The sequence below is a fragment of the Gopherus flavomarginatus genome, chromosome 6 (assembly GCF_025201925.1).
Source record: "Gopherus flavomarginatus isolate rGopFla2 chromosome 6, rGopFla2.mat.asm, whole genome shotgun sequence".
NCBI lineage: Eukaryota > Metazoa > Chordata > Testudines > Testudinidae > Gopherus > Gopherus flavomarginatus.
This window is the reverse complement of record NC_066622.1, coordinates 106632422-106776600: the sequence shown is the minus strand read 5'-3', so window position 1 is coordinate 106776600 and position 144179 is coordinate 106632422. Positions and strand designations below refer to the sequence as shown.

Genomic DNA, 144179 nt, shown 5'->3' with positions numbered 1-144179 from the left:
CCACACCGTGAGGTAAACCAGCTGCAGGACCGAGCGACAAAGCCCGTTGTCGCCCTGAGTGATGAGGTCTGGGTGGGGTGGAAGGGTAATTAGGTCTGTTACTGACAGGCCGAGCAACATGGTAAATCAGTGCTGCCTGGACCACTCTGGAGTGATCATGACGATGCACGCTCTGCCCCTGCGGAGTTTGAGCAGGACCTAGCGGACCAGTGGGAACAGTGGGAAGGCATAATGCAATTGGCCTCTCCACGGCATCAGGAATGCGTCCAAGATCGATCCTGCGGAGAGACCTCGGAAGGAGCAGAACATCTGACATTTCCTGCTCTCGCAGTGAGCGAACAGGTCTGTGTGAGGAAACATCTCAACTTCCGGAAAGCCGAACGCCTCACATGGGGCAGAGTGATCGCTCGTAAGACCAGAAAGACTTGCTGAGGCAAAGCGTTAAGACGTTCCGAACGCCTGGGAGAAAGGACGTCGCCAGCTCCATCGAATGGGCCATGCAAAAGACCCGGAAATGGATGGCCTCCTGACAAAAAAGGGGGGGGGGCAATGTCCCTCCCCGGATACTCATGAAGCACATGGCCGTTGTGTTGGCCGTAAACACCGAGATACAACGGCCTCGCAGCTGCCGCCGGAACCCCTGGCACGCCAGGCGGACTACTCTCATTTTTGGGGCATTGATGTGGAATGCCAGCTCCCAAGAAGACCAAAGGCCTTAAGCCCGGGGGTGACCATGAGCACTCGAGCAGAGAGATGACGCGTCCGTCGTCCGGGCAGTGAGGGCTGGGGCGGATGAAACCGCATCCCTGCCCACATCAGGGAGGGAGGTAGCCACCACTCTAGGGAGTCTATGGTGTCCGAGGGAACGGTGACCACCATGACCATTGGCTCCCTGTCCGGGCGGTACGCCGAGGTGGGCCGGACTTGGCGAGGACGGAGGCGGAACGTGGCGTGTTTGGATACAAACTTGCGGGCAACCATGGACCCAGGAGACTGAGACAAGAACAAGTCGAGGTCGTTGGGAAAGCCCTTCGACCTCCTATGATTGTTGCCATCGCCGAAAACCGCAGGTGTGATAAGCAGGCTCCAGCTGGGTAGGAGACCAGGATAGCCCCTTGGAAGCCCAACCTCTGCGTGGGAACCAGAGTGGATTGCTCTATAGGAACCATCAGGCCTTGGCCTGTGAATAAGACCGTGACGATGTCCACGCACTGAGCGGTTTGTGTCTCAGAGTCTCCTCGGATAAGCGAATCGATGGTAGGCGGCGACTATGGCCGTAAGCCAGGAGAGTGACCGTTGGCTATAAAGCGGAGGTACCTCCTGTGCGGAGGGAAGATGGCGTCACGAAAGTACGCGTCCCTCATATCCAGGGCGGCATAGTAGCCCCCAGGAGGTAAGGATGGAATAATGGTTCCCAGGGATACCATGCAGAACTTCAACCTCATTCTAAACCGGTTGAGTCCGTGCAGGACCAGGAAGGTCTGACCTGTGCCCGCGTGGGGGACTAGGGCATAACGGGAGTAAAACCCCTCGCCCCTTTCGCCCGCCGAAGGGGGACAGGGCTGGAGCAAATTAAAGGTGATACACTGTCCCCAGGTACACCTTGGAAGGTTCGTCTCCGGTCCCAGTGGTAATTACGAGGGACCTTGACCTTGGCTCTTTAGGGGGCCTGACGTTCGTCCGCGACCACCTTGGCCTTGCCGTTAGCCAAAGTTCTGCCTCTGGCTAGGCACAGAGTATGGCGGCTGGGGCCAGAAAGGCCTGCGTTTAATCGCCGGCGTATGCATGCTTAGAGAGCGCATTAGGAGCCCATTGACCACCAGGCTTCGCAGCCTGGGGCTGTCCCTGCCACGACGAGGCCTTTACCAACAAAGGGTAAATCCTGAATGGCAAACTGCAGCTCCCGTCGGAGGTTTGAAACCTGAAGCCATGCACCTCATGGCGACGCCCAAGGCCAGAGTCCTGGCCGCAGTGTCTGCTGCGTCCAACGAGGCCTGGAGGGACGCTCCGGGAACCTCCTTTCCTCTGTCCTCCGAGACGGCAGCGGACTCCTGGCGGGAGGTCTGAAGGAAAACTCCTTCACCCCGGTGCTATAAGTATTGCAGCTAAGCAAGGCTTGCTGCTTTGCTACCTAGAACTGTAGGGCCTCTGCAGAGTACCCTGGCGGCCAAGCAAGCCCATGCGCCAAGCCTCTTTCGGCATTGGGGCGGGCGCCCGCTGGCCATCATGTCAGGATCATGGTCCTGAGCATAGAATCTGCGCATATGGAATGACACAGATGCATGTGCGGACTGCCACGGAGGTACTAAAGAAGGCACAGGCAGAGTCTCTGACTCACTCGGACCTTGCCCAACTCGGCACCGGGGACCGGCACCGGGAGGCGTACCGGTACCTGGAACGAGATCCAGACCCGCAACCAGAACGGTGCCGGGAGGTCAACCGAGATCTCCAGGCTCGGGGAGAGACTACAGGAGTCAAGGTATCCGCCGCGGCGCCGGGAGTCGGAACGGTGCCGACAGCGGGTCGGCGAACGGAATACCGGGCGGTGCAGCGAGTGTGACCAGTACCGATGAGGAAACAGCATCGGGACTGCCGATGGTGCCGGGCGTGTCGACAGAACCTGGAGTGCCTGCGGGACCGTAATCATGAACGGTGCCGCTCTGCTGTGCTGACAGAGGACGGTCACCTGAAGAGACTGTATCAGGCAGCATCGACTCTGTCATGGCAATGAAATTCCTCGCCGTCGGTAACGTCTCCGGCGTGGAGGGAACAGCAGGCTCAACCACAGCGCATAGTGGGGAGCTGTCAGGCATCGGATTCGACGGCCCTTGTGGGACCGGGGTTGACGGTACCGAGGTTCGGTGCCGGGCGATCCGAGTTAGATAAGCTGGCTGGCTGCGGTGCCGTCGGCACGGAAGCAGCAGGAGCAATAAGCTCAACCACGGCGCGTGCCGGGGAGCCGTCAGGCACCGGATTCGATAGCCCTTGTGGGACCGGAATCGACGGTGCCGACATTGTCGGTGCCTCAGAGGCGTCGGTGCTGGGCAATCCGACCGAGACTAGCCCTCTGGCTGCGATGCAGGTTGCACGGAAGCAGGAGCAGGGCTCTCAACCATGGCGCGTGCAGGGGAGCCCTCAGGCCCTGGATCCTAACGGCCCTCGTGGGACCGGGACCGACGGTGCCGACGTCATCGGTGCCGCAGCAGACGTCGGTGCCGGGCGATCCGACTCAGAGGAGCCCTCTGGCTGCGGTGCCGTTGGCACGGAAGCAGCATGAGCAGTAACTCAACCACGGCGCGTGCCGGGGAGCCGTCAGGCACCGGATCCTAAGGGCCCTCGTAGGACCGGGATCGGCGGTGCCGACGTCATCGGTGCCGCAGCAGGCGTCGGTGCCGGGCGATCTGACTCAGACGAGCTCTCTGGCTGCGGTGCCGCTGGCACGGAAGCAGCAGGAGCAGTAGCTCAACCACGGCGCGTGCCGGGGAGCCGTCAGGCACCGGATTCTACGGCCCTTACGGGACCGGGATCGACGGTGCCGACGTCGTCGATGCCTCAGCAGGTGTTGGTGCCGGGCGATCCGACCTAGACGGGCTCACTGGCTGCAGTGCCGCTGGCACGGAAGCAGCAGGAGCAGGAGCTCAACCACGGCGCGTGCCGGGGAGCCGTCAGGCACCGGATTCCACGGCCCTCGTGGAACCGGGATCGACGGTGCCGACGTCATCGGTGCCGGGTGATCCGTCTTAGATGAGCTCTCTGGCTGCGGTGCCGTTGGCACGGAAGCAGCAGGAGCAGTAAGCTCTACCACGGCGCGTGCCGGGGAGCTGCCAGGCACCGGATTCCGTGGCCCTGGGGGACTGGAAACGACGGTGTCGACGTCATCGGTGCCTCTGCATGTGTCGGTGCCAGGTAATCCAACTTAGACGAGCTCCCTGGCTGCGATGCAGATGGCACGGAAGCAGCAGGAGCAGGGGGTCTCAACCACGGCGCGTGCCGGGGAGCCATCAGGCACCAGCAGGAATCGTAGGCTCTCTCGACCTCGGAAGAAGGGAGCGGTGCCGAGCCGAAATCGGTGCCGGCGACGGCCGGTGCCGAAAGGCCTTGGTAGTATCGGCGGGATCCGGTGCCAAGGAGGCGCTACTGCCCGCCGCTTGATCATCGCTCGGCGCCCCAGGTGGAGGGGTAAGTGAAAATCCCACACCGTTTTGTTCTCGGCTTAAAAGCCTTGCAAATGGGGCACTTAGCTGTCAAGTGTGATTCCCTGAGGCACTTGAAACAGGAGTCGTGTGGATCTCCCTTCGGCCGCGGCTTCTGGCACGCCGGCCCATTCGAAAAACCGGTGAGCCCCGCATGGGCTCCGGGACCGGGTTCATGGAAGGGGCTACTTCCCGAACCCCGCTAACTAAACTAACCATGTTAGCAAAGAAAACGTATAACTATACAAATATATAAATAAAAGGGTTATAACTGCGTAACTATATACGAGAAATACGAGTAGCTAGGGAAGTGGAGGTCAGCTAAGCCGCGCTCCACTGTTCCAACGACCGACACGGGCGGTAAGAAGGAACTGAGGAGCGGGTGGGCCGGCAGAGGTATATATCGAGCGCCATGGTGGCGCCACTCTAGGGGGCGACCTGCCGGCCCACTGAGTTGCTAGGGTAAAAGTTTTCCGACGAATGTGCACGCGCGGCGCGTACACCTAACTGGAATGGATATGAGCAATCACTCGAAGAAGAACCATGCTTCCTTCTCACCACTGTTCAGATCATCAGCAATCTCCAAAAACACAAAATGCAGAAGAATGACAAAAGAAAAATTAAAATTATAAAAAGTTTGTTATGCAAAAGTCTTACAGAAAACAATAAAGAAAGAAGCCAATAAGATTTCATAGAAATTAAATAGAGTCCTGTAAAACTTACTATAACCCCCCACTGAATTTAATCAAGAATGATATCTGCTCAATAGAATTGCTAAGACAGAATTATATGCTTGACATAGAATTCTATAGCTGGGTTGAAAAATTCCACAGAAAGATTATTTTGCATTACATTATATTAGGGCTTTTTCATAGAATTAGGAGGGAAGGAATCCCCCCTCCCCAACCAGTGCCATCAAACAAACATAGTAAATGCACTGAAAAAGAGATTGCAAAGTGGTACTAAAAAGGTCATTGCTATGTGGTCCTATATTTTTAGATGTTCGCCTGTTAAATACACTCAAAATAACTTTGTAACAATTTGATAATAAATATGACGTATAACATGAATGCATTATAAAGAGCTATTATACTCCTTATAACCATGGTTTTGTTATGAAAATCTGTGTCCTATACAGTGCTGGGATTCAGATTCAAAGATCAAGGTGTAGCTTTGGTTCCTCATATAAACACAGAATACAGTGGAAGTTTTAGATGTGTAAGGAAGCTAGGGTCAGGCTCAAAATATCACTTGACCTTATATCCTACCATGTGAGAGACACATGAGTTCTAAATGAAGGCCAAACAGGTGTCTTGTAATGCCAAATACCTTTAGGAAATTTGTATCGTACCTAATGTACAAACATTAAGATATTCAATATCTCTAATATCTCAGATAACAAAATATCTGCTTTGGAGCGAACCACACTAGTTTAAAAAAGTTTTGATATATTAATGGAATCAGGTGGCTGAATCATGCAGGCATGCCCATGAAATTCCCAGTGGAGTCCTGTCGATGTCACCCTAAAAGCCCTTTACTCTTATACTAAAAGCAATTGAGAAACTATAATTCTTCTTTTAAAAGGCACTCTGTAGAAAAGGTACCACACAGTCCCATGTTGATGTTTTCTTAGTGACCTCCTTACAAATGGGATCAGTTTACAATTAAAGTTGGTCCACCCCTGCTCTAAGGGCTAGGCCATTTTACAGAGAAGGAAACAGAAGGTAAGTGAGTTACGCAGGGCCACACACAAATCTTTAGGAAAATTAGGAATAGAACTCAGGAGCTCCTTACTCACAGTTCCATACTCCCTCAATGGGCAAGATTGTTATCCCTTACGCCCATCGATGAGTGATTACTTGCAGGAGTCATCTCATATAGTTCAGTGGGACTATTGTTAGCAACTGTTAGTGGTATAAAGGGTTCTCATTGTGAGACATCTTGAAATAAAAAGAATTCTTAGGGTGACAGAGTATTGACATCTGGCTCTCAGACACATACTCTGCTGCTTTATGATACTGATTAGATACATCCTGCTGAGTTCAGGCCACAGTGCCCACTGTGGAGGGATGTGGGGGGGAGGGGGGAGTTTCCAGGTCCAGGGAGGGGAATGGTGGAGTGAAAATCTGTTATACCAGATTGTCCACTGGCATAAGGTCACCTGTGTCAGGGACCTGACTGCAGTGTCCCTCAGAGCCATGCAGCATAGCGTCAGGAAGCTGTGACCAGCTCCCTAAAGCTCCATTATCTGCACCTTGGGTGAGATGGAGAATTTAGCCTTCAGTGGCATGACACGTAGCATGAGCATTGCTCTAAGACTGTGTCATGTATTCCATGGTTAGCATAGTAATAATCTTGTTCCTCAGACATTTGTTTGGCTGCTTAACACTATCAACTTTCTGTGGCAGACAGAAACTTTAACTGTTGGACTCTAAGTAATTTTATTTAAAAAATGGCAAAGTATTTAGTTTAGCAGGGCCACCCAGAGGATTCAGAGGGCTTGGGGTCTTCGGTGGCGGGGGGCCTCTGCTTCGGCGGTAATTCGGCGGGGGGGCGGTGTCTTCTGCTCCAGGACCTGCTGCCGAAATGCCCTGAAGACCTGCGGCAGGGGCTCCCCGCCACCGAATTACTGCCGAAGACCCAGGGCAGAAGGACCCCCCACGGCCAAAGACCTGGAGCGGAAGAAGCTCCAGAGGCCCAGGCACCGCGAGAGTTTTCCAGGGCCCTTGGAGCAAGTGAAGGACCCTGCTCCAGGGGCCCCCAAAAACTCTCGTGGGGGCCCCTGAGGGATCCGGGGCCTGGGGCAAATTGCCCCATTTGCCCCCCCAGGCGGCAAATTTTAGTAAAATAATTGTTTCTCTTACTTCCCTGTTTTAGTCACAGGGGTTCCTTTACATACCTTAGAGGCACCCAGCAAAATAATCACGATTATTAACCCTGGTGATTTTATTTTTAAAGAAAGGAAAAGAAAACAATTAACAAAACACCAATGACAGAATATAAGTGATAAGCTGGTCACTTCTGTTATAATCTCTTCTGTATGTCTCTCTGTGGAGAGGTTTTAGCAGAGATAACACCTTTGAGAGTGGACCGTCTTTAGAGTGTCCTTTGCTTGGTAAGTTAAGACCCAAAGTATATTGTTTCCCAAAATTATTGTGAATCCATTCTTAGAATCTTATTAGATACTTAAACTGTCATGATAGGGCAAAAGAATTTTTTGAAGGGCTGTGGGATCTTGTCTAATTATTAATAACTACCGTATATACTCGTTCATTAGTCCGTTCATTTATAAGCTGACCCTCCAAGATGGATAAGTAAAAATAGCAAAAACTGTATGACCCTTTTATAAGCTGACCCTGTATTTCAGGGGTTGGCAGACTTTGGCTCACGGCTGTCAAGGTAAGCCGCCATTGGCTGGGAACGGCGAACCGTGGCCACCAGGAGTGGAGGGGCTCCATGCCTGCATACGCTCCAGGTAAACAAAATGACAATGTATTAGATATTCAATGATTCCATACAGTTTAAAATCATCAAATTTTGGTGTAGACCCATTTATAAGCCGACCCCCGCTCTTTGATGCATCACTTTTTTACCAAAAATATTCGGCTTATGAGTATATATGGTAGTCAGTTTGTAGATGAGCAAAGTAACCAAACTTAACTAAATCACATGAAATTGAAGAAAATATTTAAATCAGTTACTTAGTCTTGAGACATGCTCACTACAAATATTAATTTTAAATCCAATTAAATCACACTGTTTCTCCAGTTACCAATGTTTAACCCCTGTTTCCTTTCCAGGAATATATGTTCTAACTATCTGGTGAGTAATAGGAGAACTTAATATCTTAAGTTACAACAGCATTTCAATATCAGAATAAAATCATTACGCAAGTTTAAATTTAATTGCTGGGCAGCGTCTTAGTTAACTTTCTCTCACCAATCCATGCTGAAGTATGGGGGAGGTTTTCCTTGGTTTCGTTTCTTCTTGAATCTTCTGTTTTTCTTTTCTGTCAGTGGCAGCTTGTTCGTAAAGAAGGACATAAAGAGTTGTGGAGTGATTGCTGTCTAGCAGTGTAGCAGAGGGGATGTGTGTATGTGAGGGGCACTCACTTCAGAGTTTTATACTCTTCTCATCCTTCCTATTTCCAAGAAACACTTCTTTCAGGCACGTTTAGATTCAAAGTTGGATGCTGTCACTCTTTCATTGGCTTCATGGTTGGCTTATTTCCTGAATATGCAACATTTCTGATTGCTTTTGTTCCTCTTGTGGCAGGAAAACATCAGGTAATGTTTAAAGTTAGTTTTAACTTCCTTTTTGTTCAGTACATTTTGTGAGATATTTTAAAATTTTATTAAGGTTTGACATGAAATGAAATTCTGTTTTCCAAGGTCCAATCATTCCTGTTCTATATATATATATAGGTTTTACTTCTCAAATCAGTCAAATCAAATAACTCATACAAATCCTTAAGCTTTAAATAATTAAAAAGTTGATTCTTATAATAATTTTTGGAGAGAGGATTCTTGTCTTCTGGAGTTGGCTGAGGGTTTTTTTGTGCACTGCCAGTAATTAATTAATTTTCTATTAAAATAAATATTCTATACCTAATAGGCTTTTTACATTAGTAACTAGGTTAGCATTAAATGACATTGCTATATTTGTACATAAAACATCCTACTACTCATATAACAATATCAGGCAGTTATTATATGAAGGGTTGCATTTAGATTCAGAATATTTGCAAATATGCATTTGAAGAGAAGCTTATGACATCTTAAGCATTTGAGAAACAATAAAAGATTTCACTCAAGTGGAAATATGAATTGGAAATAATCAGTATCTTCTGTAAACTAAGATTTCTCTTTGCAAAGATGAGGGCTACAAGACTCACTTTTATGACTTGCTTTATAGCTCTGGTAACACATCCTAAGCATTACTTCTTTTGGAGATTTTTGAATAAAAATATTCTTACATTCTTTTACAAAGCAAGGGCTTTTTCCTCAAACAAATACACTACAAAATCTGTTTTATTGAGATAAAGATCATATCTACATTAAACTGATATCTTATGCAAGAGAGATGTGTCCTAGTCTTTGATAACACACTCTGATTGGCTTGTTTGCTTTTTGATCAAATGGTTTCTAGATTTACAACCTACCATTTGCAGTATACTTACAATTTGTAATTACAGACTTACCAGATATTCTATACAAAGCCTGAATCACAGTAACTACCTTATATACATATACCTTTACCCCAATAGAACATGACCCAATATAACATGAACTCGGATATAATGTGGTAAAACGGTGCTCTGGGGGGGTCAGGGCTATGCACTCCGGTGGATCAAAGCAAGTTAAACATAACGCGGTAAGCTTTTTTGGCTCCCAAGGACAGCTTCATATCGAGGTAGAGGTGTATTTCAAAACATGGTATACAGTATTAAAGTTAAATAGAAGTTATAAAACTGCATCCCAGAGTCTGTGTAAACACACTTGGAATAGTAAACATTTTATGACTACGGAAGGGTTGTCTTGCGAACATTTGCTTGTCCTTGGGAGACAAAAACCGTAACCTTTTTGAATTTCAATGATTAGTCTGAGCACTTTGTACATAACTAGCTAAACATAATATGTATTCTTATATTTTCAAGTATCCTGGCTATATCACACTTATAACTATAGCTTAATATTCAGTAAAGGCGGAAACAAGCTTGTAGAAACCTAGAAGAAAAATAAGTTATATTAATTTTAATATAATTTTTGCAACAAAATTGAGGGTTCTCTCTCACAACTTGTAACCCTATAGTGAAAATAATAAATTATATGTAACATATACTGTACCTGAGTTTAAATTATAGCCAAAGAATGCAGAGGACCATCTTGGATTACACAGTAGCAGAGTACAGTAGCCACTGATGGATAGTCCCACGCTTGTCACAGCATTAAGTGTATGATTTAAGGCTAACAACCCTGTGTTGTATATTAACAGCCTTTTCATCTTCTTTATTTGATAATATAACATGCTTATAGACAAAGACATTAATTAAATCTTTGCTGTGTATATCACATGTTGACCTTGGAATCTAATTCATTTTGATGCAATGGTAACTCATAACCTAGGGTGTAGAAAGATAATCATACACTATGCCCACTGTTCTCTAGATGCCTTTGGCTTTAGATCATTTGCCAGATATCGAAGTTGGGATGGGCAAACTTGTGGATGGTAAGATGGACATGGAAGTATGAGATGGTTAATATGTTACTTTTGTGTAACAAATATTTTATTTGCTTGAAGAACAATACTTTGTTAATGTCAGTATGTCATAAACAGATAAGAAAAGTTAATAGCACAGAAGTACTTTATATCTCTTTGACTGTAAAGGGTTAACAAGTTCAGTAAGCCTGGCTGTCACCTGACCAGAGGACCAATCAGAGGACAGGATACTTTCAAATATTGAGGGAGGGAAGTTTTTGTGCTGTGCTGTTAGTTTGGTTGTTGTTCAATCTCCCTGATACAGTTTCTTATAGTTCCAGAATAGTGAGTACTAGGTAGATAAAGCGAGTTAGGCTTATGGTTGTTTTCTTTATTTGCAAATGTGCATTTGGTTGGAAGAAGTTCAAATGTGTATTTGGCTGAAAGGAGTTCAAATCGGTATTTTGCTGAAAGGATTTTAATTTGTACTTGAATACTTAGGCTGGGAGGGAGTTCCCAGTGTCTATAGCTGAAAGACCCTGTACCTATTCCATTTTTAAAAAATTTACAAAGATAATTTTTACTATTTTTTCTTTCTTTAATTAAAAGTTTTTCTTGTTTAAGAACCTGATTGTTTTTTTATTCTGGTGAGACCCCAGGGGACAGGGTCTGGATCCACCAGGGAATTGGTGGGGAGAAAGGAGGGAAAGGGGAGAGAGAGGCTAAATTCTCTCTGTGTTAGGATTACTCTCTCTCTCAGGGAGAATCTGGGAGGGGAAGAGAGAAGGAGGGGGGAAGGTGCATTTTCCTCTCTGTTTCAGGATTCAAGGAGTTTGAATCACAGTGATCTTCCAGGATAACCCAGGGAGGGGAAGGCTGGGAGAGGCAACGGTGAGGGAAAGGGTTTACTTTCCTTGTGTTAAGATCCAGAGGGTCTGGGTCTTGGGGGTCCCCGGGCAAGGTTTTGTGGGGACCAGAGTGTACCAGGCACTGGAATTCCTGGTTGGTGGCAGCGCTACAGGTTCTAAACTGGTAATTGAGCTTAGAGGAATTCATGCTGGTACCCCATCTTTTGGACGCTAAGGTTCAGAGTGGGGAATTGTACCATGACACAGTAATTAAAAAAAAAAAAGTTTCAAATAGAGACACAGTCCTGCACAAATTTAAGTAATCTGAAAAAGTGGTTGCAGGCCTAAAGTTTGGTATAAATGGAGTTGGTTGGATGGACATTCTGCAATATGAAGGCTAGGTTGTCCTTGTCTAAAATATAAAGGAAATTCCTACTAATGGTGTGTTTAGGGAGGCATGACTGTTGCATGTGTAGACATAGCCGAGTTAGCTATGATCAAGCTACTTCATGAAAAATAGCAAAGAGTCCTGTGGCACCTTGTAGACTAACAGATGTATTGGAGAATGAGCTTTCGTGGGTGAATATCCACTTCATCGGATGCATGAAAACAACAGTGTAGCTGCAGCGGCATGAGCAGGAGGAGTGGCTAGCCACCTGAATACAATCCTGAATACCATCTAGGACCTTAGATATTTACTCTCATGGCTATCCCATGCCATCACAGCTCCACTGCCATTTTTAGCCAGCTACCTTGATCACAGTTAGCTCAGATATGACTACATGTGTTATCCCAATGGCAGCATAGACATATCCTAAGTTACTGCCATCCACTGTAATAACACAAACAATGCTTTGAGAGAAAACTTGATTATTGCTGCACACTGTATTCCTCCAGGAATGCTGGAACTTATGTCCATCTGCAACACATTCAAACAGAACTTATGACATTTCCAAAACTTTGTAAGGCATAATTAGACAACAGCTAAGTTGTTTTAGGAGGGTTTACCAACAGAAGCTTCTTCCAGAACTAAAGAAATACCAACTCTAAATATATATCGTGCATCCGTCACTAGACCTTAACAATTCTTAAATCTGTACTTCTCACAGTAAGGTGCTGTTCTTAATCATCCAAAGATGGAAAACAGAACCATCCACCCTGGATGAGTGGTGGAAATAAGGTGACCAGATGTCCCGATATTATCGGGACAGTCCCGATTTTTGGGTCTTTTTCTTATATAAGCTCCTATTACGCCCCACCCCCTTTCCCAATTTTTCACATTTGCTGTGTGGTCACCCTAGGTGGAAACAAATATGGCATGTAGCAAAAATGGACAAAATGACATTTACAGTAAAGACAAGCAAATACATGGTTCAAATACTTTCTAAACTCACCAAGACAGTAACATCTGTTTGAGATAAGCTTCATATTGTACTTCAGTATAAAAATATTTAGTACAACATTGTTTGCTCTTTGGAGGACTTTTGATTCTTTTTTCATTAATAGCTGTAAAAAGTCATTGATTCATCACTGCATTTAAGCATTAATGCTGGATAACAAGAGCTGAAAAAGAGTTGAGTCAAAAAAACCATGTGCCAAGATATTATTTTTGTTCAAAAGGCTCTTTTTCTTAATTTAGAACTAAACTATATTATACACATTTTTAAAGACTATTTAGGATTTACACTAACCATTCTTTTAGACAATTTTGCCTTTCTTGAATAGTATTTTATAGAGTACAGGGTATAAGGAAAGCTTTGAAAATGTGTTGTATAATCAGGGCCGGTGCAACCATTTAGGCAGACTAGGCAGTTGCCTAGGGCGCCGAGATTTGAGGGCGCCAAAAAGCGCCCTCAAATTTTTTTTTAAATGGTTGAGCAGCCGTTGCTGCTGGGACAGAGAGGGAGTCTGAGCTGCCGCAGTCATGCCTGCATGACCGCCCGCAGGCATCACGTATCACTGTTTGGAATGTTCAGTGACCCCCTTAGAAATGCTAACAAGCTTATTCAGCGAAGTTTTGATGTACTTGATGCATGCTATTAGATCGTCAATTAGGCATCAACGAGATAATTTAAGAGTAAATGGTAAATGTCTTTTTGTTTGAAGTACCACTGAACACTAATCTGTCCATTGCCCCCTCCCTCCTGTGTTACTGCTTGAAGCAGAATCCTGGGTAACAGTAATGGGGATGCTGGATAAACCTTTTAAAATATTTCCCCTTTATAATGCCACATTTTTAATACAATTTTAAAATTAGATCCCATAATTTCAAGGCATCGATTTCCCCGTTTAGACAATTAAATTGCAATTGTCGGCATGAACATCATTTTAAAGCTGGGTTTTGAAAATCTAATTTAACTTCAAAAATTAATGACCAAAAGATGGGCACGTGAAGTAAGGTAAAAATAATTAAGCGAGGGTCTAGCATTCACTCCCAACACCGCAAAAGAGCTGAGGGATTTCCAAAGAACTCCGACACCACTACAGTGTATCATTCAAACGTGAGAACATAGTTACTACAGATAATAAATAATAAGTTACCTGGGTTGGAAATAGATCTTTGTGGAAGGGAAAGCAGGAAACTTGTCTTTTTGATTACAGAATTATTTTGCTTCTGGATCCATTAAAATCATAACCGATTTTTTGGGGGACGGGATGTGGGGAAGAAATTCTTTTCTCTACTAGGTTTGTTTATAGGCAGCTGAAAAGAAAAGTTAACTGGCTTTGCACAGAACTGAAACCTAAAGGTCTCTCCTCCCTCCTTCTCTACTCTGACCCCTCTGGGCTATTCCAAGTTAATTGTCATCTAATTGCCCAGCAAAGAAAGAGATAGTGGCAGCAATTAGGCATAGCCCCCACCAGTTCAGGAGTCATTAACACAGTACAAAGATATGCTGCATGCTTTCCGTGCACCCAGGCCTAATGAGGGACTGGGGGCAAGAGAAGCAGGGCGGGGTGAGCCCCTAGGGAGTGAGCCGCAGAGAGCCAGTGCCCAGGAGGCTGAGAGGGCAAGGGTCTGCAGGGGCGTCCCCACTGCTATTTAAAATGCAGATCCCGCAGCGGTACCTCTCCATGGGACAGAGCCAGTTCCTCACAGAAGCTTCTGTCCAATAGATCTTCCTTCTGCAGCTGCTCTTTGTGCTCCAGCTCCATCCATGGCAGCTGAACCCCCTGTCCTGACTGCAGTCAACCCCTCATCCCCTGCCCTGCCTCCAGTCAGCCCCACACCCCTTCCCCTGCCTCCAGCCAGCCCCTCACCCCCTGCCCTACCCGCAGCCACCCCTGCTGCACCCCCTGCCCTGCCCACAGCCAGCCTCACACCCCTTGCCCTGTCTCTAGCCAGCCCCACACCCCTGTATCCAGCCAGCCCCTCACCCCCTGCCCGCAGCCAGCCCCACACCCTCTGCCCTGACCACAGCCAGCCCCACACCTCCTGTCTCCAGCCACCCCACACACCCTGCCCTGCCCACAGCCAGCCCCTCACTCCCTGCCCTGTCCATAGCCAGCCCCACACCACCTGTCTCCATCCAGCCCCTGCTGCAGCCCCTGCCCTGCCTGCAGCCAGCCCCACACACCCTGCCCTGCATGCAGCCAGTCCCGCACCCCCTGTCTCCAGCCAACCCCACACCCCATCTCCAACCAGCTTCGCATCCCCTGCCCAGCCCAGAGCCAGCCAGCCCCACACCCTGTCAGGTTATTCAATTATTTTCATTAAATATGTAGGCTAAATAATGAAATTAATAAATTTTCAAGCCGAATATGTATTAATTCTAATGAACAATGCCACATTATGCAGTATTCATTTTTGAAAGTTTATAATAAGCAATGCTCTGGGAGGAGGGGTGGGGGCAGAGGGCGCAAGGTGGAAGTTTCGCCTAGGGCGCAAAGTATCCTTGCACTGGCCCTGTGTATAATAAACACTTTCCTTATTTTATATTAAATGGCTCCATGCCCCAGAAAGGCTTTCTGAGTGATGGGGCTCATAGTTACCAGTATGGGGCATGATCAGAATTTACAGTGGTGCAGGAGTTAAACGGACACAGTGGTAAAGGATGTGTAACTTGAAAGAAGAGTTAACTTGTAATTATTGTACTGAAATCTCTTAGCCTGGTTAATGTAGGCATTCAACAATGGAGTTTTCTTTTTTCCTTGAAATTCACCATTCAAATCTAAAACTGACTATTTTAAAAGTGTGGACTAGGTGCTGGTGAATTGCATGAGCCCTCGTCCAGACTAACCCGCGGCATCGGCGGGTTAAAATCGATTGCTCGGGGATCGATATATCGCGTCTAGTCTGGACGCGGTGTATCGATCCCCGAGCGCGCTTACATCGATTCCGGAACTCCATCAATCCGAACGGAGTTCCGGAATCGACGCGGAGAGCCGCGGACATCGATGGCGCCCCGTCCAGACTGGTGAGTATCTCGATTTTAGAAATTCGACTTCAGCTACGTTATTCACGTAGCTGAAGTTGCGTATCTAAAATCGATTTTAATTTCTAGTCTGGACGTGGCCTCGAAAAGACTCCTCTGGCAAGACCTTGGAATAGGAGCAGTCACTCAGAAGCCTCTATTCCAGCACAGAGAAAAGGCACTACAGAGATTCTATGGCCTCAGCCTCTCTTATTGCCCAGGCCTAATTGTTACTGAATGGGGTAAAATCAGGAGCGCCCTTTGTACAACTGGCCACCACACACATGCAGTCGCCCCTTTGCTGACTCCCAGACATCCTTAGTGGTGTGTGCAGTGGGAAGGAAGAAGTTGTGTGGCAAGGGCCTGCCACAAATGTGGAAAAGGGGGCAACATTTGGGATGAAAACTGTACTAGGCTTAGAGTATGACATTTGTCTGTATAACTGCTATAGCCAGAGAAAGGATGGACCAATGCAGGGCTGGCCTTACCATGAGGCAAACTGAGGCAGTCACCTCAGGTGCCAGACTGGAGGGGTGTGGGGAAGAGGGGGCACTAGGACACAGAGTGTAGAAAATTGTGTCTGCTGCTAGTGCATAGATATTCTCTCTGCTCTAGATGCACAGAGATGGTGGAGTGCTGTGCTGGAGGAAGGAGGGCACAAGAGACATAACAGGCAGGCAGGAGAAAAGGTGAAAGGGAATAACAGAAAGCAGCAGGAGCTGCAGGGAGAGAGAGGAGCAGCCGCCTCTTATGTATCTGTCTAGCACCCCCAGGAGCCTGGACTGATTAACACCAGCTTCTCAGGGAGCTTCCTGTTTTCTGCTGCTTCCCTGAACCCACTTGAGGAGAACAGGCAGTCAACTGAAGTAGTGGGAGCCGGTTAGGCCCTTTAGAAGCTGATATCTTCCCTCAGGCCTTGTCTACACCACAAAGTTGCAGCGCTGGTGAGGGAGTTATAGCGCTGCAACTTAGGAGGTGTACACATCTGCAGGGCATCACCAGCGCTGCAACTCCCTGTTTGCAGCGCTGGCCGTACACCCGTTGAAACTCGGGTGTAGAGGATCCAGCGCTGGTGATCCAGCGCTGGTCATCAGGTGTAAACACTCACCAGCGTTTTTCTTGACCTCCATGGAATAAACAGGTATCCCAGCTTACCAGAGGAAGCCTCTCTGGTAATCAAGCAGGTCTCCTTCCCCGCGGTTTGCAGGGGGGTTCGGGGAACGCGAGAGCAAACCGCGGGGAAGCAGGTCTCCTTCCCCGCGGTTTGCTCTCGCGTTCCCCTAACCCCCGTGCAAGCAGATCTCCTTCCCCGCGGTTTGCAGAGGGGTTCGGGGAACGCGACAGCACACCGCGGGGAAGGAGATCTGCTTGCACGGGGGTTCAAAAAACACCGGAGCAAACCGCTGGGAAGGAGACCTGCTTGCAGGGGAGTTCAAAAAACACCGGAGCAAACCGCTGGGAAGGAGACCTGCTTGCACGGGGGTTCGGGGAACACCGGAGCAAACCGCTGGGAAGGAGACCTGCTTGCAGGGAGGTTCGGGGAACACCGGAGCAAACCGCTGGGAAGGAGACCTGCTTGCAGGGGGGTTCGGGGAACACCGGAGCAAACCGCGGGGAAGGAGACCTGCTTGCACGGGGGTTCGGGGAACGCGACAGCACACCGCGGGGAAGGAGATCTGCTTGCACGGGGGTTCAAAAAACACCAGAGCAAACCGCTGGGAAGGAGACCTGCTTGCAGGGGGGTTCAAAAAACACTGGAGCAAACCGCAGGGAAGGAGACCTGCTTGCACGGGGGTTCGGGGAACACCGGAGCAAACCGCTGGGAAGGAGACCTGCTTGCAGGGGGGTTCAAAAAACACCGGAGCAAACCGCAGGGAAGGAGACCTGCTTGCAGGGGGGTTCGGGGAACGCCGGAGCAAACCGCTGGGAAGGAGACCTGCTTGCAGATGGGTTCGGGGAACGCGAGAACAAACCGCGGGGAAGGAGACCTGCTGGGGGGGGGGTGTTCGGGGAACACTGGAGCAAACCGCGGGGAAGGAGACCTGCTTCCCCGCGGTTTGCTCTCGCGTTCCCCTAACCCTCCTTGAAGCCGCCCAACAGCGCTGCAGTGTGGCCACATCTAACACCACTTGCAGCGCTGGTTGCTGTAAGTGTGACCACTCTGCAGCGCTGGCCCTATACAGCTGTACTAATACAGCTGTAACAACCAGCGCTGCAAAATTGTAGATGTAGACATACCCTTAGTCAGGCCCTGCTACCAGCCTGCTTATTTGTCCCCTTCAACTGAGTGTTGAGAGCCGCTATAGCTGGCACAGAACAGCAGTCATGAGTGAAAGAAGCTAATGCCCCTTTGGGGCAGCATTCAGAAAAAGAAAGTAAAGGAAGATTTTCTATCTAAGCAGGAAGGAGCTCTCCTGAGACATATAGACACAAATGTTCACCATGAGCCTTCTGACCCCAGTGAGGATGTGAGTGATGAGGAGATGCCTGATCTTTCAGTTAGTCAGAGTGCAGGTGACCTGGCAGCTACTGCAGCATCCATATCTTCCTCTCAAATGCATGTAGCCATGCACATTCCTGAAGAAAAGTGTAGATCAGAGTGTGGTGGAGGTGCAAGAAACAGCTGCTGCTGAGTTTGGTTCCTTAAGTCTAGATGATCCAGGACTGTGGACCCACTTGAGCAGTAACCTGAGGGACTTCCTTGTTCTGCATCGGCCACAGCAAATGAAAAACTTCATGTTTCCCAAAGACAATGAAAATAGAAGTTTCCATCCAACACATTACTGTTGTGAAATCCCCAGTGGGGACAAAGTGGACAGGCCATGGCTTATGTACTCAAAAACCCAGAGTGCTGCATATGGTTTTTGTTGCAAACTCTTCCAGTCTAATGTTCCAGTCACATTGGGTTGAACAGGAACAAAGGACTGGAAAAATCTGTCTAGAAATCTGGCATGCCGTGAGAAGGCAGCAAATCACCAGAGAGCATTCCATAGGTGGAAAGAGCTAAGGTTAAAGGCCACCATAGATGACCAGCATCAAGGGAAGATTGCATCAGAGTCTCTTTACTGGCAAAATGATCTGAAAAGGCTCATTGCCATTGTGAGAATGCTTGCTACCCAAAACCTAGCACTGCGTGGCACTTCAGATCAGCTGTATGTGCCAAACAATGGAAACTTCCTTAAAATTGTGGAGCTGATGGCTGAGTTTGATGCTGTAGCATCTAAGAAGAGTCACCACCCAAGAAATGTACACACACCATTACCCTGGAAAAACAATTCAAAAAGAGATCATACAGTTACTGGCAACAAAAGTCAAACAGAAGATTGTGGAAGATCTGAAGTCAGCAAGATATTACTCTGCTATTCTGGACTGCACACCTGACATCAGCCATATGCAGGGCTGGCTCCAGGCACCAGCTCAGCAAGCAGGTGTTTGGGGTGGCCAAGGGGAAGGGGTGGCACATCGGGCTCTTCGGTGGCGGTCCCTCGGTCTCTCTCGGAGGGAAGGACAAGCCACCAAAGTGCTGCAGAAGAAAAAAGCGGCATGGTGGAGCTACCGCCGATTGCGATCGCAGCTGTTTTTTTTTTCCCACTGCTTGGGACAGCAAAAACCCTGGAGCCGGCCCTGGCCGTATGGAACAAATGACATTAATGGTGCGGTTTGTAACAACAACAGAACCTAGTGAAAATGTCCCTGCAATGGTGACTGTGAGAGAGCATTTTCTAGAATTTATTGACATTGATGATACTACAGGAGCTGGTATGACAAATGTGCTTCTTAAAAAGCTGGAAGATACAGGAATTGCGATAGCTGACATGAGAGGTCAGGGCTACAATAATGGTGCCAACATGAGAGGAAAGAACAGAGGAGTGCAGACATGGATCCGAGAGTTAAACCCTCAAGTTTTTTTTGTTCCTTGCAGTTCTCATTCATTGAACTTGGTGGTCAGTGATGCAGCATCAGGTTCTAGTGAGGCTGCTGAATTTTTTAATGTAATTCAAAGCTCTATGTATTTTTCTCTGCATCAACTCATCATCGGCAAATTTTGAAGCAACATTTAGGAACATCCTCTCTGACACTGATATACTGAGTGCCACACTACGGGGAAGTCAAGTGGAGGCGATAAAGCCTATCAAACACCAAATTGGGAAGATAGATGATGCCATAGTTGCCATTATGGAGGATAATGCTATGACAGGAACTGTTTGTGGGAGAACAGTGGCAGAGGGAAATGGAATCACTAGAAACATATATAACTTCAAATTTCTGTGTGGTTTAGTGTTGTGGCATGACACACTGTTTGAAATAAATGTTGTAAGCAAGAGATTCCAAGGTGTTGACCTTGATATATCTGGAGCAATGGAACAAGTGGACAAAGCAAAATCATACGTACAATCTTACTGGTCAGATGAAGGATTTCAAAACGTTCTGAAGAGTACATAGAAGTTAGCAGAGGACCTTCACACTGAAGCTATTTTCCACCCATTCAAGAATAAAAGAGTCATCGAAGAAGATGACATTTTGATTACAAGGCACAGGATAATCCCATAAGAGACCCCAAACAACAATTCAAAGTTGAATTCTTTAACCAGGTGCTAGATTGTGCAATACAGTCAGCTGAAGAACATTTCATGCAGCTCAAGGAACAGGGCCGTATATTTGGGATGTTGTATGATATTCCAAAACTCCTCACTATACTTGAAGAAGACCTACACTAGCAATGCAGGGCACTAGGGACAGTGTTGACACATGATGACATGCATGATACTGATGCGAGTGATTTAGGTGATGAACTGAAAGTCCTTTTAAGATACATTTCAGCAGGATCAACTTCAAAGGCTGTTCTGGAATATATGTGCACAAATAAGATGACAACCCTCTTTCCAAATGCCTTTATTGCTCTGCACATACTTCGAACACTTCCTGTAACAGTTGCCAGCGGAGAACGAAGCTTGTCCAAGCTGGAGTTAATAAAAACACATCTATGCTCCACAATGACACAGGAGAACCTGGTGGGCCTTGCAACCATCTCAATAAAGCATGAGCTGGCCCAGACTGTGGACCTTCAGGAAGCAGTTCAAATCTTTGCAACCAAGAAGGCACGGAAAGCACCACTTTGATTATTCAAATGGATAAAAATGCCATTGTTTACTATGCAGACAAGAAAAGTTACATTTGCTGTTCAGGCATTTGAAAGTTAAGTGTTACTTAAAATTTTTGAACAAGGCATTTTAAGTTGTTAGCTCTCCTTTATTGGGGTAGGTAGCGGAGCAGTACCATGAGAGGAGTAGAACAGGGAGAAGGCAGAATTGAGACCTTTCAAAATTTTGGCCCAAGTGAGGACTCCCCGCCTCAGGTCCCAAAATGTAGTGGGCCGGCCCTGGACCAATGGTTAGGACACTCTCTTGGGAGACCAGGGTTTTATTCCCCACACTGCCACAGACTTTCTGTGTAACCATGTGCAAGTCACTTATGGTATGTCTACACTGCAGGTGAGAGCATGCTTCCCAGCTTGGAGAGACAGACGTGCTGCCCAAGTGCATGCCCAGGTGGGTTTGTACTCAGCAAGTAGCCTGAGCTGCTGCCTGTGCTACCCCCATGCCCTGCTACACTGTTATTTTTAGCACATTACTGTAGCTTGAGTGCAGCAAACACATCTGTATACCTGTGTTGGGAAGGACGCTCCCAGTCCCAGTGTAAACATATCGTCTCTCTCAGTGCATCAATTCCCCATCTGTAAAATAATCATGGGCACAATAAGGATCTTGCACAGATTTAACCTATTTAAGAGTATTTTAAATGGATTTCATGGAAAGAGGAAGATTTCTGTCTATCCCAGATGTCTTCTTCAGCACCTTCGAGCTTCTTTGTGGAGTTTTGGTTATGCATCGCTGATTGACTTTCAAGATTTTAGACCTATGCAGAGTACAAAAACCAATTCAAAAATGAAAGCTTGCATTTCTTAATCACTTGACATGTCTGGACTATTATGAATGACAGTAAATAGTACCTGAAGCTTGTGAAAGGCAGTATTAATCTGAAAAGAATGTAGATTTAATACTAAATGTAATGACAGCCAAGAGAAATTGCTAAGAAATTTGTTGTGCTAAGTAAGAAGTAATTCCTTTTTCATGACAAACCTTTTAGGCATTAATGCTAACTTAATGCGTAATTAGATGTGCCTCGCATGCTTATGGCATATATAATTAGCAATCCATGGTACAACCCGCACCAAAACCACTCCCCCCACAAAACCCCAAAGAAATAAAGTCAACTTTGAGAAGCAAAGAACACTGAAACTGGGAATATTATCTCACCATGAAAGATTAAAATTTGGATGCCTCGTGTTTTCCGGTGATGTCCTGGAGGGAAGGAGGGGCAATCAGGCAGTACATTTACACAACTAGAATATGACAAGTAATTATGTCTTCAGATTCAGAACTGCAGAAACACAGAAATGAGAGAATTGCAGTGTGTAAGGAATACCTGTTGCAAATGTTAAAGATCAAATAAACAAAAAGTTTAATACATGATAAAGTTGCACAATCAAATAGTGGGGTCAAAAAATTCCAAAAGTTCAATTATTGTTAATTCAGCCCTGTTGCACGTGATCTATAATTTATGGTATATATTAACGAAAGCAAAAACATTAATGTTTACACAAAAAAGAGGAAAAGAATCTACTGTGTGCTCAGCATAGTTGTTAATTTTGCCAGAGCAACTTTAATGTTAGGAATTTCCTGATTCTCATTTGGTCTTACAACTTTAATACAGTATTGCAGAAGGTGTTTCTTTTTTATATTTTATATTACACTTAATTTAAAAAAAAAAGGAAAATATATGTGGGAAGGTCATCAACTTGTAAAATCATGTTGCCAAGCATAGCTTTTACAGTGGAACTTGTAAATTAAACTGGTGAGGAGATTGCGTCGAGCCTTTCCAAAGGAAATATAAAATTATTCTATGATAAGAGACAAAGTATGGGAAATTTCTGTCCAAAAGAGAATATTTTCCATGATAAGTGTGTGAAAAGAAGTGAATATGGAAACTACTCTGCAACCTTAAACTTAGTAAATGCTTCTGGGTGGTCACAAGACAGATTTGTGCTGAACCATCCAAGTATAGCTTGGGCAGTTAGAATACCATGTAGCACTACCCAAGCTGGAGGCATTGTCTGGAAAATGGAAAGTCTCCTTTTCTTGCTTTCCATTTCATTTTTGTAAGGACTGAATAACCTTAATCCCTATCAAGCACCTTCCATTACCTGTATTCAGCTATCAAGTGTCACACAATCCTCAAATATAATTCATTTGGCCACTTTTTTCTTTTTAAAATCTGCAGCACTAGTGATGGGTTACAGAGAATTGAGCCAGAGAGTCAGGACCTATGAAGTGTCTTCTCCTTTCTGGAGAAAAGGCAAATGCTGTAGGGAGTATTATCAATCTCCCCTCCTCAAATTTTAAGTCTAAACAGAATATATGAAAATAGGAAGAGAGCAGATATGCTGATTATGCAGCAACAGCCCAGCTAATTATGCTGCTACTGGTCACAACAGAATAGGGAAGGAGGAGGCAGAAGACTTCCATTTAACAGGAGTTCTTAGAAACTTTATTTTGTAAAAATCTCAAGTAGCAAAAAATGAAATATAATCGAAGTAACATTTGAATCTTTCAAGCAGTTTGTTGCAAATTCAATTGCTACAGAAAGAATGAGTTCTAAAATCATTCCTTTTTGAAGTTTCTCATTGGATTGTCTCACTTTTTAAAAAACCCCTTTAGCAAGAAATTTAAAACATTCTGGGATTGGGGATTTGCTCATGTGCTAATAATGCAATATCCGTTATAAATATGCAGTGTTTGTCTGTATCATGCTCTTTCTCCATAATTGAAAAGAAATGCATAGTGATGAATGTAATACATTTAATGGTGATGATTCAATGTATCTAGTCAGGTAATCTTCTGTTGGGGATGGTTGTCCCTTTAGCCATAGGCAAAGTTCCTGAGCTAGGAAAGAGGAGACCCTGAGTTCAAGTTTCAGCTCTCTGTGGTTTGCATTCCTGTGCACCTCACCAACCAAGCCTATGAGCCCCAATCATAGATGGCAGTCAAGAATGAGCTGATACATCACTCTATGTCACTACAGACACAATCAGGAATAGAAACTAGGACTCAATGCAACAGGCCAAGTCTTAAAGTCTCATTGCCTTTCAGATAGGATTGACTATGCTTTGGTTATCTCTAAACTATTTTCCAAGAGTAGGGACAGAACCCACTTTTCTAGTGGGTTACACAATTGTTTGTTCTCCATTACGCTACTGATGCCTACTGAATAATTGCATAATCCACTAGAAAAGTGTGTATCAAATCATCTTTCAGTTGTGTTAGTAAATAGAAGTGAGGGATAGCTCAGTGGTTTGAGCATTAGCCTGCTAAACCCAGTGTTGTAAGTTCAATCATTTAGGGGGCCATTTGGGAATTGAGTTGAGTGTTGGTCCTGCTTTGAGCAAGGGATTGGACTAGATGACCTCCTGAGGTCCCTTCCAACCCTGATATTCTATGATCTGACAATTACTCCTGAAGCACTAATGGTAAGAGTCTGAGGCTTGGAAAGTCCAGGGTTCAAACCTTGATGTTGACCCATATGATGACATGTTTGGGTAACATTCATTTTGTTTTTAAATAAACTGATTTATTTAGTTCAGACAACAAGCATCCTGCAACATTTGTAACTGAAAATCATTTTCTGTAAATTAAGCAACATCCCAGAAAGGGTGTTTTGCATTTCAGTCGTCATCAACTCCCCTCTGACCCTGAGAACATACCTAGTGAGATATAACATCCCTCTATATAAACAAAAAAACCTAAAAATTTGACACACACAAAAGCTTAGTTTAGTGACATAAGAACAGCTATACTGGGTTAGACCAGTGGTCCACCTAGCCAGATATCCTGTCTTCTGAAAGAGAGGGACTGAACAGAACAGGGTAATTTATTAAGTGATCCATCCCCTGTTGTCCAGTCCCAGCTTCTGGAAATCAGAGGTTATGGGACACCTGGAGCATGAGGTTGTCTCTCTGAGCATCTTGGCTAATAGTCATTGATGGATTTATCCTCTATGAACTTATCTAATTCTTTTCTTAACCCAGTTATACAGTAACTCCCTACTTAATGTCCTCTCACTTAACATTGTTTCGATCTTAAGCCCCTGCTCAACTACCGAACATGCTCCATTTAAAGTTGTACAGTGCTTTGCTATAATGTTGTTTGGCTGCCTGCTTTGTCCATAACTGGCAGCCCCCCTATCAGCTCCCCTATTTCCCCGCCACAGCACCTCCCACCTGCCAGCAGACCCTGCGGATCAGCGCCTTCACCCTTCTCCCCCCCTCCCGAATGCCACAAACCAGCTGATTGCCACGGGCAAGAGGCAGGGGATGGGGGAGCCTGCACACTGAGTCTTTGCTCCTCCCCTGTCCCTCCTGCCTCCTGAACATTGTAAGCCAGCGGATTGCTGCAGGCAGGAGGGAGGGGGGAGGAGTGAGAATGTGGCACAACTCCCCCCACCCTTGAATCCTGCTCACGGCAATCACCTGGCTTGTGGTGTTCAGGAGGCAGGGGAGAGAGAGGGAGGCTGCGCACCATGTCCTCGCTCCTCCCTCCTGAACGCTGCAAGCCAGCTGATTGCCACGGGCAGGAGGCAGGGGAGAGAGGACGCGGCATGCGGAGTAAAGAGGGAGGAGGGGGGAAAGAAGAGGGGGGTTAAGGGTGAGGGCTTGGGGGAAGGGGTAGCGTGGGCAGGCCAAGGCTTGAGCCCCCTGACCCTGGTGCTTGCAAAGTAGGGGAAGTGGCCGCTGCTGCAATGTGCTTCTCCTAGCCTACAGCACCTTCAGTCTCCTTGCCTGCCTCATTGTCTCCAGTGCCAGTGGGGTAACGCGGGGATACCTCCCAACTATAGTACTGTACTGTATGGCAAAAAAAATTTCCCTGGAACCGAACACACCCTCCCCCACATTTACATTCATTCTTATGGGGAAATTGGATTCACTTAACACCCTTTCACTTAAAGTCGCATTTTTCAGGAACATAACTACAATGTTAAGTGAGGATTTACTGTACATAGGAACATAAGAGTGGCCATACTGGATCAGACCAGTAGTCCATCTAGCCCAGTATCCTGTCTTCTGAGAGTGGCCAATGCCAGGTGCCCTGGAGGGAATGAACAGAGCAGGCAATACTTTTGGCCTTCACATATCCCCGGGCAATGAGTTCCACCTGTTGACTGTGCATTATGTAAAACAATACATCCTTATGTTTCTTTTATTATTATTATTTTATTTCTGCCTATTAATTTAATTAGGTGACCCCTGATTATGATATTTTGTTTTATTATCTATCCCTTTCCTAAGGATTCCTAAAGTTCTGTTAGCTTTTTGGACTGCCACTGCATACTGAGCAGACATTTTCAGAGAACTATCCATGCTGACTCTAATATCTCTTTCTTGAGTTGTAATAGCTAATTTAGACCCCATCATTTTGTATGTATAGTTGAGATTATTATTTCCAATGTGCATTACCTTGACAGGTAAGGTTGCACCAGAATATTTCCCTCCACTCAAAACTGTGAAAAGTTAAAGGAAAGACTCCTGCATTCCTTGACATTTTTACATTGCATACACCACCACTGATAACAGGAAAAGCAGTATCTACCTCAACTTCGTCAAACTTATGCTCTAGCACAAAACCTTAATAACTGACCTCATTAATGTGAAGGCAGAATAACTTCTCCTTCGCATGTTACAGATGCGGCAATCAGTTGATAGAAGAGCCTGTGAAATTGCTGTTAAGATTTTGTACTAGAGCACACGTTTCAATCGGGGGCAGGGGGGCTTTTAGTTATCAGATTAGATTATAGTCATAGTTTAGAGTCTAAGTACTGTATACACAAGATGACCTTAGACAAAGTCTGGTCACACATCTACGTGATCTGGCACCACTTTCTTAGGGAGGAAATATTTGGCAGAAAAATGAAAACAGACTCCATTTGTTTATGCCACTCACTACAGATTTCTAAACATAGACATCAGTGACACTAGAAACTAGCTATGTAAGAAAGTACTGATTTATAATGGTGCAGCATCCAAGCAAACACAACTAACCTATTAATCTGTATATTTTTATTCAATTTTGTTTTTCTCATTTGTAGGGTCTTACCAAATTCACGGCCATGAAAAATGCCTCACGGACCATGAAATCTTATCCTCCCGTGATATCTGGCTATTGTAGGGGAGGGGCAGGGCTGGGGCCACCTACCGTGCACCAGGCTCCAGCTGCTAGTCCCAGCCCAGTGGTTGCCCACCCGTAAGGCTGGCCCTGCCCCTCCAACTGACAACACCCCCATACCCTGACCCTCATTTCTGCGCTACTATTTGTGGTGGTGCAGGCTTTACAGCTGGGCACTGCCCAGCTCTGAAAGCAGTGCCATGCCGGCAGTGGTGCAGAAATAAGGGTGGCAATCCCACAACCCCCTTATAATAGCTTTGTGAACCCCGCACTATTCCCTTTTGGGTCAGGACCCCCATGATTACAACACTCTGAAATTTCAGATGTTAACATCTGAAACTGAAATTGACTATTTTTAAAATCCAATGACTGTGAAATTGACCAAAATAGGTTGTTAATTTGGTAGGGCCCTGTTCATTTGTATAAAATTAGATACAATATACTCTGTAATTATTATTTAACATTAGTATTGCAGTAGTTCCCAAAGCCTCTTTTGCTAGGTGCTGCCCAAACACACAGTAAAGGGTTTGCTTACAAAAACAGACCACTCCTCCATCTTCTCCACTTCGCTCTCTCCCATGCATATGTTGTAGAATGAGATATTTTTCAATCAAACATTTTCTATGGCTATGCACACCTTAAATCTCGGAACTCGGCTATATTAGTAACTATTACACTGTAACACAGTCATCTCACCATCTTCCTTTCATAGTCTTTAGATAAAGCCATTGTATTTTAAGCAATCGAAGCAGGGCCGGCTTAAGACCTTTAGAGGACCTAAGCACTAAAAAGATTATGGTGCTCCTATACCGTAAATAGTACCATACCGTAAAATAAAATTTTATTTTTTGAAATGACACAAAAAAACTTACATATAAAAGCAGCAAAGAATCCTGTGGCACCTTATAGACTAACAGATGTTTTGGAGCACGAGCTTTCGTTAGGTTCAAAGTTACAGCAAACAGAGGTAAATCCTCTTAGCAAAAAGGAACATTTACAAGTTGAGAAGACAAAGATAAAACTAACACGCCTTGCCTGGCTGTTACTTACAAGTTTGAAATAAGAAAGACTGGTTTAGAAAGATTTGGAGTGCATGGATTGATGTCTTAGTACCAAGATCGAACAACCCCAAAAACAAAGAGCACACAAACAAAAGCCTTCCCGTCACCAAGGTTTGAAAGTATCTTGTCCCCTTATTAGTCCTTTGGGTCAGGTGTCAGCCAGGTTACCTGAGCTTCTTAACCATTTACAGGTAAAAGGATTTTGGTGTCTCTGGCCAGGAGGGATTTTATAGTATTGTACCCAGGAGGGCTGTTTCCTTCCCTTTATAGTTATGACAAGAGTCGACGGATAAACTGAAGTACCCAGCAGTACTTATTTCATCCACAATAGCTAAACGAACTTTGTCACTCATTAGACCAATGAGTTCATCACATATTGTCTTGGGTAAGTATGATGGGTTACCTTTGCCAGCATTCCCATATTTTGAGATACGTCCTGCTAAAAATGGGTCAAACTGAGCCACAAGCTCCAACAATCCCAAGAAATGTTCATTCTGCAATGATCCAAATGTGCCATTTGATCCCTGGAAAGGCAAACCACATTCAGCTAATGTTTGAATAACACCTATAACACGCTGCAAGACATGTTGCCAGTATTCATGCTCCCCTTTAATTTGTTCTTCCAATTTTTGTGTCAATCCAAAGAAAGAAAAAAAAATGAATCAAGTACGTATAACTCAGAAGAATATATCAATAATAAAACATAAATTTATTGCAACACATGACAGGATCTGATTTCCTTGCATTATTTCGATCTATGTTAGTAGAACGCCCCCCTGGTTTAGGTGGGGATAAGTAATAAAAAGAGAATAGAAAAATGGGGGAAGAGTGTATAGTGGAGTGTAAGAAAGTCTAATAAAGTTCTGATTCTTCCCATGATGACTACTTCGATGCTTTTTTTGAAATATCAAAATTTTTCAAAAAAAAAAATATTTTTTTGGTGCCCCTTACTTTGCTGGTGCCCTAAGCACGTGCTTAGTCTGCCTGTTGGGTAATCCAGCCCTGAATCAAAGTAAAAGAGATTGAGTTAGCAACTGGAATGCTGTGTCTCCCGTGGGGGGCTCTTTTGCTAGCCACTTGGGAAATTCCAAGTCAGTAGGTGGTGCATGATGCCCTGCTGTGTATGGTGCAAATCTCCATCCTGTTACCACTTGGTTTGGTGACTAAAAATTGTTACGAGCTTAGAATTTTCACCAAACAAACATTATGAAAATGAGATTCAGGAGAGAGAATCCTGGTGGATTGGTCAGATAGTTACTCAAAAAGTACCAGCAGAAAAGAAGAAACCATCTTGGAAGACAAATATCTTAACCACTAACATGTCCTGATGAAAAATCTGGCAGAGACTCTTGCAAGGTGGAAAAAACCCAGCAAAACGAAAACCCTATGCTCCTATATTCTCCTGGCCAGATCATCAGCTTTAAGAATTAAGATCCCTCAGAACTTCTTCAGGTGTTCAGAAGGAGATTCTGAGAGTGCATTTAGAACCACTGAGATAGAACAGAGATTCTATTCTTCCTTAGCTTTAATAATAACCCAGACAGCCAAAAAAAATAATCTCACCACTTCTTGATCAGAATCCACAGAATGCTCCGTTTTGCTTTTAAAACCCCACTAGCAGCCATTTGGACCTAAAAAGAACTCATACTCAGGCAAGACTGTTTAAAAAAATACATTTTTAAAGGATTTAAATTTATATCCTTGCATTATCCTGTTAAGGGGCCCAGATTAACATACAGGGAATGTAGACTACTTATGTGCAAATAGCATGTGAAGTCACCCTTCTATAAAATTCTCCTCAATGAGTTTCATTTCATAAACCAGGCCAACTAACATATTTGAACACAGTATTCATGGTATACTGGATCTTAGGCCAGAATGTCCCATTTGAAGGGAAGAATTAAAGAACGATCTAGGCAGAGATTCAGCCAGTCTCATAACCAAAGTGTCGTTGGCTATCAGGAAGACTCAACTAATTGTGTGCTCATTTGATAGAGAGGTAGAACAGAAGGTATGCTGGGTGAAACTTCCAAAAAGAGAACACTCTTATTCCTAAAACTAATGGATCCTGGAGAAGACGACATTTGTGTTTATGTTTGACCATAAAGTCATCAGACTCATCTGACTCCATTTGTGGCAAATTAGGAGGAATGCTGACTGGTGCATTTCCTTCCCTTGATTAGTTCTAGAAGTCTGTCTGCTCTGGAGTTCAGAACCACTGGTAACATGGATGACCCCAGGGAATACATAAAACTCCTTTTTGCTGAAAAGAGGATTTGGCTGTCACACTCTTACGTTGTGCTCCCTGACCTACTGGTTATGATACTGGAGAGACAAGGGGCAGATGAAGTAATATCTGTGATTGGACCAATCTCACCCATCTTGTCTCTCTAAATTCTTGGGGCCAACACAAGTTACAAATGGTTATGCTAATGTCTGTTTGAATTTTTCCTGTCTAGAACTTTGGACCCTAGCAGAAGTGGTAAATTGCCCACCAGCTGTACTACTTTCTAGCCAACTGATCAGGAGAATCTTCTCTGTCAGCAGCCAGGAGTCCTAGGTTACAGGGTGGCCTAAGTGTCTATTTCTACTAGGCTCGTGACCATAGTGAGTACCATCAATTGAGAGGATCTAAAAGTGACCAATGGTGAAGATTAACAACCTGCAATCACCAGATGAAAGACACAATGAGAGGGCTGAGAAGCCAAATTTGGCAAGGTAAATGAAAGCAGGTACAGGATACTAGGGCTAGGCAAGTCATCTGCCACCTCTCCCTCTACAAAGTGATGTCAGAAGAGAATTGTTCCCCCGCATCTCCATTTGCTGGAAGGAGGATTTATATCTACTGGCTAAGCGATCATAAAGAAACAGCATATTCAGAAAATAAAACATTTCTTCATTGTATATAGACATAAAAGTTCAGTCACGGTTAAGAAGGAACTCTGACGTTTATAATAAATAGTTCAGATATTGGTCCCTGATGTCCTCTGTGTGCCACTCAGGTAGTGCAAAGGGGATAGAAAGACGGCTTTAACAGCTGGCTGGAGATTATGCCTGCACAGGGGAATCCTCAGTCAGCGCAAAGCCAGAGAGCCTAGTTCTATAGTTCTTGCTCCTTATCCTTATTTCCCCTCTGGTTTAGGGGTCATTGTGGGACTGAGAGGAGATATGGCTGGAGCACGATAACATCTGAGCCAGTTTCTATCATCACAAATTAGAATAGCCCTGAAGCTGAGGGATCAGGACTGTTCCTGGAAATAAGGAGAAATAGGTTCAGGATCAATAGTATTTTACATTCTTGTGCATTGCAACATTGGTAGTTCAAGATAGAATATGGATTATTATTTTAGGGCTTTTTGGTGGACATCTCTGCATTAGTAAGTCAACATTTCTTATTCATTGAAACATGCAGAGATTTAATAGAAGATTATGAATTGCTAGTGCAAAGAAAATATTTCAATGGAAAAAATACTGCACTTAAATAGGTCAGACTCAGAAACTGAAACATGTTTGATTTAATGACTGCACAATTTCAATACATAAAAATAGATACCCAGTAATGAACAAATGTATACAAACCAGATTTCCTTAGGTAATGTACAAAAAAAAATGTAGAGAGAAAAAAGGGGGGGAAGGTTTCGTTGGATTACATTGCAAGACAAAAAAAAAATGTAGTTCAGCAAACAATGTTAAATGAGATCAGAGGCTTATTTCATAAATACTGTGCAATGCTTTCATTTAACAAATACAAAAATTACAATTATTTAACTTAATGTCAGGAAATATAAAATGTAATTCAATGACAGTTCTCTAGTTTATTTAAAAATGGATGCAAATATAATAGCTTTTAAAATTTTGAGGTAATATTATACAGCAAACCCAAAAAGCTTTTAATAATTAAAACTAAACCAAGACAAAGTGCAATTTTGTGATAAAAGATTAAAATGTAAAGCTTTTATCTTAATAATAGGCAGAAACAATGCTTCAGTTATTAAATGTGGGCTTGAGTCATAAAATATTGACATATGTGCATTTTTATATGAGAAACTGTATAGCTATTAATTCAAAAACAAAAATGCATAAGACAACTTTCCATGAATCACCCCCTCTAGAAACAAAAATTTTGTTTCCAGTTTACCTATTAAAAATATACATAATTCTGACTTCTAAAATACACACACATTTTTGTGCTCATTAATATTTTATCCATTTTAAATGTTTTTTTAGTTCAGGCAGTACAGTGATGAAGCAGTGTGATTTGTGTAACTGATTTACTCTACATTTTCAGATTAAAAATATAATTCTAGAGTGGTATTTTTAAAAGCACCAATTTCTGGCCTAAATATGCTCCCACTGAAATCAATGATAATTTTACCACTGACTTAAAGAGGAGCTGAGTTAAGCCAATACCGAATGCTTTCAAAAATCCCATCACTAACTCTATTCCTAATAAAATAAAAATGGTAAAATATTACTACCTTCTTTAAGGATCAGAACAGAATGAAATGTGCAGTTATTTACTAAAGGATTAATGGAATTAAGGTTACAGAGTAGCCAGATTAGTTTATTAACCAATGTAGAAATCTGCTGGTTGTAAGCAAGTAGTATAGAAAGGAAGAAATAGCCAGAATAAGAAAAGTATCAGAAAAATTACTGTATATTTTGTTATTGCAAATAAGTTCTGTTGCAAAATCTATAGAACATACAGTAGGTATTACTTGATGTACAAAAATACAATATACTATACTGTATGCTGCTAACTATCTCAGGTTGTGAATAAAAATGGACTTGTAATTATGCCTGCATTTTACAATCAGTTTCTTCCCCAGCTCCAAATTTGCTAAGATTTTTAGACAAGAATATCTTTACATTTACTTTATTAGTGTGCAGTGAAAAAAACAAAACATTGTCTAAATACTGACCGTCACGTTAAATGAAAGCTACAGCATTTTGATATGTTCTTGTATTCACTTTTGTCATAGCTTACTCTAATAAACTTTTACTAAAAGATTTCTATCATAAAGTTGTTGATCAAATGACAGTATGATACACAAGTTAAAATTTTAATATTGTTTCCATGTGATGTGGATATCACTTATGTCTGGAGCATTCAAAGAGATTTAGAATTTAACTGTCAACATCCAATTTCTTTAAGTAAGCCATGGTTACAAAACTACAATATCTACAGCCAAACTGACTAGTTTGCTGCCAAAATTAACATGCAGGTTGTTAATACTTAAAGTTTGTCCTTGAGTCCAGTTATACTGAAAATAGTTACTTTTAACATTCCTGTACAAATCAATTCTGTTGATCTGTAAAAGCTGACTATATAACATCTAAAACTGTGTATTTGTAAAAATAAATCTTTAGCAATTAATGGCACTATCAAAATCCTATTTTTCCACAGGCAGTTATTTACATGCTTTTTAAATATTCTGCTTAATTATATGATAACGAAAGCCAGAACATTAAAACTGTATACATTTTATCTAGGTTAAAATTGCTTTATGTCTCAATATGAAAATATGGCCCCATGTCTCGCATGAATGGCAGTTATACGCTTTGCTACTGCATGTATTAATTAAAGATATTCTGCCACTTGGCTTACCTAATCAAGAAACCTTTTGTGTTTCCTTTCCCAGTGCAATATGCATCATGATGCATATTATGATTAATTATAAAGTGCTCCAAGAATAATCAGAGACAAAACTGTAACCTGGAATTTGTCACCTCTGTCAGCTTTCTTCTGTCAAGTAATGCAGCATTCTGTATTTTATTAAAATTACTTTCTGAAAAAACAAGCAGTAAATGTATTGCCATACAGCAAAAACAAATGCACTTCGCATTTAATTAAAAAAATCATGTTTTCAATTGGATAGGACTGGCACAGTATCAAGACAGAAACATGAAAAGCTTAAAGGCACAATAAGAGGAAAGTGAGTGCTACATAAAAAATCCTGTATTTTAAATTTTTCATCTTATTCTAGACCAAAACCTTCTGCATTTGAAATTCCAATGATCAGCTTCTGCTTCAGTTCTTTTTTGCTCTTGTAAGGTGGGAGGCAAAGCTGGTTGAAGCAGGTGTGGGCCACAGGCAACCTAAAAATATTGAAAAGATAATGCACCATTTGTTTTTAACAGAAATATAATAGCACTAGGACATTACCTGTATGCTTTTAATTTACGTGCATTATTTTTACCAACCAATACAGAGAAAGTGTTACTTACCTCATAGTAACTGGGGTTCAACATGTGTTGTTCATATATATTCCATAGTTGGTGCACATGTGCCGCATGTCCTTGAGTTTGGATTCTTTTTGGCCAGCAGTGTCCTTGTGCCTCCCACCTCAGTGCACAAAGGGTGAGGAAACCTCAACTAACCCTCAGACTCTCTGCCAATACAGAATCCAGGTATTATGAGACTCTGTAGTAGTGAGGATGGTGGGCCGTGGAATATAAATGGATAACACATCTTGAAGAACCACAGTTACTTTAAGGCAAGTAACAATTTTCTTCTTGGTTAGTTGTCCATATATATATATATTCCATGGCTGATGACTCACAAGCAGTGACCTATATCACAGGAGGTGGATGCTTGGAGTCTAACAATAAGATAGCTCTCCCAAAAAGGAGCATCAGATCTTGATGCTTCATCTATGGAGTAATGTTTGGTAAATGTATGCACATAATTCTGAAGTTGCTTCCCTATCAAAATGCTTCTTAAAAAGCTGCAGAAGCTGCTTAAACCCTGGTAGAATAAGCTGTAATTTTTTCTTGGCATATGGCTTGGGAATGAACACAGGCAGGTGTATTACTAGGTTGAAATGGAAGTCAGAGACTATCTTTAACAAGACCTTTGGGATGAGGCCTCATTGAAATATTGTATATGGAGGTTCCGCCGTGAGCATTTGCATTTTTCCTACCTTGATAGCTGTTGTTATTGCAATCTGGAAGGCTGTTTTGATGGACAGGAGGGAATGTGTAGCTAGGAGCTCAAAGGAATGGGGGAGGGAAATCTCATCAAACCTGTCAGCATTAGGTTAAGATCCCAAGGAAGAGGAGGGTCCCTGACTGGGAGATATACCCTTATAAGGCTCTTCAGGAATCTAGCTACTGTGAGGTGTGAGAATGCTGAATAGCCCTGAATCAAATGGGAAGATGGAAAGCTGAAATAGCTTTACGTGAACCTTAAGGAATTCAGAGCTGTCTACAAGCTCCCTAAAGGACAGGAGGTATTCTAGTATTATATACAACCAGGCTTCCTGAGAAGTGCAGGGATCTTGTGGCTGAAGATTGTCTAGGTGGGCTCCCCACCCTAGACTGGAGGCATCTGTGACCAGGGCTTTCAGTAGCAAAGGTGGATGAGATGATGATGCAGCAGAAGCTGATGGATTTCTTGTTTGGAATCTCTGATGCTTCTCAGATGAGCTGTGCTGTGCATGAGGGATGGTTGCCAGGGTGCTGGTATGAATATTGAACAGGGAGCCATGAGAGTGGATATGACTGCCGGGGTCCTGGTATGGATATTGAACCATGTGGGTCAAGGCATATGTCTCTCCTAGAACTTCTGGGCCTTAGATGGTAGTAGTGCGCCTTAGAATCCTTTTCTGGTGTGTAGGGATCAAACGACTCCAGGGAATGAGATGGTGACCCCTCCCTGTTATTGTCTGAACAAGAGGAGGAGAAAAACTACTGCTCTTTTAATGGAGGGGCAGTACCAGCTCGGGTGCTAGGCAAGCCTTGAGTATGTTGTCTACCTGGTACCACAGATGTGCTCAGTACTGAAGAGACAGGGTAGTGGTTGGTACTTCAGAAAGAAGTTAGATAAACAACAACAATGGTATTGCAGAGAGTGCGAAGCCTGTTGATGCAGCAACAGGTCTTGGTACTTGGCATGGTGGTACTAAGTGAATGGAAGAGATTGGTACCAGAAGCCTGAGTGACAAGTCAGTTCTGGATGATATATGATGCTTTATGGGAGCTGGCACTCTGATATGGTGACTGGTCTGGACTGGGTGCCAGAGGGACACCCATTTATTTGAACTACCCTTCTCAGTAGCAGAATGAGAGAACGTAGTGAGGGGGGAACCTAGATCTGTGCCTCTCAGAGGTGCAATGCTCCTTTCTCCTCCAACCTCAGATACTTTACCAGCCAGAGTGGAAGGTCCCTTAGACATGTGCCTCAGAGAGTAGATTGAAGAGCTGACTGGAGCACTTTTGGAAGAGGACTGCTCAGGAATTTCGTGTCCAGCCGCTCCAATATCTGAAGAGGCACAGACATCTCCAGTAAAAGAAGCTTCTGGAGAATTTCTCTTCCCTTTGGTGTTTGCTTCAAGAACGATTTGCAAAATGGCACATCTCTCAGGACCGTGCCCCTTTGCTAAGGCATAAACACTGGTATACCCATCTTTAAGTGGCATTACTGCCTCACAAGGACAATTCTTAAATTGTGGAAATTTCTATTCTGTTATAAGGACTAACACTGGTTCCAGGTGAAGCTGTTCAGAGAATTTTTTTTGTTTTCAAAGAGAAAGGAAACATCAAGTAAAAAGCTAATCCTAACAGAAAGGGCACAGTGATCGAGAGGCTCAGCCACTGTCAAAGCTCCAACTCATAGCCACAGACATGGAGAAGGAACTGAAGGATGGGTAGAGTTGTCCTTAAACCCTTAGGTGGGAGGCGCAAGGACACAGAGCACAGGCATGGTCCCATATGGACACTGGTAGCCAAAAGAATCCAAAAATCAAGTGCAGGGGCTGCAGATGCACCAACAGTGGAATATATATGGAATTACAGTTCAGCTCCGTTTGAGGTATTTGACATATTGGCAAATTTCCAAAGCTAGAAGTTTCTAAATTCATATTTGGGGTGGGATTTTCAAATGCTCTCAGCAGTGGCCTAACTTTTTTTTTAAAAAAAATCACAGCCTTTAGGCCACTGAAGACCAGGCTACAGATGTCTACAAGCACTGAGAATCCATTTCACTAAAGTCAACAGGAGCTCCAGGTGCTCAGCACCTTTAAAAGTCAGGCCACTTTCATTAGTAGGTACTGTGACAAAGTTCCTCCTCTACCTTGGTGGGTCCTGCGCTTATTGGCGGATTTGCTCACCTCAGTGATCTTCCCCTCTTGTGGAACCCAGAGTCTGGGTCAGCTCCTCCTGTGTCTGATCAGGAGTTGGGAGGTTTGGGGGGGAACTCGGGCTCGTCCTCTACTCCGGGTTCCAGCCCAGGGCCCTGTGGATTGCAGCTGTCTATAGTGCCTCCTGTAACAGCTGCATGACAGCTACGACTCCCTGGGCTACTTCCCCATGGCCTCCTCCAAACACCTTCTTTATCCTCACCACAGGACCTTCCTCTTGGTGTCTGATAATGCTTGTCCTCCTCAATCCTCCAGCAGTATACTCTCTCACTCTCAGCTCCTTGCCCTCTTGCTCCCAGCTCCTCACATACGCTCCTTTTCCTCTGGCTCCTCCCTGCCTGACTGGAGTGAGCTCCTTTTCAAACCCAAGTGCCCTGACTAGCCTGCCTTGATTGGCTGTAGGTGTTCTAATTAAAGTAGCTATCTCCACGGCCTTCTAAAAAGATCTTAACTGGCCCCAGGTGCCTTGATTAACCTGAAGCAACTGCCATTTGGTTACCAGGGTACTAGGGATTTGCTTACCCTGGGGCTAACATACCTGTTTCTCAGTACTTTACTGTGGCAGTCTGGCCTTGCCGCATCACAGTACCTATACAATGGATCTAGGACTATAATATTGGGCATTCAGAATTGAAAATTTTGGCCATTACTACTGCCTGGATCCTGTAATATGATCCATGCAGGTGAATTCTTATGCTTATGAAGAGGCACATGGAAGTCAATATGGCTCTGCATGGATGCAAGAATCTGATTACAAAGATGACACTGTAGGAATAGGGCCTACATTATTCCAATATTTACCTTTTACTTAAAAACTACTACTCCATTATGATAAGGCCAATTACAATAAATGAATTTTTGAAAAAAGGTCTCATGTACTGTACTTATTTCAAATCTATAATTAATTGTGATGCTGAAGACTTGACAATGCAACATGGAACCAGGAATTTCTGGTGACAGTTCGCTCTCCAAATTAACAGAGCTGAATTTCTCCTAACCTTCTGGAGAAAAGAGCCATCCAAAAAACTAGCTTGATAGTAAGGAATGAGAAACTTCCTGCATGAGTTCAAAAGGATATAAAAGGTACCAGCAGAGCACACAAATATTTAACCTTTAATTTCATGTTACAGACTCTCTAGTTTCACCTACAGAGAACCACCTCTGGACCATCTATCCATTTACTCTATAGAGATCCCAAAGCAATGGTCAGTCTGTTCAGGGCTCACACACTAAAAAGCTTGATCAGCCGTAAGAAACAAGGGCACTCTGCCAGCTGCAGAGACTGGTCTCCAGAGTAATGAACACCCAAATGGATCCAGCACAACTCTTGGTAAATATGGTAGTTTATTTTTCACCAGCTCAGCCCCAGTCAAGGACTAAGCAAATTGAATTGAAGCATAAGGACCACTTGTATTAAAAAGCAGTAACTGGACTTCAGATTTACACATTGTTTGGAGAGCTGGCTCTGTATTAGATGAACATCTGCTAAATTTGTGTAATCAATAAATGGTTTTCATAACATTTGTAAACCAAGCTAAAGGAACTAATATAGTTTCTCAGTCAGTTTGCTTCTTTTTTACACTACATACACAAATTACAATAAGACTCTCTGTTAACAATATTTAAGAATACAATTGAAAATTATTTACCAGTTAGTGGATGTTTCACTCTTTGAAATCTTGAAATTCAAATCAGCCATCCCTCCCACAGGTACTCTGTCACTTCCTGTAGTAAAATGCAGTAGCTTCTTTTGGAGATCAAGAGGAAATCCAAGTACTACCTCCCAAAAGTATCTACAGTATTAATTAGGGAAGGGGAGAGTTAATAGCTTGATAAAAGCAATGTAAAGTTATCACTATGCCCTAGGCTCAGATATTGTCACTTAATATAAAAATTCCCATCAATATATGGTTGACGGGTGAACTTAAAAGCATAAAGTATTTATGTACATTTTCAAACACTGTGTTATCAAAAATGTGCTAGTGATACTCCTCTATACAACTCCTCCCTCCTACCATTATTTAGAGCCAGATTTTATAATTGGCATACTGGGGCAAAGGGAAGAGATGTTTTGGCTGCCTGTATCTTACAAACCTTTATTTTTCAAATGTTGGTTTAGTTAAACATACACATTTACATTTATGTCTGAAACTTTATTTAAAACCTATTAGTTACAAGAAATGCCTACAGTTACTAGGTATTACAGGAAGGTCAGATGGAAATATTTTCTTCTCAATTTTTTATGCATTTTATGTTTTGTGTACAGATAGTTGCCTCAGTTTGTGTGGATCTTTCACAAATCAGAGAAGAGAGATAACATTTTAAAATATAGGAAAATATTGTAAAACCACACAGTAGCTTGGTGTAGTACCTGAAACTGACTAGACGAACGGATTGTGTCCTTTTAAAGATACTTGGCACCAGCGACGGCTGCAGGCACCAGTGCTCCAAACCTGTGCCTGAGGCGGCAATCCACGGGGGGCACCCTCATGGTCCCTGCGAGGGTGGCAGTCAGAAAGCCTTTGGTGACGCGCCTGCGGGATGTCTGCCGATCCCATGGATTTGGCGGCAATTTGGCGGTGGGTACGCCGAAGCCGTGGAACCAGCGGACCTCCTGCAGGTGCGCCGCCGAAGGCAGCCTGCCTGCCGCGCTTGCAGCAGCAAAAAAGCTATAGCCGTCCCTGCTTGGCATAGCTAAGGAGGTTCAACTAATATAACTTTTCCTACTTAAGGAAATAAGACTACAGTATTTTTATCTCATTTTGAGATAACCTTTTTAAAACTTAGCTATATCTTAGTACTTCAAGACTATATTGACATTCAGATTTTAATTGCTCCCATTAATGCATCAGTCTATACTGTTTTTCTGTATGAATATTAAGAAGATTAAAAATTAAGTCTACCGTATAGTGAGATCGGTTTTCAGGTAGCCGTCATACTGGGTGTTTCTCTGTAGAGCATACATATCCAGTTCAGGGCTTCCACAAACAAGAATTTCAACTTCCTCTGGACGAAGTAGCTGCCAAAAAGTCATAACATTTGCTGGCAGAACACTTTTTAAAAGATAAATAATGATGCTAATAAAGATTCAGACTAAGAACTGAAAAATTAAATTGCAGATGTTTTGTTATGCATTGTAGACAAAGTATGTTATTTTCTTAAGAACATTTTTCATGGATAAAAGTTTATATCTGAACTCCAGTATTTACTATTTTGCAGAAAGATCAATTCCTCAGTGCTTAATTTTAAAATTGTTTACTAACAAGCAAAATAAATGTGGGTAATATCCATTAGTGTGTTATTAATATTCCCCTTATTCCCCTTTCCTCCTAATGTTTACATTTTCTTACTTAGAGTCAGAGATTTAGGCCATTGAGTCTGACCTCCTGCACACATCCACAAGCCCTAAACTGAACCCAATTATCCAGTCCTGAGCCCAACACCAGTAAACTATTGTGTGCCACAGCCAGAGAATAGGAAGGAGTGAGGTGCACTAATACTCAAGGCCTCTGTAATGGCAGGGAATTGATTAGGTGAGATGTAGTCAGATGATTCTAACAATCGACATGCATGCCATGCTGGAGTGAGGCAACCCACGTCCCCCCCCGATGATTTCTGCCAATCTAACCTGGGGAAATTCATTCCTGAAAACAGAAAAGATGATTGGTATAACACTCAGCGTGTCAGCAAGACCCACCAGCCAAGCATCTGAGAAGGAATTCTCTTTATGCCTCATAGTACTGGCCCATCCTGTTCAGTGTCCTATCTCATACTTCAGAGGAAGGAGGAAAAAAAATACAGAATACACCTCAGGGCCACTACATCCAACCCCCTATCACAGCATGCAACCCCATCATACAAACCCACTAATAAATGTATAAAGCTCTATCTTAAAATTAATTAGATTGCTTGTCCAATCTACTTCTATTGGGAAGTTCCTCTGATGGTTGGCAATTTTCTAATTTCTGACCCTTAATTCGTTCATGGACAATTTATAATCATTTGTTCTTGTGTCAACATTTTCATTTAACTTAACCAGCTCTTTTCCCTCTCTGGTGTTTACCTCCTCGATATATTTGTACACACTCACATCCTCCCTCAGCCTTCATTTTGCTAGGGTAAAGATAAGTTCTTTCAGCTTCCTCTCAAAAGACAGGCCCCACATGCCCTGATTGTCCTAGTAACCTTTCCCTGCACCTGTTCCAGTTTGAATTTATCTTTCTTGAACATGGGTGAAGAGAACTGTATGCAGTATTCCGGGTGAGGTCTTACCACTTGTACAACAGTGTTAATATTTCCCAGTCTCTACTAGAAATACCTCACCTGATACATTCTAGGATCACATTTGCCTTTTTCACAGCTGCATCTCATTGATAGCCATAGCCATCCTGGGATGAACCCACACACCTATTACTCTCCTCTTCTGTTGCCTCCAAAGGCTGTGCCCCAGCTTGTAGTAGAAATTTGTATTATAATTCCCCAAGTGCATGACTTTGAACTTGATATTATTAATTTGCATCTAATTTCTATTACCCCAGTCCTCTAGTTCTTTCTGCATAATATTCCGATGCTCCAGTTGTTGAGAATGGAGAGTCTTCACTCTGAAAATGCTACTAGTTTTAAATCTCTCCCACTTCTTCCTGAAGTACTAGTGTGGTGCCTGCAAACACAGGGAGCAGGGAAGAAGTACGTATGAACCTGCAACACCTTAATTTCAGGACCAGAAAAGCTCCCAATCAATCAGAAGCAAGACCTTGGAGCAACTCATTGACATGCTGTTGGTCAGATTAGGAGCCACACTACCATAAAGTCGGTTCCAAACCACCTTAATAGGCTCTTCCCTGTCCAGGAAGGAATTAACTGTCCCAGTGACCAATGGACCTGCTGCCTCAATCTCACCAAATTCACTGCTCTGGTCAATAAGTGGGAAGGATATACTCCTTGATTGGGATTTCTGGTTGTCAGTCATATTCAATCTCTACTGATATTGTAAAACCCATATAACAAAACCTGTTAACCAAAATCCTTTTTCTGTGCTTAAGTTAAACTTTATTGATTAAGAAAATACTCAATAATGAAGTGTGTATAATTTAACACCTTTAATCTAATCCAGATATCCAGGAAGGGAGTTTTGGCACTAACAAAGGATACTTATTACTATAGAAGTATGATATAATGAACAAGACTGAATAATTGATAAGGGGTGCTTACAATCCAGTTATGTTCTGTGATTAATAAGAGGTATTTGTGAATACAAATATTTTCTGTAATTTATAAAAAATGACACAAAGATGTTTTTAACTCCTTTGGAAGTGCTTGCTAGAACAGATGTTCTTAATAACAATAACTGGGGTTAGAAATCCCTTTAGTGGACCAGTCATGTAAATTAAAATACCATAAAAATTCCCTAAGTAGTTAAATAAATTAAAATATTAAAACAAAACACACAATCAACTGTGGGAAAGTAGCTTTTCCCCTCCCAACAAATAAACTTTCTTTGTTCTAAACCAGTATATAAAGGAATAAATTTAGGAAAGTTAGTTGGAAGTGAACAAGTTGCCATCTCAGTTACTTTATATACATATTATATATAAAAAGAGAACAAGCTGCCCTCTCTTCACAATTTACAGAGGGTAGTAAAGTATACTTTCTGTATTCTGTATCATGCTGTATGAATCTTTAACTAATAAGCTCTAATTATGTAATTCCAATTAAGACAATTTTCTACAATCTAGTGTTGGAGGTATTATTATTATATTCAAACATGCACGACTTCCCTGTGGCTACTTGCAAGCTATGTGGCTGAACTATCAGGTTGCAGAGGTGGTGAAAAAACAAATGGAGACTAAGCTCCAGTGTCAGCTCCTTTCCCTGCCAGTTTCTGATTGGCCCCATGGTTCACGAGAAAGGGGATGGATGTAGCAGCTGAAAAGGACAGCAAAGACTGGAAGAGAGAAGAAGCGGTGCTGGAGAACTTGTCAGATTCCTGCCCCCACTGTAGGGATGATCCATAAATGGGAGGCCTGAAATTGAGGGACTCAGAACGGCTTTTAAGATGGCTACCTGGCTTTTCTTCATGTTCTCTTTGAGTAACACTGTACCCATAATTTACTCTCCTGTAAGTACATAAGATTGTGTGATCCTGACAGCCCCCTCCCAATGATCCAACTAGAAATGGGGGAGGGGAAGAGGAGGGAAGCCACCAGTATATCTGCCATTAGTCCTCATTTGGCCAGAATAGGCCAGGCTATAGAAAACCTGCCCAACATAACTCAGGTCCTGGTCAGCATCGCAGGTGTGCGTGACAGGAAACCATTCTTTCCTCTACTATGTGCTGGCAACTTTTTTCATGTGCACATATTCCAGTTCTGATCCTCTCTAATGGTCTAGAGATGTGTTCAGTTCAGTAAAGGGTTTAGTTTGGAGCCAGATGCTGCATGCACTGAAAAGAGGTAGCCAGCAGGGAGGAGGCAATGAGCAGTCATGAGGCACTTTTTGCTGCCAAAACAAGGTAGGTCACTAGGAAGAGACAAGCCACGGGGAGAAGTGAGGGAGAAAAGGGACGTTTCAGGGAAAAAGGAGGAACAATATTAATTTCAAGGGATGATTTTTCATGTCAGCTAGCCAGTGGTGTGGGGTCTACTGAAGGATTTTATGTTCATTCTGCTGAGTTTTGGATGACTTCTCTTTGCTTTTTCTCCCATTACTTTCTAAGATGAAAATAACCTAAAATTCACTAAAAATGCCCACAGAACTGTTCATTAACAGACCCTACTAGTCCCACCTTGATTATAAGGATAGAATAGAATAAGGGTAGAGAAGGAAAGAGAATGGATTACACTAAGTGACACCACCTGGGCTATATCATGAGTAGGTTGCCAACTTTGGTTGGATGAATTCCTGGAGGTTTAATCACATGACATTATCTTTAATTAAAGTTTAATCTTCAATTCCTGGAGACTTCAAGACAATCCTGGAGGGTAGGCAACCCTAATCATGAGAGACAATGGGGGCACCTCTGCAAACGTGCCACAGAAGAGGGGATCTAGCTCAGCACACCTGGGAATCACTGGCTTAAAACTAAAGGACTAAAGTGAGGAAACAGAGGTTCTTTTTGTGGTTTTATTATATATTTGCAATTACTTAAGACAAGGTTTAAAAAAATTGGTATCTAAAGTTAACGTTTCGAGTTTACATTTAGGCACCTAAATAAATGGCCTGATTTTCAAAAGAGATGAGCAGCCATTGAGTTTATTGAATACTGCTGGGCGATAAGCACTTTTGAAAAATCAGGCCACACCGAATCCTAACTGTTAAAAATCCTACCCACTGGAAAAAAGAAAAAAAACTCTTGGCCTTAATCTGTTGCAGCTATCTGTCTATGACATCTGTTTTTCATATTGGTTACTTACTAGCAGTATTGTGAGAGGAAATACATTAAATATTTTTAAAGACCTTTAAGACTCTCCAATGAAAACACTATACTTTCCAACTCCGTAATACTGCAGAGTCCTAAATATTAATGCAATTATATACTGTTTTTCTCAAATAGTTTTCTGGTCATAAGAAAGGTCATATTGAGTCAGACCAAAGGTCCATCTAGCCCAGTATCCTATATTCCGACAGTGGCCAATGCTAGGTGCTTCAGAGGGAATGAACAGAACCAGTAATCATCAAGTGATCCATCCCCTGTCACCCATTCCCAGCTTCTGGTAAACAAAGGCTAGGGATACTGTCCCTGCCCATCCTGGTTAATAGCTATCGATGGACCTATCCTCCATGAACTTATCTAGTTCTTTTCTGAACACTGTTACAGTCTTGGTCTTCACAACCTCCTCTGGCAAAGAGTTCCACAGGTTGACTGTGCATTGTGTGAATACTTCCTTTTGTTCATTTAAAACTTGCTGCCTATTAATTTCATTTGGTGACCCCTAGTTCTCGTGTGATGAGGAGTAAACAACATTTCCTTATTTACTTTCTCTACATCCGTCATGATTTTATAGACCTCTATTATATCCCCCTTACTTGTCTCTTTTCCAAGCTGAAAAGTCCCAGTCTTATTAATCTTTCCTCATGCGGACGCTGTTCCATATCCCTAATAATTTTTGTTGCCCTTTTCTGAACCTTTTCCAATTCCAATATATCTTTTTTGAGATGGGATGACCACATCTACATGCAGTATTCAAGATGTGGGCATACCATGGATTTATACAGAGGCAATATATATTTTCTGTCTTCTTATCTATCCTTTTCTTAATGATTCCCAACATTCTGTTATCTTTTTTGACTGCTGCAGCACACTGAGTGGATGTTCTCAGAGAACTATTCACAATGACTCCAAGATCTCTTTCTTGAGTGGTCATATTCAGCAAGGCACACTGATCTCAGCGGGCCTACTCATATGCTTAAAATTAGGCATTTGCTTAAATATTTTGATGAATCAGAGCCTCTATGAACACCGAAAAAAGTCAGTTGAATTATTAAAGTTTATTTATATAATTCAGATCAGCCATTTTCAATTCTTTGTCACAGATTTATAATAGAAGTAAACCAAACTTTAAGATAATATGAAATAAAGTTTATTAGAAGACTTTTCATCTTATTCTTACCATCAATGCATATGAATCACAGACACTATGGAATCCATAATAAAAAGCTGCAAACTGTTTGTAGATTGATTTGTTGAGAATGAAGTCAACATAAAGCTGCACATATTCTAAAAAAAAATGTGATATCCTTTATATTAGATATTAATAAAATTATTTCAGACTATCATTTCTTGTATTGTCTTAAACTGAGTTGAAATAATTTAAAACTTTTAAAATACATTTTACTTTATGTAGCACTATAAATAGAAAGTATATTAGGAAGTTCAGTCTGAATTTTATTTTTACTACTCAGCTAAATAACAAAATCTATAGTTATAAGTGAAGTTTGGTGCATTTCAGTTGGCATATTTATATCTTTAGTGTACCTTTCCTATTCTGAGCCGTAACTGGAATTTTATCACCACCAGGCTTTAGGTTATAAGATTTTATGACTCCAAATTCTTCTTGAAAAACCTGGAGAAAGAGAGAAGATGGTATAGCACATGTAACACCTTTGGTCCATTATGGCAAATAAATCACTTATCAATAGTTTTGCATATTTCTGAGAGATTTTTTTAAATTATGTGTTATAATTTTTAGTATTTTTCTTAATAAACAAATACACTATTTAAAATGTGTTAGTTGTGTGGTAAGACTTGGCTACCATGAAGGAGAAAGATGCAGAAAAGGATTTAGATTAAATATATTAGAAGAAATAAACTCTCTTTTTAATTGTAGGTCCCACAGAATTGAAAATAATTTAGGTTATAAAGAGTCTCATACCACCTGATGACAATATAATTCCAAGCAAAAGCAAAAAAGCCTTGAACTAGAACAAGCCTATGTCAGGCCTAACGTGTTTTCAGGCTGGTGCAGGCCTAAACCTAAGCTTCGTTGGCGAAGATAAATCATTCCAGATTAGAGCAAGCCTCTGCTTAGTTTAAAACTCCCATGGCAAACCCAAGTTTTTCATAATTGGATCACGATTCTCTTTAAGACAGTCTTCCAGGTTGGAGTATATCAAATAATTAGTGCAAGCATTTGCCTAAAACTAGCCCCCAGATTAGGTAAAGTCTTTCAAGTTAGGTAGGCCTCTGCCTAAATCAGGCTTCCAGGCCAACTTCAACCCCAAATTTACCAAGTCCTCCAAAACTACAGCAAGCCTCTGTCTGGGCCAACCTCCCAGGCTAGACTGACTCTCTCAAAGCTGGGGCAAACTTTATAGCTCTTTAGCCCCAACCCCACTGAACTTCAGACAATCAGCAATCACTCTCTATGATGGACTACTCTACCTATGAATAAATCTCCTGAGATGGATCAATAATTACTATAAACTGTAGAGTCTGTGTTCCTACAGTACCTGGAAGGTTGAATAAAAGTCTTCTTCAACGTTGTCTTCATAGGATAGAAGCTCACTTAGTCCATGGGCCAGCTCCTGGGGAAAAAAAATTAATGAATTAGGTACAATTCCACCTTTTAAAGTACAATAACTTACTACTGAGAAACACCTTGGGCAAAATTGCACATTAAAGCATACTATACATAAAGCAACCTGTTACTCCGCATGTGCAGAAATGATTTTTCAACTACTAATAACTATATTTTGAATTTTTTCCCTCACCAGGCAAAATAACTTATTTCCAATATGTTCATATTGAATTCCATTTTTCAAACATCAGCTACAAATGGATCTAAAAAAAACTGTTAGATTTTTTTTAAACAAATGGAAAAAAGGGAGATTATTTATCAGTAACTGTTCCCCAGATGTTACCTCTGAAAGAAAGGTACAACTAAACAAAGAGCTTATAGAGAAGGGGCTGCTTCTGCATTTTGCCTACCACCATTATATCACACTTCTTCAAGTAGATTAAATTTAGTATCCAGGTCTGTAATAAGCAAGCTGGAGTCCCACTGCCACAGAGACTAAACTCTTATTCTACCAGGGGAGTGGCTGCTTGGAATGTTTGCATCCAGAATGTATGTATTTTGCAAATTTGTAGGGCTGCTACTTGAAGTTTAGTTTCCAGCTTTACATTGTTTAAATAATCATGACACTCTTGACACTGAGGTCAAGATCAGATGCTAATATTGGGAGAGCAGCTCTTCAATTATAAAAAAAATAAGTACTCCTTTGACATCACTTGATTCTGTTATTGTATGCTATCCTTCTACAGTGGGGATTCAGAGGCATTTTACTGAGGGAGAAATGTACTTCTCCTGAAATGCCCAAATAACTGTGATGAGCCTGAGTGAAAGGCTCAGTGTGTCCAGATGGTAACTAAATAGCCCATTCCATGTCCAGCTTATGCTTATGTAACTTTTATTTGTGGCATGAAGACACCATAGGCCAGATTTACAAAGGTACTTAGGTACCTAAACATGCAGCTAGGTGCTTACTGGAATTTACAAAAATACCTAAGTAGGTTAGGTACCTAGCTCCTACTCAAAGCCAATGGGAGTTAGGCACTTAACTCATAGCGTGCTTTTGTAAATCCCACTAGGCGCCTATTTGCATCTTTAGGCTCCTATGCAGCTTTGTAAATCTACTGTCTGGCCTGCATATGTGTATCTGGAGGAATGCTTTGCCTCCCGCTTCCTCTTCAATATGAATGCAAGAGGACCTATGACGCTCAGTATTCAAAAATGGAACCTACTGATAGATAAAGTGGTTTCTTGCCAGGCAAAATAAGATCTGAAGATCTTGTCTTCAATTTACGATCTGATGGTTTCTTTGTTGGAGAAGCTGGACCGAAAGATCATCTCTGATTTCAAAGTCGAAGATTCTGAGACTTCTGAAGAAAGGAGTTGAGCAGATCAGACTTCAATCCAGGGGGAGAAGCTTAAGACTGAGCTCATGCTTCTTACCCCTACCCTGGAATATGGTGCCACACACACAAAAATAATACTAATGCAAGCACCCATCAGCATACAAAGTGCCTTAATAATAGGGTAGCGACATCTTCCAACTGCATGGGGCACCTTTTTTTGATTCCCAAACTCTTTTTAGGATATGTCATCTTGTGCTGATGCAGATTTCAGAATATTGCTACTCAATTGTAGAAACTAACCCCACTAAAATTACTAGAAACGAATCTGTCCATTACAATACTTTTATGGCTTTTTAAAATCACAGGAATGAAGAATGAGAATGATCTAGCAGGTGACTACAGAGGAACTGAGGTCAATTAAATGGCTGAGGCCATTTGTAACTTCACTTGGAATGCTTAGATCCAGAACTGACTCATGTACACCATTGAGAGTTTTACTGCATCTAGTGATACCATGGATTGCAAAGTATAGTACTGGTCTCTTAGAGTGGAGTTCTGCATAGTACATTTCTTAGATGTGAAGTTTCATGAGTTTGTGTGTAGTTTTTTTTAAAATTCCCGTAACTTAAATGGCAGAAGGGAAAATTTTGTTCAAATTTTTACAAGCAAAAAATAAATAAATAAGATCTTCAAGAAGAGAGAAAATGGTGAGTGGTTTGGAAAGCATATAAAAAGAGGCTCATAATGTGAAATGTTCTGCAACATTTAAGTGAAACAGAAGCACCCAAATCCAAGCACCGATAAATGAAACCAATTATTATTTAAATAAACTATCCTTTAAAATACTGCTTTTTACTTACTGGCATAATATGACACAGGTCATCTAATGAAACACCACTGATGCCTACAGGTGTGCTCTGATCACAGGGAACAATGGGAGGACTCAAAAGTTTCTTGTAACAGCAAGGTGGGAAGCAAATATCCAAGGTGATACTGTTATACACGGCAAGTCCCATAAGCTATACAAGTCAGATGTTAAGTAGAAAATCATATTCTTATTATTCTTTTTAGATCACTTTAGAAGAATATTTTACACTGTTACTGAGAGTATTCTGTAAGTATTAAACACAATGAAAAGGCAAGAAAATATGTTCCTTTTTCAACATTGCCATCATTCTTTTAAGAGTCTATTGTCTAATGCAAGAACTATTAAAGTAAAAAATATTAACATGATCAAATAATACACTTCTATTCAACACTTGAATTCTTTCATACTTCAGATACTGTACAGCATGAAGCATTTCTGAACTACTATAATATGAAAAAAAGTTAAAATGAAACTATAGATATGGGTATTTTTAATCTAAAAAATTCTAAAGAAGTCTTAACATACTAATGTCCATGAAAGTTAAACACATTAAGACAAAGTTATGCTGACAGTGTAGTTTACCAGCTGGCCTATTCAGGCATATTTGGTGGGACTGCACAAAGATCCAGAGTTTTGGGGAACTATTAATGAGAAATTAGGTTTATTTTAGGCTTTTTTGTACAAATCAGTATGATTATTGCTGTATCTGAGAAGTTAATTATCCATCAAGAGAAGCTGCCCCTTTTTTGTGGTTGTTACTGGTTACTGCCAGATTTGTTATTACATCCCATTAGTTTAACCTTCCTATGCCAGGCAGCCAATTGGGTAACGCATGGGAAATTTTCCTTATATAAAACTTAATATAAGACCAGGCTATTCGTTTCCATTTACTAAATATGCCAGTTCTAACAAACAAATATATAAACCATCCAATTTGCTGCCTATTACACCAGGCTGTTTTTACTTTTGTATTTAGCAGATTAAATCTTTTTTACTGTATGTATTCATTCTATTTGTAATGACTATACTGTTTAATGATTTTTTTTTTAAAAATCAGTCAGCTATTGCTAATCATTCTGTTGAAAAGTTATGTCATTTATAACAGCAGTGTGAGTAACCTATACTAGATTATATATCAGCTGGTTTAAGAGTTAGCAAGAAAATATTTTCCAACAAAGATTCAATTTTAAAGATGAAACTTTATAGTCAATAAACTATCATAATAAAATAGATTTTAAACTTGTTACTAATAAGGGTTCCATACCTGAAAAAAATATAATTCCTAATTTCCTAACTTTGGAATGCTTGATTTTGCTAACAACATTATTTTAATGATTTTTTTGTATGCAATTTATATGTATACATACACACAATAAGTATTTTCCTTATTTTTAATTTTCCTACAAGAATCATTAGTCAGTGTATTCTGTTTAGCTCTTTAAAGCAAAAAAAAAATCTTTTACTGAAAAAGAAAAGCATAATAAAAACTAATTCTGACTTTGCATATTTATACTTCAGTCAGAAGTTTCTAGCTTTTTGTTTTTACATTTAGTAACTGATTAAAATACTATGCAGGTAGTACATCCAAGTTGACAGCAAAGGATACAGCTCCAACCAATCGGAATTCAGAGTAATCATCACATTTATAGCTGCTAAACCAGTGACAGTGTGAATCCTTGTGATATGTAAACATACCTGTGGAATGTAAAAATTATTTCACATTATTTATCTGCAATGAAAAAAATCCCCCTAAAGCATGTATCTGTCTCATGCTTATAATATATGGAGATATATCTAGCTCATGGAACTGGAAGGGACCTTGAAAGGTCATCAAGTCCAGTCCCCTGCCTTCACCAGCAGGACCAAGTACTGATTTTGCCCAGATCCTTAAGTGGCCCCCTCAAGGACTGAACTCATAACTTGGAGTTTAACAGGCCAATGCTCAAACCACTGAGCTATCTCTCCCCTTGCCTTTCTTCATCCTTTTCTTAGCTAACTAAGGGTATGTCTACACTACAGGATTATTTCGATTTTACATAAACCGGTTTTGTAAAACAGATTGTATAAAGTCGAGTGCACGCGGCCACACTAAGCACATTAATTCGGCGGTGTGCGTCCATGTACCGAGGCTAGCGTCGATTTCTGGAGCGTTGCACTGTGGGTAGCTATCCCGTAGCTATCCCATAGTTCCCGCAGTCGCCCCCGCCAATTGGAATTCTGGGTTGAGATCCCAATGCATGATGATGCAAAAACAGTGTCGCGGGTGATTCTGGGTAAATGTCGTCACTCATTCCTTCCTTCGTGAAAGCAACAGCAGACAATCATTTTGCGCCCTTTTTCCCTAGATTGCACCGGCAGACGCCATAGCATGGCAACCATGGAGCCCGTTTTGCCTTTTGTCACTGTCACCGTATGTGTACTGGATGCTGCTGACAGAGGCGGTACTGAAGCGCTACACAGCAGCATTCATTTACCTTTGCAAGGTAGCAGAGACGGTTACCAGTCGTTTTGTACCGTCTGCTGTGCCACGGTAAATTGGTGATGAGATGACGGTTATCAGGGGGCGCAAAGACAAAAATGGGAATGACCCCCCTGGTCATTCCCTCCTTTATGTTGTATCTAAAAATAGAGTCAGTCCTGCCTGGAATATGGGGCAAGTGTACTAGAGAACCAGTATATCAGAGAGCCAGAGAGCACAGCCGTTCCGTGTCAGATCCCACAGAAATGATGAGTTGCATGCCATTCTAGGTGGTGTTCCTGCAACAACCCCACCTGTTGCTACCCTCCTCCCCCAACCCTTCTGGGCTACCGTTGCAGGGTCCCCCCATTTGTGTGAGGAAGTAATGAAGAAAGCAGGAATAAGAAACACTGACTTTTTAGTGAGATAAAATGAGGGGGAGGCAGCCTCCAGCTGCTATGATAGTCCAGGCAGGACATTAAACGGTGGAGAAGAGAGGAGCGCAGCATCCCGCTGCTATGATAGTCCAGGCAGTACAGAATCTTTTCTTTAGACATGTAAGGGGGGGGGGCTGATGGAGTTCAGTCCCCAGTTGCTATGATGAGGACGGTTACCAGCCGTTCTGTACCATCTGCCGGGAATAACCGGGAGTCATTCCTATTTTTACCCAGGCACCCCCGGCTGACCTCACCTGAGGCCAGCCAGGAGCACTCATGGGCTGATGACGAGGACGGCTACCAGTCCTAATGCACTGTACCGTCTGCCACCGGGGAAGGGAGGGAAGAGGATGCTGCTGTTCATTGCCCCAGCACCGTGTCTACCAGCAGCAAGCAGTAAACATACGGTGACATTGAAAAAAGTCAAGAAATGATTTTTTCCCTTTTCTTTTACGGGGGTGGGGGTGGGGGGAGTAAATTGACGAGATATACCCTGAACCACCCTGGACAATGTGTTTGACCCTACAGGCATTGGGAGCTCAGCCAAGAATGCAAATGCTTTTCGGAGACTGCGGGGACTGTGGGATAGCTGGAGTCCTCAGTACCCCCTCCCTTCCTCCATGAGCATGCATTTGATTCTTTGGCTTTCTGTTATGCTTATCACACAGCACTGTGCTGTGGACTCTGTATCATAACCTGGAGATTTTTTTCAAATGCTTTGGCATTTCGTCTTCTGTAACGGAGCTCTGATAGAACAGATTTGTCTCCCCATACAGTGATCAGATCTAGTATCTCCCGTACGATCCATGCTGGAGCTCTGTTTGGATTTGGGACTTCATCGCCACCCGTGCTGATCAGAGATCCATGCTGGGCAAACAGGAAATGCAATTCAAAAGTTCGCGGGGCTTTTCCTGTCTATCTGGCCAGTGTATCCGAGTTCAGATTGCTTTCCAGAGCGGTCACAGTGGTGCACTGTGGGATACCACCTGGAGTCCAATACCGTCGATTTGCGGCCACACTAACCCTAATCCAATACGGTAATACCGATTTCAGAGCTACTCCTCTCGTCAGGGAGGAGTACAGAAACCGGTTTAAAGAGCCCTTTATATCGATATAAAGGGCCTCGTTGTGTGGACGGGTGCAGTGTTAAATCGGTTTAACGCTGCTAAAATCGGTATAAACACGTAGTGTAGACCAGGCCAGAGTGTATGTATCAGTGAGTGCCTTCATTCTAGATACTTTCCTTCCTTTCCACAGCAATATAGGTAGTTGTCTGGCAATCTTGAAGGATGCTGGCACATATTCACTAACACTAATGTCACAAGCTGTATTGCCATATAAGGCACGGTGGTGGGCTGTGTCACAGAAATGACCAAACAATAGCGAAATTGACAATGTTAAAGTTAATTCGCGAAAGAATTGTTTTTAAGATCCATATTTATGGAGCCAAAAATTAGAGTGTTAGAGTGAGTCAAATTTGCTGAAAAACACAAAAGCAAAATATGTGGTTTAGAAATTGAGGTGACTGAGAGACCCACTGCATAGTGCAATACTGACTACCATGTTCACAATTCTCAAGTAAGGAGCTGGCCCTCATGCAGGTAAATCCCACATCTATACACAGTTACTGTGCTTCAGTTTATAGACACTGAAGGTATGTTTACACAGCAAAGAAAAACCTATAGCTGGCCTTTGCCAGCCGACTCGGGCTTGCAGGGCTCAGGCTACATGACCCAACAGAGAATATTAAAAAAAAAAAGACCCAAGGTGGATGGGCTAAACATTTGAAAAAACTAAAAATGCCTCTCCATCCGTGTTTTTAATTAATCCCGTTTTTAATTTGTTAATCTTAAAAGAAGTAATTTATGAGGACTCACCATAGTCCGGGTGAAAAATCTGGCGAATAAGGAGGAGAAACCATTCTTTTGTCAAGCCACCCATATCAAGACCAGCCTCCCCTACAAATGTAACTTTCAACTTTTTTTTCAAATCTGCCCTCTTCCGTGTCAGCTATTAAAAAATAAAAACTACAATAAATCAGAGACTCACAACGTATCTAGTATTACAGAACTTCTAGATAAAACAAATGTGTTTATTTTTATTCTACAGCTATTAGTTGAGTGAAATATGAATCCATAAAGTTACTGAATTCTAATTCATAATTCAAGTTTATATGCAAATAACTGTTTGGATTGGGAGAGTTAGCTAATCATAATTGATTGGCCACCCTCCCTCCTGACTCATGAAGTCTCTGTCCAGGCTTGAAAGCCATCTTGGGAGTCAAGGCACCAGACAGCTCTCATCCACGCTCTCTCTGAGTAACTGGGTCCTGGCTATGGTAGCAGTGGATTAAAGATTTGGGTAAGAAATTGGAAGAAAGACTAAAGTATTTAATAATCTCGGAGCATGTGTAATTCTGTAGGCAAGTTAATGATAGACAGGTAAGGGAAGTGTCACTTGAGTCATTAAAATCTACTGAATCATAATTTCAATGGTATCATCTTTTTAACCGATGATGGCAATCAACTTCAAGCATTCCTTCCATTTATAGTAATCTGAAACCTTAAAAAAATATTAATCCGGGTATCATGTTCTGGGCATTAACTGGTAACACATTATTGTCAGTCAGGAGCCTCAGTAGAACTTCGTGAGGGCTGCCACGTTTGATATGCCTGTGTTAAAGTATAATTTTAAAAAAATATTTAAAAAAGTTTTCTTCATTGTATAGCTACATAATTGTCCTAGGCTTGTGCTGTTTGGTGCCATAGTGTTTGTGGGAGAAAGGACTTTCGAATGATACCCAACTTGAACAATTTCCAACCACACTGTATTATCAAAATGTCTACCAACCAGAGGACTTGGAGTGGGGACCCAGGGAGAAGTGAGCCCCCCTGCCATGCCACTGCAATTATGATTCAGTAGATTTTTACAAATCAAACAACACCCCTCCCTTATCTTGCTAACACTAGCTTGCCCACCACAGAATGAAATTTTACTATAATGTGCTCCTAGACTATAAAGCTTGAGGAGAGAAGGAAGAAATCACACAGTATCTAAAGAATTAGTTAGAAGAAGTTGGAATTCCTACCTTGGAATATGATACAATATAATCTGATGATTATGCACAGTATTCTTAATGGGTTACTTTATGTTCATATTTTTAAAATTTCTTTTTAGTTAGCATGTACTTACACAAAATGTACATAACTGTGTGTGTGTGAAGTGGGTAAATGTAAAGGAGACAATGACTGAAAATGTGGTTAGTTTCCTCAGCTACCATTACAAATGTTTTAAATAGATTCACTATAGAAATAAGTCCTATCAGACTGAATTCAAAATGTTACAGATACTTTTCAACAAAACATTAATTAATTTCCATCTTCTGTACCTCATCAAGTGAATCACTAACAAGGTGCATCCTTCTCACTTTCAAGTTCAGGAACAACATATTCATGTCAGGTCTCTGCCTGCGAGAGACTTTGTCCACTAGACTTTGCTATTTGGAATTAAAAAAAAATATTTTACACACACAACATTTTTGCTTAAGAAGCCAAATCAGCCCTCACTACCCAGTACCATTTCCTCTTAACAGTCACTTCTCCCTTATATGCAACACCCTGTCCTGTGACCTGTATTTTGATCTATCATTGTCTACCTGAGCAGAATAAAACTGACAATTAACAAGGCTTTTCAGGGAAATGTGTTCCTTCAAAATTATCTTCCACATTAATCTGGCTTGCCTGTCACTCATGGGCGTGGTGAAGAAAGATTCATATATTGCAGAAGACTAAGAGCAGCACATTATACTGTAGAAACACATTTATGAAGCTACTGCCGCCCTAAGCAAACTAAAACAAAAACACTGTAAGCATTCTTCATGGCCTTTTGCAGACTAGAAGTTACAGAATGACCTTTTTTTTTTTTTATTTAGAGGTTAGCCCTAAATTTCAGAGATTGCAATAAATAATTTTACAGAATGTTTAACAGATTAAAATGTATAACATTATTTTTACATGATTATTTATCACAAAGTGACTTACCCGTGCCATGCTTATCATCTGTTGTTCTGAGTCCCTCTGAATAATAAATTTTTTTGCTGCTATAGAAATAATGAATGGATACTGACAGAAAGAAAACCTGAATGGCAAAATAGGAAGTTAAATAAGGTGTAATTTTTACTAAAGATAATAAAACAAGAATCAATCTTTGTATTACTGTTTAGTAATTATCTCCTCCATTAATATCTCATTTGTAAATAACTCTTCTTCTGAAACAGCTATTGTTCTTTCTGCATTGTGTGCACAGATGTTAATTTAATCTTGTGCAAACCATTTTAGTGTTAACTAACAAGGACTTAGCATTCACAGTATTTGTATATACTTTTTCACAATAGATCTTTAATCTTTATTGTAGCATCTACCATCATTGCCCTTTCGTGTGACTGAAGAACAAAGCCAGCCACTATAGTATGCAAACAGCATCTTTGGTGTTAAATACTAAATTTGAATTGTTAAGCAGAGCTAATGAATAAAAAAAAACTTAATTTTTACATTATTTCGATTGCAAAAAAGATGTCTCATGTCTATTATTTTCCAGTCAATTAGAGCACATAATGGAAATACTTGTAATTTATGCTATTTGCTGGGGCCTGATTGACATCGGCAGCTGCAGGTATCCAGCATTTCTGAAAAAATCAGGCCATCAGTAACATTATTTTTCAATCAATCAGCAACAAGAATGATAAACGCTCAAGAATCCCAGAAGTGACAAAGACCAAGGGTTCTTTTGTTAGTTTTCTTTGTTAAATTTAAGCTTTCATGAAAGTGAGGGAATAGCAACATTAGCTTGAGCAAAGAACAGAGCATGTAGATGCTGTCCAAGCTTTCTCATGTGGCTCCGCTAGAATTCAATCATTACATGCAATGTTATTTGTCTCTCTAGCCTATTCTCTGACAACTGTGTAGAACATTATACATATCATAAAGATACTACAGTGAAGTATGACAGTCCCTCTCAATACAAAATTTGCCTTGGAACTTGTGCAGGAATTTGGACTTTGGGCCCCCAACACGTAAGGATAGTGTTAGTCCATTATACTATCTGTCAAACAACCAGTGTCATCTTTCATTTAATACCTAAAGTTTCTTTCATCCTTCACCTTTGACAATATTATATGGGCCACAAGTCAACAGTTAGTATTCTTAGTCATCAGAGGCATCATTCACTAAGGAAGACAGCAGAAACATTGATTCACCATGTAAACTAAAAATGAACTTACTAAATATTCTACACCACTCATTAAAAATCAATTTGAAACTAACTCTAAGACTGATAAAGTGGTCCACATGCCCTGTTATAGTACAAACACTTGCAGCTACATTAACAGACAAAAAAAAAAAAAAAAAAAGAAATGTATGTGAACCACATCAGCATTTCTATCAAGAATTTTTATAAAACCTAACAAAAAAGATTACTTACCAATAACTTTAAGTTGAGTGTATTTCTTTTGTTCACATTTATGGGATGTGTGGCCTGGTACGGCTGAGCTTCAGGAACTTTCTAGAAAGCACTCCACTGTTGCTCTGAACACTGAGACTCAAGCCTATACAAAGGATTATGGAGTCCAAAACCATCAAGTGAACTCCATAATTCCATGAGAACAAAGTTGTGAAGAAGAGAGAAAGGTGGGAGCAGGGTGTGAATATGCAGAGGCAACCCTCCTAAAGAACTATATTTGCTAGTGAATAATAATTTTCTTTTCCAAGGTTTGCCTCTTATATTCCTGATCATGAGGTATAAAACAGGATGATGACAAGTGCTCTCATGTGATCCTTGTTTGGGGAATGTAACTGGCAGCTAACTAGTGCTACAGTGGCTTCATTCACTGGCAGGGACCACAAAGGTGTAGGAGGCCAAGAGACTTATCCGCTTTAGGAAGAAACTCACTGACATTTGATAATTTTTCTTTAATGGAATAGTATCTTAGAAAACATTCTAAAAATCTCTCTTCAGGGGAAAAAAATGGCTTGCAAAGAGTCCAGGACTGCACCAATATAAGAAGATATCTTTTGAGTAGGTACCAGAGAAATTGAGCAATACCCATGTCACTTTCAGGAATTCTTCTAAGGTTTGTGGTATACAAATGCAAACCAGCCAGTTCTCCAAGTACAAGTAAATTGGAATATCTTAATGCCAGAAGTATGGTGCAACCACAGCCAAACAACTGTTAAATCAGAAAACAGTAATGACTGTTCCCTGCATTTAAATATTTGTGTTGAGTACGTCTGAATGAGATATGTAAGCATCTTTTTAAAAAGTTGATAGCTTTTGTCAAGGTTTTTTCCCCATTTGAACTTTAGGGTTCAAGAAGTGGGGACCTGCATGACCACTTTTAAGCTTAATTACTAGCTTAAATTTGGTACGCTGCCACCAGCCAGAAATCTGTGTCTGGCACACTTCTGTTCCCCCAAAACCTTCCTTGGGGAACCCAAGACCCAAACCCCTTGGGTCTTAAAACAAGGAGAAATTAACCATCTCCCTCTCTTTCCCCCCACCAATCCCTGCTGCATTTAGACTCAATCCCTTGGATTCTAAAACAAGGAAAAATCAATCAGGTTCTTAAAAAGAAAGCTTTTAATTAAAGAAAGAAAAGGTAAAAATTATCTCTGTAAAATCAGGATGGAAAATGCTTTACAGGGTACTCAGATTCATATAGACTAGAGGGACTTCCCCGCCCAGCCTGAGATTCAAAGTTACAGCAAACAGAGGTAAAAATCCTACCAGCAAAAAGACACATTTACCAGTTGAGAAAACAAACATAAGACTAATCTGCCTTGCCTGCTATTACTTACTATTAGGAAACATGAAAGACTGATTCAGAAAGATTTGGAGAACCTGAAATGATGTCCCATCCCCTCTCAGTCCCCGAGAGCAAACAACGAACCAAACAAAAAGCACAAACAAAGACTTCCCTCCACCAAGATTTTAAAGTATCTTGTTCCTCTATTGGTCCTCTGGTCAGGTATCAGCCAGGTTCACTGAGCTTCTTAACCCTTTACAGGTAAAAGAGACATTAATCCTTAACCATCTGTTTATGACACGCCCCCCAAATCTCAGACAATGCGGAACCACATTGGCAGTGATTTCTTCCTAGAACTTTAGAATAAACAGAGTAATAAAACACATGCACCTTTACATATACTACTAATCATGTAAAACTACAAGACTTTTCACATTTCAAGGACAATTTTTAACCAGTTGATTCTGGGAAACTTTCATGAGAGAGTGCATCAGCTACTTTGTTAGAAGCTCCTGAAATGTGTTGAATTTCAAAATCAAAATCTTGGAGAGCTAAACTCCATTGAAGCAGTTTTTTGTTGTTTCTCTTGGCAGTATGAAGCCACTTTAGCACAGCATGGTCGGTTTGTAGCTGGAAACACTGTCCCCAAACGTATGGGCATAGCTTTTCCAGGGCATACCCAATGGCGTAGCATTCTTTTTCACTGATTGACCAGTGGCTTTCCCTCTCAGACAGTTTCTTGCTGAGAAACACGACAGGATGGAAGTTTTGATCCGGTCCTTCCTGCATTAAAACTGCTCCCACACCATGCTCAGATGCAACTGTGGTTACCAGAAATGGTTTGTCAAAGTCTGGGGCCCTAAGCACAGGATCAGACATGAGTGTTGCTTTAAGCTGGGTAAAGGCCTTCTGACACTCAATAGTCCACTTAACTGCATTCGGCTGGGCCTTTTTGGTCAGGTCTGTTAGTGGGGCAGCGATTTGATTGTAGTGTGGTACAAATCACCTGTAATACCCGGCCAAGAAGGATTGGACCTGTTTCTTTGACTTTGGGACAGGTCAGTTTTGGATAGCATCCACCTTGGCCTGTAGGGGGTTTATTGTTCCTTGACCCACCTGGTGTCCAAGTTTAGTCACTCTGTTTTGGCCTATTTGACACTTTTTAGCCTTAACAGTTAGTCCTGCCTGCCTGATGCGCTCAAAGACTTTTTCCAGGTGTTCTAGGTGTTCTGCCCATGAATCAGAAAAAATGGCCACATCATCGCAGTAGGCAACTGCATATTCTCCCAATCCTGCTAGGAGACCATCTACAAGTCTTTGGAAGTGGTGGGTGCATTTCGCAGCCCGAAAGGAAGTACATTAAATTCATACACTCCTCATGGGTGATGAAGGCGGACCTTTCTTTGGCGGGTTCATCTAGCGGTACTTGCCAGTACCCTTGGTTAAGTCTATTGTAGAGATGAACTGGGCACATCCCAATTTCTCCAATAGCTCATCCGTGCATGGCATTGGATAGTTGTCGGGACGAGTTACAGCATTTAGCTTATGGTAGTCCACGCAAAAGTGTATTTCCCCATCTGGCTTGGGTACTAGAACCACTGGAGATGCCCATGCACTGGTAGAGGGGCGGATTATACCCATCTGTAGCATGTTTTGGATATCCCGTTCTATAGCAGCTTGGGCATGAGGAGACACTCGGTAGGGTGGGGTTCTAATTGGGTGAGCATTACCTGTGTCAATGGAGTGGTATGCCCGTTCAGTCCGTCCTGGGGTGGCTGAGAACAATGGGGCGAAGCTAGTGCACAGCTTCTTGATCTGTTGTCGCTGCAGACATTCCAAGCTTGTGGAGAGGGTCACCTCTTCCACGCCACCGTCACTTTTTCCTTCGTAGTAGACACCTTCAGGCCACTCAGTGTCATCTTCTCCCTGGGCAGTAAACTGACAAACCTTTAAGTCTCTGGAATAAAAGGGCTTGAGAGAATTAACATGGTACACTTTAGGCTTTAGGGTTGAGGTGGGAAATGTTATGAGATAGTTAACAGCTCCCAGGCGCTCTTGGACCGTGAATGGCCCTTCCCATGATGCTTCCATCTTATGGGCCTGTTGCACCTTCAAGACCATAACCTGGTCTCCTACTTTGAAGGAACGCTCTCTGGTACGTCTATCATACCAGGCCTTTTGCTCTTCCTGAGCATCCTTTAGGTTTTCTTTAGCAAGGGCTAAAGAGTGTCGGAGGGTGTTTTGTAGGTTGCTTACAAAGTCTAGAATGTTAGTTCCTGGAGAAGGCGTAAACCCCTCCCATTGCTGCTTCATCAACTGTAATGGTCCCTTAACCTCGTGGCTATACACAAGTTCGAATAGTAAAAACCCTAAACTGGGATGTGGTACAGCCCTGTAGGTAAAAAACAACTGCTGCAACACTAGGTCCCAATCATTAGAGTGCTCATTGACGAATTTACGTATCATGGCCCCCAAAGTTCCATTAAACCTCTCTACCAGGCCATTGGTTTGAAGGTGGTAAGGGGTAGCAACCAAGTGATTCACCCCATGAGCTTCCCACAGATTTTTCATGGTCCCTGCCAGGAAATTAGTTCCTGAATCTGTAAGGATGTCGGAGGGCCAACCTACCCTGGCAAAAATGTCTGTTAAGGCCTGGCACACAGTTTTAGCCGTGGTGTTGCTTAGAGCTACTGCTTCCGGCCATCGGGTAGCAAAGTCCACGAAAGTCAGTATGTACTGCTTTCCTCTGGGGGTCTTTTTTGGGAAAGGACCCAGAATATCTACAGCTACTTGCTGAAATAGGACCTCAATTATGGGGAGTGGCTGGAGAGGGGCTTTGACCTGGTCTTGGGGCTTTCCCATTCTTTGGCACACCTCATAAGATCGGACATAATTAGCAATGTCCTTGCTCATCCACTCCCAGTGGAAGGACTTCCCCAACCTGTCTTTGGTTCTGTTCATCCCAGAATGGCCACTCGGATGATCATGGGCTAAGCTTAAGAGCTTTCCCTGGTACTTAGTTGGACCTACCAACTGTTTTTGAGGATGCCAGTCTTCCTGGTGTCCACCAGAAAGAGTCTCCTTGTATAAAAGTCCTTGTTCTATAACAAACCGGGATCGGTTAGAAGAGCTGAGAGGCGGTGGGGTGCTCCGTGCCACCGCCCAAGCTTTCTGAAGGCTGTCATCTGCTTCCTGCTCAGTTTGGAACTGTTTCCTTGAGGCTGGAGACACCAGTTCCTCCTTAGACTGTGGACTTGGGTTTGGTCCCTCTGGAAGCGATGTAGGTGATGGGGTTGTTTTCGTTGATGGTGAACCGCTTTCTGCTGGTGCACTATGTGATATTTCAGGCTCTGGCTGAGCCTCTTGGGTAGGGCTGTCTGCTGCTTCTGCCAGTTCAGGCCCGCTGGCGCCCTCTGGCGTTGGGGTTGGACATGGGTTTGCAAGCGCTGGCATCAGTGCTGCCAACGGTTCTAGTGCTGGTTGCTTTTCCAGTTCCGGTTCTGGGACTGGAGGCACTGTGACTGTTGCAGTCGTTGGCAGGGGATACGGGTCCAACATCTCTCTCTGGGTCTCTGGTAACACAGACGGGGCCCTTGTGGATGGCTCAGGAACAGGGATGGGTCTGGAAGCTTGCCTGGCTTGGCTGCATGTAATCATTCCCACCCTCTTGGCCCGTTTTACCTGGTTGGCCAAGTCTTCCCCCAGTAGTATGGAGATGGGATAACTGTCATAGACTGCAAAAGTCCACATTCCTGACCAGTCTTTGTACTGGACAGGCAGTTCAGCTGTAGGCAAGTTTACAGATTTTGACATGAATGGGTAAATTGTCACTTAGGCCTCTAGGTTGATAAATTTGGGGTCCACTAAGGATTGGTGGATAGCTGACACTTGTGCCCCCGTGTCTCTCCACGCGATAACCTTCTTTCCGCCCACTCTCAATGTTTCCCTTCGCTCTGAGGGTATTTGAGAGGCATCTGGGCCTGGGGATCTTTGGTGTGATGGTGGTGTAATGAACTGCACTCGGTTGGGGTTCTTGGGGCAGTTGGTCCCAGTTCATTACATTTAAAACAGCGCCCAGCTGACTGGCCACTGGGCCGAGGTGGGTTGCTGGAGACTGTGAGGTGGGACAGTAAGGTGTCTGGGGCTTTCCTTGGGTTGCAGGTGGGGTCTTGGGTTGCTCCCGGTGATAGGGTTTATTTTCTGTTTGCCCCCTGTGACATTCGCTCCCCTTTCTAGTAGCTTTTTTCTTTTCTGCCACTTCCACCCATCTGGCTCCAATCTCCCCCGCCTCGGTTACAGTTTTGGGCTTCCCATCTAGGATGTACCTTTTTATTTCCTCAGGAACACCCTCTAAGAACTGTTCCATTTGCATTAGGAGGGACAGCTCCTCCAGAGATTTAACATTTGCTCCTGACATCCAGGCATTCCAATTCTTTCCAATGTGGTAGGCGTGTCGGGTAAATGACACATCTGGTTTACACCTTAGGGCTCTGAACCGCCGACAGGCATGCTCAGGTATTAGCCCCATTCTGATTCTGGCCTTGGTTTGAAAAAGTTCATAATCGTTCATGTGTTCCTTAGGCATTTCAGCCGCCACCTCTGCTAAGGGTCCACTGAGCTGTGGCCTCAGCTCTATCATGTACTGGTCTGTAGAGATGTTGTAACCATGGCAGGTCCTTTCAAAATTTTCTAAGAAGGCGTCAGTGTCATCATCTGCCTTGTAGGTGAGGAATTTTCTGGGATGGGAAACAGTACCTGGAGAAGGGTTGTTAGGGTTGGCTGGTACATCCGGCTTAACCTTTGCTAATTCCAGGGCCTGCTGGTGGGCCTCCCTCTGGAGCTCCAAAGCCCTCCGGTGGTCAGCCTCTCTCTCTCTCTTTCTTTCATCTCCATCTCTTTTTCTCTTATCTCTAGCTGCCTCCTGTGGTCAGCCTCTTTGGCTTTTTCTTCTGCGCCCAGCCTAGCCATTTCCTGTTTAACTGCTTTCTTGTCAATCATTTTTCTGCTTTCTTGTGCTGGCCACAGCCCCCTGCAGCTCAGGGCTGCTTGGTTAACAGAGATTTTCTAACTAGCTATACCCGAGAGGTAGAAAGAAAAAAAACCACAATTCAACTTGTAAATGCCTTTAGCTAGCTGTCTGCTGGCTCACAGCATGAAGCCTCCTCTTAACAAAGACCCTTGTTAAAAAAACTTAACACCTCTGTCCTCAGGCTGCTTTTCAAGCAGCTAGAAAGGAGAGAAAAAAAATCCTACTGGCTTTTGGTTCCTAGAAATCCCACTTCCACCATGTCAAGGTTTTTCCCCTACTTTGAACTTTAGGGTTCAAGAAGTGGGGACCTGCATGATCACTTTTAAGCTTAATTACTAGCTTAAATTTGGTACGCTGCCACCAGCCAGAAGTCTGTGTCTGGCACACTTCTGTTCCCCCAAAACCTTCCCTGGGGAACCCAAGACCCAAACCCCTTGGGTCTTAAAACAAGGAGAAATTAACCATCTCCCTCTCTTTTTCCCCCCACCAATCCCTGCTGCATTTAGACTCAATCCCTTGGATTCTAAAACAAGGAAAAATCAATCAGGTTCTTAAAAAGAAAGCTTTTAATTAAAGAAAGAAAAGGTAAAAATTATCTCTGTAAAATCAGGATGGAAAATGCTTTACAGGGTACTCAGATTCATACAGATTAGAGGGACTTCCCCCTCAGCCTGAGATTCAAAAGTTACAGCAAACAGAGGTAAAAATCCTACCAGCAAAAAGACACATTTACCAGTTGAGAAAACAAACATAAGACTAATCCGCCTTGCCTGCTATTACTTACTATTAGGAAACATGAAAGACTGATTCAGAAAGATTTGGAGAACCTGAAATGACGTCCCGTCCCCTCTCAGTCCTGAGAGCGAACGACGAACCAAACAAAAAGCACAAACAAAGACTTCCCTGCACCAAGATTTTAAAGTATCTTGTCCCCCTATTGGTCCTCTGGTCAGGTGTCAGCCAGGTTCACTGAGTTTCTTAACCCTGTACAGGTAAAAGAGACATTAACCCTTAACCATCTGTTTATGATAGCTTTGTTCAGACTTCATAAAGAAAGGATAAAGAATGATGGAAGCCAATATCAGCATTTGTAATTTGAATTTATTCATTAACTCTTAATTTTTTTAGCCTTCATATCATCATGGATCTATCCGATTTTTTAACATGAGAAATGATCTTGAATAGACAGTACATCCCCTTTGTACTGATCAGGCACCTTTCTTCTGTAGTTTCAAACTTTACAGAGAATTCTCCTCTGCTCTGAATAGTGTTTACTTAGTAGAAACCCTTATAAGCATATGGGAAGAGAACTGGGCTGCCCCATGGAATTAGATTGTGTGGCCCAATCAAACTTTAATCACCAATGATCCATGGTAATTTCACTCCACATTTCAAGGAAATTTCAAGTCCCCAACCGACAAAGATGACTAGAAATTAATGAATGGCACAGGTTTCTCAGGCAATTTGTTAAATGTGTTGCTTAGTGGATGCTGAAGCCATGTGAACATCAGCAGTCAAAAATGAACTACTATTTTTTCCCGCCTCCAAGCCAGGCAGATCATCACAGATATTAGCTGAAGGGAGGAGAAAGTCAAAGTTACTGGAGCTGATTGTGATAGCAAGAATGGTGAGGACTAAGACTACACACACAAAAAATACAGCTCAAAACTGGTATGCTTGTCCAGACTGGCTGCAGTGTTATGTTCAGAAACCCTACTGGGGATTTAGACTATGTAATATTGCAGAAACAAGGGAAAAACCCCAAAGTAAAAAAGAATTAAAATTACACCAAGAGTGATATAGCTGGACTAAACTACACTACAATCAAAAGCCAAACAAAATATGTCTGACTACAGATAATAGGTCTGGATGTCCACAGCTAACCAAGAAAAGGAAAGAACTGAGGTGGGGTGGAGGCCAGATAGCCCTCCTAAAGACTTTGTTCTGAATGTTCAGAGTCACAAGGAGGCTCTCTCGTGAACCCAACTGGCACTGTTTTCTAGAAAGTTCCTGAAGCTCAGCAGCTCTGGGACATACCTGTGAATATGCCAATGAAATTCTGTAGTTTTCTGAAGTTATTTGTACCATAATATTCCATGATACTAGAAATTTGTAAAATGCTTTTATATTTCCAAATCCAAATATCAAGCCTCACACTGAAGCCTGATCTAAAAAACCTGCAATGGTGCGAACAAATTCTGCCCTTAAGGTTTTCTTCAACTCCTACTAAAGTCAATACAAATTGCACATATATAAACACAAGGCCACATTTGGTTTTTAGTATCTAACTTATTGAGAACATTTCAGCGTACTTTGAAATAAACTAATAAAAAGTAAAATACAGAAAGATGTGATTAATCTGTCATGATTCAAGTCATCAAGATCCCTTCAGAAATCCTTAATGCGATGCTATATTGTTTAATCTGATCCAAAATTTTCATTTTGTAAAAACAAGCTTTTGTGAAATCAATGAAAAATGTTTTCATTAAAGATTTTTTAAATTCAAAGGAAAGTTTTAATAAATATTCCTCTTCCGTTTTCGTAACCGAAACATTGTGCTGATTCATGATAATCTAAAGTCTTAATTTCACTGTACAAGCTAAGCAAAATGCAAAAAATAAAAACAGCCTAAGAGTGAAAAATAAATTGAATGTTACATTTTCTTCCACTTTAATAGCCTGAAGTACTACTTAGAACAGGAGACTTGTTGCCAAAAGTGACAGTTAAAAGACTGTAAGCCTTCAAAGGCTTACACGTTTATCTTTATGCACTGAAAATAGTCCTGTTGACCGCAGTGAACTTGATCACAGTCTGTAAAGTTAAGCATGTGTTTAAGTCTTGGCAGGATCAGAGCCAAATTCTGGAAGGACACATATAGTATATGAATGTTTGATATGTTTTATATCAAAAGTGGTAAATGACACTTGATATTAATAGGTGTCTCTCTTATTGTGTGGAGGACAAAATAATTTGTATCACGATAAAAATAATTCTTATTAGAAAATTTGTACAGTAGAACCTCAGAGTTACATATGCCAGAGTTATGAACTGACCGGTCAACCAAACACCTCACTTGGAACCTGAAGTACACATTCAGGTAGCAACAGAGACCAACCACCCCCCCAAAAAACATGTATTAAATATAAACTACTAAATCATTAAAGGGGAAGTTTTAAAAAAAGATTTGATAAGGTAAGGAAACTGTTTCAATGTTCAGCTGTAAACTTCTGAAAGAACAACCATAATGTTTTGTTCAGAGTTATGAACATTTCAGAGTTACGAACAACCTCCATGCTTGAGGTGTCTGTAAATGAGGTTCTACTGTAATTAGACTTCACTAGCTGCCTTTTGTACTGTCAATATTAGCAAACAATGAACTTATATTACTGTCTACAATTTTTACCTTTTATCTGATTTAAATCAAAGTGTGAAATCATGGCCCCACTGAAGTCAATGGCAAAACTTACAATGACTCCAATGGGGTCAGGATTTTAACAAAACTGTCAAAGCCATCTATTTGAAAAAGACATGATGCTGAACTTTAAAATAAACAGACAAGCCTATAACGAACAACAAAAAAAAAGGGTAATCTATTTTTATTTATTGTTAGACAAAACCTGATTCCTGCCAGTTTCTCTTTTACCTGTGAGAGTTTCCATAACACTGCCAGTTATGATACTCTTCCATGAGATCAATATGATCCAAAGTAGAATTATAAAAATCCGTATATGGAATAATAGCAGGATTAGCTAGGCTATTTGCAGCATCTACAAAGAAAACATATAGAATCAGTATCAGGAACTCTCTCAAACTACTATCCCAATGAGGCACACCCATTTTCAAGTTATGTGAATGTCAAAATCAGCTGTTATACAGTCATCTTTTTTGAACCTTAGCTATAGTATTGCTATCACTCTGCTAAAATAAATATTGTCATGCTAGCACACCAACATTTAATGAGAATACTTTACAAACCACTATAATCAAAGAGAAACTAGACAAACAAGTGCTAATCTCAAGATCATTTTAAAAATATCTTTATTTTTCAGTTTGAATGTTAAAAAACAGTAAGTCTAGGGACTCAAATTGTAATCTCAGACATATGGAAATTTGACATGTAATTGATACACATAATTTACTTTTTTGGTATTTTATGAAGCAACAGATTTTGTCATTGAAATTAAAGTACCAGCTAATGCTTATGATCAGTGACTTGAAACAGGGGCCAAAATTCCAAGGTAATTGTTTCTGCTTCCATTTTTTCCAAATATACTTTAAGAATTTTCAAAATTGAAATTCCAATGGAAGTCTAAAAAGTATTTTACTCATCAACAACAGAAGACTGCTTTTCTTGAAAAAATATCTAAGTTAGACAGTATCTCAAGATAAGGGTGAAATCTTGCCTCATAAAAGAGTAATAAAACTCCTATAGACTTCAGTGTGGCCAGAATTTCACCAAAGAGTAGTCTATTCATATAAGACTTAAATAAAAAGAGTAAAGTATAGCCATCAGAACAATGGACACTTCTGATTAAGGAATCAATCCATTACTTATATTATTTTTCAACTCCCTGAACTCTTAATTTATCCAGATATTTCAAAACACATCTATTGACATAATATGTTATGTTACATGTATGAGTTCAATGCAGATTTAGTAAAGGAAAGAAGACACGGATGCACCCTAGGCCCTGCCTATTTCCTTTCAAGTTTCAATTCTCTATCACCTTATCTGAGCTTCATAATGAAATAATTAGATACTAAATGAGAACGAGATTTAGCCAAATTGACATTACATAGGGATCTGACTTTTAATCAACTGTTGTCTTGATGTAAAAAGAGGGCTCACAGTGTAGACTTGAAACCACGCCCCAAAACTGACCCAATATTTATGGCAAACAAGGACTCCTTTCAATAAGCCCAAATTTATTAGTCACAATGCATTTATTGCAATCAGTCAAGCAATACATTTGGGATTGCTAATCCAATGCAATGCTAAGGTTTGTAAATATCTGTTCATTCAACAATAAAAAACTTGTATAAAGTACTGCAATATAACAGGAGTTCTGACTTTCACTGGATGCGAAATAAGTTGAATGCTGCATATTGGAAATTTTTAAGATCTGCTAATCCACATGCATGTTTGCTAACAGGCTTGTGCCAGTGGGATTGCTGAATTTATATGTCAGCAACTCGTGGGCAACATCACTGAGACTGATATGGGCTATCTATGTGACTGAGAGTATCTCACATTCATTTGATGTATTTTCTTTTAAGGGGAAACAGGCTATATGCTGACCATTCAATATGATTTGTGTTCAGACTACCTACATCTTTTTATACGTATTTATGTGGTAAGAATACATGTATCCTTACTACAACATTACAGTCTTATGCAGTTGCTGGAGCAACCTACTGTATAAGCATTTATAGCAATATATACCTATTTGCACCTGTGAGCTTTGACTACCGTATATACTCGTTCATTAGCCCATTTGTTTACAAGTTGACCTCCCAAGATGAGCTTTCATGGGTGAATGCCCACTTCTTCAGATGCATGTGGTGGAAATATCCAGGGGCAGGTATATATATGCTAGAAAGCAAGCTAGAGATAACGAGGTCAGTTCAATCAGGGAGGATGAGGCCCTGTTCTAGTAGTTGAAGTGTGAAAACCAAGAGAGGAGAAACTGGTTCTGTAGTTGGCAAGCCATTCACAGTCTTTGTTCAATCCTGAGCTGATGGTGTCAAATTTGCAGATGAACTGAAGCTCAGCAGTTTCTCTTTGAATGGCTTGCCAACTACAGAACCAGTTTCTCCTCTCTTGGTTTTCACACCTCAACTACTAGAACAGGGCCTCATCCTCCCTGATTGAACTGACCTCGTTATCTCTAGCTTGCTTGCTAGCATATATATATCTGCCCCTGGATATTTCCACCACATGCATCTGAAGAAGTGGGTATTCACCCACGAAAGCTCATGCTCCAAAACGTCTGTTAGTCTATAAGGTGCCACAGGATTCTTTGCTGCTTTTACAGATCCAGACTAACACGGCTACCCCTCTGATACTCCTAAGATGGTTAGGTAAAAATAGCAAAAACTGTGTGACCCTTTCATAAGCTGACCCTATATTTCAGGGGTTGGCAAACTTTGGCTCCTGGCCCGTAAGGGTACGCCACTAGCGGGCCTGGACATTTTGTTTACCTGGAGCGTTCACAGGCATGGAGCCCCTCGGCTCCCTCTGGCCGCAGTTCGCCGTTCCCAGCCAATGGGAGCTCAGCTCCCCGTGGCTGCGGTTCGCCGTTCCCAGCCAATGAGAGCTGCAGGAAGTGGTGCGCCACTTCCCGCAGCTCCCATTGACTGGGAACGGCAAATCATGGCTACAAGAAGCCAAGGGGCTCCATGCCTGTGAATGCTCCAGGTAAACAAAGTGAAAATGTATTAGATATTCAATTCAATGATTCCACAGAGTTTAAAATCATCAAATTTTGGTGTAGACCTGTTTATAAGCCAAGCCCCACTCTTTGATGCATCACTTTTTTATGAAAAATATTCGTCTTATGAACGAGTATATACGGTAAATCTTAATTGGTCACAATTTTGTGGGAGAAGATCTCATCCCCTGAAGTGCAATATAAGAGGGTGCCTTCTCCCTAAATATACATACAGGATTAGGAAAGAAGTGATAGTTATGTAGACTAGATCACGTCTGCAGGGAAAATCTGCTTTTGGGTACAGTTTAAAGGTATTCTTCTAGGATAATGGAAAAAGCATTTGGTAGGTGTAGACATGGGTGCATTCTCCTCATCATGCAGTGGCAAAAACAGAAGTGCTGTGGGAACATCGTGGCCCTTTGCAGAATCTATTTTGTCAGTTATCATTTTATGTCTCTGTGCTAAAAAGAAAAAGCCAATATATCATAACATAATTATGAACTAAGAATAATCAATTTTAATTAGAAAAACTTACTGAATAAAGATAAGACTTTGGTTGCTGATGGAATCCACCAAGTACATTTTATCATGGGTGGGAATTCTTCAGGTTTTGCAGGGAACAGACGTAAAGAAATAAATTGCAGCAACCTGTCTACTAACTGCTTAAACCTCCTCTGCGAAATCCTAGAAGAAACATACTGAAGTTACTCTTAAGCTAGTACTGCCTCCACTGAAGACTATTATAATAAATTACCACATAATGGGCAAAATTCCAAATATAAAGTTTATTGACATCTGCATACTTCTAAACACTGACAAGTGGCAATATTCTTCTTTAAAGGATATAGCAATTCTATTGAATGCATCAGGCATACTATAGATGTGCTTTAATCTCTACATCTTTTTAGATTATTGTATCAAAAGTTACCTCTTTTCTAAATAGTTAATTGGCTCTTTATTAAAGTGGTAAATAGAAAGATAGAAATTATCTGCTCTCTGTGAAGTTTGTCTTTTAAATCTGACAACTTTTTTGAATTTTCTATTTAGAGACATTTTGCTTCATTGAAAAGAGACACTAAAAAGAACTTCATGCACTCTCGAGTATAGATTAAGTATTCTACAAACACTTTTTATGTTGTACAATACATAGCTTCCATGTATGTAGTAAGAGAAATGCACAATCTTTTAAAAGATAAAAAGCTCAAATTTTTAGTATTGTTTGGCTTTTCTATCCTGGCTGTAACAATGAAAAACATCAATCTTCATGTTACCGTCTTAACCAAGATAACAATCATCCTTTTCAAACAGTGAGCCAAATCAAATTATAGCTATCAGAGTTTTTGGTAAACTAGGACACATCTCAGCTTGAGGCGGAAATTTTTACCTCCTTATGGAAAAGCTGCCCCCAAACCTAGCAGATAACCTGCTAGGCCAGGCTCATTCAGACAGAAGTCCTGTATCCACATGAGGCTACAGCCCCAGTGGCCCCTACTAGCACAGCTCCAACAGGGCCACTCTTCCACCAATGGGATCTGTGCAAAAGTTAACATAGCCTTGTAACTTCCATGAGTTTAGGAGAACTATGTATGTACCCCACAGCCTGCTCCTTCCTGCTGGACTCTATGTATGTTTAAAAAAATAAAACTTTTCAGTTAATATAATTAAAGCTTGTCAGAATACAAAAACTTTCATTATCAATGAAAGTACATTAAAAATTGTGATCCTATATGATGGAAAGTTTGTTTTTTTTACTTTTTAAACCAGTGAGCTAGGAAATGATGGTCAGCTTCTGCCAAGGTTGCTATCTGTCTTAGCAAGTGAGCATAGATGACATAAGTAGATGTGTTACTAAACTGAGGATTCTGCAAAAGATATTAAAAACATGTTGTTAGTACCGAAATTAGTATTAAAAAAAAGCCATTAGACTTTTCCAACCAATACAATCATGGATGAAAATATCATTTTGAAAATTGGTTTTAAACAGAAATCAGAGGTTTGTTTATTTAACGAAGACTTTGCTATAAGTGAACATCAATTAAAACATATTGGATAAGCAATACTCAAGAAAGTTTCAATATTCTTATAGTTGTGGTTAGCATTGACCCTACAGCTCAATATTATATACAACTTTATTGACATCTTCCAGGATTAGAGCATTAGTCTTAATTTCTATCATCACCCCTGCACTGGTCTGATCATATTCCCACTATCACAGCAGGTTACATTTCACACAATTCACAGTTGCTTCCCCTCCCTGGTGTACTGAAAACCTTTTCTCCTACATGAATTAGATTCCCAGCTGACTTTATCCCCAAATACTGGTGAACTGCTCTCTTGTGTACAAAACACATCCAACAAGCCTCATCTATGTTAGTAAAGTTCAGACTTATTATTGATCACTGATGCAACTCCACTGGTAGCAGCAACAGTCAAATGCTAGTATAAATAAGACTCAGGCATTCTTACCTCTGTATCATGATGCATTTATCGATAATATTTGTATGTTTTCTGCAATATTACAGTCTTATTTAATTGTTGAAACAAAACTCTGCTCAAAATATGCAGAAAGTAGCCTGTTGGGAAAGTGGGCACAAAGGTAGATCAATGCAGGAGAGCTGGGGATGGGAAGGAAATAAAATAACCCACTTTGCTCTCTCATCCTGCAAGATGGCAGTTTCCAAGCAGTAAATTTGTATTGTTTTTTGCATGTTAATCAGAAAGAAAGCCTTTATTTTTCATACAAATTTAAAATTTTAAAAGAAAAAACCCACAGCAGTAGACTTTTCTGTAGGGTAACTGTAAATATTTCAGTACATAGTTTCCATACAGAAGGAAATTAAATATAAATCCATTTAATGTAAAGCCTCTCAACGTATATTTTTAATTTACAGTACACTTTAGTTACACTTTGATTGTATACAGAATTGTACATCACGCATTAAACAGGTTATGTGTTTTACTAAAAAGCTTCTATTTTTCTTACCTGTAAAAGTATACAGTATGCTCTAAGATCATCTTTTGTTCGTGGCCTAAGAACAAACAAATTTATGCCAAAATCATATGTAAGTATAAGAAAACATTAACAGTCACTGAAAACATGTATCTAACTTCTCAGTTTTGCTTCTCCAAAGATACCATATCTGATGATCTTCTACAATCTATACATACTCTGGATCCCTTACACTGATCAGTCAGGAGAAGCAAAATTAGTGTACCATTGTAAACCATAGGCTGAGTAACCCACCATCCACCTACTTTCTGCCATAGAGAGTACTTCCAAAGTTATTATAAGCAAGAAGCATGTTACTGTAATTTACTATGTACACAGGGAAAATGTCTTCTAAAAGGAACTCAATATGATCCTGAAGAACACTTTGAAGATACTCCAAGATGACTGACCTTACGTATTCCTGCAACAATATAAATAAGAAGCAGTAGACATGCCCAGATAAGAGAAATTGACAAGAAAGAACATTTCTCTTATTAGAGAGACTTGTCCATTTATCCTTTGCATAAAAAGCATAGCCAGAAGTGAAAAGTAGACAGGCAGGGAAAACAAGGTTCGGTCAGAAACACAGAAAGCATAGAAAAACATTGCTGAAGCACCACTTCACTGAATACCCTCATATGAAACACTATATGAGGAGATACCCAGAACTCCTCTTTGGAATCAAATGTTTGCTTTATACATTTCCTTGATTGATGCTCAAGATTTCTCTGCCCATGAAAATGAAGCTGATTTAGAGGAGTGTGTCCACAGTCCCTCCAAGGAGAGACCTTTGGCCTTCAATGTTTTACTAACAGCATTTGATTCAGGAACAGACTTTGTCCTTTTTGGATTTTCTGACTCCTATGTTGAAGACTAATAAAAAAAGACAAAAACGTGATCATCAATACTGTTCTGTTCTCTTAAGATAAATCTTGAGAACAAACCAAAAATCTGAGATGTATCAGTTTTCTTTTTGAGGACATTTTAGATTAGGGTAAAATAACAGGATACTAAGACATGGGATACACTTCTAAGTCTGAAATCCTGAGGGTTACTTTGTTCCCTATGGAATGTGCAGTAATGAGTCTCAACTAATATGACTTTTGATAATGATACACTCTGAGGAAGTGTTAGCCATGAGGTAAATCCCACATGGTAAGTCCACGTAAGAGTATGGAAGTAGAAGTCTCTAATGAATCCCTCTCATGAGAGCAGAAAGCAGGAATCATTCTCAAATGTCATTAGTATTACAAGCATAATCAAACTGCCCATTTGTTTCTGACATAGGAAATGTTGCAGAAATCCTGGTGTGCTTTTTGTAATCATGCTTTCATAGTTTAGAAAAAGTGAATTCATTCTTGTAGCATCTGTTGGAGCTGTGTGAAAAGAGCACACAATTTCTGAATGGTCTATATTTCTTGGGTCAATTGTCTTCAAGAGATTTTAATCATGACCTTGTTGAGAGTTTCACCAAATGATCCTCCTCCATGCAAAGGTGTTAAAAGGTTACCAGTTGCTTTGGTGGTTAGCTTTCCATAAACACAGCTATGTTTGTTTCCTGACAATGGTGGTTGGGATCAGTGATCTTGTGGACAAATCAAACTGAGCTAATGGCATCTAATATGAAAGAAGAGATGAGAAGTCTTCAAGATGGACTGCATTATTTTGTGTTTGAAGGCTGTAGTTTTTCAAGGATGGAATTTTCAGAAGCTCTCAGCCCTGGCTTACTTCTGCTTCCATTTAGGTCAATGATAAAACTCCCATTGGATTTAATGGAACTAGAGAAGGTCAATGCTGAGAACGTTTGAAAAGCCCACCCTAAGTCTCCTGAACTATAATACAGATGCGCCAGCAAAGTACATGGCAGAGAATTTCCTGAAGGCCTGAATTTCCTTGGAATGGTGATTTGACCTTCCCGTCCAACATACTGCTTAAGAAAGAAATCTTCCTTAATGAAGAAGATTGTTTCCTTCATCATGCCTGTCAATACAGCATCCCTCTTAGGCACTGTGGACAGTTCCTTTCTTTGCAGCGTATTCAAAAGTTTTTGATCTGCTAGTTTATGCAATTGCTTTTTCATGGCTGCTCCCATTCTGAGTTCCTTAAGCAATCATTTCAAAGGAAAGTCCATGTGCTAGTAGAAAAATACATGATCACCTAGTTTTTAATGGATTCCTTCTTGCCTTTTTTTGGTGAGGACTCCAGAGCCAAAACAATCCTTTTAATCATGGTGCTGCAGTATTCCATGGGACAAAAAGTCTTTCTTGGAAGCTTAGTTCAGATTTTAAAGAACAGATTAAAACAGTTGTTCTTTGAGGAAAGAGAATGAAAGGAAGTGGTTGAGTTGGAGGAGGAATCATATAGCACTTCCAAAGCTCCTAATGTTTTCTTCTGTTTCTTTAATCTTGGATCTTAAGATGCAATCATGGATCTTATGTCCGTGACCGAAAGTGTCTATGGATTAAGAGGGAGAGAGGGGGACGAATAAGCTTTTCTAGTGCTCATTCCATATAGGATCCCATTGCTCTCCATTAAATAATTGACTGAAAGAGACCTTTGGGAAGACCCTTACCAAATTCTGGCTACTCTCTAAGTGAGGGGGACCTTGAGCAACAGGAACAATGTCAGCCAGCTAGCTATCTTAGCATCTTTTCTCTTTTCTATATTTGTACAGCACCCAGCACAAGGGACCCAAACATCAGTTAATATAAATATTTATTAAAAACCATTCCCACATCTTAGGGGTGGGGGGAATCTTATGGAATGGGAGATGCATGAGGAGCTGGGAATAGTGTAGGAAAAGAAGGAGTTCCTCACTGTTTTTTCTATCTTAGAGGAGCATGGATGCTCTCATCGCCCTTCATGGTAGAGGATTTGCCGACTTGCCTTTTTGTGCTTTGTGACTGGTGTATCAGTGTGGTTTTGCTACTTCTTGCTATTATTTACTTTCTTGCTGCTGTTACTGTCACTGCTGAGACTTGCCTCCCTCACTGAATTTTTTGTGTGACTCTTCAGGCTCTTCTGTTTTAGGCTACTGCTGTTTGCCTAGCCCCTCTACCCAGCAGAGCTCTATCAACCAAAAGAGGCAGTAATGACCAAGAGTGGAGTGGGGAAAATAACTCTGTCTGGAACCCCATCGTAAGCCATTAGCCTAAGTGCTGCCCTGGCAATAGAAGAACAATTTGCATTGCGGAGAGGCAGCAGAGAGAAAAGATTCAGAAAGTAAAAAGCTGAACAGAAAAAGAGGGCTTCCAGCTGAAAAATAAAGGTTTATTGGAAAAGCATGAGAGAGCCCCAGAGTCGCATAACAACTTCCTAAGAAATTTCTAGTAAAAAGTCAGGGAGAGGCCCTCTTGAACCAGTGCCCACCATGACTGAGGATCTATCTATATTGTAAGAAACACAGAAAGGATCAGAAAAAAACCTGTGTGTTCTTAACTTCGGTTTGCTAACCCACATTGGCCAACTTGAGTTAAAATAGCAGTGAAGACATGGCTAACCTGGTTTCTAACATGAGCTTGAATTTGAGCCTTACAGGGAAGCCTGGGGTTAAACATGAACTGCTATGCTGAGTTTGCCATGTCTTCATAACATGAGTAAGCTAATGCAGAAGTTGAGCCAATCAAAAATAGTATGTTACCCTCCTTGTCTCTCCTACCTAATTTAAGTTTTTTTGCAGTGTAGTAATACCATGAGAGCTCCAGCTATTTCTGATCAATCACTCAGAGGGGATTTGACTAAGATGTAGATGATCAGCAGCATGTGAGATCCTTGTCATGTATTAAAGAAAGATAATATATTAGTACAATAAATCCAGATTTTCCAGTAATGTAAATATGTGCAAATGCTGGTTATAATTACCCTTTCCACTCCTGTAACAGACCATTAATTATTCCTTTTAGGACAGACTTCTGAATATCTTGAGGCTAGGGAAAATGTAAAGAAAAAAAAACAAACAGCATTAGGTTAAACAGTACACTTCTTTTTTACAGTTCATATAATACAATTGTTGAAACATGACAGTAGGATAAAACTCTTATTTAAAATATTAGGAATAGCTTTTACTCCACAATAAAATTCAACTTTTTATTTTGTCTACTTTACAGAAGACAGAGAACTAAAATAACCCAAACTAATTATAATACAATTAATATTAAGAGGAAATTTATATGCATACTATTCTGCTACCTTCATTGAGGGAAATGCCCAGGTTAGTTCCAACTGGGACTACTCAGGTGCATAAAATTATTCATGTGTAAATGTTTATTGGATTTTGCCCTTTGTAACATTAATAGATCAGTAGAAGAATTAGGGCTTTTATTGTTGTACAAAGAAACTAGGAGAAAATGTTAAACTTACTTTTGTGTCATTAAAAACTTGACTTTACCACACTACTGTATTTGTGTTATCCCTATACAGTACTTAAAATGGGAATATTGCACATACAAACCTACACTGAACAGTAAATTTTAAGATTCTAATTCCACCCATTCTATGGGAGAAACTGATTTTAAAGTAATCTGAAACTTTCAATGAAAATTGCATATGTAACATTATTTTACTTACAAGTCTCGGATTACTATTTAGTTCACCTAGCTGAATTTTGAATAGTAGGTCTATAGGTAAATTAGATTTGGCAAGATTTATTAAATTGGTTATTAAAATTCTCTCATTTTAGGACTGACAACTAAATATGTACATATCAGATTTAATGCAGAACTAATAATATTCAGTTTCTTAATGAGTCACTGAATATGCAATAAATGCTACCTTCACTTTTCCACATTTCCAGTCTTCAAGGTTCCATTTTACTAATATAGAATTAAAATACTAATTTTCTTATAATCATAATAGAAAGAATGACCTTATACTGATTTTAGTACTAGGTTAATTGTATAAGAAAGCTGACCTAATTTTTTCCTTCACCCAAATTACCTTATCTACAAAAGCTAAATGCCCAGGGTCTACTGAATACTTCTCGATCATTCTAGCTCTAGTCAACAGAAGCTCTTGTTTAACAGCTTGATTACATCTGTAAAAATTAGGAAAGGCAAACCCCATCAATCTAGTCAGTCTAGAAAAAGTTCAATAAATATTTTCTTCTTTTCATATATAAACTTAAACCTTTTACTTTGCAGACCTTTCAAAGCTTTGCTTGGTAATACTACAAACAGAATTTGAAACAGAAAAAACAATCAGGGGAGCAAGTGTGTTTTCACCATAGCTACACTTTCCAATCAAAACGTTATCAGTTTATTACATTTTCCGCAAATCTTTATTTAGATGTGACACCACAGGAGGATTATTAAAGTAATATAAATTATCAAAGCAACAAAAACAGAGACCACCTTGACAAATCACACCTAGCTAGGCTCTAATTTGGTTAAATAAAATATCGTTTAAGTTACCAGAAGACCTTATCTTACATTAAGCCCTATTAAATAGGCACAAAACATTTCAACTGGATGCAAACACGGATTAAAAAAATGTTTAAAAAAAAAAAAAGCCACATCATCTAAAAAGTATATCACCCAAACTTAGGGAGATGGATTTAGAGTGTGAGTCCAGTGAAAGTGATAAGATAAATATTGCACCATTGTTTTGAATCAATACACTGGAAAGCAATATGTTTTTCTGTTGCACAACTAAGTTTAACTTTTGGTATCACTAGTGTCTCTTACATATTCTATATCAGGGGTCGGAAACCTTTCAGAAGCGCTGTGCCGAGTCTTCATTTATTCACTCTAATTTAAGGTTTCGCGTGCTGGCAATACATTTTAATGTTTTTAGAAGGTCTCTCTCTATAAGTCTACATTATATAAATAAACTATTGTTGTATTTAAAGTAAATAAGGTTTTTAAAATATTTAAGAAGCTTAATTTAAAATAAAATTAAAATGCTGATCTTATCAGTTTAGTGTGATCCTTTTCCTTGCTGGTTTTCCAATGTGCACTACAGTAGGGAGTGGCTGAGGCCAGGAGCAGAGCTCCGGGTTGGTGGCCGGTATCCCAGGCCAGTAGTGGGCTGAGCGGAGCCGGAAGTCTGGACATCGGTTGGCAGTGGGGCTGGTGGCCGGAACCCCAGACCGGCAGCGGGCTAAGCCGCTCAGTCCACTGCTGGTCTGGGGTTCTGGCAGGGGTAAAAGTAACTTAAATTTCTTACAGGTAGTGTCGTATTACAACCCCCCTCGGGGGGAGGAGCTCAGGGGCTGGGACGTGTGTGTGGGAGCATTCAGAGCAGGGAGTTGGGGTGTGGGGGGAGCAGGGCATGGGGTGGAGATGTGGATGGTGCAGGAGTCAGGGCTGGGAGTATGGGGGGGGAGGAGTCAGGATTGGATGGCGTGAGGGGTTCAGGGCAGGAGGTTGGGGGGTGTAGAAGGAAGGCCCGAGGGGACAGGGACTTGGGGCTGGCCTGGGACAGTCCCGGTTGCAGAGGGGTTACCTGGATAGTGGATGGGTCCCTGCCCCACGCTGTTCCTGTTTCTGCCAAGGAGGCAGAAAGGCGGAGGGGGGGCACGTTCGGCTCTTCGGCGGCAGGTCCCTCACTGAAGGAAGGACCAGCCGCTGAAGACTGAAGCGGAGGTGGCAGAGCTGCTGCAGATCGCGATCACGGCTTTTTTTTTTTTTTTTGGTGTGTGCTGCTCTGGGTGGCAAAAATGCTGGAGCTGGCCCTGCAGAAGACCCTCTGGCCTGCCACTCTTTTTCCCCAGGAGCCGCAGGGACGGCACATGCCTGCAGTGCTTTGTGTCCAGCCACAGTGGCGAGAGGGGCAGTAGGACAGGCTGGGACGCGGACATCTCCACCGTGCCTTCCGCCGGCCCCTTTCACTTGCCTGACTGCCTGCTGCTTCGGCCGCCAGCGCCAGCCTACAGGAGAGTTCCGGCAGCCAGCAGCCCCCCAGGTGGGAGCGTGCCACACGCTGCGCCCCAGCATCAGCCGGCTCTGGGTTCCAGCTGGGTTTCAGTTCCGGCTGCTGGCCCCTTGCCAGCTGGAGTCTCAGCCGCCGGCCTGCTCAGCCCACTGCCAGCCTGCGGTTTCGTTCACCCAGGCTAGTGGAGGGCTGAGTGGGGCCGGCAGCTGGGACCTTGGTGTGCCATTAAAAATCGGCTTGCGTGCCACCTTTGGCACGCGTGCCACAGGTTGCCGACTCCTGTTCTATATTATCTTATAGTTTCTTTTTCCATTCTCTTGTTTTCCTGCCTACTGTTTAGTATGTAAGAAAAGGCTCTTTCTTTCTACTGTCCAAGTCCCCAGTCCTGCAAGAGCTGTATGCTGTGCAGGGCCCTTCTAACTTCACTAGAACACTGCACAGGTGGACTCTCATACACAATGTAGCGCCTGTTTGAAATCGGTAGTGCCCTGCACAATCACAGGAATCTACCTGCAAAAGCTGTTTTCAAGATCTGTGCCTAAGTAAGAACCTCAAATATTGTGAGGAAAACCCCCTCATTACCATTTTTTCTTTCATACCTCTCAAAGGAGAACAGTTCAGTACCATGCAAACAGATAGCCTAGATGCAAACTAATAGTTACACAATATCCTTTACTGAACAGTAATATTAAATTCACTATAGCAGATACAGATATTTTTGTCCAGAAAAACACCAAAGGTCACACAAAATCAATGAAATAAATAATAAAAAATTGGCTAAATTTAGAAGTGGTCAAGAATTGCCTATATTGTGCATTTAATTATTAAGAAAAATAACTTTCAAATTATTTGGAACCCATCATTTGCACATTTAACTTGCCTATGCATAGTCATATGATTGTCACCCTCATTCCATCTTCCCCATTGCTTCCTACACTCATTTCTGTATCTTTTTTAATCCAGATTGTAAGCTTTTGGGGTAAGGAACCATGCCTTGCTATGTTTGTGCAGCATATAGCATGGTGGGGTCCTGGTCCTGATTGAGGCCTCTAGACTCTACCAAAATATAAACAATATTATTAACTAAAAGTTGTTCTATACATAGAGTGCAGTTTTCAGGATTTTATGGTGATTTCATGTAAGCTTCCACAGCTTTTGCAATTTCAGCAGATTCATCAGTTCATAATTGTGAATCTTTTAAAATATTTTGAAAACATCATTTTTACTTACAGTATTTAGTAAGGCATCATAGACAACATTCACAAATTTAGCATTGATTCCAGAGTCTTCAATGGTACTGAAAGGGAGACTGACATCTTTCTGCAAATCCAAATCATAAGCATATTTTACTCAAGTTATTTTAAAGGTCATTTTAAAAAAAATCCCTTAAAAATAAAAGTTATGGTGTGCTAACATTTGTATCAATTTTAGAAAAAAGTATGCACAGAGAAAAAAAAAAAGACGGTTACTCACCTTTGTAACTGTTGTTCTTCGAGATGTGTTGCTCACATCCATTCCAGTTAGGTGTGCGCGCCGCGCGTGCACGTTCGTCGGAAACTTTTTACCCTAGCAACTCCAGTGGGCCGGCAGGTCGCCCCCTGGAGTGGCGCCGCCATGGCGCTCGATATATACCCCTGCCAGCCCACCCGCTCCTCAGTTCCTTCTTGCCGGCTACTCCGACAGTGGGGAAGGAGGGCGGGTGTGGAATGGATGTGAGCAACACATCTCGAAGAACAACAGTTACAAAGGTGAGTAACCGTCTTTTCTTCTTCGAGTGATTGCTCACATCCATTCCAGTTAGGTGAATTCCAAGCCATACCTAGGCGGTGGGGTCGGAGCGAGAAGTCGCGGCATGGAGCACTGCAGATCCGAAGGCCGCATCCTCTCTAGACTGCTGGACCAGGGCGTAGTGGGAAGCAAAGGTGTGGACCGATGACCAGGTCGCTGCCCGACAGATTTCCTGGATGGGCACACGGGCGAGGAAAGCCAGCGACGACGCCTGAGCCCTGGTAGAATGCGCAGTCACACGCCCCGTAGGCACATGGGCTAGCTCATAGCAGGTCCTGATACAGGAAGTAACCCATGAGGATAACCTCTGCGAGGAGATAGGAAGACCCTTCATGCAGTCCGCTACTGCCACGAAAAGTTGGGGGGATTTGCGGAACGGTTTGGTCCTCTCCACATAGAACGCGAGAGCCCAACGGACATCAAGCGAGTGGAGCTGCTGCTCCCTGCCTGAAGAGTGAGGTTTCGGAAAAAAAACCGGGAGGAATATCTCTTGGTTGATGTGGAAGGTCGAGACTACCTTGGGGAGAAAGGCAGGGTGTGGCCTCAGCTGCACCTTATTTTTGTGGAAGACTGTATACGGGGGTCTACCACAAGAGCCCGGAGTTCCGACACCCGCCTAGCTGAGGTGATAGCTACTAAAAAGGCAGTCTTCCAAGAGAGATAAAGCAGGGAGCAAGTAGCTAACGGCTCAAAGGGGGGACCCATGAGCCGAGCCAACACCAGGTTAAGATCCCAGGTTGGAGCAGGGAGTCGGACGTTAGGGTATAAACGTTCCAGCCCCTTAAGGAATCTAGACACCGTCGGGTGAGAAAAAACGGAGCGGCCATCCCCACCCGGGTGAAAGGTGGAGATAGCTGCCAGGTGGACCCGCAACGACGATATCGCTAGACCCTGTTGTTTGAGGGACCAAATATAGTCTAAGATATTGGCCACCGAAACTTCCAAAGGGCGGAGACCTTTCTCCACGCACCAACAGGAGAAACGCTTCCACTTGGCCGAGTATGTCGCTCTCGTGGAAGGCTTCCTGCTGCCCAAAAGCACCTCCCGTACCGGTGTGGAGCAGCGCAGTTCAGAACCTGTCAGCCACGCAGGAACCACGCCGCTAGGTGCAGCGACTGCAGGTCCGGGTGACAGAAAGTCCCGTGCTCCTGGGTAATCAGGTCCGGGTGAAGGGGCAGGGGAACTGGGTCGGCTATGGCCAGGTCCAGCAGCATGGGGTACCAATGTTGCCTGGGCCACGCCGGGGCTACCATGATCACGCGAGCCCTGTCCCTGCGCACCTTCAGAAGGACCCTGTGGACCAGAGGGAAAGGGGGAAACGCGTAGTACAAGTGGGTCGTCCACGGAATAAGGAAGGCATCCGCTATAGACCCGGGCTCCCTGCCCTGAAAGGAGCAGAACGCCTGGCACTTCTTGTTCCCCCCGGACGCGAAGAGGTCCACACGGGGATAACCCCACCTCTGGAAGATGGAGAGGGCGACGTCCGGGCGAAGGGACCACTCGTGCGATAGGAAGGATCTGCTCAGGCGATCCGCCAGCGTGTTCCGTACTCCGGGGAGGAAGGAAGCTGTGAGGTGAATGGAGTGGGCTACACAAAAGTCCCAGAGTTGCATCGCCTCGTGACATAGGGGAGAGGATCTGGTGCCGCCTTGCTTGTTGATATAGTACATGGTCGTCGTGTTGTCGGTAAACACCGCGACACAACAACCTTGAAGCTGGTGACAGAACGTTTGACAAGCAAGGCGGACCGCTCTCAACTCCCGCATGTTGATGTACAACCTCACCTCCTGCGGGGACCACAGGCCCTGCGTTCTCAGGGTTCCCAGGTGGGCCCCCCAGCCAAGATCTGAGGCATCCGTTGTCAGGGACACCGAGGGCTGAGGTGGGTGGAAAGGGAGCCCCGCACACACTACGGACTGGTCTAGCCACCAGTCGAGAGAATCTAACACCCCCTGGGGGATTGTGATCAGCATGTCTAGCGGCTGCCTTGCCGGCCGGTAATGTTCGATGAGCCACAACTGGAGGGGCCTCATGCGGAGCCGAGCATAACCGGTCACAAACGTGCATGCTGCCATGTGGCCTAACAGGGTTAGACATGTCCGTACTGATGTCAAGGGGGCTGCCCGCAATCGCTGAACGATCGCCGACAATGCCTGGAACCTCAGCAACGGCAGAAGAGCCCTGGCGACGGTGGCGTCCAGGACGGCCCCGATGAACTCCACCCTCTGCGTGGGGATCAGGGTGGACTTGTCCATATTGATCATGAGGCCCAAGGTAGCAAACAGGCCGGTGATCACGCGGACGTGGCTGCAAACTTGCAGTTCCGACGTGCCCCGAATTAACCAATCGTCTAGGTAAGGGAACACGTGGATACGACTGCGCCGAAGATGTGCCACAACGACTGCCATGCATTTTGTAAAGACCCTCGGGGCCGTAGAAAGGCCAAATGGGAGGACTGCAAATTGGTAGTGAAGGGGGCCCACCACGAAACGAAGGAAACGTCTGTGGTGTGGCCAAATGGCAATGTGAAAATAAGCGTCCTGCATGTCGAGGGCGGCGTACCAGTCTCCCGGATCCAGGGATGGGATAATGGTCCCCAGGGATACCATGCGGAACTTCAACTTCACCAGGTATTTGTTGAGCTCTCGCAGGTCGAGGATAGGCCTGAGGCCTCCCTTGGCCTTGGGGATCAGAAAGTAGCGGGAATAAAACCCCTTGCCTTTCTCGTTTTCCGGAACCGCCTCTATAGCTCCTTTGTTGAGGAGCGTCTGTACCTCCGGTCGAAGGAATTGCTCGTGAGAGGGGTCCCTGAAGAGGGACGAGGAAGGGGGGCGGGAAGGAGGAAACGATGTAAACTGCAGGCGGTATCCCGTCTGCACCGTACGCAAGACCCAGCGGTCCGATGTTATTTGGGTCCACGCCGGAAGGAAAAACGAAAGGCGGTTGGAAAACGGGGGGGAAGGATCCGTGGGGGAAACTGTTACTGCGCCCTCGGGCGCACCTTCAAAATGAAGGCTTGGGTCCAGGCGGGGGCTTAGAGGAGCCTTGATTCTGCCCCCCTTGGTTCCCCGAATGCCTACGCCTTCCATTCCTGCCACGGCGCCTATTGAGGTCCTGCCGTTGGCGGAACTGGGGGTATGGCCTGCGCTGCTGTTGCTGCTGTGGCCGGAAGGGTCTGCGCTGCGTTCCCGGCGTGTGCATCCCGAGGGAGCGCATAATGACCCGATTGTCCTTGAGACTCTTAAGTCTGGGGTCTGTCTTTTCCGAAAACAGGCCCTGGCCTTCGAACAGGAGGTCCTGGATGGTATGTTGGAGCTCCGGTGGAAGGCCAGAGACCTGCAGCCAGGAGATACGGCGCATCGTTACCCCCGAGGCGAGGGTGCGGGCAGCCGAGTCTGCAGCGTCCAAAGAAGCTTGCAACGATGTTCGTGCAACCTTCTTGCCCTCGTCTAGGATGGCCGCAAATTCTTGGCGGGCGTCTTGCGGCAGCAGCTCTTTAAATTTGTCCGCTGCCACCCACGAGTTAAACGCGTACCTACTGAGCAGGGCTTGTTGGTTCGAAACCCTGAGCTGCAGGGCCCCAGCCGAGTAGACTTTGCGTCCAAGGAGGTCCATACGCCTGGCCTCCCTGGATTTGGGGGCTGGAGCTTCCTGTCCATGACGCTCCCTGTCATTCACCGACTGCACCACCAGGGAACACGGTGTCGGGTGGACATGGAGGTACTCATAGCCTTTAGAGGGGGCCATGTACTTCCTCTCGACGCCCCTCGCCGTAGGGGGGATGGAGGCCGGTGACTGCCAGATAGTATTGGTGTTGGCCTGGATTGTCCTAATGAAGGGTAGGGCGACCCTGGTGGGAGCATCCGACGAGAGGATGGTGACAATCGGATCCTCGATCTCCGAGACCTCCTCGGCTTGTAGGCTCAGATTCTGAGCTACTCGCCTAAGGAGGTCTTGGTGCGCCCTGATATCCAGCGGGGGGGGGGCTACTGGAGGAGGTGCCAGCCACCGCTTCATCAGGGGAGGAGGATGAGGAGACCCCCGGCAAGAAAGTGTCCAATGGGGGGTCCCCCTCGGCCCTCGCCTCTGTCTCAGGAGCCAGAGCGGAGTCTTGCTGCTTGGACCCTTCCTCTCCATCCGGGGAGGGAGGGGGGCGAGACAACGAGGCTTCCGGCACCCTGTGCTCCGCCGTCACAGGCCTAGCAGGAAGCTGTTGGGGGCCCTGGGCTTGATGGTATGCCCATGGGGTCCAAAACCCCCACTGCTGCGGGCCTTGGTCCTGTTGCGGCGGGTCTTGAAAGAGCGCCGCCTGCCGGTCGGTGCCCAGCGCATACCCGCTGTCTGTCTGCGAAGACACCGACGGCTGCCTAGAAGGCCACGGCGGGGCCGACCCTGGCTGGTAAGGGTCTGCGCGGGTCGGCAGCGAAGATGTTCTCGGTGCCGGGGATTGGTACCGGGAATCATAGCGGTGCCGGGATCGGGACCAGGACCGGGTTCTGTCTCGGTGCCGGGATCTGGACCGGTACCGGCCGCTGCTTCGGTGCCGGGATCGGGACCGGGACCTGCCACCGACGCGGTGCCGGGAGGTCGACCGGGACCAGGACCTGCCACCAGCTCGGTGCCGGGAGGTCGACCGGTGCGGCGAGTGACGGCGGGACTGGCTCCTGGAGTCACGGTGCCGGTATCGGCGGCTGGAGTCAGACCGCGACCGTCTGGAGGTCGATCGGTGCCGCGAGTGCGACCGGTACCGCCGAGGGGAGCGGTGCCGGGACTGCGAGCGGCGGTGGGATCTTGATCTGCCGTGACGTCGGGACCTGGACCGCGAGCGCGAGTCCCGAGACGGTGCCGACATCATGGGCTTGCCTCTAGATGCGACCCGCACCGGAGGTACCGGGGGTGGCAGCTGAGTAGGCTCCGTTAAGGCAATAAGGTCCCGTGCCGAGGCGAAGGTCTCCGGCGTGGATGGGACCAATAGCTCAACCCCAGATCTTATGGGGGAGCTTGGCGGCACCGGACTCGACGGACCCGCCGGGCCCGGAGTCGACGGTGCCGGCGGCGCCGCGGCCGATGTCGAGGCCGGGCGCTCCAGTCGGGTCTGCCTGGCTGGAGTAGCAGACGCTGACGGTCTCGGCTCTGCACCCGGTGCCGGAGAAGGTCGGTGCCGGGGAGTCTTCCCGGTGCCGGTGCGATCCGGTGCCGGCGCCGAGATCACGGCCTGCGAAGCTGCCGGGTCAAGTGCCGCCTCCATGAGGAGAGTCCGGAGTCTTTGGTCTCTCTCCTTTTTTGTCCTGGGCTTAAAAGCCTTGCAGATGCGGCACTTGTCCGATCCGTGCGATTCCCCCAGGCACTTCAGGCACGCGTCGTGGGGGTCGCTGGTAGGCATAGGCTTCTTACAGGCCACACACTGCTTAAAGCCCAGCGAACCAGGCATGAGCCCGGTGCCGGGTGCCGGGAAGGGCTACAGCCCCCGGCGAACAACTATCTACAACACTATTTACACCTAATTACTTACTAACTATACTTAACGATCTAACTAACAACTATAACAATAACGAGAGTTAACAAGGAGAGCTAGGGACGTGGAGGACAGCTATGCCGCGCTCCACAGTTCCAACGACCGACACGGCGGTAAGAAGGAACTGAGGAGCGGGTGGGCCGGCAGGGGTATATATCGAGCGCCATGGCGGCGCCACTCCAGGGGGCGACCTGCCGGCCCACTGGAGTTGCTAGGGTAAAAAGTTTCCGACGAACGTGCACGCGCGGCGCGCACACCTAACTGGAATGGATGTGAGCAATCACTCGAAGAAGAATGATAATTTTTTGTAACAACAAAAAAGAAACCAGGTCAGATATGATATTGTATCTTTTCAAATTCTATACAAGAATACATTTATGTTACTGAAGTTCACATGCGTCCAATTTGTCAAAAGTCTAAAATAATGAGACTACATTAGACGTGTCAGCTGATACATGATGGGTGATTCAGTCTACCATTTCTAGTCATTGGTTCAAATTCAAATTCAGCAACAGTCAAGAGCAACAAAATTACTATCATGCACTATCTGTTAGATAGCCTGTGTGACATGAATTAATTGCCTCAATTCAGATCCCACTGTTCACATCAAATAGCACAACCATATTTTGCACTGACACACACAGATTCTGAAAAAATACGAAGGATTTATTGTGCATGGAGACTGAAGCACCCACCCACAGATGTGATCCTTTCAGAACTGGACTGAGGCACATTAAGAAGGCAATGCAAGGAAGAATGCATTTCCAAAAACCATACTGTATTTGACTGTGGGAATTAAGGGCTTCAGTCTCCAGGGCTGTCAGATAACTGTTTTACCAGCAATGGAATCTACATCAACAATAGTCTAAAAAGATAGTAAAGCCACTCCATAGTCATAAAGTATTACAAATTTTAACAGAATAATATGCATATAGTTTCACTTACTATAATGCAAAGTTAATCTTTCAGAAACGAGTTGTACAGAGACAGCTTTTATAAAGTCTTTGCATTTTCTTTAATTCTCCGGACACCAATTTTAGTATTTCTTTTGTTTTAAATCCTACAGATGTGCTTGAGACATTGGTTTACTAATACATGAATAATAAACAAATGGTTTGCTAAAAACAAATAATAAATGGAACTAGTAAATGAAGCAATGAAATGCTATAACTACAAAGTGTATGGGTAAGGTAAACAAGATACTACTATGAGTCTAATCTGTTTAAACAAAGATAAATATAAATTTTATGTGATAGATATTTAGCATCTTGAAGATATAAAGCCTATAAGAGCTAAGCAGCATTCTGAATTGTTTTCTACCTTAAAAGCAGCATTTAGCTCCAGGAAAGAATCAAATGTTGTTAAATAAAAATCATGCACAGCTTTCCAGTCTCCTGATGACTTAGTTTTTTCCATATCCTCCCTAGAAAGAAAATTCACAAATAAATATATATCACACAAGTTTATGTACAAATATTAAATGCTTTATGAAATAGACTTAGTACTTCATACTTCACTATTACTCCATTGTCTTTCATCTCTAAACGATTTATGAGAAGGGTGAATTTAAGAATTGATGTGTGCAAGTTAACTTTTACTCTAATATTTTATCTGAAAATCTAGAAACACTGACGCTTCAAAAGAATGGAAGCATTTGAAATTGGTTGTGCAAAATATATTTCAACACTACCTGATCATAATATTTATAAATTCAGTGGATTCTGATTTCAGTATTTTAAAACAAATTAGTAATAGAATAACGTATTATCAATTCTTATGCAATGTGTAGAAATAATTTAAAATAGTAAGTAACCTCCTAAAACTGTTAATTTAACTTACACGTACTGATCTTTGCTTGTATTACAAGCTTTAAAATTCCTAAATTTTACATAGCACGTGTAAGATCACATTCATTGTTGTAACAATAAAATTCAGAGATTCACACCTAGTTAAAAAGCTGGGAGTTGGATATGTTATGTTAACACTTTAAACACTCATAAAGAACTAATGTCTGATATAATGGAAAACTCCAAATATCCTGAAAATAAAAGTAAACACATTTATGCAAAGCCAATCTACAACTTATTTTCATATTAGTAGGGCCAGTGTTCTCCAGCAATGAAAACAGTAATTTTGGATTTTCAAAGCTATATATTTCAGATATTTTTGATATGCATTATATTAATAAAAATACACTTATTGATAAACATGAATAACATGCAATCCTTTACAACAGGGGTCGGCAACTTTTCAGAAGTGGTGTGCCGAGTCTTCATTTATTCACTCTAATTTAAGGTTTTGCGTGCCAGTAATACATTTTAACGTTTTTAGAAGGTCTCATTCTATAAGTCTATAATATATAACTAAACTATTGTTGTATGTAAAGTAAATAAGGTTTTTAAAATGTTTAAGAAGCTTCATTTAAATTTAAATTAAAATGCAGAGTCCCCCAGAGCAGTGGCCAGGACCCAGGCAGTGTGAGTGCCATTGAAAATCAGCTTGTGTGTCACCTTCGGCACACGTGCCATAGGTTGCCTACCCCGGCTTTACAATAACGGTACTCAAACTTTTCCAGTCGCATCCTGCCCCTTACCAGTAATGGAATCTGTCTCTCTCTCTCTTCCCCTGCCCCCCACACCATTACTGCATAGCCAAGACTTCCTTAGCAGCAGAGCTTGGGCAGAAGGTGGAGAACTGGGGATTGTGGGTGTGGGGGGGAGCTGGGGCTAGAGGTGGAGCTGGTCTGGGAGCGGAGAAGAAATGAGGGCAGAGCTGGGCCTGGAGGCAGAGCAGGACTGGGTGAGGACCAGGCAAGCTGTGTGCTGGGTGGCGGGGGAAAGGAGCCAGCTCTGTGCAGGGGAGATGAGTGGGTGATAGGTACTGTGGACATCACCCTGCATGCCCTGCTCACCCTCTGAATGGCAATTCCAAAAATTAAGAGCAATTCCAGAAGTAAAGAGTCATTTAGGAAAAAAAAAAATTAAAAAGCAGTAATAGCGGCAATTTCCAGAAAACATTGGCCCTACATGTTAGTGATACAAATAATTTATTTTTTCCTCCACAACATTTTTATATAATCACTCATCTGACAAACCTGTGTATTTCAATGAAACACACTGTAAATGTGAGAATAGACATAATATATACAAAATGCTTAAAGGATTTAGGACCATGTCTTGCTGTAAGTCAGTGGGCCTTAGGTTCCTAAGTCACGGACACTTTTGAAAATTTTATTCAAAATTAATAAAATGCATGGTAGATGGGTTTGTCACATTTCCATTTTTTGACCACTTGAGTTCTAGACAAATATTCTTTTACCAATTCCTTTGTGATACCTGACTCATTCTGCACCAAGTAAAGAAACACCTGACAGATAAGAAAATTTGTTACTTTTAACCTCCTACTGAAAGTGAGAAATCTCAAACACACAAAAAAAGCAACCAACTTGTTAAAAGAAGATAAACTCATATGTCACTAAGAACAACTGTGAACTTTTCCTTGATAAATGAGGTCAGTTAGGTTTGTGTTCTGACAGAGGGAGTAAACATGAAAGTGGAACAAACTTAAACTGATTTGGCACAGTGATCACATTGTCCTTTTGCCAAATTGTAAGAGGACAGCAGTATAAAGCTCACCTGTACAGACTCTGATCTAAGTCCACAGAAATAAAAGGCCTATTAAGTGTAGTGCTTCTCACATAAGAGATTTCCCCAATATGGTTTCAAGCTTACTTACACTATTTAAAATAGTACTAACATCAATAGAAAGGAGGATAAAAATAAATAAATAAAAAGGAACTACAAAAAGAGTGAACTGCTGACACCAGTGTCCTGTGACATAATATGAAAAAATATTTCTACATTTTAAACATTTAAGGGAGAGGTAGCACAGCTCATATTATTAACTATTGTCAAAGGTCCAGAAATACAGGAAGTTACAAATTAAAGGCCTGGTACACAATGTCTTCAGTCAGAGTTGAGGATCTTTGATTGAAAATAAATATCCACTAAATATCAGTAGTTCTTTCCCCTTCTCCCTCCCAAAAAACAGTAATGGTAGAAAAAATGCATGTGGCACTGAGCTGCTGATGGTGCTATCTTTTAGGTGATGCATAAAACCCAAGCTGAGCAAGGAGTCATGACAATTTTCACAGACACAAAGTATTCATTCCAGCATCCTAGCCAAATTAACGTACATAAAACACATTCTATCTAGCATTCTGTTATCCCATCACTAGGGGTCAGCTAGAAAATAAATATATTACATATATAAACAAACAAACATAAATAAAATGGAAAGTCAGTCAATAAAAGCAAAACAGAATATATAGCTAAAACCAATACAACTTACTGGAAGTCTTTCATAGTTTTGGTTCGGATGGGAAGGGAAGGTTCTGGTGGGACTGGAGCTTTCAGGTCCGGTGGTAGTGTATCTATAGAGATGCGCTGCTTTTGCCTAACATCAAGGCAAATTGGTGGTAGATCTCTCACTTATTGAAAAATTTTAAAGAAGTGTTAAATGTATTGTAATCATATACATAATTTACAAAGAAAGATTGATTTATTTAGCTTGCAAAACACAAAGGCATATGAACTATACAAAAGGATTAAAGTTTACATTATAATCCGTAAAGAGAACGTAAACATTCTTTTTGTAAACTAGGAACTCGTATATATGTGAAACTGACAGAAAATGCCTTTTCAACCAGTATAAGAATTAGCATAATTTTTTTCCATATTGCTCAAAATTTCATTTTTTGGAAAAATATCAAAATTTAAAATTTCACTGTGAAAAAACACATTCTTGCTATTTTAAATTTCCTCCTCTTACCTTTCTGCAGTGAAAATAACTAAAACGAGTGAGACAAAATGGTATTTTCCCTTCCAAATCTTTTCCATAAAATTCATTTAAAAAATGTCAAATAAATAAATAAATCACATTTCAAATTAAACCAGAAATTTTCATTTCTTTTGACTGTTTTAGTGAAGCTTACTTACTGCCCAACCAGCTGCAATATTTATATTATATTAGGGCTGTCAAGTGATTAAAAAAAATAATCGCAATTAATCACATGATTAATCATGGTGTTAAATAGAGTACCATTTATTTAAATATTTTTTATCTTTTCTACATTTTCAAATATATTGATTTCAATTACAACACAGGCTACAAAGTGTACAGTGCTCACTTAATATTTATTTTTGATTACAAACGTTTGCACTGTAAAAACTGAAATAAATAGTATTTTTCAACTCACCTAATACAAGTATTGTAGTGCAATCTCTATCATGAAAATTGAACTTATAATGTAGAATTATGTACAAAAACAATTGCATTCAAAAATAAAACAGTGCAAAACTTTAGCGCCTACAAGTCTACTCAGTCCTATTTCTTGTTCAGCTAATCACTCAGATTAACAAGTTTGTTTACTTTGCAGGAGATAATGCTGCCCACTACTTGTTTACAATGTCACCTGAAAGTAAGAATGGCATTTGCATCACACTGTTGTAGCAGGTGTCACAAGATATTTATATGATAGATGTGCTAAACATTCATATTTCCCTTCATGCTTCAACCAACGTTCCAGAGGAAATGCATCCATGCTGATGATGGGTTCTGCTCGATAACGATCCAAAGCAGTGCAGCCTGACGCATGCTCATTTTCATCATCTGAGTTAGATGCCACCAGCAGAAAGTTGGTCTTCTTTTTTGGTGGTTCAGCTTCTGTACTTTTTGCACCGGAGTGTTGCTTCTTTAAGACTTCTGAAAGCACGCTCCATACTCAATCCCTCTCTGATTTTGGAAGGCACTTCAGATTCTTAAACCTTGGATTGGATGCTGTGGTTATCTTTAGAAATCTCACATTGGTACCTTCTTTGCATTTTGTCAAATCTGTAGTGAAAGTGTTCTTAAAACAAACAACATGTGCTGGGTCATCATCCAAGACTGATAGAACGTGAAATATATGGCAGAATATGGGTAAAACAGAACAGGAGACATACAGCCCCCCCCCCCCCAAAAGGAGTTCAGTCACAAATTTAATTAACACATTTTTTTAATGAGTGTCATCAGCATGGAAGTATGTCCTCTGAAACGGTGGCTGAAGCATGAAGGGGCATACAAATGTTTAATATATCTGGTTTGTAAATACCTTGCAATGGCAGCTACAAAAGTACTATGCAAATGCCTGTTCTCACTTTCAGCACCATTACCTCCCATAAATGCAAACAAACTTGTTTATCTGAGTTATTGGCTAAACAAGTAGGACTGAGTGGACTTGTAGCCTCTAAAGTTTTACATTATTTTGTTTTTGAGTGCAGTTATGTAACAAAAAAAAAAATCAACATTTGTAAGCTACACTTTCACGATAGATTACACTTCAGTACTTTATCATGTGTATAGTGCAAACATTAGTAATAAAAAATAATAATATAAAGTGAGTACTGTACACTTTGTATTCTGTGCTGAAATCAATATACAGTGAAAGCTGTTTTATCTGACACTTCACCATCTGTAAAGTTCTATAAACTGGCATTTTTGATCTTCATTGAAATTCCGGTTTATAGACATGGGGCAGGGTAAGGGAGTTGGGGCACAGGAGGGGTTGGGCAGTGTGGGCTCAGGGAGGGCATTTGGGTGCGGGAGGAGGCTCAGGGCAGCGGGTTGTGGCACGGATTGTGGCGTGGGGTGCCAGATCCGGGGGTGTGTGCTCACCTTGGGAAGTTCCTCACAAGTGGCAACTTGTCCTGGCTGCTCCTAGGCAGAGGGGCGGCAGGCTGCCCCCGCCCTACCCCAAGCATTAGCTCTGCAACTCCCATTGGCTGTGGTGGTGGTGCCTGCAGGCGGAGGTAACCCACACCCACTCCCGCACCTCAACCTGCTGCCCTGAGTTCCTTTCCACATGCAAACTCCCTCCCAGAGACCATGCCCCGCCCCTCCCGCACCCAAACTCCCTCCCTCTTAGGCCTGGTCTACACTACGTGTTTAAACCGATTTTAGCAGTGTTAAACCAAGTTAACGCTGCATCCATCCACACAATGAGGCCCTTTATATCGATATAAAGGGCTCTTTAAACTAGTTTCTGTACTTCTCCTCGACGAGAGGAGTAGCGCTGAAATCGGTATTGCCATGTCGGATTAGGGTTAGTGTGGCTGCAAATCGATGGTATTGGCCTCCGGGCGGTATCCCACAGTGCACCATTGTGACTGCTCTGGACAGCAATCCGAACTCAGATGCACTGGCCAGGTAAACAGGAAAAGCCCCGAGAACTTTTGAATTTCATTTCCTGTTTGCCCAGCGTGGAGCTCTGATCAGCACGGGTGGTGATGCAGTCCCAAATCCAAAAAGAGCTCCAGCATGGGCCGTATGGGAGATACTGGATCTGATTGCTGTATGGGGAGACAAATCTGTTCTATCACAGGTCCGTTACAGAAGATAAAATGAGAAAGCATTTGAAAAAATCTCCAGGCTATGATAGATAGAGGCCACAGCACAGTGCTGTGTGACAAGCGTAACGGAAAGCCAAAGAATCAAATGGACGCTCATGGAGGGAGGGAGGGGGTACTGAGGACTCCAGCTATCCCACAGTCCCTGCAGTCTCTGAAAAGCATTTGCATTCTTGGCTGAGCTCCCAATTGTCCAGGGTGTTTCAGGGTATATGTCGTCAATTTACCACCCCCTCCCCCCGGGAAAGAAAAGGGAAAAAAAATCATTTCTTGACTTTTTTCAATGTCACCCTATGTCTACTGCATGCTGCTGGTAGACGCGGTGCTGCGGCAATGAATAGCTGCATTCTCTCCCCTTCCATCTCCAGTGGCAGACGGTACAATATAACTGCTATCCATCGTCATCATCAGCCCGTGAGTGCTCCTGGATGGCCTCAGGTGAGGTCGGCCGGGGGCGTCGGGTAAAAATAGGAATGATTCCCGGTCATTTCCAGTAGATGGTACAGAATGGCTGGTAACTGTCTTCATCATAGCAACTGGGCCTGAGCTCCATCAGCCCCCTCCTTTCATGTCTAAAGAAAAGATTCTGTACTGCCTGGACTATCATAGCAGCGGGATGCTGGGCTCCTCTCCCCTCCACTGTTTAATGTCCTGCCTGGACTATCATAGCAGCTGGAGGCTGCCTCCCCCTCATTTTATCTCACTAAAAAGTCAGTGTTTCTTATTCCTGCATTCTTTATTACTTCATCACACAAATGGGGGACACTGCCACGGTAGCCCAGAAAGGTTGGGGGAGAAGGGAATCAATGGGTGGGGTTGTTGCAGGGGCACCCCCTCTGAATGGCAGGCAGGTCATCATTTCTGCGGGATCTGACACGGAGCGGCTGTGCTCTCTGGTTCTCTGGTACACTGGTTCTCTAGTACACTTGTCCCATATTCTAGGCAGGACTGACTCTATTTTTAGAGAAATCATAAAGGAGGGATTGACTCGGGGAGTCATTCCCATTTTTGTCTTTGCGCCTCCAGCCGACCTCAGCTAAGGCCAGCCAGGAGCACCCATGACAGCAGCAGATGGTACAGAACGACTGATAACCGTCATCTCATCGCCAATTTACAATGGCACAGCAGACGGTACAGAACAACTGGTAACCATCTCTGCTACCTTGCAATGGCAAATGAATGCTGCTGTGTAGCACTGCAGTACCGCCTCTGTCAGCAGCATCCAGTACATATACGGTGACAGTGACAAAAGGCAAAACGGCCTCATGGTTGCCATGCTATGGCGTCTGCCAGGGCAATCCAGGGAAAAAGGGCACGAAATGATTGTCTGCCGTTGCTTTCACGGAGGAAGGAATGAGTGACGACATTTACCCAGAATCACCCGCGACACTGTTTTTGCACCATCATGCATTGGGATCTCAACCCAGAATTCCAATTGGCGGGGGAGACTGTGGGTACTATGGGATAGCTACAGGATAGCTACTCACTGTGCAACGCTCCAGAAATCAACGCTAGCCTCGGTACATGGATGCACACCGCCGAATTAATGTGCTTAGTGTGGTCGCGTGCACTCGACTTTATACAATCTGTTTTACAAAACCGGTTTATGTAAAATCGGAATAATCCCGTAGTGTAGACATACCCTTAGTTAACCGGCATTTTTCAGTTACCGGCATCCTCACTTCCCCAACATGCCAAATAAAACAGCTTTTGCTGTTTTAGAAAATGTAGAAACCATCCAAAAATATTTATAATAAATTTCAATTGGTATTCTATTATTGTTTACCAGTGTGATTAAATTGCAATTAATTTTTTTGAGTTAATCGCAGGAGTTAAAACTAAGATTAATCGACAGGCCTATATTGTATTATTCACAGCTCTACCCAAATTTTTCAGCATAGATCTGGGAACACAATATAGTAAAATCTCATTCGGTGGGCAAATTAGTGATAGAAAGGTGATGGAGGTGTCATTTGATTCCTAAAAACCTACAGAATCACAGTTTCAATTGTTCCACCTTCTGTGGCATGGTGGGGGGGCTTATGCTCCCTTGGCACCCAGCTTCAGGTCGTCCAGTCGGTAGAAATTTTGATAATACAGTTGATAATACAGAGCTGTCAGAAATGGCTCGAGTTGGGTATCGTTCGAAAGCCCCTTTCCCCCATCAACACAATGGCACCAAACATGACAAACCTAGAACAATTATGTAGATATGTATTCGAGAAAATGTTTAAAGTCAACATTTTTAAAATTATACTTTAACAGAGGGATGCATTGCTTACATAAAAAAGACACTGTTCTTTTGTAATCCTAGGGAAGTTAGCCTTGACATGTAGGACTGAAAACATTTATTTATCAAAGTCATCAATGTCATCGCCATCTAGGGCACCATTGCTAGACACAATCTCAAACTGATCCTTGTCTGTGCAAGGCAGGCGACTGGCCAAACATTTGCAGAATGGTAAGCATCTGGTCTTTGCATGTGAGCATTTGATTAACTGAAGCACTGACTGGGACCACATGGTATTTCACACAACTGGTGTGATCAGTTCATTCTCCAAGACCCAACTATGCCCAATAGGGGAGGGTAGTTCTGGATATGATCGATCATTCCAGAGCCATTCCATTGCTTGATATTTGCCATCATGACATCAAGTATAAATAGTGCATCAATGACAATTTTTCTCAGTTTATCTGTTTCTTGGAGAACATCCACTAGCGTAGTTCTGCAAGTGTCATAATGTTAGTCTTCAAATGGTAAACTTGGTATATTAATGCTTTCAGTTCATTTATGACCTCATCAGTGACTGTCTCATGCATTCCGAGAACTTTCAGAGTGAGGAAAGAGTCTTTGGAGGCTGAATCAAACACCTTCCAGTACAATAGTTTGATAATAAGATAACAGAAGGTCAGACTTTTTACACCTCTTATTTCAGCGAGGTAGCAGGCAATCATCTCAGAATAGCTGGTTAAATCTAAAGCAAAAACATATTCTGTATGTCTTCCAGTGTGAGATGCAAATTCTAATTAGCAGATTGAATAAAGAGCAGTAAAGACTCAATCATCTTCATATATTACTGCACTAGTCCAAAAGTTGACTTTGTCACCAGTTTAGCCTCATTAAATTTCATGTTCCATTCTGTGATATTGCGGCTCTCCATCATGTATAATAATAGTCACTGAATACGGAAAAGTACACTGAATGTGTGGAACTCGTCTTGCAAGTCCTGTACCCTTTGAAAAACAGCTTAAAACACATCAGTATGCTTTTCAAAGATGACATCTAGTTAGCATTTTTGAAGGGTAGCGAGTGTTTGGGTGTGAGATTCCACAACAAGTCACAACTTTTTCCCTGCAAAAATTTGGTTCACAATGCCAAGTGTTGTGTTCAATCAGGTCCTCCGGGGTGATATTCCCCAAAGATTTTGCTGCTAGCTGGTATTCTTTGTCTCCTCATTAATGTCTAAAAATGATTGAGACCAAAGTAAAAACAAGGATACTGTAATAAATTACTCTAGGATTGTAATTATGTTAAGTAATGTAAGTTATTTAACTATATGAACACCATTTGAAGATGGATTCCAGTTATTTCTGGATGGATGCTGATGTCTTAACTAGTGCCTCATTACAACTCCTTTGGCATAATAAACAAAGCTGATAATCAACACCACTGAACTGCTTCTTTTTTGCTGAAGATGGAAAATCAATCTGAAGTACTTCTTCCATGTGTAGTAATCTGTAACATTAAAAAAAATTAATCCAGGTATCATCTTCTGAACATTAACTGATAGCAGAGTACTTGTCACGATTCTGGGCGAAGGTAGGAAGGATCAGTGGCAGGAGGTTGAGATTCTGGAACTGAAGCCAGAGGTCAGAGCCAGTATCAGGGTCAAGAGTCAAGCTGAGAGTCAAACCGGAGTCAGGAGTTAAGACAAGGGTCAGAGACAGTCAGGAATCAGGCTGAAGGTCAATACCAGGTACTAGGGTCTGTGCTGCAGTTCTAGGGGTCAGGAATAGAGAAGCAGGGTAGTCATGACAGCTAAATAGGGATCCACGCTGAAACTCTGTGGGATTATGGGTCACAGGGTGTGGGCAGGTAACAGCTGCTGTTGGGTGGCAGTGAGGGAATGGTGTAGCCCAGAGTTATTATCTCCTTGTCTGTTGTAACATGCCACAAGGCCTGCTGGAAATGGCAAAGGCAAATGGCAAATCTCCAAAAGTGGGGGAGTGGGCAAAGGGGGTTGCAGCTTACAAACTATAGGTGAGGGAAGGGTCGAACCCTTGACCAGCCCATGAAAATTGCTGTTTTGATGATGACTGGATACTCGATGATGGAGGGTGAGATGCTCTTCTCCTCTGAAACCTTTGTCTTTTTCTAACAGGTTTGGTGGTTCAGTGAAAAATAGAGAACTGAGTTGGGAGCGATCACTGGGCAGTTTAAGACCTGCTAAATCTTCTGTTGTTTTACTTTTGTGTGGCTTGTCTTCGTCTGTCCCTCCACGAACATAAGTCGATGTTACATCATTCTGTTTTGCTGGAGCGCGTTCTTTCCAGTGTGTTTTTGGTCTTCCTAGCAGTTATACCTATCTCATAGAAAATACGGTTTGTAACTGTTTTTTTCGAGATGTGTTGCTCATATCCATTCCAATTAGGTATGTGCGCGCTGCGTGCACGTTCGTCGGAAGATTTTTACCCTAGCAACACTCGGTGGGTCGGCTGGGTCGCCCCCTGGAGTGGCGCCAGATATATACCCCTGCCGACCCAACGGCCCCTCAGTTCCTTCTTGCCGGCTACTCCAACAAAGAGGAAGGAGGGTGGGTTTGGAATGGATATGAGCAACATATCTCGAAGAACAACAGTTACAAAGGTGAGTAACCGTCTTTTCTTCTTCGAGTGCTTGCTCATATCAATTCCAATTAGGTGACTCCCAAGCCTTACCTAGGTGGTGGAGTCGGAGCGAGATGTTGCAGAATGTAAAACTGCTGAGCCAAATGTTGCATCATCCCTGGATTGTTGTACCAATGCGTAATGTGACGCAAAGGTGTGAATCAACGACCAAGTAGCTGCCCGACATATCTCCTGGATGGGAACATGGGCCAGGAAGGCAGCAGATGAAGCTTGAGCCCAAGTAGAATGGGCAGTGAGGTGGCTAGCCAGAATGTGAGCCAAATCATAGCAGGCCTGGATGCAAGACATCACCCAAGATGAAATTCGCTGGGAGGAGACCAGCAGGCCCTTCATCCGATCTGCCACTGCTACAAAGAGCTGAGGCAACTTTCAAAAGGGTTTTGTTCTTTCGATATAAAAGGCGAAAGCCCTGCGGACGTCTAGGGAATGCAGCTGTTGTTCCTGACACGACAAGTGCGGCTTCGGGAAGAAGACCGGAAGGATGATGTCTTGATTGACATGAAAGACGGACACCACCTTAGGGAGGAAAGCGGGATGTGGTCGCAGCTGTACCTTGTCCTTATGAAACACCGTATATGAGGATTCCGCTATCAGGGCCGAAGCTCGGATACTCGCCTTGCCAAAGTAATAGCGATGAGGAAGGCTGTCTTCCAGGAGAGGTACAGCAGCGAGCAGGTGGCTAGCAGTTCGAAAGGAGCACCCGTAAGCTTGGCTAGAACCAGATTGAGGTCCCAGATACGGGTAGGGCGTCTAACCTGCGGGTACAAATGTTCCAAGCCCTTGAGGAACCTTGAAACCATGGGGTGAGAGAAGACTGATCAGCCATTCTCCCTCAGGTGGAAGGCAGAGATGGCTGCCAGATGCACTTTTATGGAAGACCCCGCTAGGCCATGTTCTTTCAGGGACCAGAGGTAGTCCAGGACAGTAGGAACTGGTACCTGCGTGGGGACAGTGTTACGTTGAGCGCACCAGCAGGAGAAAAGCTTCCACTTGGCCAGATATGTCAACCTAGTGGAAGGCTTTCTACTGCCCAAGAGTACCTGTTGGACTGAGGCAGAGCAGCATAACTCGGACCAGCTTAACCACGGAGCAACCATGCTGTGAGGTGAAGAGACTGCAGGTCTGGATGGTGAAGTCTGCCGAAGTCCTGAGTTATGAGATCCGGCCAGAGTGGTAGGGGAATTGGGTCTGCCACTGAGAGGTCGAACAACATGGTGTACCAGTGCTGCCTCGGCCACGCTGGAGCGATCATGATAAGATGGGCGCTGTCCCTGCGGAGCTTGAGGAGGACCCTGTGGACCTACGGGAATGGTGGAAAGGCGTAAAGTAGACGGTTCCTCCACGATATCAGGAATGCATCTCAGAGGGAGCCCGGGGAGTGCCCTTGGAAGGAGCAGAACACTTGGGATTTCCTGTTCTCGCAGGAGGCGAAGAGGTTTATGTGGGGAAAACCCCACTTCTGGAAAACAGAATGGATAACGTCTGGACGAATCGACCACTCGTGAGACAGGAAGGATCTGCTGAGGTGATCCGCCACAATGTTCTGAACTCCTGGGAGAAAGGACGCTACCAGATCAATCAAGTGGGCTAAAGTGACCTCTGCGAAAGTCCCAGAGCTGGATGACTTCCTGACAAAGGAGGGAGGAGAGTGCTCCGCCCTGTTTGTTTATGTAAAACATGGCCGTTGTGTTGTCCGTGAACACTGAAATACAACGGCCTTGGAGATGCTCTCGAAACATCTGGCATGTTAGACGAATCACCCTCAGTTCCCGCACATTGATGTGTAAGGTCAGTTCTTGAGCTGACCAAAGGCCTTGAGTGCGGAGGCCCTCGAGGTGGGCACCCCTACCCAGAGATGACGCATCTGAGGTTAGGGCCATCGAAGATTGCGGTGGGTGAAATGGCATCCCTGCACAGACTAGAGTGGGGGTTAACCAGGTTAGGGAGCCTAGAACATTTGGGGGAACAGTGAGTATCGAGCCCAGGTTGTCCCGGCCCGCCGGTATACTGAGGCAAGCCAGGTTTGAAATGGATGGAGGCGTTGCCTGGTGTGTTTGGTCACGAAGGTGCAGGCGGCCATGTGACCTACTAGGCTGGAGGCCTTGAATAATTGTAGCCATCGCTTGAAAACGAGGCTGCGGTAGGCAGGCTTTGGCCAGATTGGAGTCCAGAATCGCCCCAATGAAGTCTATTCTCTGCATGGGTATCACAGTAGACTTCTCTACATTGATCATCAGGCCTAGGCTCCTGAAGAGGTCTTTGACGATGTACAGGTGATGTCTCACTTGTGACTCAGAGGTTCCTCGAATAAGCCAATTGTCGAGGTACGGGTAGACGTGCACCCGACGACACCTGAGGGAGGCGGCGACTATGGCCATGCATTTTGTGAATACTCACGGAGCTGTAGAAAGGCCTAATGGAAAGATCGTTAACTGAAAATGTTGATGGTTGACCACAAAAAGGAGGTAGTCTGTGTGGTGGGTAAATTGCGATGTGGAAATATGCGTCCTTCATATCGAGGGTGGCATACCAGTCTCCCGGATCCAGGGACAGTATAATGGTCCACAGGGACACCATGCGGAACTTCAACTTTATCATGAATTTGTTGATCCTCGCAGGTCTAGGATCGGTCGTAGACCTCCCCTTGCCTTGGGGATTAGGAAGTAGCGGGAATAAAACCCCTTACCCCTCAGGTCTTTTGGTACATCCTCTATGGCTCCAATGATTAGGAGCGACTGGACCTCTTGTAAGAGGAATTGCTCGTGAGAGGGGTCCCTGAAGAGGGACGAGGAGGGAGGGTGGGAAGGTGGGGTTGAAACAAACTGAAGGTGATATCCCAACTCCACCGTGTGCAGGATCCAATGATCCGAAGTTAGCTGGGACCACGCAGGGAGGAAATGGGAGAGGCGGTTGTAAAAGGGAGGGGAAGGACCCAGGAAAACAATGGAGCCGTCCTTGGGTGTCCCATCAAAAGTTCTGTTTGGGCCCCGCCGGTGGTTTGGGGGGGCCTGATTTTGACCCCCTTGTAGGCCAGACTGCCTCCATCTATTCCCTCGGCCACGCCTTCTGCTGAAGTCCTGTTGTGGCCTAGGCGGGGGTAAGTACGGTGAAGCTGGGGTCAGAAGGTCCTGTGTTGGGTCACTGGTGTGTGCATGCCCAGCGAGCGCGTTATTACGCGATTGTCCTTCAGACTTTGTAATCTGGGATCAGTCTTGTCCGAGAAGAGGCCCTGGCCTTCAAAGGGCAAGTCCTGAATGGTTTATTGTAACTCAGGAGGAAGGCCTGATACCTGGAGCCAGCAGATACGCCTCATCGTCACTCCTGACACCAGAGTCCTGACAGGAGAGTCCGCTGTGTCCAGAGACTTGGAGGGAGGTTCTTCTTACCCTCCTCAAGTAGGGCCGCAAATTCTTGTCGGGACTCCTGGGGAAGAAGCTCCGTAAACTTCCCCAAGGACGTCCACGTGTTATAGTTGTGCCTACTTAGAAGGGCTTGCTGGTTTGCCACCCTAAGTTGAAGGCCCCCAGCCGAATATATTTTGCGGCCTAGGAGGTCCATGCGCCTAGCCTCCTTCGACTTGGGAGCAGGAGCTTGCTGGCCATGACGCTCCCTCTCATTCACCGATTGAACTATTAGAGAGCAAGGAGGAGGGCGTATGTAGAGATACTCGCACCCCTTGGAGGGTACCTTGTATTTTCTCTCTACTCCCCTGGCTGTGGGGGGGATCGAGGCTGGGGATTGCCAAATGGTGTCCGCGTTTGCCCGTATAGTGCAGATAAATGGCAGAGCCACTCTAGTAGGTGTGTCTGCAGACAGGATGTCCACTACAGGGTCCTCTATTTCAAGGACCTCCTCCACCTGCAGATTCATATTCTGTGTCACTCGTCTCAAGAGGTCTTGATGGGCCCTTAGATCAATTGGGAGAGGGTCGGAGGAGGATGTTCCTGCCACAACCTCATCTGGTGAGGAGGAAGAGAGGCCAGGGACAAGAGGGTCCTGTGGGGGCTCCTGTTCTTGAGGAGTGGTGTTAGGCTCAGGTGGGACGTGGGTGTCTGCCAGTGGTACTGAAGCCTCATCTGTACCCATGAGGGGGGGAGGCTTACGGCTGCCTCCAGTGTTCCGACGGGGCAGACCGTGATGCAACTGAGGGAGCACCTTGGGCTTAGTGGTACGCCCACGGTGTCTCTCGACGGCCAACCCGGTGCTGATAGACCCTGAGAGGGAGCCACATCTCGGGTTGGTATTTCCCGGGACGGCACCGGGGAGGGGTACTGGGAACTGTAACGGTACCGCGCGAGAGACCGGGACCTGCAACCATAGCGGTGCAGGGAGGTCGACTGGGATCTCGAGTCCCTTCGCCTGAAGCGGCTGCGAGATGCGCGGTGCTGTGGACGGTGCTGGGAGTCGGATCGGTACCGGGAATATCTGGCAGGCGAACGGGAGGCTGAGCGGTGCTGCAAGTGCAACCGGTACCGCGATGGAGAGCAGTGCCGGGACTGTGAGCAGCGCCGGGAGTGTGATCGGCGTGATCGAGAGCGTTGGTGAGACTGCGATCTTGAACGACGTCTCTCTGCGGGTCTGACAGAGGGCAGCCTCACCAAGGCAGGGTTCCCAATGGATTGGATGGCCCGCACTGGCTGTGCTGGTGGTTGAGGCCGTGCGGTCTCCGTCATGACTATCAGCTCTCTTGCCATGGAGAAGGACTCTGGTGTAGATGGGAGAGCAAGCTCAACCACAGCGTGAGCCGGGGAGCTTTCAGGCACCGGACTCAACGGCCTTTGTGGGGCTGGAATCAATGGTGCCTCACTCAGCAGTGCCGCAGTCGGTGCTGCGGCAGAGGAAGGTGCCGGGCAATCCATCTTCGATGGGCGCTCCTTCTGTCGTGCGGATGGTGCTGAAGCAGCTGGAGCACTGCGTTGTTTCCTGGGCCATGGGGACAGGGAGCAGTGCCGAGCAGACATCGGTGCCGGTGAGGGTCGGTGCCGTGGCTCCTTCGCGATACCAGAGCAGTCCGGAGCCGAAGGAGTGCTCCTCACTAATACAGGCTGTTGAGTGCTTGGTACCGACGTTGCAGGGCTAAGTGCTGCCTCCATGAGGAGCTGTTTCAGTCGAAAGTCCCGCTCCTTCTTCGTCCTCGGTTTAAATGACCTACAGATGCGGCATTTGTCAGGAAGCTGGGATTCCCCTAGGCACTTGAGGCAATCCCTATTGGCATCGGCTTTTGGCACGCCGAGCATGGTTTGAATCCCAGTGACCTGGGCATGAGCCCGGCACCGGGGTGGAGGAAAGGGGCTAATCCTCAATCCCCCCTCAACTATATACACTAACTATATATATACACACAACTAACACTAACTATAACTGTAAAACTCGAACTATAAACATAATTAACAGTAAAGAACAACAAGTAAGCTAGGGAAGTGGAGATCAGCAAAGCTGCGCTCCACAGTTCCAACAACCGTCATGGGCGGTAAGAAGGAACTGAGGGGCCATTGGGTAGGCAGGGGTATATATCTGGCGCCATGGCGGAGTCACTCCAGGGGGTGACCCAGCCAACCCATCGAGTATTTGCTAGGGTAAAAATCTTCTGATGAATGTGCATACAGTGCACGCACACCTAATTGGAATTGATATGAGCAAGCACTCAAAGAAGAACTGGAAGGGACCCCGAGAGGTCATTGAGTCCAGCCCCCTGCCTTCACTAGCAGGACCAAGTACTGATTTTGCCCCAGGTCCCTAAGTGGCCCCCTCAAGGACTGAACTCAGAACCCTGGGTTTAGCAGGCCAATGCTCAAACCACTGAGCTATCCCTCCCCCCTTGTGGTCTCTGGGGATCCAGTCACTGATGTGAGTTGTGCACCTATTGTCTTGCCTGTGGACTACATGATCCGCCCATCTCCGCTTTGCACTGTACACTGCCTGCACTACATCTGTTGTTTGTGGGGGTGTATATACCCAGACACTTCAGTGTGGCCCTACAGTCCTTCAGCATGTGCAGGTTTTGTCCGTAGTTCCTGAGAAGAGTTTTTGACCATCAAACAGGAGGTTTTAACCAGTACACCTCTACCCCGAGATAACGCGACCCTATATTACACAAATTCAGATATAATGTGGTAAAGCAGCGCTCCGGGGGGGAGAGGGGGGCGGGGCTGCGCACTCCGGTGGATCAAAGCAAGTTTGATATAACACAGTTTCACCTATAACGCGGTAAGATTTTTTGGCTCCCGAGGACAGCGTTATATTGGGGTAGAGGTGTATTCTGAACTACTCTTAGAAACCCTGGTGACTGGAGCCAAGATGCCCTGTGCACAACAACTGCTGTGGAGATGATCCGCAGCATCTAAAGACACTTGAAGAAAGATTTTGGCTAATAAGTAAGGCTACATTTTGGTCACAGGTATTTTAAATAAAAATCATGGACAAGTCACAAGAAGTAAACAAAAATTCATGACCGATGACCTGTTCATGACTTGTACTATGTACCCTTCACTAAATTTTGGGGGTGGGGTGAGGTGGGGGGTGGCCTGGGGTGCCACAGGTGTTCATGGGGGGGCATCCCACGGGGTGCGTGCTCAGGGAGTAGTCTGGGGGGCACCACAGGTGCTGGGGGGGGGCAGCCCAGGACCTCTGCTGGTGCAGGGTGGGGGTGGGGCAGGTGGCAGCATGCAGCCTAGGACTCCCGCTGTTGCTGGGGAAGGGGGTTGGCAGGGCTGGCAGGATCCCTACCCAGCTCCTCGGAAGCGGCGACATGTCCCTCCCTTGGCTCCTAGCTCCGCACGCTGCCCCTGCCCCAAGCGCTGGCCCCGCAGCCCCCATTAGCTGCGGGGGTGGTGCCTCTGCGTGGAGGCAGCATGCAGAGCTAAGGGAGGGATATGTCGCTACTTCCGGGGAGCCCTCAAGGTAAGCTGTACTCAGAGCCCTCACCCCCTCCCTCATCCCAGCCTCCAGCCCTGAGCCCCCTGCCACACCCAAACTCCTGTTGCTGCAGAGGGATAGGGGTGGTGGCCTGAGACTGCTCCAGCAGCACCTGCTGCGCCTGGCCCAGGGGTTGCCCAAGCTGCTTTACTAATAAGAGACCTCTTTAATGATGATCTGGAATGCTCCCGTGGAAGATACTCAATAAAGGATGCAAACTTCTTGTAATTTGTGTAATCATACTTGTCTGTGATCACCTAATTATTTGCAATCCAAAACTGGAGGGTCATAGATAAATATGCCTTTAGACCTGCTGTTGACCCCAGTCGTTCAAAGCATTCACCAACAGTGAACTAAATAAACTAGGGGTGAGAAAATAAAAATTCTTAGTCCCTTGTAGGAACAGAATATTTCTTATCTGCCAATTTACAAGTTGGTGGGATGGTGGCAGGAGGTTGCTACACTGTTTTTGCTGGATCCAGGAGCGCTTCATTAATTGGTAGCACAAGCTGGGTGGATGTTGCTAACTGCAAAATGTCCAGGCACTCATGTTGAGAGTCTGTCCTCCTCAAGAGGTATCTGGAGGTGTAATAACCTTAGTCCCAGATTTGGACCTTAGCGTCCAAAATATGGGGGTTAGCATGAAAACCTCCAAGCTTAGTTACCAGCTTGGACCTGGTACCTGCTGCCACCACCCAAAAAATTAGAGTGTTTTGGGGCACTCTGGTCCCTCTGAAAAACCTTCCCTGGGGACCCCAAGACCCAAATCCCTTGAGTCTCACAACAAAGGGAAATAATCCTTTTTCCCTTCCCCCCTCCAGATGCTCCTGGAGAGATACACAGACACAAGCTCTGTGAAACTACACAGAGAGACTCCCCCTCTCTGTTCCCAATCCTGAAAACAAAAAGTACTTTCCTATTCCCCCAGAGGGAATGCAAAATCAGGCTAGCGATCCAACACACAAATCTCCCCTTGATTTCTTCCTCCCACCAATTCCCTGGTGAGTACAGACTCAATTCCCTGAAGTAAAGAAAAACTCCAACAGGTCTTAAAAGAAAGCTTTATATAAAAAGAAAGAAAAATACATCCAAATGTTCTCTCTGTATTAGATGATACAACACAGGGTCAATTGCTTAAAAGAATATTGAATAAACAGCCTTATTCAAAAAGAATACAAATCAAAGCACTCCAGCACTTATATTCATGCAAATACCAAAGAAAAGAAACCATATAACTTACTATCTGATCTCTTTGTCCTTACACTTGGAAACAGAAGACTAGAAAGTAGAACTACTTTTCCAAAGCTCAGAGAAAGCAGGCAGGCAGACAAAGACAAAGACACTCAATTCCCTCCACCCAAAGTTGAAAAAATCCGGTTTCCTGATTGGTCCTCTGGTCAGGTGCTTCAGCTGAAAGAGACATTAACCCTTAGCTATCTGTTTATGACACGCCCCCCAAATTGCAGACAGTGGGGAAGCTCACTGGCGGCGATTTCCTTCTAGAACTTGAAAATAAACAGATTAATACAACACATACACCTTTACATATACTCCTAAGTATATAACTAACAGACTTCTACATTTTAAGAACACTTTTTAACTACTGAATTCTGGGAAACTCTCACGGGAGAGTGCATCAGCTACTTTGTTAGAAGCTCCTGTGATGTGTTGAATTTCAAAATCAAAATCTTGGAGAGCTAAACTCCAACGAAGAAGTTTCTTGTTGTTCCCCTTGGCAGTATGAAGCCACTTTAGTGCAGCATGGTCAGTTTGTAGTTGGAACCGCCGTCCCCAAACATATGGGCGTAGCTTTTCCAGGGCGTACACAATGGCATAGCATTCCTTTTCACTGACTGACCAGTGACTTTCCCTCTCAGACAGTTTCTTGCTGAGAAACACGACAGGATGGAAGTTGTGATCTGTTGCTTCCTGCATGAGCACTGCTCCTATACCACGCTCAGATGCATCCGTGGTTACTAGGAATGGCTTGTCAAAGTCCGGGGCCCTGAGCACAGGGTCAGACATGAGCGTTGCCTTAAGTTGGGTAAAGGCCTTTTGACACTCATCAGTCCACTTAACGGCATTTGGCTGGGTCTTTTTGGTCAGGTCGGTCAATGGGGCAGCGATTTGGCTGTAGTGTGGTACAAATCGCCTGTAGTATCCGGCCAAGCCTAAGAAGGATTGGACCTGCTTCTTTGACTTTGGGACAGGCCACTTTTGGATAGCATCCACCTTGGCCTGTAGGGGGTTTATGGTTCCTCGACCCACCTGGTGCCCCAGGTAAGTCACTCTGTTTTGGCCTATTTGACACTTTTTGGCCTTAACAGTTAGTCCGGCCTGCCTGATGCGCTCAAAGACCTTTTCCAGGTGTAGTAGGTGTTCGGGCCAGGAGTCTGAAAAAATGGCCACATCATCGAGGTAGGCAACTGCAAATTCTCCCAGTCCCGCTAGTAGACCATCTACCAGCCTCTGGAAGGTGGCGGGTGCATTTCGAAGGCCGAAAGGAAGGACATTGAATTCATACACCCCCGCATGGGTGACAAATGCTGACCTCTCCTTGGCAGGTTCATCTAGTGGTACTTGCCAGTACCCCTTGGTTAAGTCTATTGTAGAGATGAACTGGGCACGTCCCAACTTTTCCAATAGCTCATCGGTGCGTGGCATTGGATAGTTGTCCGGACGAGTTACCGCATTTAGCTTACGGTAGTCCACGCAAAAGCGTATTTCCCCATCTGGTTTGGGTACCAGAACCACTGGAGATGCCCATGCACTGGTAGATGAGCGGATTATACCCATCTGTAGCATGTTCTGGATCTCCCGTTCTATAGCAGCTTGGGCATGAGGAGACACTCGGTAGGGTGGGGTTCTGATTGGGTGAGCATTACCTGTATCAATGGAGTGGTATGCCCGTTCAGTCCGTCCTGGGGTGGCTGAGAACAATGGGGCGAAGCTAGTGCACAGCTCCTTGATTTGTTGCCGCTGCAGACGTTCCAGGGTGGTTGAGAGGTTCACCTCTTCCACGCCACCGTCTTTTTTCCCGTCGTAGTAGACACCGTCAGGCCACTCAGCATCCTCTCCCTGGACTGTAAACTGACAAACCTGTAAGTCTCTGGAATAGAAAGGCTTGAGAGAATTAACATGGTACACTTTAGGCTTTAGTGAGGAATTGGGAAATGCTATGAGGTAGTTTACAGCTCCCAGGCGCTCTTGGACCGTGAATGGCCCTTCCCATGATGCTTCCATCTTATGGGCCTGTTGCGCCTTCAAGACCATAACCTGGTCTCCTACCTTGAAGGACCGATCTCTGGCATGTCTGTCATACCAGGCCTTTTGCTCTTCTTGAGCATCCTTTAGGTTCTCTCTAGCAAGGGCTAAAGAGTGTCGGAGGGTGCTTTGTAGGTTGCTTACAAAGTCCAGAATGTTAGTTTCTGGAGAAGGCGTAAACCCCTCCCATTGCTGCTTCACCAACTGTAATGGTCCCTTATCCTCGTGACCATACACAAGTTCAAATGGTGAAAACCCTAAACTGGGATGTGGTACAGCCCTGTAGGCAAACAGCAACTGCTGCAACACTAGGTCCCAATTATTGGAGAATTCGTTGATGAATTTTCGTATCATGGCCCCCAAAGTTCCATTGAACCTTTCAACCAGGCCATTGGTTTGATGGTGGTATGGGGTGGCAACCAAGTGATTCACCCCATGAGTTTCCCACAGTTTTTTCCATGGTCCCTGCCAGGAAATTAGACCCTGAATCTGTAAGGATGTCAGAGGGCCAACCTACCCTGGCAAAGATGTCTGTTAGGGCCAGGCACACAGTGTTAGCCCTGGTGTTGCCTAGAGCTACTGCTTCCGGCCATCGGGTAGCAAAGTCCACTAAAGTCAGTACGTACTGCTTTCCTCTGGGCGTCTTTTTTGGGAAAGGGCCCAGAATATCCACAGCTACTCGCTGAAATGGGACCTCAATTATGGGGAGTGGCTGGAGAGGGGCCTTGACCTGGTCTTGAGGCTTTCCCACTTTTTGGCATACCTCACAAGACCGGACATACTTGGCAACGTCCTTGCCCATCCCCTCCCAGTGGAAGGACTTCCCCAACCGGTCCTTGGTTCTGTTCACCCCAGCATGGCCACTGGGATGATCATGGGCTAAGCTTAAGAGCTTCCCCCGGTACTTAGTTGGAACCACCAACTGTTTTTGCGGCTGCCATTCTTCCCGGTGTCCACCAGAAAGAATTTCCTTGTATAAAAGTCCTTGGTCTATAACAAACCGGGATTGATTAGAAGAGCTGAGAGGCGGTGGGGTGCTCCGTGCCACCGCCCAAGCTTTCTGAAGGCTGTCATCTGCTTCCTGCTCAGCCTGGAACTGTTCCCTTGAGGCTGGGGTCACCAGTTCTTCCTCAGACTGTGGACTTGGGCTTGGTCCCTCTGGAAGCGATGTAGGTGATGGGGTTGTTTCCGTTGCTGGTGAACCGCTCTCCGCTGGTGCACCTGAGGGTATTTCAGGCTCTGGCTGAGCCTTTTGGGTATGGCTGTCTTGTGCTTCTGCCAGTTCTGGCTCGCTGGCGCCCTCTGGCGTTGAGTTTGAAGATGGGGTTGCACTTGCTGGTGCTGGTTGCTGTTCCAGTTCCGGGCCTGGGACTGGAGATGCTGTGGCTGTTTCAGTGGTAGGCATGGAATCCGGGTCCTCTACCTCTGTCTGGGTCTCTGGTAACACAGACGGGGCCTCTGTGGACGGTTCAGGAACAGGAATGGGTCTGGAAGCTTGCCTGGTTTGGCTACGTGTAACCATTCCCACTCTCTTGGCCCGCCTCACCTGGTTGGCCAAGTCTTCCCCCAGTAGCATGGGGATAGGATAATTGTCATAGACTGCAAAAGTCCACATTCCTGACCAGCCTTTGTACTGGACAGGCAGTTGAGCTGTAGGCAAGTCTACAGCTTGTGACATGAAGGGGTAAATTGTAACTTTGGCCTTTGGGTTGATGAATTTGGGGTCAACGAAGGATTGGTGGATAGCTGACACTTGTGCCCCCGTGTCTCTCCACGCAGTAACCTTCTTTCCGCCCACTCTCAAATTTTCCCTTCGCTCCAAGGGTATTTGAGAGGCATCCGGGCCTGGGGATCTTTGGTGTGATGGTGGTGTAATGAATTGCACTCGCATGGTGTTCTTGGGACACTTGGCCTTGATATGTCCCAGTTTATTACACTTAAAGCATCTTCCATCTGATGGATCACTGGGCCGAGGTGAGTTACTGGAGACTGGTGAGGTTGAAGGGTAGGGTATCTGTGGCTTTACTTGGGTGGTATGTGGGGTCTTTGGCTGTCCTCGGTTGTAGGGTTTATGGTCTGTGTGCCCCCTGGGGTAATCGTTCCCCTTGACAGTAGCTTTTTTGCTTTTTGCCAGTTCCATCCATTTGGCTCCAATCTCCCCCGCCTCAGCGATATTCTTGGGGTGTCCATCTTGTATGTACCGTGTGATGTCTTCAGGAACACCATCCAAGAACTGCTCCATTTGTATGAGGAGGTTCAGTTCTTCCAAGGTTTGAATGTTGTTTCCTGTTAGCCAGGCCTCATAGTTTTTTGCAACGTAGTAGGCGTGTTTGGGAAATGACTCCTCTGGTTTCCACTTTTGGTTTCTGAAACGCCGACGGGCATGATCTGGGGTTATCCCCATCCTGTATCTGGCCTTGGTTTGAAAAAGTTTATAGTCATTCATTTGGTGCTTAGGCATTTCAGCTGCCACCTCTGCTAAAGGTCCACTGAGCTGTGACCTCAATTCTACCATGTACTGGTCTTCGGGAATGCTGTACCCAAGACAGGCTCTTTCAAAATTTTCCAAGAAGGCCTCGGTGTCATCACCTGCCTTGTAGGTGGGAAATTTCCTGTGCTGTGGAGCAATATTTGGCGCCGGGTTGTTAGGGTTGGCTGGCACATGCAGCCCAGCTTTTGCCAACTCCAGTTCATGTTTTCTCTGTTTTTCCTTCTCTTCATTTTCTTTTTGTTGTTTTTCCATTTCTTTTTGGTGCTTTTCCATTTCTCGGCGGTGGGCCGCCTCTCTTTCTCTTTCTCTTATTTCCATCTCTGTTTGTTTTATTTCCAGTTGTCGCCTGTGTTCAGCTTCTCTGACTTGCTCTTGGGCCTCAATTTTTGCCTTAGAAGTCATGATTCCTGTTTTCTTGTGTTGGGGTGCCCTCCGGTGTTTATCTTCTGAACTGCAGGTTCTCTGTTGCCTCCTGAAGTCTGCCTAGCAACAGTGTTTTTTGTCCTTTTCTCTCTCTAGCTAATGTTCAATGAAGGGAAACCAGAAAAACCACTTTATTTGCATGCCTATAAGTGCTGGTCTTGCCTCCTAATGGGAGGGCTATTGCATGACAAAAGACCCTTAACAGGTTCTGAATGGCTTCTCGCTTAACATGCAAGCCACAAACTGCCAGAGAGAGCAGAAAAAAAAATTCTCTCTGGTTCCCTTTTAAAACCAACTGCTTCTCTCTGCTAAAAAGCCCTTAGCAGAGAAAAGAAAAATATAATATTCCTACTGGCTTCTGGATTCTAGTCCCACCAGCTGCACACCATGTAATAACCTTAGTCCCAGATTTGGACCTTAGCGTCCAAAATATGGGGGTTAGCATGAAAACCTCCAAGCTTAGTTACCAGCTTGGACCTGGTACCTGCTGCCACCACCCAAAAAATTAGAGTGTTTTGGGGCACTCTGGTCCCTCTGAAAAACCTTCCCTGGGGACCCCAAGACCCAAATCCCTTGAGTCTCACAACAAAGGGAAATAATCCTTTTTCCCTTCCCCCCTCCAGATGCTCCTGGAGAGATACACAGACACAAGCTCTGTGAAACTACACAGAGAGACTCCCCCTCTCTGTTCCCAATCCTGAAAACAAAAAGTACTTTCCTATTCCCCCAGAGGGAATGCAAAATCAGGCTAGCGATCCAACACACAAATCTCCCCTTGATTTCTTCCTCCCACCAATTCCCTGGTGAGTACAGACTCAATTTCCCTGAAGTAAAGAAAAACTCCAACAGGTCTTAAAAGAAAGCTTTATATAAAAAGAAAGAAAAATACATCCAAATGTTCTCTCTGTATTAGATGATACAACACAGGGTCAATTGCTTAAAAGAATATTGAATAAACAGCCTTATTCAAAAAGAATACAAATCAAAGCACTCCAGCACTTATATTCATGCAAATACCAAAGAAAAGAAACCATATAACTTACTATCTGATCTCTTTGTCCTTACACTTGGAAACAGAAGACTAGAAAGTAGAACTACTTTTCCAAAGCTCAGAGAAAGCAGGCAGGCAGACAAAGACAAAGACACTCAATTCCCTCCACCCAAAGTTGAAAAAATCCGGTTTCCTGATTGGTCCTCTGGTCAGGTGCTTCAGCTGAAAGAGACATTAACCCTTAGCTATCTGTTTATGACAGGAGGGCATTAACCACCCTCTTCACAAGGTGCTGGAATTGACAAAAATTGTTGGCCATCAATGGTGGTGGAGGCGTGACTGCCTCGTCTGGAGATGAAATAGGGCCTTGAAGGGTAGCCTCCTTGTCCACTCTAGCCTTCTATTCCTTTAAGGTCTCTTCATGGGGGTGGTTTGGTATAGGGGACTGTGTGGCCCTAATCTCCTTGTGGAATGGAGATAGAGGTCTGGCAAATTTCTGCTGATACATCACCCAAGGATCCCAGTATAGACACTGAGGAAGCCCACGCAGGAGACAGGATATTACTCAGGGCTGATTCTACCATTCCTGACACGGATGAGGATCCTTGTCAAAATATGGGTTCTTGGAACGATGCGGAGGTGAATTCTGCACTGAAAAGGAGGAGTCTGATTGAATGTTTCCTTCAGCCTCCTCATTGTTATCCAGTGGGAGGGCCCCATCAGAAAAAGGCAGAGAATTCTGCAGTAATGGGAAGTGATAGCAATCTGCAGATGGGTCTGAGCACCAAGAGTTGTTCAGTCCCCATAACAGTGGGGACTCCTGCTTGTCTAACACTGACAAGTCCCTGCTGTAGCGGAATTTCTGAGGTACCAAGTGGGTCAGTACTGACAGCAGATAAAACTGCTGATTTGGAGCTTGTAGGCACTGATGCCAAAGGCTTCAATTTTGTTGACAATGATGGAATTGAGTGTGAAGGTACTGTTGGTAAGGCCGAAGTAGACAGTGACATTCTGGAGGAATGTATGTCTTGTACCTCCCTGTCCTTCATGGACAGTACCAGGGCCCTGCCGGAGCCTTGTTTCTCTGAAGTGCTCTGGGCTCTCCCTAGTTCACTGGTACTGGAGGAAGAGTTTGCCACCATGGTACCACGTTGAAAGGTCAAGGTTTCCAACACCACAGACCTAGTGAGAGATCAGGGCTTCTTGGGAGCTGACTCCTTGTGATGAGAGACAGAGCTCCTCTCTTTTGGAGTCTTCCCTGAGTTCTTTCCCTTCATAGGAGATACCTTAGCTGAAGATGAAGGAGCACTGGATCTGCCCAGAGACACATGTTTGAGGGTGGTCTGACCTGACCTGACTTGGAGGCAATCAATAGCAGCTTCAATTTGATCTCCTGATTCTCCCACGTTCTAGATTTGAGAGCCAGGCAAAAATTACATCCCAAGCAATGCATGCACATCAGTAGCCATCACTGATCGGGACAGCCTCCTAACTAGACAGGCAGCACCTGAAACTTGGTGAGCCAGGCATGGCAGGCCAGGCCAGATCAATTCCCCAGAAAAAAAAGGAGGAGAGGACAAACTGACATCTCTCAAAGCTATCTAACTATTCCTAATAAGCAATACTAACTAAATAATACTAATAACTAACACAAACTAAATAACAACTGTAAACACATTGAGGTACACGTGCTAGAGCTCTGTCTTAGTCCAAGGTAGTAGAGAAGGAACTGAGGGTGGTTCGCCCATGCAGCCCTATATACCCTGAGAGTGCGACACAAGGTTGTACAGAGCACATGAGAAGGCTGAATAGATGCTACTAACGGAAAATCTCTAATCAATGGCTCAAGAGGCACATGTGCACCTGAAGCAGAGCACACACAGGGGCACTACTCAAAGAAGAATTTTAGAATGTCCATGTGTGATCAAAACTTTAATTTTTGTTCTCTCTAAAAAGATGGCATCTTAGCAGCTCAGTGACCTGGCACTCAATCACTGGTTTTATCATTGATTTGGAGAGAAAAATGTCACCTATTGAATCATCAGCACTACAGCACCAAGGTTCCATTAGCCTACAATAGAAGCACAGGACAAAGGGAGGTCATCCTTCTTTAAGAATCCCGCTACTGAATTAAATAGGAGGCAGAGGTCTGCAAAGTCTACAAATCCAACTCTAACTTCTTTGCAGATAATTTTTACTGTGACTACTCTACCTTCCAACTTTTTGTCACTATGACATTAGAACATCTTCTCCAAATAGAAGAAAAAGGGTTCCATTGAGGTCTTTTCATCTAACTCCATATTTTATCTTGATTTTTCAATCTGCCCTACCTTTGCTAAGATTAGTCAGATCAAACAAACTATAACATATCATATTTAAAACACATTTCATTGATCCTCTCTCACTTTTCAAATATCTTGTTTCTCCCTTATTTATACTACTATTTTTTTCCTCTTTTATTATTAAATTATGCATAAGAATTGAGGTATTGTTTGGATGAAAGATGCTATACAAAAAGATGTCACATACAATAAATGCATATTAAACCTAAGCTCATCTAAAACTTTTATCTGCAACCCAATAGGTATCCATTTTCACTAAAACTTGTTTGAGAGTTAACATTTTTTCTAATTAACCAAACACCAAAGTATTATTGCTAGTCTGCTGCCATTTCCACTAATCCCAGAAGGAGGCTGCAGCTGAAGAAAGAATGTCAGTTCTTTTCACCCACATTAATGACAGAGTCAAACTACTGATGTGACTTATTCAGATTCCACTCATGAGACAATAGATGAGACCTGTCCTCAGACCCCTGAACATCAGTAGCATTGATTTGAGAGTTTTCTGCCTGTTCTCACAGCTGGACTTTTAAACAATCTAAAGGCAAAAGTAGTAATCTGCAACAAAGAGGAGAATGAGATATTAAATTAATCTCAAACTCATGTTCTAAACACTTCCACCATGCATAACAAATGCACAGTTACTCCATTGTACACCATATCATAATGCTCTGTAAAGATACAAAAATATTCATAATTAAAAACCTGGTACTTGAGTTCCATTCAGCTAATACTTGGAATTTTATGTGTTGAATTGATAAGCAGCAGCGTTTTCTTTTCTTATATTATTGTGTTACCATTTTTAGCTGGTTGCTTAGTTACATTAGGTAAAACTTTAACCAATATGTAACAAGCCATGTGAAAACTCTGAGGCACAAAACCATACTGGTATGGGGTGGGGTGATGATTACAAAGACATTAAAAATGAATGGGTCTAGAACAGTGGCATTTCTGAAATGACTTGACAACCATTGAGCAATCAGCCTTTCCAATCAGTCAAAGTGAAAAAAAACCCTATCCATATTTTAACTATACAGTAAAACTAGAAAAACCAACCTGATTAAAAAGACTTTTCATTATAGATATTTATTGCATTGTATTGTAATAAATTCAATTCAATCTTTGTAGCTACTATTATACTAATTGTACTTAAACATAACTCGATGTTATCAACAGTACTTGTCTTATCTTATCTTTTTCATGGCATTCCACTAACTTTAATTTATCAAGGTTTTAATGTATTCATTCACCTGTATTTTTTTTTAAACAAATGCCATAATTCTCATTAAAATAAAGGAACACAAAAGGAAAAACTTTTAAAAATTTGGGTTTATTTCAATGAGCAATTTCCCAAAGCATAAAGTTATGTATCAGTATCTGGTACAATCTATGAAAGACACAAACAAGTTTTGAAAAATTTTCTACCCCTCATCATAACAGATTATGATGAAACTACATCCTGATGCTGCAAATATATGAGTACTAGCAAATTCTGTGAGACTACTCAAGTATTTGCAGAATCGACTATATAATAAGGAGAAAATCTAGTCATAACCAAAATAAGTGTTTCTGAATGAATACATACATATAAAATCACTATTGCTGGGGTAATAACAATAACCAGGCGTCTATGTTCCATTCAAAAAGCTGGACCTAAATTCTTCTAGCACTTAAGTGAAGGACAAGATATTCTCTGGCAACTACAGATAAATTGAAAATTTGAGTTTTTAAAATTTAAATATGGACATAAATTCTAGAAAAGGTACTATATCCATTATGTTACTTATTTCAATATTAAATTTATCTGACTATTCCAACTTCCAATGTGCTGCAGATTTTGGTATTGACAACACAAGATTGCATTGTACAATTTTTCCATGATGCTGGAGTTTTATAGCTGAAAAGGAAACAACTGGGGTTTGTGGCATCAGCAAGATAAAGGAAATAGTTTGAGAATGTGGAATATGCACAATAACTATACATTTCTGTTAAAAATGGATTACCGGTGAATTTAATATTGACAAATTGTCATCTTTAGTTTCCAGAGTTAACAGTGCACTGATCTGAATGGATAATTTTACATTTTTTAGAGCTCTTTTCAGATTTAATGGACTGCAATAATTTATACTCAGTTTACATCTGAAAGGTTTTATTTACATTTATAAGGGTGAGAGGGAGGAAAATAAGGAGCTGGTTGCAGATTCTTGTTTCAGGACCCCTGGCCCTGGTTTAAGCTAGGGCTGCAGAGAGGAAATCCTGAATTGACCTATGCCAGTAGAGCAGAACGCACAGCTCTGACCTGATTCATAAAACACCTCCCCTCTTGGCTTTATCCACATGCTGTCCCTGACACATCCACTCCCAACTCTATACTGGGATAATCCACTAGCCTTTTCTGACTACCTTCAGGCTACCTTGCACTGTTTGTATTGTGCAAAATAAACTGAGCAAACTGGAGAATCCTCCCCAAAATATCTAATTTAAGATGAACTACATGATTTATAGGTTTGTAATTGCCTTGCCTTTTGCAGTTCAGCGATCTCTGATTTGAAGTACATGTCTACTCAAGAACAGCCATGAAATTTAATGTTACATTTATTTTAATACACCTAGCACAGTACTCACACTATAGCCAGCATGGATAGAGATAACATCATCATTAAGTAATATTGGGCCCAATCCTGCAGACTATCTACATTATCCTTCTTCAAGTACCTCTTTAAAACCCATCTTTGCCAGGATGTCTAGAAAAATCTGCCATTTAACGATGGATAGGCAGGTGTCAATCTGTGATTACTGCTACTGATTGGCTCTGCAATTTGTGCATATAGAGTCTACACTAAAACTTCTGATTATTACTATTACTTTGTCCTCCATTCTCCATCCACCAACCCACTTGTCTGTCTCATCCACCTGTTAGGTCTTGTATTTTAGAATGTAAGCTCTTTAGAGCATAGGACTGTTAAATATATGCTCGTACAGCGCCTACCACAATGGAGACTCAACACAGTCAAGGTTTAAAGGCACTATGGTAATATAGATAATTATTGCAGCATATTGAACATTTCCCAGAATAATTTAATTACTTAACTAAATAACAAGGCATTTTATTCTCTTACCATTTTTGATGTTGGGTATAACAAGTTGCGTAGGTGAGCTGCTGCTTCCGGCTGCTTCTTTCTTTTGGTTGATAGTGGAAATAAAACTGCTAAAAGTAGAAAATTGGCTTTTGGTTCCTCTCTCCAATCCCTGTAATTAGGAAGGCAGTAATAATAATAAAACACTAATATCTATTACTGCAAAAGTAATTTTACTCATAAATCATTCTATGGAACACTTAAACAACATGCCTCTTCAATGAGGAATAGATCCATGAGTAATACTTAAACATTTTTTAATAAATTTGTTTCAAATTGAATAACAAAAGCCACTAAGATTCCTTCCCATTTTCCTCATGTTTTAAAACGCATACAGTAGTTTACAGTATTTAAGAGTTTGGTAGATAAATTGGGAGTAGCAGATATGACTAAAATGATTTCAATATATTATTCTAACTCCCTCTATCCTAATTAATAATTACCTTTGTATTTCTTTTTTGCATGCAACTGAGTTCATGTCCAACAGCGCGTCTCACATTCCTACATCAAAATACTTTTATGTATTACAACTGTTTTTAGAGCAGAAATCTAAAAATATCTGATATTTAAAAATGTCCCTAATTTCAGTGTTCAGTCTAATTTTAACCACTCATGTGCAGAATGAATTTTGTTATGTGCCCACCAATATGGAGGTGGTGTGTGACACATCACCTTTATATGGGTGCACGTAACAAAATTAATGAGGAGGGGGTGGGGCTGAGGGGTTCGGAGTGTGGGAGGGGCTCAGGGCTGGGATGCAGGGATGTGAGGGCTCTGGCTGGGGGTGCAGGCTCTGGATTGGGGTCAAGGATTAGGGGTTTGGGATACAGGAGGGTGCTCCAGGGCTCCGGAGTGGAGAGATGACTCCCCCCAGCTCTCTTTCCCTGAAGCAGCACCTGGGCTTGGGGGGAGAGTTGCCTCTCCCCACCATGGCAGCTCCAGGGATGGGACCACAGGACAGGTGCCCTTCCCCCGGCAGGTCTAGGCCGTGGCTGGGTTCGGGCCAACGGAGGGGCGTGCCTACCCCAGCAGGTCCATGGGCTGGTTCCCTGAGCGCCTGAACTTAGGCATGTGGCCATGTGTGGGCTGACTGCTGGTAATGTTAATCTACAGGCCAATCAGAAGGCCAATAACTTGAGCTTTCAATGTTGGCTGCCACTCAGCTTACAAATAAAAGGAGAACTATGGAGCATTCTCTGAGACAACAAGATAAGCTGCTTGAACATCTGATGCCATTGAGGAACCTGCATAAACCATTGCCATCAATGTTGTATGCAAATAAACCTTAAAAATCAGCATCAAGCCTACGTGAACCAGTATGATGGAACATGCAAATGACTATTTATGTCAATTTATTTGAAGGGGGAGATTTTTTTTTTCCCTTGAGAAACACTTTGCACTTCTATAGAATTTTACAAAGGTGATATTATTCCTATTTTACAAACAAATAAAGTGAGTCTCAGAGAAGCTAAGTGACGTGCACAAGTTCACACAGGATGTTAGCAGCAGAGTGGAGATTATTAGAACTCTCAAGGCTCAATTCACATTTGGCATAGGAAGATTCAAGGTCTTCTCACTTCAAGAATTTACTCTTCTTTAATTTCACACTTTTGCCAGTGATTAATTTGGTCCTCACACGAATCCAATGACAAATTTGGCCCATAAACCTTGCCAATGCTCTGACCACTACAAATATGAAGTTGTTTTGTGTTTCTACATTAAATTACAACCTTTTATATAAATCTTCAGAACTCCAAAACTGTAATTCTAAAAATAATATTGAAAATACATTATTCCACTCATTTTTTAAAACCCAAGTTTTCTCATTCCTTAGGGGGGGAAAAAAAACCCTGTAAAAGAATCATATAGGTAGAGTTCTGAGCAAAGCTATACATCCACACAGTCATTCTGAAATACTATAGTAGTCTCAGAAGGGCCCAGAAAATTGTACATTGAAGCATGGCAGGATTTGGAACATTGCCAGAAATTTTAAACAGTTTTAAAATTTCTACTGCACTTACCCAAGTGGCCATTTTCCCTGGCTCAGCCAAATCTGAACAAATTTAGAACAGCATAAGACATCTTTAGGACCTCTAGACTGAGAAATTTCAATTTCCTACTGTAAACCCCTGACATGCCAGAGGTGCTAGAAATAGGTCACAGAAAAGTTGACATGCAGCGTGCTAGGCAACCACTCAAACTATTAGTCTTTCTTAAAGGTTAAAAATTAAAAACTAGGATCTCTCTCAAAACTTATCATGTGTAACATACAAGATTGTAGAATAAATCGACAACCTGAGGAAAAAAAACCATGCAAGAACTGGTCAGCTGAAAATAAGGAACACTTTGAAATGAAAAACTCTTTTGGGGTGGCCACCTTGCAATCAAGTTCTGTAGCATGCAGAATACAAAGCAGACAACCTCTTGGAACTTGAGTTCAAATTATGAAGAAAAAAAACCCATGAATCTGCTTTGTAGACAAATGTAACGGAAACATCTCTGAAGCAGGATGTGGTTGTGGTAGCAGCCTTATCTCTGACTGTACAACTCTTTTCAGGGTCTTCTCAATTTCAAGCTAGCTAGGGCACAGCAATGTGAACCACAAGTAACATCTCTTTGAACCACAAGAAACTGTCCTCTGGAAAACAACATTGCCCAGAATGCTGGTATCAAACGAAACAAAAAGTTAGTCTAATGGCATTAGTCTGCTCCAAGCAGAGTGTCCAGGACTTTTCAACATCAAACATATGGAAAAGGGGCTATAGACTTGCTAATGAGGAACTGACACTTCCTTGGAGAGTATCTTGGATACGTTTAAATCTCATTTTATACAAACTTGTAAGGTGGTCAGTCAGCCACGAGGGGCTAAAGCTCACTTACTGCCATCAGAAAAATGAACTTCCATGTACAAAATTTAAGCTCACTGGAACTAAGTGATTCAAAAAGGTTTTTATCATCTTTGTTAGGATCACATTTAACCCACTACACCACTTATTAATGAAGAGTTTCAAAAGAGTTAAACCTATGGTTCTCAAACTTTTTAACTGGTGACTCCTTTCACATAGTAAGCCTTTGAATGTGACCTCCCTTATAAATTAAAAACATGTTTTTATATATTTAACACTATTATAAATGCTGGAGGAAAAGCAGGGCTTGGGGTGGAGGCTGACAGCTCGTGACCTCCCCACCCCCGGTAATAGCCTCGTGACCCTCTGAGGGGTCCCAACCCCCAGTTTGAGAATTCCTGAGTTAAATCCTGCATGAATCTGACAAGAGGCTAGATAGACATCAGCCTACCTTCAAGGAATTCATGACAGACCGTAGCAGTTACCAATGTGCATATGTGTGTATAAATTAGACTTAAGATAAGTGAAGACGACAGCCCAGCGCTTGTGAGCAGCAAATAAAGGCATCCTTTTGAATCTAACTGAACCGCACCACAGGGAAGGAGAGGCAAATTTTAAGAACTTTCTGAAAACCTGATTTTGCAGATCCAAACAATGCTCACGACTCTCATATCTGAGGTGAACAGGGGCCACTGAAGATTAAATGCTCCCTATCCTCCTCCAGTCGGGAGGTCCTGGCAGACTATTGGTAAAGGCAGGTGGACTCAACACTTTTTTTTTTGGAACTATGGTAATAGAAATAATAACAACATTTGCTGAAAGAGGGCTCAGGACACTTAAGTTTCTGGTATCAAGGCTGAACTCCCTGCAACAGGTAAGGCACTCAGCTCCCTTGAAGCATGCCATCAATGTAATACCTGTTTATGAAGCAGAGCCCTTCCTTTTCCTCCCTTGAAGAAAGAACATGAAGGTGAAACAGGCCCCAGAAAATGCAGAGTGGCCTTTGTTTCCTTTGCAGAGGCCATCACCTGCTCCTCAAATAAATTCTCTTTAGTGAAAGGCAAATTCTTAAACTTCTCTTGCTGGAATCTGGATACCTACAGCCAAACAGAATTATTGATATCCTAAGGCAGAAGCCCTCATGCACAGCAAAGGTCTGAACTGACTGCATAGTCTGACCAATGTACTCATGCACAAGTTTCTTAAGTGCCCAACATTAGACTCATAGACTCATAAACTCATAGGTCAGAAGGGACCAATAAGAAAAAACATTTTTCTTAGGGAAGAGAATAGGTCATGATGGAATCCTCCTTCCGTAGCTCCACTTCACCTATGGCCATGAAGGGTCACAATGCAAAGGGCTACAGCCATGTATACGTAATCCTTTCATAAAAATGATTCTAAGGGTATGTCTACACTTCGGGATTATTGCGATTTTACAGAAACCGGTTTTGTAAAACAGATTGTATAAAGTTGAGTGCACATGGCCACACTAAGCACATTAATTCGGCGGTGTGCGTCCATGTACCGAGGCTAGCGTCGATTTCTGGAGCGTTGCACTGTGGGTAGCTATCCCATAGCTATCCCATAGTTCCTGCAGTCTCCCTCGCTCATTGGAATTCTGGGTTGAGATCCCAATGCATAATGGTGCAAAAACAGTGTCGCGGGTGATCTGGGTAAATGTCGTCACTTGATTCTTCCTCTGTGAAAGCAACGGCAGACAATCATTTCATGCCCTTTTTCCCTGGATTGCCCTGGTAGACGCCATAGCATGGCAACCATGGAACCTGTTTTGCCTTTTGTCACTGTCACCGTATGTGTACTGGATGCTGCTGACAGATGCGGTACTGTAGTGCTACATAGCAGCATTCATTTGCCTTTGCAAGGTAGCAGAGATGTTTACCATCCCTATTGCACTGTCTGCCACTGTAAATTGGCGATGAGATGATGGTTATCAGTCATTTTGCACCGTTTGCATTTGGAAATTGGCGATGACTGTTATCAATCCTTTTGTACCATCTGCTGCTGTCATGGGTGTTCCTGGCTGGCCTCGCTGAGGCTGGCCAGGGGCGCATGGACAAAAATGGGAATGACTCCCCGGGTCATTCCCTTATGTTTTATCTAAAAATAGAGTCAGTCCTGCCTAGAATATGGGCAAGTGTACTAGAGAACCAGAGAGCACAGCTGCTCCGGGTCAGAGCCCCAGAGATTCCGCAGAAATGATGAGCTGCATGCCATTCTAGGGGGTGCCCCTGCAACAACCCCACCTCTTGCTTCCCTCCTCCCCCAAGCCTCCTGGGCTACCATGGCAATGTCCCCCCATTTGTGTGATAAAGTAATAAAGAATGCAGGAATAAGAACACTGAGATTTTAGTGAGATAAAATGAGGGGGAGGCAGCCTCCAGCTGCTATGATAGTCCAGGCAGGACATTAAAGGGTGGGGAGGAGAGGAGCGCAGCCTCCAGCTGCTATGATAGTCCAGAGAGTACAGAATCTTCTTTAGACATGAAAGGGGAGGGGTGGATGGAGCTCAGCCTCCAGCTGCTATGATGAGGACGGTTACCAAGCCTTCTGTATCATCTGCCGGGAATGACCGGGAGTCATTCCCATTTTACCCAGGCGCCCCCAGGCCCAACCTCACCGAGGCCAGCTGGGAGCACTCACGGGCAGATGACGACGATGGATACCAGTCATTTTGCACTGTCTGCCACCGGGAAGGGGATGCTGGTGCTCAGCGCTGCAGCACCCCGTCTACCAGCAGCATGCAGTAGACATAGGGTGACATTGAAAAAAGGCGAGAAACGATTTTTTTCCCTTTTCTTTCGAGGGCGGGGGAAGGGTATAAATTGAATATATACACCATGAAACACCCGGGAAAATGTTTTTGCCCCTTCAAGCATTGGGAGCTCAGCCAAGAATGCAAATGCTTTTCAGAGACTGCGGGGACTGTGGGATAGTTGGAGTCCTCAGTACCCCCTCCCTCCCTTCATGAGCGTCCATTTGATTCTTTGGCTTTCCATTACGCTTGTCACGCAGCACTGTGCTGAGTCCCTGCTGTGGACTCTGTCTATTATAGCCTGGAGATTTTTTCAAATGCTTTGTCATTTCGTCTTCTGTAACGGAGCTCAGATAGAACAGATCTGTCTCCCCATACAGCGATCAGATCCAGTATCACCCGTATGGTCCATGCTGGAGCTCTTTTTGGATTTGGGACTGCATCACCACCCATGCTGATCAGAGCTACATGCTGGGCAAGCAGGAAATGAAATTCAAAAGTTCACAGTGCTTTTCCTGCCTACCTGGCCAGTGCATCCGAGTTCAGATGGCTTTCCAGAGCAGCCACAATGGTGCACTGTGGGATACTGCCCAGAGGCCAATACCATCGAATTGCGGCCACACTAACCCTAATCCGACATGGCAATACTGATTTCAGCGCTACTCTGCTCGCCGGGGAGGAGTACAGAAATCGGTTTAAAGAGCTCTTTTTATCGATATAAAGGGCTTCGTTGTGTGGACAGGTGCAGGGTTAAATCGGTTTAATGCTGCTAAATTGAGTTAAAACCTGTAGTGTAGACCAGGCCTACGTGCCACAGTTCAGGATTCTGTGATATACTACCTATGTGCTGATAGCCGTTCCCTGAGCCCTGACACCTCCATCACTAAGCTTTCATGAGAAAAATGGTAAAGTAGCAGACAGCAAGGTATACTTTTTCTCATCAACCACTGAGACCAGGAAGCTGGATCTGCTGTATTTTCATAACTAGTACAGTAACTGGTTGATGTACATCCAAGGAGTTTGGTTCATCAAGGAATAGTCTAGAGAGGTCAGTTGTACAAATACATAGTGATTGTCTAGCACATTGCCATAATACATCAAGTACAGGAAAATCTAGTGGAGTATTGCAGAAGGAGTATGATGCTCATTTCACAAGATGTCAGATGTGATAGTGTAAGATTGTCACATAAATTTGGATAGATCATATATACAGGGATACAGTAGCAAAGTTAATGCTGTTTAGAGTTAGTTAACTGCATTTTCACATGTACAGTGTTTGGGGTGGTTTTTTTTTTTTTGTTTTAAAGCAAGGAGACTTCAGCTTAAAAATTCCTTGCATGTTAAGGTCAGTGGTGGGTTTTTTTAAGTAAAATTACAAATTCTAATAAGGATTTTTTTCTTAAGCTGTTATACAAACTTGCAACCTTCATTGTAACTTAATAAGACTGGGTCTGAGAATTTCCTTTTTCTTTTACAAGTGTTTTATAAGACCTGATCTTGATGCAAGAAATTTGGGGTTTAAAGAACTTGTAAGGTGCACTGGATCTGGTAGCACACTATACAAGCTCCTGGAACCAGATATCTGGGTTTAGTGAGCACTAGGGTGCAGCAATGCACAGTCTTATATCTGAACATCTAGTCACCAACTCCTGTGACCCAGTCACGTGATCCTGAAGGTTTAGTGCACAAACCACTGAATTATCCTCCCAGTAGGAACTTCCATACTTTTTATATGCATTTGGATGTCACCAAGTATAGGCATAATCTCTTAGGTTCCTATTCCAGGATGTGCTGTGGATTAGAGCTTGGCAATTTTCCAAGGCTCATCAGCTTCATCAAAGCAGCTTGCTCCATAACCAGTGACCTTAGCAGCCTTACCAATTTTGTCTATTCAGCTTGAAAATTTCTCTCCATGCTTACATAAAGAGAAATCCAGGGCCATGGAGAACATCAGGCCTTGTACCATGACTCCTTTTGCAAACTTTAAAGTCCCACCAACTCTCTTTCTATAATTAAAAACTTCATGTATCTCTAGGGTTTGAAAATCCCACACATGACTGACAAGAGACAGCTGCAGGCCCAGGGCTCTACTCCTCAACAGAGCTTTCTGCAGGAAGGTTGGACTACAGATGCCCGCTCTGCATCGACCTCTGAGCTGCTGCTTAAAGTCATATTCAGTGGTGAGATCCCCAATATTGTTCCCTTGACCGTACACAGAGGTAAAGTTCCTCATGACTTCATAGCTTCACCTGCTCTCCGCCCCTACAATCCTTAGGAAAACAGAAGTAAAGTTGTGGATTTGATGGCCTGCTTTCTTTATATTGTTAAAATTATTTTAATGTGCTTTTTATTACACCTTTCTTTTATTAGTATGAAGAACTCAAGTCTTCTGATTCAGTCTTCAAGTAAGAAGGGCATGAGTGGATGAAAGCATATTAGGAGTCAGGAACTCCTGAGTAATGATCCTAGGTGTGAAACCAACTCCCACTGTGTGACAACAATCTAACCGTTCTGTCTCAGTTTCCCCATATGTAAAATGAGTAAATACCTAACTCAAGACTACTGTAAAGATTGTTTTAAGTAACTGAAAATAAAAAGTGCTAAGTAAATGTGTTACTTATAAAAGTCCTTCATGCATCTACTAAAGTGGGTTTATTGCTGTCAATCTATTTAAATCTCTTTTATACCATTTTAGAAACAAGGCAATCAAAACTGAATGAAGTATTAAAGTTGCAGACATATTTACACTCTCTCACTGGGATGTTTTATTGTTTTAACAGGACAAACAATTATTCACTTTTCAAAAAACTTCTGCAGCCTATTGACTCGACATCTTCCTTGAATTAACTACATTAGAATAATAGAATCATAGAAATGTAGGACCTGAAGAGACTTCAATAGGTAATCTAGTCAAGTTCCCTGCACTGAGGCAGAACTAAGTTCATCTCTATGTCGATATAATGCGACCCGATATAACACAAATTCGGATATAACGCGGTAAAGTAGTGCTCGGGGGGTAGGGGGGCTGTGCACTCCAACAGATCAAAGCAAGTTCAATATAACGCCGTTTCACCTATAACGCAGTAAGATTTTTTGGCTCCCGAGGACAGCGTTATATTGGGGTAAAGGTGTATTATCTAGATCATCCCTGACAGGTGTTCATCTAACCTGTTCTTAAAAACCTCCAGTAATTCAGATCTAGATTCAAGTTATAATATCTTCACTCTGACAATAATAATTAACCTCAGCATAATACTCTTCAGACCTGATATAACATGATTTTGATTTTTAACTATAGATGGTTCAGTGTACTAGCCTTTCATCAGTTTTCCCTGGGCCAGAGGAGGTTGAGTGGGCCCCCCAATTACCTGGCTGTGCCTTTTCCTTCCCTCATTCTGCCCAGAGTAAAAGCATGTGTGGTGCAGCTGCCAGCCAGGAGAGCACATGCATATGGGAAGAAGGGATAGGATGAAGGGGCAATGCAGAGGTAGCCTGCAATAGCAGCTGTTGGAGCCAGAAGAGGAAGAGTGAGTGATTCTCAGCAGGGGCAGACTGGCTGGGCTCCCCACACCACAGAATGAGTGGGTAGCCTCTTGGGGGAAAGGGAAGCTGGCTCACCTCTGGCTCTCCCCCTCAGTAGGGCAAGAGCACGTGGGTGTGGTGGGGGTGCAATTCAGTGCAGCAACTGCTTCTCCTGAGCGTATGGCTCCTAGGGGGTAGAAGGGCTGGCTGGGCTCTCCCACATTGCAGCGTGAGAGCATACACAGTGGTGAGGTAGCCAAAACAATGAAACAGACACAGCTGGGTGTTGCTGCAACAATCCCAGCCAAAATCGAGGCACAGCTGAGTGTTGCTGTGGCTAGAACTTTAGCTGGAAGGGGGAAACTGGGGCACAGCTGAGTGTTGCTATGGCCAAGAAAGATCCCAGCTGAAACTGGGCGCCTAAACTGGGAAATTGAGGCAAAGCTCAGTGCTGCTGTGACTAAAATCTCAGCTGAAAGTGGAAACTGAAGCTCTTAAGGAGTACTGCACAATATAGGATACCTACCAGAGGGCAGAAAAAGTATCTATGCAGTAGCTATGCTTATAATAGAAGACCTTTTACAGAGGGTGACTATGGATATTGAGGAACACTTCAGTCAAGGGACCCTGACTTGCAGCCCACATGGAGGAAGGGCAGAGAGAGGAAGCTGTCCCTGGGAAAGGAGCATAAGATTAGTCCAGAGAGGGTTTACTCATATACACATACACAGCCCAGGGATAGAGACAGACACGCAAGAGAGAGCATGCCATAGCTTGGGGGCAGGGGTGGCAACAAGAAACCTTTTCCCACTTGACACTGGGTAACTGAAGCACAGATGTTACAGTTGGGTTAAGACCAACTTTGCAGGTGGTCACCTGGACACTCTTATTTGCAGCAATGGTGAATTCAAGAGAGTATACAAGCCTACTGAATAATACCAGCAAAGAAATCACAGTGAGCCTCCGGCCAGCTTGTCCGGAGTCTGCATCAGACAGGAAGATATCTCTACTTGCTGTTAATAAACTGCAGGGTTGTAGGAGTTGGCTATGGAGGACTGGGATGTCCAAGATTAGTTTGCATGAACTACAAGCCTGGCCATCTTCAATTTCACACCTTAGGTGGTGCTCTTGGGATGGATATTTTGCACTTAGTAGCTGGCTATTTCCTCAGTTATGGCCAGAACCTATTTATTTAGGGAAAAGAAAGAGATGGAGGTTTTGAGTGTTGGAAAATCCCCTAGTCAGTGCAAGAGGATTTCCATGAAGGGAGGATGGATGATAGTTGGACCTGAAAGTTGATTAGAATATACTTCAGGATATCTGTTCTGCGGTTTTCACCAGAGCAAGCAGTGCTCATTGGATCTCGGGGAGGATGAGAGGATAACCATACAGAGTTCTCTCTCCTTCCAGTGGCGGAGACTACTTGCAAGAATGAAGTCAGGGACTAGAGAGATGATTCAGGCAGAAGTCCACATTAGTAACTGGTCATTCGAGTTTCTCAGAGTATGAGGGAGGTGCAATTTGAGAGTTGGTGCTGGCAGACAGTGAGGAAGCCATTCTGGTGCAGCTAGACCTCTGGCTGCTTAGTACTTGATTGACCATTTTGTCTTAGTGCAACTTAAAGCTTCTAAATTTAGGTGCACATTGAAGATGTGGAGGAATTTACTTCTCTCTCGATCATGGCTATTAAGGAGTTCAGCAAGGAAGGATCTAGATAGGTCTTCAGAATTTAGAGATCTGCAAAGGGAATGAGGAGGGAAGCAAAATGATGGATCTCATGCAATGAATTTCAGTATGTCAAAAATCAATTAAAGGATGGCAAGGTGAAACATAATATTTCAAGAGAGTGGGGGGAAGCTGAGATTTGCCCAATCAAAGCACTAATGAAGGTGCCATTCTTTCTTCACAGAAGAGTTATCTTGGGAAAGGATTTTGAGTTTATGGCAATGTCAAAGCGCATGTTATTGAGGTTCCCCTGATAAAAGTGGGATCCCATTCTGCCATGACTGGATTGGTTACATCAAAAGCACAGCTGGGCAAATTTTTATGCATGAATTGTTTAGTCTTTGTAAATGTAGTTTTGGATGAATCCACATCTCCCGAGTATCATCTCCCAGGTGAGCACTTTAATCAATAAGCTATAAAGTTGTTCCGATTCTCTTTCTGGTCCAATGAATTTGTGTGTTAATAAAGTGAAACAGCTTTTAGCAGGACAGATTAAGAGTACAATAGACTACAGCAATCATACTCAAACTGAGGCTCCCGAGCAGCAAGTGACTCTTTAATGCCTCCTGTGGCTTTTTGGAGCACACGATATTAAAACAGTGTGATTTAATTATTAACCAGTCAGGATGTTTTTACTATGTCATTAAACAACTGTAGTTGATAAAAGAATATTACCTGGTCAGCAATTTTGCTGTGAATTAATTTTATATATATAAAATATCAAATACTGCCCCATCATACTGTCTTAATTTGAATATATAGTACTATATTGAATGCAACAATGAATTCACAGTACTGTGCCTCTTTTGGGTAATGCTGATTGCTAATTTGGCTCCTGAACCAGTGAGGTCTGAAAATCACTGGCCTATAGCATAGGGATTAGGGCAGGAGTGGGCAAACTTTTCTGCCCAATGGCCACATCTGGGTATGGAAATTGTATGGTGGGCCTTGAATGCTCATGAAATTGGGGGTTGCGGTGTGGGAGGGGTTGAGGGCTCCAGCTGGGGGTACAGCTCTGGGGTGGGGCCATAAATGAGTTCAGGGTGGCCAACGGGAGCTGCGAGGGTGGTGCTTGGGGCAGGGACAGTGTGCAGATCCCCCTGGTTGCCCCTATGTGTAGGAGCTGGAACAGGGACATGCCGCTGCTTCCAGGAGCTGCGTGGAGCAAGCCCCCTACCCTGCTCCCCGGCAGGAGCTCGAGGGCCAAATTAAAACAATTGAGGGGCCGGATGTGGCCCCTGGGCTGTAGTTTGCCCATCACTGGGTTAGGGTATTCACATGAGAGATCAGAATTTAAGCCCCTGCTCCAGAGTGGGGATTCAAACCTAGGTCTCCCACCTTCCACATAAGAGCCTTAAGCACTAAGCTAAAGGTTATAAGAGGAATGGATGGACACATGTTTTTCTGAAGGTGACCCACATAAAACAGACTTTTCTGATTTGCTGACAAATTCTGAACATTTTCAGAACCAAATCAATAGTTTAGTTTATTTTTTGGTTTGGCTGGCAAAAATGAAATAATAAACTCTTTGCCAAGCTCTAATCCACATCACATACTGGAATAGGAACCTAAGAGATTATGCCTATACTTGGTGACATCCAAATGCATATAAAAAGTATGGAAGTTCCTATTGGGAGGATAATTCAGTGGTTTGTGCACTAAACCTTCAGGATCACGTGACTGGGTCACAGGAGTTGGTGACTAGAAGTTCAGAGATAAGACTGTGCATGTGGCACACAGGCAGATGGACGGTTCCTCCAGGAATATACTGCTGGGGCATCAGTGATGAGGCAGTTGAGTTAGCATGAATGCAGGAGTGCTCTACAGGGAACTGGGAAATGGGTCATGAGAGTCCTGTCTGGATCTGTGCAAGCAGAGTTCCCCATGGAGGTTCACAGGCGGGTCTTGGTGGAGAGGCGAATCTGAATTGGCATGGCAAGAGGGACATACTCTAAAACCAATTTATAACTCTCTCATGCTCTTGGCGGCGAGGAAGCAGACACCTAAAATGATTCTAGTACACTTGGGTGAAAACAATTTGGGATTTTATTAGTGGATTGACTTCCTAATTGGAGTCCAAAGAGAGATAGGGCAGATTCACAACATTTGCCTGGGGCATGACTGTAAACTTGTCTGAAAAGCTTCAATAGGTATGGTGGCGAGCCACCTGGCCTGTGCACCTTGACAAAGCCAGCAGTCATATGAAGCATCTGGAATAGGATCTGGGAGGATCAGTAATTATCCACCCAAAATATATTTGGTACCTGAATTATTCAGGTAATGGGGCACACCTACTTGGCCACTAGGGAAGGAACTGTTAGCTATTTGGGAACCCAGCTCGGGGTGTGTGGGCAGTCAGCCAAGCTAATTGCTGATGTCTCTTTAAGGCTGGTGTCCAGTACAGGTAGTCATTGGATGTAAAGAAACTGGATAAATGGGCTGGGGCAGGTAACATCTGGTAGAGCAAAGAGACAACTCTCTTTCCTCAGCCCCATAACCTTGGTATGAAGGAAAGGCGGCGGGGGTCCTCACAAGTAGCTGTGGAGGGGTGGGGTGCTGATGGCAGCCCTCCAACAGGAAGAAGTAACTTAAGGAATCAAGACTTGCACTGTAACAATTTGTTCCCAGATGAGTTAAATAATAAAGCTGTGGCCTTACCTAAGCCACATTCCTTGCTCTCTGTCTTTCTTTTCATGTGTTCAGGCCAAGTGGCAGTTGGGTGCCTGACTCCAATTGACTTTCAACAGGAGTTAGAACTGCCATTTGTGCCTCTGATTATCTCCTACTAATTCTGACTTGAGTTCACAAGTGCAAATAAATCTAGGGATCTTATCCAAGTCCATATTTGTGCAGATTAGTGATTTACAAAATTGACAATCCTTTTAATGAACCAGAGGCCTTGAATTTGATTGTACACAAAGACAGAGGTGCACTGGCAGAATTGTGCAGAGAAGTTTACATAGTTTGCCTTCAACTAGCTGGTCTTTAATATTGTCATTGTCATAAGCATTGCAGTCACTCAGTTTAAAAATTAAATTGTGTAAAATGATAAGTTCTAATAATTCAGGCATCATTTAAATCTACTCAACTGAAAGACCTCAGAATTCTGACACTAGAGGATTAGTGAAACTACTGTTTGCTCCTTTATTCTATGAAAATAGTCCCAGTTACTCGAGCTAGTTAAAAAATGGCAAATTATAGCAAGGAAATCAAGGTTACATTGTGGGAAATGCTATATATTGATCAGAAATAAACTTTAAAATTACAACAAGTACAGAGATTTCACTAAAATAATAAGGTTTATTAAATAGATTTTTAAAGTGTATCTAGCTTTCTTTATCTTCAATTTTATTAGATAACTTCATGGAGGATAGGTCCATCAACGGCTATTAGCCAAGATGGTCAGGGACACAACCCTATGCTTTGGTTATCCCTAACCCAAGACTGGATGACAATTGAAGGATCAATTGATAAACTGCCCTGTTCTGAAGTATCTGGCACCAGTCACTGTCAGAGGACAGGATACCACTGTTCTCACCCAATATGGCCATTTTTGTTTCACACATTTGTAAGTTTAAAGCGGTCTGCATTAACCCATACAGCAGTAATTCTATCACCAAAAATATTTCATTGTCTTTGTTTAAGCAAACTGAAAAACATAAAAGAATCTTCTAAATAAATTATTTAAATACTGCAGACAATGCAATGGATTGAAAATAATTAGCATTTACATTACTTTTAAGATGGTACATTTACCATAAGTATATTACAATCTGAAAAAGTGTTTTTAAATCAATTTGCAATGTTGTACACCTCACTCATGTCCAACAAAAAAACGAAAGCATCACTATAAAACAAACAACCACATGCAAATTTAAAATTCACAGCTACGTCACTGATTATTGGTACACTTTCTAAAAAACAAACTTAATACCTCAAAGCAAGTAACATAAAAAAGAATAAAATAAAGTACAATTAAAAGAAAACGTTAAAAATTAATCATTTTGCTTCCTGGTTTTCAAGCCCTCCTTAAAAAAAATTGGATTAAATCTGAGTTATGCTCTTTAACGAAAAGTGACAGGTCACACATTCCCCTTCATAATGACTCACAAAGCATCTGTGTCAAGAGCCTTATGGCATCAGGGAAAAGGCACTTGCTCTCCACATACCCCACCAGCAGTATTAGATGCAATCAGGATAGGAGGCAATTTCTCTTTCTCCTTTTCTTCCTCCCCGTCTTCCTCTTCCTCCTCCACTGACGGGGGAACAAAACTGTCCTCGCCCATTTTGTAACTCAGCAAGGACCCTTTCTCGGTCACAGCGGGGAGATCTGAGCCGGTTGTGGCAGCCTGCGGGGTCTGCAGTGACATCGCTACTTCGCCCAGCCAAACGCACCGGGTCGACGACACCTCCCCGCCCACTACCAAACCCACAGACACCCCCGAGTAGCCCCTGCACCCCAATCACCCCCTCAAACTCATCACCCCAACAACCCACGGCCTCCCCACGCGCGCCCACAGCCTCCCCCAAGGCACCAGCCCCGGGTCACCGCCTCCAACCACCCACCGCCTCCCCAAAACCACTAAGGCCACCCCAGGGAAGAGAACCAGTCACCTCCGCAGCCCCCCGAGGTCCCCCAACCAGCTCTCCCTAACGCCCTCTGGCCAGACCGCCCAGCGCACTGCGGCACAAGCCGCGGTGCCGCAGCGGGCCGACTACTCGCGGGCTCACACACACCCCCGCACGGCTCGGTGGGGGGAGCGCGGCCCTGCCGCCCTCGCTAGGCCCAGCGGCCAGACCTGTCACGCTCCCCGGTCTCGGAACCCTGCGCGCTGCCCCCAGCGCTCCAGGCGGCCGCGGCTGCCCGCGTCCCTCACAGCCGCCTACAGCCCAAGAGCTGGACAAGGAGCCGGCACAGCCGCCATGTTGTTTACGGGCTGCTCATAGAAACGCGCTTGGCGACACACGAGCAAGGCGTGGAGGCAGCGGGAGACACGGCTACGGAAATTCCGCAGCGTAAGAAATGCCGCGGTGCCCCGGTCACGTAGCAGGGACTGTCCCCCTTCCTCTACGCAGCCGCAGGCTCGAGCGCTCCGGGAGGAGCGTGCGTACGGAACCAACCCTTTACGTCATAGGCGTACAGCCCGCCCAGGGACTCTGGAACACCTTCAGCCGCCCGGGGGCTCACAGAGCTCCCCGAGGGGGCCCGCGAAGGGGTGTCGCGGAGCCTCCCTCTAGGGCGTTCCCTCAGCAGCACCCCGTGAGCGGAGCCTCCCCCGCCCGCACACAGAGAATCCCTCCCTTTACCCCTCCTCACAGGACAGCGGAATCCCTCGCCCTCCCCGGAGAGGGGATTTCTCTTCCTCCCCCGTAATCAAACCAGCCCTTCCTCTGTCGCACCCCCGTTTGTCCAGATGGAGGATAATTCTCCTCTCATCGAGAGAGTCTCCCTATCTCGCCCCTCCCCCCCGCAGCATTTCAAAGCAATATCAAACCGCAGTCAATTTCCAGCTATGAACCACCGCGATAGCTGCCCTTCGGGGCTGTACAGCTCACAAAGCCCAGGCAGAAGCGCATGGGGGCTGGGGACAAAGCTTTCCCCATCAACCGCATGGCACTAGGCAACAAACGTCCCCAGAAGACGGGAAGCCAGAGCCCTCACCAATTACCATAGGGTGGCCAACTTTCTATTTGCAGAAAACCCAACACCCTTCTCCAAAGCCACATCCCCCCTCCCTCCGTGACTCACTCTCCCACACCCTCACTCACTGTCACCAGGCTGGGGCAGGGGTGTGAGAAGGGGTGAAGACCCTGGCTGTGGGCTCTGGGGCAGGGCTGGTGATGAGGGGCATGGGGGATGGGGTGCGGGAGGGTGTGAGGGCTGCAGCTGGGGGTGCAGATGCTAGGGTGGGGCCAGCAAGATATGAGTTTGGGGTGCAGAGAGGGCTCCAGGCTAGGGCACGGGGCTGGGGTGTGTGTGTGGGGGGGAGAGGGCTTTGTGGTGGCACGAGGGTTTGGGGTGCAGGTCGGGGCTCAGGGTTGGAGCATGGGACGGGGTGCGGGCTCAGGGCGACGCTTACCTCAGGTGGCTCCTGGGAAGCAGCAACATCTCGCTCCGGCTCCTAGGTGGAGGCGCCACCACATGGCTCTGCACGCTGCCCGTGCCTGCAGACACATCCCCTCAGCTGCAGTTCCTGGCCAATGAGAGCTGCTGAGCTGGCACTGGCAGTGTGTGTGTGTGTGTGTGTGTGTGTGGCAAACACACAAAGCCCCCATGGGCGTCCCTCCACCTAGGAGCCAGAAGGAGATGTGTCAGCTTCCCAGGAATCACGTGGAGCCGGGTAGGGAGCCTGCCTGTGCTTCCAACCGGAGTTTTAACGGCTCGGTCAGCAATGCTGACTGGAGGAGCCAGGGTCCCTTTTCAACCATGCAGCTCATGGCCCTCTGAGATGAGAGTTTGGGCTCTTGAGACCAGAGTGGCTGGAGAAGCTAAGGGAGACAGAGAAGTACATAGATAACACTTTTCCGGACACATCACAGTGCCATCTGACAGCCTGTGTGCTGTTGAGGAGTGTGAAAGTCTTGGGAAAAGAGAACTTGGAGTGAGGGAAATGATCCCATAGTTGGGACCCTCTTTCTAGATGATGTCCGGGTAACCTCTCACACTAAGGACATCTCTCCAAGGGAGGGAACCACTACTATTAGTAAGAGATGGTAATAGTAAAAGAGATTTCATTCATTAGAAATATAGATAGTTGTGTTTGTGATGACCAGGAGACCTGCATGGTGAATTGCCTGAAGGGTGCAAAGGTTGCAGACCTCTTGAGATGTCTACCAAGGCTTATGTGCATTGTTGGGGAAGAGATGGTGGTCAAGGTAGATGTAGGAAGCAGTGACAAAGGAAAAGGTAGGAAAGAGATTCTGGAGGCCAAATTTAGGTTTCTAGGTAAGAGAGTAAAGTCCAGGACATCTGTGGTAGCATTCTCTGAAATGCTACTAGCTCCAAGCACAGGGCCAGTTAGACAGGCCGAACTGCAGAGTCTCTGTGTGGATCAGACAATGGTGTTTGGAGGAGGGATTTAGGTTTATTAGGAACTGGGGAACCTTTTGGGAAAGGAGGAAGGATAGTTACCACCTAAACCAAAATGGAACCAGATTCCTGGCAGGTAAAATTAAAAAAGTTGTAGAGGAGTTTTTAAAGTAAGGGAAGGGGGAAAGCCGACGTGTGGAGCACGTGGTTCTGATGGCACATTCATTAGATGAGGATTTATTAAAGGGGATACTCTATATCCTAATAAAGAGGAGAGGATAGAAGTTATAAAGTACAGGAACTGAAGAGAAACAGTCAAATGAAAGACAGTCTGATTCATTTACATCACACGAAGCCAGACAAAAAAATATTGACAAATTTTTAAAGTGCTTGTTTACAAATGCAAGAAGTCTAAATACTAAGATGGGTGAACTTGAGTACCTGGTATTAAATGAGGATATAGATATAATAGGCATCACAGAAACTTGGTGAAATGATGATAACCAATGGGACATGGTACTAACAGAGTATAAAATATATAGGAATGACAGAGTTGGTCGTGTTGGTGGGAGAGTGGCACTATATGTGAAATATAGCATAGAATCAAATAGAGTAAAATCTCAAGTGAATTTCCATGGTTGAATAATAAGATTATAGCAGTAGGAATATACTGCCGCCAACCTGACCAGGATGGTGATGGTGACTATTAAATGCTTAGGGACATTAGAGAGGCTACAAAAACAGAAAATCAGTTGATGATGGGGGGATTTCAGCTATCCCCATATTGATTAGGTAACCATGTCACCTCAGGATGGGATGGAGAGAGAACATTTCTAGACACCATTAATGACTGATTTTTGGAGCAGCTAGTTCTGGAAACCCAACGGGAGATGCAATTCTTTATTTAGTCCTAAGTGGCACACAGGATCTGGTCAAAGAGATCAATATAACTGAACCACTTGGTAATAGCAACCATAACGTAATTCAATTTAACACCCTTGTAGGAGGTGAAACTACTACAGAAACTCACCACAGTAACATTTAACTTCAAAAAAGGAAACTACTCAAAAATGAGGTGGATAGTTAAATAGAATAGTCAGAAGAGTGTAATGGCTGCAAGCTGCATGGAAACTATTTTAAAACTCCATAATAGAGTCTCAAACTACCTGTATACCCCGAATAAAAACAAAACAGTAAGACGACCAAAAAAAGGTCACCATGGCTGAACAGAGTAAAAGAGGAGGTTAGAGACAGAAAGACATCTTTTAAGAATTAGAAGTCAAATCCTACAGAGAAAAATAGAAAGGAACATAAATTCTGGCATGTAAAGTATAATTAGGCCAAAAAAGAATTTGAAGAACACTTAGCAAAGGACACAAAAACTAAAGCAAAAAAAGAAAATTTTAAGTACATCAGAAGCAGAAAGCCTGCCAAGCAATCAGTGGGGCCACTGGACAACTGAGGTGCTAAAGGAGCAATCAAGGAAGACAAAGCTGTTTTGGAGAAACTAAATGAATTCTTTGCCTCAGTGTTCACTGCAGAGGATGTGAGGGAGATTCCCACACATGAACCATTCTTTTTAAGTGACACATCTGAGGAATTGTTCAAGATTGAGGTGTCAATAGAGGAGGTTATAGAACAAATTAAACAGTAATAAGTCATCAGGACCAGATAGTATTCACCCAAGAATTCAGAAAGAATTCAAATATGAAATTGCATAACTACTAATTGGCATGTAATCTATCAATTAAATCAGCTTCTGTAGAAGATGACTGAAGGATAGCCAATTTAATGCCGATTTTTAAAAAAGGGTTCAGAAGTGACCCTGGCAATTACAAGCCAGTAAGCCTAAATTCAGTACCAGGCAAACTTGTTGAAACTATAGTAAAGAACAGAATTGTCAGATGCACAGATGACATAATATGTTGGATAAGAGTCAACATGACTTTTGTAATGGGAAATCATGCCTCACCAATCTATAAGATTTCTTTGAGGGTGTCAACAAACTTGTGGACAAGGGTGATTCAGTGGATATAGTATACCTGGACTTTCAGAAAGTCTTGACAAGGTCCATCACCAAAGGCTCTTAAGCAAAGTAAGGAGTCATTTGATAAGAGGGAAGGTACTGTCATGGATTAGTAACTGGTTAAAAGATAGGAAACAATGGATAGGAATAAATGGTCCGTTTTCAGATTGGAGAGAGGTAAATAGTGGTGTCCCTCAGGGGTCTGTACTAGGACCAGTATTATTCAACATATTCATAAATGATTTAGAAAAAAGGGGTAAACAGTGAGGGGGAAAAGTTTTCAAATGAAACAAAATTACTCAAGATTGCAGTCAGTTTTGGACAGAACTAAGAGTCACAGAGAGATCTCACAAAACTGGGTGACTCAGCAACAAAATGGCAGATGAAATTCAATGTAGATAAATGCAAAGTAACGCACATCGGAAAACATAACCCCAATTATACATACAATGTTTAATTGCCAAATGAGAACATAATATTGCTCATTGACAGGCAATTTCTCATCTTCAGTCCATTTAGACAAACTAGAACAGTGGTCCCCAACCTTTTTTGTCTAGCAGGCGCCAGACGACGAGCCATGGAGGACCGTGGCGGTGGATGAGCATCCACTGAAATTCTGCCAACAAGTGGCAATGTCAATAGGCATCACTGCCAAAATGCCGCTGACAAGTAGCGTCATCCAGAGGCATCGCCACCAAAATTCCGTCAAAAATCGGCGTCATTTTGGCGGCAACGCTTCTGGATGATGCAGCTTGTCGGCGGCATTTCGGTGGATGCTCGTCTGCCGGCCAGTACATGGGTGCACTTAGACGTGGGCACTGCGTTGTGGACCCCTGAACTAGAAGTATGTTAGTAACTATTCCACAGCCTTTGCACAGTTGCTGGCAATGCTGCACTATGAGAATTCATCTTCATGACACAGGACACATTGATTGGGCTAGATACTCTGATGAAATGCAGCCGCTTTTCACTATAGTGCTGGCAGATTCTGCCTGTAAAGGTGGTGGGAGCACACGGGGGTGGGAATCCTTCAGAGTCAAAAGGGAACTATGGCTGCCATGTCATTCAGCTGCACAGATTGATTTTGGCTCTTTGAACTATTAGCAGCCATTCTAAATTAGAATTGCCCTCAGGCTACTCTAGTTTACGCCTGGAGAATGGCCCGACAGCAGCCATATCAGGGGAATGCAAAGATGAGCTATGTGTCACTTTTTTGAAATCTTTTCAATGTGTGACTTTTCAGATGAAAACAGAGCATATACTTTTTCTGACCACTATCAATATTCAAATTACCCATTGTGAGTGGGATGGGGTGGATGGTGGATGTAAAGAGTTATATAGGCCCCATGTAAGGATTCAGTGAGCAGAGACTGAATTAAATTTGCAATAGATACCGAGGTGGTAGAACAACATTTAATTAAGTTTTTGATTTCCTTTTTTGAGTTAACAGGCAGTTAACTCAAACTTAAATTTATTAGATTTAATTAAGAACGTGATTTTCCCCGCTCTTTCTTACTAAGTTAAATTTAAATTTAATTTAAGAGCTGGCTTTACTAAAACATAACTTGTTTAACTTTCAGGGTTGATTTCTCACCATGTTTGGTTCGCAAATGCCTCCAGTAGTTTGTACAAATATAAATAATCAAGCACAGCTGTACAAACACCAAGCATTCACGTGATTAACTTTTGCCAACTCCGACTGAAGCTATTCCAGGAGATTTTCTCCTCCCAACATGACGTAATGTCATTTTCTTAAAATATCCTATTAAAATCTTCCTGATTGCTTTCAATAGTCACTGGGAGATTGATGCTGGTTCTAGAAGATTCCAGGCCAATCTTGGAGGGCTGACAACTCTAATTACAACTTCAGTACTGGAGTTTATGCTCCTATGGGCAGGGCTTCAGCTGGAGTAAGATGGCACTGATGCATTGTGGAGCTTTCCCAATTTACATTATAAAATAAAAGACAACAGATGGATACAGAGAGACTGATGGGAGAGTACAAGGAAACAATGACACAGTACTGGTCAACATCATAGGCCGTGGTCACAGCACACCACCAGATTTGTCCTAGTCAAGTTTTTTTGTAGGTGTCATGGCAAAGGAGAGCTTTGAGGAAGGATTTGAAGGTGGACAATGAAGTAGATTTGTTGATGTTTACAGGGAGCTTCTCCCAAGCATGTGGGGCACAATGGGAGAAAGCACAAAGATCCTTGTCTGAAAATTTAACAAGTGGATGATGGAAGCAGGCATGGGCCAGCTGGAGGCTTTCCCCAGTCTCCTAGCAAAAAAAATTATAGGGATAGAGGCTATTAATAAATAATGAACCATATTAATTCCCGGACTGTGCTTGCTTCTGTTGATGTAGATCCTGAAGAAGACCCATGACAAGATAAAATCCATCAAAAAGAGACAGTGAGGTGGTAGAAAGTGGTCAGTCTTTCCCCCAATAGAAGGCCCACAAAAGGCCAACTGTTCCCAGAAAGCTGATGCTGTCTCAGGATGGGGCATGGCTTGGCTATGTACTCACTCTGTAAATTCTCCATCGGCCTTCAGCAATAAAAAGTCTCAGGGAGAGTTACAGCTGTATCACAGCCTACTTGTCCCCAGGGTAAATCCCTCAATAAAGTGCAGGAAGAAAGATAGTGCCAGCTTTGGTGAATCTGACCCTGCATCTATTTTATTTCCTTGTAAAAGATACTTCCAGATTTTATGCATGGTCTGTCAGGCCAATTCCTACCAGAGAAGCGAGTTAAAAGCAAGTTTACCATGATGAGGAAGATATCAGAGAGTGCTGGTCTATAAATAGTCTGAGGCAGGAAATCAAGTCACTTAATTGTTTTGTATTAAGGAGTTTGCTTCGGTTTCCTATTTTCTCCCTACAAAGAGTTATGAAGGTGGATAATGGCTTATTAGGATACGGAGTACTGCCTAATCTTCACTTATTTACAGATTAGTAAAATTGCCCGATTTTTGTTTTAGGAAGCAAAAATGTTTGAACTGATGTTACTACACAGTAAAATGAGAAAAAGAGAAAGTAATATTAATAAGCTCTCTCTATTACTTTAAAGGAGACCTAAACTGAAATATTAGCACAGTCTAAGGAATTGCAAACAAAATATGCTAGTCATGGTGTCAGTGAAACACTATTTGTATTACAGTTGTTCATATAATGTAACTGTGGCTATGGCTCCCTCTTGTGGCTGTCCAGCAGTACATGCTAGTAGTAACAATGTCCACATTATAGTATAGCATCTTTCATAAAAGTAGCATTACAAACTGCTATAGTCTTATTTCCTGACTATTTTTTAAATTCTTCCTTACTTCATAGGCACGATGACAAATATAGGAGTTGCCAAACGTTGGGCCCCTTTTTAATAATTATTTATTTAGGGCCAGATAATGTATGTGCTTGTTTTTATTTGTATGAATAATATCTTTGAAATAAATGAGAGTACTCACCTGAATAATTTAAACACATATGTAAATCTTTGCAGGACTGGGGCCTTCACACTGCTAAAGTATTGAGAATTTCATAGCAATTACATGCTACCTGGTGCCTAAACATTAAAAGGTACAATATCTCACCCTTCCATGTATCTTGGTTCCCATTTAATGAAACATTCTTGTAAATAATGATACTTAGCTCTTATATAGCACTTTTCAGCCATAGATCCTAAAGTAATTTACAAAAGTCGATAAATATATCCTGATTTTACATATGGGGAAATAATTTTGGCACAATGAATCCTTTTTCATAATATGCATGTGGAATGACACATTTGAAAATGTTGGCAATTTCAAAAGAAAATAAACAATGAATCATATTACTGATTATTAATTTGAATATAGTCAGTCATTAATATTGTAGAAGGAAAATCCATATTATCAATAGATATAATGTCCTGTGTTGCTAACAAAGTTCTGAAAAGAATGTTTTCTTTTAGATAAATGTACAGACCATATGAGGGAAGCAAAAGCAGTTTTCAGCCTTATCTGAAGTGGGCCAGATACTTTGGCAGCAGAAAGACACATTTTAGTGACCCTCAAAAACATTGAGATGCTGAACTAGCTTATCACAAAGTGGTACTCACTCAGCCAAGTCAGGACTTTCAGCTATTTTATCCTTGGTTATTGACTGGGATGAATGTAGGCTGTATGAAGCATTTAAGCTGGAACAGCATACAGTATATGGTAATATGGATCTGAACTAACACCTGTTGAGACCTATAGAAAGACTTAGATAGGCACCTTTCCATTGACTTCAATGAGCTCTGTGAGCCTTACGGGTTTATTTTGTAGGTGTTTTTTGCCACTCCTCTGCAGCTGCAACTGACAACCTTCAGGCATACTACTTTGGATTCAGTTCTCGTTTAATCAAATCCTTCACATTTTGGAGGGAGGGTTTATTACTAGAGCTGATTGAATTATTTGTTAAAACCAAATTGCTCTAAATTGTTTAGATAATTATTTAGCCCTGCTCTCAAATTATCTTCAAAATCAGGAGGATTTTCTCAAATTTGATCCTTGTTTGTAATTGTTCAACAAACTTTAAAAAAGGAGCATATATATATCTACATGGGGATTTGCCAACCCTGGGGTAAAGTTTTCCTTTTGGTGTTCAGACTTTGGTATTTTGCGAGTCTGATTGGTCACCTAGGGTATGTGGTATG

The 144179-nt window shown here is 43.4% G+C and overlaps 2 protein-coding genes and 2 long non-coding RNA genes across 5 annotated transcripts; all 4 read right to left on the bottom strand.

Annotated features, from left to right (window-relative positions):
• Positions 1 to 16565: 16565 nt before the first annotated feature.
• Positions 16566 to 17496, bottom strand: LOC127054090 (uncharacterized). Of its 2 annotated transcripts, XR_007775164.1 has the most exons (4): positions 17432 to 17496; positions 17276 to 17379; positions 17120 to 17223; positions 16566 to 17067 (listed from the first exon to the last, which is right to left on the bottom strand). It is a non-coding gene; the product is annotated as an uncharacterized LOC127054090 (long non-coding RNA). The 2 variants fall into 2 exon arrangements; XR_007775163.1 differs by lacking the exon at positions 16566 to 17067 and having other exon boundaries at positions 17077 to 17223.
• Positions 17497 to 20607: 3111 nt separating this feature from the next.
• Positions 20608 to 28466, bottom strand: LOC127054108 (uncharacterized). The gene is made up of 3 exons (XR_007775185.1): positions 28392 to 28466; positions 21969 to 22092; positions 20608 to 21567 (listed from the first exon to the last, which is right to left on the bottom strand). It is a non-coding gene; the product is annotated as an uncharacterized LOC127054108 (long non-coding RNA).
• A 3004-nt stretch (positions 28467 to 31470) lies between these two features.
• On the bottom strand, positions 31471 to 134966 carry HECTD2 (HECT domain E3 ubiquitin protein ligase 2). Its single transcript, XM_050959394.1, has 21 exons — positions 134620 to 134966; positions 119564 to 119693; positions 92019 to 92157; positions 88989 to 89091; positions 81596 to 81685; positions 77357 to 77421; positions 73490 to 73535; positions 72259 to 72368; positions 71042 to 71190; positions 67719 to 67842; positions 56288 to 56384; positions 55636 to 55743; positions 54125 to 54257; positions 50959 to 51047; positions 49345 to 49503; positions 47077 to 47151; positions 46103 to 46190; positions 45738 to 45844; positions 40032 to 40147; positions 38778 to 38921; positions 31471 to 34087 (listed from the first exon to the last, which is right to left on the bottom strand). The coding sequence occupies exons 1-21, from the start codon at positions 134818 to 134820 to the stop codon at positions 33967 to 33969; spliced, it is 2394 nt and encodes a 797-aa protein (XP_050815351.1). The 5' UTR covers positions 134821 to 134966; the 3' UTR covers positions 31471 to 33966.
• On the bottom strand, positions 58807 to 61370 carry LOC127054067 (uncharacterized). Its single transcript, XM_050959752.1, has 2 exons — positions 60777 to 61370; positions 58807 to 59299 (listed from the first exon to the last, which is right to left on the bottom strand). Exons 1-2 carry the CDS (start codon positions 61357 to 61359, stop codon positions 59265 to 59267), a joined length of 618 nt encoding a protein of 205 aa, XP_050815709.1. The 5' UTR covers positions 61360 to 61370; the 3' UTR covers positions 58807 to 59264.
• Positions 134967 to 144179: the final 9213 nt, after the last annotated feature.

Excerpts from the sequence above, each read along its gene's own strand:
- LOC127054067 (XM_050959752.1), bottom strand. The coding sequence starts at position 61,359 with ATGAAGCAGCAATGGGAGGGGTTTACGCCTTCTCCAGGAACTAACATT. Across the intron at positions 59,300-60,776 it reads ATACCACTCCATTGACACAG|GGTTAAGAAGCTCAGTGAAC; the intron begins GTAATGCTCACC and ends TTACCTGTAAAG.
- HECTD2 (XM_050959394.1), bottom strand. The coding sequence starts at position 134,820 with ATGTCACTGCAGACCCCGCAGGCTGCCACAACCGGCTCAGATCTCCCC. Across the intron at positions 92,158-119,563 it reads TATACCCAACATCAAAAATG|TGAGAGATCTACCACCAATT; the intron begins GTAAGAGAATAA and ends TTTTTCAATAAG. Across the intron at positions 49,504-50,958 it reads AATTCCGATTGGTTGGAGCT|CTTATGGGACTTGCCGTGTA; the intron begins GTATCCTTTGCT and ends TGACTTGTATAG.